This window comes from Bos indicus x Bos taurus, chromosome X, assembly GCF_003369695.1.
Source record: "Bos indicus x Bos taurus breed Angus x Brahman F1 hybrid chromosome X, Bos_hybrid_MaternalHap_v2.0, whole genome shotgun sequence".
Taxonomy (NCBI): Eukaryota; Metazoa; Chordata; class Mammalia; order Artiodactyla; family Bovidae; genus Bos; species Bos indicus x Bos taurus.
Window position 1 is genome coordinate 142080012 of NC_040105.1, and position 142818 is coordinate 142222829.

At 44.4% G+C, this 142818-nt stretch overlaps 4 protein-coding genes across 12 annotated transcripts; 3 read left to right on the top strand and 1 right to left on the bottom strand.

The window, feature by feature from the left end:
• The first annotated feature begins 3132 nt into the window (after positions 1-3132).
• On the top strand, positions 3133-76784 carry SEPT6 (septin 6). Of its 7 annotated transcripts, none has more exons than XM_027533060.1 (11): positions 3133-3269; positions 19751-19865; positions 29108-29303; positions 46822-47008; positions 49786-49947; positions 58831-58927; positions 60970-61138; positions 64294-64426; positions 66882-67072; positions 69273-69317; positions 72499-75564. In XM_027533060.1, exons 1-10 carry the CDS (start codon positions 3240-3242, stop codon positions 69274-69276), a joined length of 1284 nt encoding a protein of 427 aa, XP_027388861.1. In that variant the 5' UTR covers positions 3133-3239; the 3' UTR covers positions 69277-69317; positions 72499-75564. The 7 variants fall into 7 exon arrangements, with proteins under 7 accessions (XP_027388861.1, XP_027388860.1, XP_027388859.1 ...); XM_027533057.1 differs by lacking the exon at positions 3133-3269 and adding an exon at positions 9512-9640; XM_027533059.1 differs by lacking the exons at positions 69273-69317; positions 72499-75564 and adding an exon at positions 75759-76784.
• Positions 76785-84107: 7323 nt separating this feature from the next.
• Positions 84108-100716, top strand: NKRF (NFKB repressing factor). Of its 2 annotated transcripts, XM_027534964.1 has the most exons (4): positions 84113-84857; positions 86313-86411; positions 96464-96594; positions 97639-100716. In XM_027534964.1, exons 1-4 carry the CDS (start codon positions 84592-84594, stop codon positions 99594-99596), a joined length of 2454 nt encoding a protein of 817 aa, XP_027390765.1. In that variant the 5' UTR covers positions 84113-84591; the 3' UTR covers positions 99597-100716. The 2 variants fall into 2 exon arrangements, with proteins under 2 accessions (XP_027390767.1, XP_027390765.1); XM_027534966.1 differs by lacking the exon at positions 86313-86411 and having other exon boundaries at positions 84108-84857.
• A 2736-nt stretch (positions 100717-103452) lies between these two features.
• On the bottom strand, positions 103453-115140 carry UBE2A (ubiquitin conjugating enzyme E2 A). Its single transcript, XM_027534969.1, has 6 exons — positions 114895-115140; positions 114694-114774; positions 114307-114332; positions 106102-106191; positions 105024-105112; positions 103453-104732 (listed from the first exon to the last, which is right to left on the bottom strand). The coding sequence occupies exons 1-6, from the start codon at positions 114936-114938 to the stop codon at positions 104604-104606; spliced, it is 459 nt and encodes a 152-aa protein (XP_027390770.1). The 5' UTR covers positions 114939-115140; the 3' UTR covers positions 103453-104603.
• Positions 115141-123766: 8626 nt separating this feature from the next.
• Positions 123767-136150, top strand: CXHXorf56 (chromosome X CXorf56 homolog). 2 transcript variants are annotated; one of them, XM_027534967.1, is made up of 7 exons: positions 123767-123949; positions 125448-125565; positions 130988-131029; positions 132714-132852; positions 133371-133460; positions 134063-134155; positions 135717-136150. In XM_027534967.1, exons 1-7 carry the CDS (start codon positions 123826-123828, stop codon positions 135777-135779), a joined length of 669 nt encoding a protein of 222 aa, XP_027390768.1. In that variant the 5' UTR covers positions 123767-123825; the 3' UTR covers positions 135780-136150. The 2 variants fall into 2 exon arrangements, with proteins under 2 accessions (XP_027390768.1, XP_027390769.1); XM_027534968.1 differs by lacking the exon at positions 130988-131029.
• The last annotated feature ends 6668 nt before the right edge of the window (positions 136151-142818 follow it).

Here is a 142818-nt window from a genome sequence, read left to right on the forward strand (position 1 = left end):
GACCTCAACAGGGACAGACATGCAAGGAAGTGACTGACCACTAGTGAGCCCTCCTGCCTCAGCCCTTTGTGTCCGCCCTGTGTCTGGGCTAGTGACCCAGGACCAAAGACTGGGAGATAGAACTCAGGGAATTTCCGAATTTCTTTGTTCTCCTTCCCTTCCCCCCACTTCTTCGTTGAAATAAGGATGGTAATCCATAGCATTCAGTTATGGGCCCCCTGCATGGAGTCAGGCAAGGAATGTAAAGCCCAGAATGTAGTAAGCTAGAGCGTCTCTACACATACGCACACCCATACTGACCCTCACATTGACATGCACAGACTGACACACACGCAGCACTGGCATGCACACCTTTTCAAACATACCAATACACAGCAGAAGTACACACTGACACACACATCGATAAAGACGCACTCACTGAAACACACACACGGTAGCAGATAAAAAACAGTAAATACATGCCTGTACACACACACACATTGACACACCTTGACACACAGACACAGCGGATGCACACTGACAGACAAATGCACACCTACTCACACATCAACACCCACCGCACCCCGCGGAAACCCGGAAGCCTGAGGCGCTTGCAGCCGCAGGTGGCAGGTTTTTCAGAGACCAGAGGGTTGAGGGAGACTTGAGTTACACACTTGGTTCCAGTCTGCGAGGGCCATTGTTTTGGAGGCGGAGGCCTCCGCGAGGTTGGGAGGGTTCCTAGGGACAGGAGGGCAGTCGGGGGGGGGGGCATATGGGCGGGGCACCAAGGTTTCGGCGCTTCTGTAGCGCCTGCGCCGGGTGGAAATGCCTCGAGCTCTGGTGGGCGAGGAGCGCTTAGGCGGGAGCGGGGTGATGTTGGAAGTGGGCAGCAGGGTTCCCAGGGAGCCCCGCAGTCGGCCAGTCCAGCTCCGCCGGGCACTCCGCTTGCTCGCCGACGCTGCGGGTATCAGCTCTCAGCTCCGCTTTCCAAATGTACAGCTCGGCTCCCGCCACCCACCAAACCGCAGATCCAGGTCAGAGTTAATGACCTCCAGCCTCTCCACGCCCCAGCCTTTGCAGTGCAGACCTGTCTGCCCGCCAGACACCGGGTCTGAGAGCCGCCCGCCCCCACTGCTCTCCGCCCCCATCCGGTCCCGGCCCAGCCTTACGACGGTTCCGCAAATACCAGCCTGGTCCTGCACGTGTCGGCCACCCGAATACAGGGCCTGGCGCCTCGCCCAGGCCCTGCCCCAGCGCCCTGACGGGCCTCGGTGACGATAGTCGCCCCGGTTCTCTGCCACCACCATCTGCCCTTCCGGCCAGCGCTGTCCGTCCACAGAGCTTCCTAGTTCTGTTCCCTGATTGTGCCAGGCTCTTCTCTTTCGGCCCCTCCTGGGTCTCCCGCACAATGGGCACCTCCAGAGCCTTGCTTTTCTGTCCCTACAGAGCCACCTCCGGATTGTGTCTCTTCCTTCTCCTGTACCCGCCCCAGTCCAAACCCTCTGTCCGCCGGTTCAGGAAATGCTTAATTGGGCGCTTGGTGGATGCCAGGCCCCGAAGTAGGCTCTGGGGATGCATTTTGCGGAGTCGTTGTTCTCAACGTTCACACGCAGGTGAAGAGCTTCCGGAGACCGTGTGACACGCACTGTCCCGGCAGGTGGAATCAAGGGCCATGGGAGCGCCTCCTATAGCCACCCCAGTTTCTCTGCCTGCCCTTTTCCCCACGCGCGGGCCTCCGGGTCGGGTCCCTTCTCCCTCTCAGTGCTTCCCGTTTTTCTTTTTTCCTCCCTCCTTCCTCTCCACCTCAGGCGCTCCCGCCTTGGGCCAGCTCCCACGCCGCATCCCGGCCCCCTCTCCGGCCGGGCTTCCCCCCAGGGATCTGTCTCCCCCCGCGGTCCCGGGTTCCACCCGAGGATCCGAGTCCCTCTCAGAGACCAGGGCGCCTGCCCTTTTAAGGAGTGGAGTGGATGATCCCGCCCGCTCCGGCCTCGGACACGCCAGGGATCTAGCAGGGTCCACGGCCAGGAGAAGGATTGCGGGGCGTCAGGCCGAAGAGAGGGAGAAGTGCTGAGGGGAAGGGAGGGGACCCGCGGCGACGGAGGGCCGAGAGGAAAAGGAAAGCAGGCGGGCAGAGCCTCTGCCTTCGGAGGGTCTCCCTCTGCTCACTGCGGCCGCCTAGCCTCGGGTTGACCCAAGGTTAAGGGGAAATCAGGGGGCGGGACAGAGCCCCCGGAGGCTGCTCCGCGTCCCTCGGCGAAATTCCGCTCCACGGAGCTGGGATTTCAGCCCCCGGCCCCTCCTCTGAGAGTTGCCAGTGGTCCAGGCTCTACAGGGGAGTAAGTCGTCCGAGCCTCGGCTCACAAGCCGATCGCCTAGGGCTCGGTGGGGAGAGGAGGCGCGGGACCCAACGGTGGTGAGCTCGGAAATGACAGCCCACAGCACCCGAGGCGTGGAAACCCCAGGGCAGAAGGGGCGTTTCGTGTCAGGACCCCTGGCCTCGGACACCGCATGTCACATCTCAGTTGCGGGGCCCGCAGTGCGGCTTCCCCCAACCGCCCCCTTTCTAAGCTCTGCTGGGAAGCGGCACCTGCCACAGCTCTCTCCCTCCGGGTCCCCCACCGGCCTCAGCAGCCCTCCAGGGCCGGGGTGGGGGAGGTGTGGTGGAGCAGCGAGACTCCAGCGGCGGCCGCTCCCCTCCAAGCACCCTGAGATTTCGGTGGGGAGAAAAAGGGGGTCCGGGATGCAGGGAGGAGGAAGAGAAGGACCGCAGGGGTCAGCCGCCGAGCGGTGCGCGCCGGGGGGTAGGGGCGGGGGCTCCCTTCCAGCCTCAGGGGTCTGGGGACTCAGGGATGTAAGGCGAGAGCAGGGGGGTGTGACAATTCAGCGGAGGTCGGGACGTACCACAGAGCCCAGTGGCGGGGGGGCGGGCAAAGGACTGGGTCACCGAGGGGAGCCCCCGCCTCCCTTCGCACAGGCCTACAACTGAGGTTGCAGGGAGAGCTGGAACCCTGCTCGCAGGAGAGGGAAGCGGCGCGTTAAATCCACCCCCACGCCGCACCCCACTTCCGAGGGGGTGGGCGATAGAGGAGAGGTCGGGGTTGGAGCAGCAGCGAAGGGGCCCCTCCCTTGCACCTCCCCCCGCCGGACTTGGTTGCGCCCAAAGTGTAACACTTTCTCTTTGTCGGAGGAGCTCCGCTGTTTCCTGTGCTCTAGCTCCCGTTGCGGCGGCGCCCGTGGCAGCCCTGGCGGACGCAGGAACGATGGCAGCGACCGATATAGCTCGCCAGGTGGTGAGTGCGGGGCTTGGGTGCCAGCCTCGGGGCCGGGGGCCTCGGAAGAGCCGAGGAGACCTGGCCGCCGTCACCACCGCCGCAAGGAGGGGCAGTGGGCACCATCCAGGAGACCGGGCGCGGCAGGACTTCTGCTCCTAGGGTCAGCGACTCAGTCCCCCAGCCTTCCGTCCCCGAGAACCGTGGTGGCGGGCGGGTAGGGGAGGCGGGGGGACTGGTCCAGGCTGCAGGCCGGCGGCTGAACTTGCATTGCCCAAGAGCTGCAGCCGGCGCCGCCGCCGCCCTCGCTGCAGCTGCGGCCCCGCCGCTGGGGCGTTGCCGAATGAATGGCCGCAGGAGCCGCCGGGCCCTTCGGGTCCCCGGCACCCTGGCCTCGCTCCCTCGGGGGGCCGGGCCGCGCCCCAGCACCCCGCCACGCGCCGGGACCCGGGCTTCCTCAGCCAGAGGGGCGTGGGGCTGGGGTGAGCCTGGGGCAGGAGGCGGCGAGTGGTGAGGGGGGCGGGGAGGTGACTGGCTGGGGTAGGGTTTTTCCATATGCATTACATATGTGACTGCGTGTGTGTGTGTGTGTGTGTGTGTGTGTGTGTGTGTGTGTGTATCACTGTGCGTGTGAGTGCGTGCGCGCGCACTCGTGCCTCCCCGGGCGGACCACGCCGGTGTCCGGCTTGTCTGTGACCCTTGATGCGTCCGCCTGTTTCTGGGAGTGTACTCAGCTCCCTGGTGCGTGTCTCTGGGTCCGGACGCTTCTCTCCCAGTCTGCTTGTGCTGTGTGCCTCTGGGTCTCATTTGTGCGTCTGTGTGGGCTGCAGTCCGCTGGCCTGTAGGTGCTGGCTGGCTGCGTATTTTGGCGCGTTTCTGACACCTGACCCGGGTTTTGCGGGACCCTGGGGGTGGTGGGATCTGTCTCCGGTGCGAGTTCGGTGTGACTGGGCGTGTGTGCCAAAACCTGTGGCGCTGCCTTCTTGTCATGGGACTCAGGAAAATAAGTGTGACGCTTGCAAAAGCGATGCTGTCTCTCTTTTTGTTGGCAGCCGACTCTGGAAAAAAAAAAATCTTCGTTTAACGAACTGAAGTTTTCTAGCCTGGGATGTGCAGAGAAATTATACTGAAGTGACCTGAGGCTCCATGTTTGTTTTTTTAGACCAGAAGTTTCGTTGCAAAGGGAGGGGAATGTTTCCACTTGAGGGAACAACCTGGCCTTTCTATTCCTCCCTGAGTGTCTGGGATTTCTAAGAAGCCCACAGTTACCAGTACCCTGAAGTGAGGAAGGATACTGAAGTAGAGCTAGGTCAGATTCCATGACAGTAAACATCCGTACTACTTGATGAAAATTTCTGAAACACACACACACACAGGGTCATACTTATTTAGGGAAATAGTCCATGCAATGCAATTCTAGTGCAAAAAAATATATATAGCCTCTAGGTATTTGGTGTAATTGAAATTGATTTGTTTTCAAAATCTGCATCCAGAATCTGGTAGTATTTTTTTCTACAGGATACGGCTAAGTTTATTCCACCGTCTTGTTCCTGTTGGGAAGGGCAAGGTGATTTCTTTGGATCCTCCCCTACTGCCCTGCAAGACCCCAGCCTGGAGTTCTTTAGGCATTCAGGGTGTGGAAGGACTAGGAGTCCTTGGGAGACCATGCTCTGTGATAATGGCGTTTGAGAGAATTCTTTTCTCCCCAAGATTGGCACTCTAACATGTATTGCATTAGTGTTTTGAGGGCTCCCTCAGTGCCTTTCTGCTCCTCTATTTTAGCGATGGCATGCCTTAAGGAGAAGATTTAGTCCCCTAGATTACACTTGCTCCATCCTTAGTGACCAAGAAGGACGCTAATGATTTTTCTTGTCCGCTAATGAATTTGCACTGACCTGCCCATACTCTCTCACCAGTCCCTCTAGCCTGAATCAGGGTTGCAGGGCAGATGTAGCAAAGGGGAACCTTCCAGAAGGTTGTGTTTCACCTGGGGCTACCCAAAGATCCCCTTTGTTCTAAAAATGGAGGGGGTTGGTTTAGGGCCACTTGGATTGCTCTGCTTGGTTCCAGTTTGCTCTGGGTGGCCTTGCCTTACTCTACAACGAAGAACAAAATTGTATGCCAGATCCTGAAGCTGAAAGAGCAGCCAGAGCCCTTGAGACCTTGTTATCGTGATAAATGGGTTGCTGGGAAAACTGACGTCACTCTCCAGGCCCCCCTCCTCTCCCAGTCAGTGAAGCTCTTGTTTCTGTGTCATTTGTCTCTCTGCTTGCCTTTGTGTCTGTAAGAAGTTGTAATTCACCAGGGGAAGATGCAATTAACTTGGGAGACCTTGGACGTCTGGTTGCTGATTGTTTCTTTCAGCAAAGGCATATTTGGGGTTTGGGAAAAGAAGACTAGAGTATAAACCTAAGTGTGCCTAGCCTAGGAGTTCTTTTTAATGAGCTCTGAGATACAGTGCCATGCAAGTAGCGCTCTGGTGTGTGTGAGGGATGGGCTGGCCTCTCCGGAGTCAGTTGAGGGTCACTCTGGCTTGTAGGATAACATCATTAGTGACAAAAACAGACCTTAGAGTTCCTGGGTAGGACCCTTATTTGTGCACACATGCAACTTGAAAGCTCAGCTTTTGTGTCCATAACACAACCCCACCCTATTTGAATGAACACCGTAAAGATTCTTTGTGACAAAACTGTTTGTTTATGGTGTCCACAGGGTTTATTTGATTGACTAATAAGTGTCCAGCACTATGGCTAGCCCTGGTCAAGGATACTAAAAAAAGTAATAGACGTACTTCCTGGCTTTTACACTTATTCTAGTCTAGTTGGAGAGACTAATTGTGTACATGGGGAAATAATTCGAGAACTACAGAAGATTCCTGGGATGTTCCCATCTCCAGCCCCTGCCTGTGATGTGGCTTGGGCTACTATTAATGTATACTCTAATGGGACTTCCCTGGTGGTCCAGTGGGTAACACTTTGTCTTCCGATGCAGGGGATGTGGGTTTGACCCCTGATTGGGGAGCTAAGATCCCGCCTGCCTCTCGGCCAAAAAACCAAAACATAAAAAAGAAAAACCCAGAAGCAATATTGTAACAAAGTCAGTAAAGACTTTAAGAAAACAGTTTACATAAAAAACCCTTAAAAATATGTTTATATATGGTCTAGTGGTTTTCCGTACTTTCTTCAATTTAAGTCTGAATAAAGTTGGGAAAACCACTAGACTATATACACACAAATATATTTTAAGGGTTTATTTTTATTTTTATGTAGACCATTTTCTTAAAGTCTTTATTGACTTTAGTCCATCTAGTCAAAGCTGTGGGTTTTCCAGTAGTCATGTATGAATGTGCGAGTTGGACCATAAAGAAAGCCGAGCCCTGAAGAATTGATGCTTTTGAACTGTGGTGTTGGAGAAGACTCTTGAGAGTCCCTTAGACAGCAAGGAGATCCAACCAGTCCATCCTACAGGAGATCAGTCCTGAATATTCATTGAAAGGATTGATGCTGAAGCTGAAACTCCAATATTTTAGCCACCTGATGTGAAGAACTGACACATTGGAAGAGACCGTGATGCTGGGAAAGACTGAAGGCAGGAGAAAGGGATGACAGAGGATGAGATGGTTGGATGGCATCACCAACTTGATGGATATGAGTCTGAGCAAGCTCCAGGAGTTGGTGATGGACAGGGAAGCCTGTCGTGCTGCAGTCCATGGGGTCGCAGAGTCAGACATGACTAAGCGACTAAACCAAACTGGTATGTTTACACACACACACACACACACACACACACTGCGTCACAAGAGACGGACACAACTGAGTGACTGAATTGAACTGATATGTATATACACACAAACACACACACACACTGCGAGGTTCCATGTCTTGTCCAGGGTAACTAGGAAGGCACCAGAGGCCACAGCTGCTGGCTCTTGCACTGAGTTGTTTTTTTCAATGTTGCTTTTTAGGGTCCAGCCTATAAGTGCTGGCCCATAGGAAGTAGGGCTTACTGATTCTGATAAGAACCAATCCCAGGATGTGGACAACGATACTTTCCTTCAGTGGCGGCCAGATAATGGTCTTTCTCCCTAAGAAAGAGCTTGCCGGGCCTAATGCTGCCAGGGTACCTCCTACAGGTGGCTGCACTCTGGTCTTGCTATCAAATGACACTTAACCTTGATGCCCATTGCAGTGCCCTGCCTCAGCCATCTCTACCACCTCCAACTAAAAGTCATATTCTACCCCAAGCAGGGAGAGGAAAACTGTAACATTCACCCATATCTCTGCAAATACAGCATATGCAAGTACAGCACTGAAGAAAACTTGCGTGGCCCCAAATAGTAAAATTTCATGAATCTAAGTCGAGGGTCTGTGGATGATCATGGTACTATTTTCCAACTTTTCTGTGTGCTTGAGACTTTGCAAAGTTAAAAGTTGTAGGGCAATGTGAATGTCCGTCCTCCTCCTCGCAAATGCCACATGGCCCCTACCCTCGGGGAGTTTACAATCTAGTAGTGGAGGCAGACACGATTAACTATGATTATCCCTGTGGTGAGCTACTGCCTGCTAGGATAATTCATTACAAGGGGACCTGATCCAGCCCTGGCCGGGGTTGGGGGGTCGGTGGTGGTGGGTGACAGGAAAGGCTTGCTGAGGACTTTAACCACCAGAAGGATAGGTGTGAAGATGGGGGAGAACTCACTTCTGCTCCCAGGCTGGGAACATTTCCTTTGTTAATTCACACACTTTTTTTTCATTCATTCCTTCTGCATGTGTTTATTGGGCACTGACTGCCAGGCTCTGTGCCAGGTGCTGGGAATATAGTGGTGGGCAAGGCCCACACGACAGCCCTCTCAGAGCTTCCAGATGAGAGGCCAGAATAAGCCCTCTTCATATCCTAAAACCCGGAAATGTGAGTGTCAGTGGCGTTCTTATTACAAAACTGCATTACAACTGAGCAATTTGTCTGTATAGTATAATGAGATTTTGATCTGCAGTCTTGTGCACAGCATTTACTTTGTAGAGTCTCTGCTGTAAATTTTCTATTAATTGCTGGCTTTGTTACCCAGCACGGCCCCTCCCTTTGTGTGCTGTAAGGGAGAGAACCCATAGCATTAGCCTGAGCAAAACTAATTAGGAATCTAAGTCCCCTGGGAAAAGGTATTCCAGAACTAAATGGGACTGATTTCTGGACTTTCCTCGGTTTCTGGATTATCAGAGCCGTGGTTTCATATTAGTATGAACAACTGAGGACCGCTTTTCAGTCGCGTGTACATTAAAACCACATTTGAGAAAGAACCAGCGAGAAAAGAAAGAAAAAGAATACCGTGGATCAGTGTAACATGTGTCTTTCAATGATCTCAAAATGCTTCCATCTGTATGATTTCATTTTCCCCAACAGCTTCTTGGACGAGTATTATTGTTCTTTTCATTTTATGGGTTCAGGGAGACCAAACGACTTAGTCCAAAGTGTTATTGCTGGTCAGTGGATGAAGCAATGAAACATCTACCAGATGATACAAATTCAGTTTTTAAAAAACCCTGGCCTTGTCATCGTGATTCCAAGAAATAAAAATCCTGACATGTCCCCTCTTCGCCCTTTGTTCACTGAATCTCCCCCTCCCCCCAGCACACTTAACCATAGAGGTCAAGAAAGACTATACTTGGGTGCTTGGGAGATGCTCTGATGTTAAAAAGAGATTCTCGGCTTAAACCCCAGATAGCACAGTCATGGCTATGTGTGGGCTTGCTTTCTTTCTTCTTTCCCATATTGCTTTAAATAAAAATCTTGGAGCCACCAGCCATGTAATGATGGATTATTTTAAGTAACAACTGGAGGGGGGGGCGCAGGATGAATTAGAAACACAGACCCTTCCTCCTTGGTTTGGCAGGAGGAGGCTTCTGCTGCTGGGATTTGAAACCGTGGGTTTTCTCTGCTGCCTGCACAGAGGAAGGAGGCCACATGCTTGGGAGGGGGAGAAATAACGTTCGCGCTTCTGCAGTGTCTTCTCATTAGAGGCAGCCATCTGCTGAATTACGCAGCATGCTCGCCACTGGCCTCAGAGTCGGGTCATTCCTTCCACTCACATAAAGGGGACTGTGGGAAAGATTTGCGGGCCTTCTCAGGGACAGGGCCCAGGGCTCAGGTTTCTCTGGCCAGGGCCTTCTCTGATCCCCAAGGAAAGCGCTGGAGTAGCAGGGGCCGAGCCTTGCTTTCACGGCCTTGATGAGGTGTGAGGTCGTGTTCGGTTTCCTTTTGCAGCAGAGGCCCCAGCTCTGAGCACTGGCGCTGAGGCAGGAACTGGGTTTTTTCAGATCCCCTTTAAATGAGACCAGATGGAGGCAGAGGCAAATTCAGGCTCCCCAGAGGACAGTTGGGCATTCATCCAGAGGCCTGTGAGTAAACCTTTTTTTTTTTTTTCTTCTCTTTTTAACAGATTGGAGATAACAATGGCCAGAACACCTAGGAGACTCTGTTTAAATGGCCTGATTGGAAGCGAAGCTGTCTGGCTTTTGTGGGAAAGTTGACCCACCCTGGGCAGGGGTCACCCCTGGCCTGAGGTGGAGGAGATCTTTTACCTAGAATCTGGCCGGTTGGCTTCAGTAGCCCTGGAGCTCTTAGAGGCCAAACTGAGGCTCAGGCCGTAGTCAGAAGAGAGGGAACTGGGAGCTGGAGGTGGGAGAGAAGAGGCAGAAGAGGGGCACCAGCCTTCGTGAGCCTGTTCCACCACCCTTCTCCTCCTGACTAGCATCAGCCCCAAGCCCCGTGTCTTGGAATTCTACAGCAGAAAGAAATCTCTGTGCCACTTGAGTCAGCCTTTCCATTTGAGAGTGCCTGTCTGCTTGTCAGGGTCCCCTCACCGTTCTCTGCCTCGAAATCACTGTGTGACTGGGGACACGTCACTTCCTCCCTCCGAGTCTCTTTCCCCTTTTGTGAAATGAGCCGGTTGGATGAAGTGCTCTTTAAGGCCGTTTCCAGCTCTAACAGCATAGGGTTCCTGTGTTTCCTAGTCCTCTGGCCTAATTTCTTTCAGGTCCTTGACTGCTTTTGCTTCCAAGTGAGATGGCAGAATTTAAGTCCACCTTTTCCCTGCTTTGACTCCTTGAGCTGGGTGGAAAGACTGTTGTAGAGAAAGCAAGCCAGTGGTTTTTAGCTCAGCAGGGTCCCTGGAACTGGAATGGAAAGCAACAACCCTTCAGATATTGTCTGTCTATCCGTGTAGGTCTATATGGCTATTGTCTTCCTATAAAGGTACATGACAGCTGAATTTTTGTCTATTGAATCCCCTTTTAAATGCACTAGGAGAGCTAGCTATTTAATAGAGTCCTGCTGTGAATCCTTTTACAGGAGGAAAAGCCACTCTGGAGCTGATCCAGTGTATTAAACCCAGAGTTGGATTTGCTGCAGGTGGGCCTTCTGTCTCCATGGGGGGCATAGTTTCCTGTGTGCTTCCCCAGGATCCCCTAAGTTACTCCCCCACCGAAAGGCATTGGGGCCCCCAGGGTGTGATGCTGGCTTTTGCAGGCTTTATGTCTCGTCCAAAAGGCCCCCAAATTTCTCTCTTCCAGTTAGGGCATTATTATTATTGTCAGTTTCCTCAGCCCAGCTTAATCAGAGCCAGGGAAATCCTGATTTTCATGTGTTAGGCATACTGGAGTTTTCTGCTTTTGTTTTTGTTTTTAATCTCTGGGAACTTATCAGTGCTTTTGCGCTCTTATGGCTGATAATGCAGGTCATGATTATCTCTATCAGTTGTATCCAACTCTTTGCGACCCTATGGACTGTAGCCTGCCAGGCTTCTCTGTCTATGGGATTCTCCAAGTAAGAATACTGGAGTGGGTTGCCATGCCCTCCTCCAGGGAATCTTCCTGACCCAGGGATCGAACCTGCATCTCTTATGTCACTTGCTAGAGGTAAAGAACCCACCTGCCATGGACAGAGGAGCCTGGCAGGCCACAGTCCATAGGGTCATGCAGAGTCGGACACGACTGAAGCGACTTGGCATGCACGCACTTGACAACACTGGAGGCAGCAAATAGGGCTAGCATCCACCTGACTGCTTCAGCAGGTTATGCGATTTGACTTTGCGTCCCGCTTCACATGAATCTTGTTGTTGTTGTTGTTGGCCTCACCAACTTTGTGCTTTGTGGGTTTTCTCTAGTTGCGGCGAGCAGTTACTCTAGCTGTGGTGACTTCTCGTTGCGGTGGCTTCTCTTGTTGCAGAGCACAAGAGGCTGCTTGGGCTCAGTAGTTGTGGCACACTGGCTTAGTTGCTCCGCAGCATGTGGGATCTTCCCAGAGCAGGGATTGAACTCATGTCCCCTGCATTGGGAGGCAGATACTGAACCACTGGACCACAGGGAAGTCCCCATTATACTTTATAATAATAAGGCATAACGGGGCTTTCCTGATAGCTCAGCACTGAAGAATCCGCCTGCCAATGCAGGAAACATGGGTTTGATCCTTGGGTTGGGAAGATTTCCTGGAGAAGGAAAAGGCAACCAACACCAGTACTCTTGCCTGGAAGACCCCATGGACAGAGGAGCTTGGCTGGCTACAGTCCATAGGGTCGCAAAGAGTCACACACGACTTAGCGACTAAACAACAACAATATACTATATAATAACAACAATATACTATACAATAATGTTTTATATATATATACATATATATAATGGGGCTTCCCACATGGTGCTAGTTGTAAAGAACCTGTCGGGAAAATCCCCTGGAGGAGGCCATGGCAACCCACTCCTGTGTTCTTGCCTGGAGAATCCCCATGGAGAGAGGAACCTGTGTAGCTACAGTCCATAGAGTCGCAGAGTTGGACACAACTGAAACACCTTAGTATGCATGCACCTATGTTATAATAAGGAAAATAATGAGGTTTTATTGTATTATTGGTAAAATAAATATTTTATATACAATAAAACAGCCTGAAAGCTGAATACTTAACTGAACTGTCTGATTATCTGTACATAAAGCAACTTTTTCATTGTAACTAAATATTTTGATAAACAACAACAAAAAAAAGATTTTGCTAAACTGAGGCTACTTTCCTGCCTAGGAAAATATCATAATAGGTGCTTTTAAAAAATAAAATTTTAATTCTGATTATAAAATTAAAATATGCCTACTGTACAAAGTTTGGAAAACAGGAAAGCACCAACTGAATTGTCTGATTACTTGTACAGAAAGCAACTTTTTCATTGTAACTAAAGATTTTGTTAAACTATCTGAGGCTACTTTCCTGCCTAGGAAAATATCATCATAGGTGCTTTTAAAAAATAACATTTTAATTCTGAGTATAAAATTAAAATATGCCAACTGTAGAAAGTTTGGAAAACAGAGGAAAGCACCAACTCTTACAGCCCCTCCAACCCCAAATCGACCATTGTCACAATTTTGGTATATATTCTTCCAAGCTTTTAAAAATGCATATATACTTATTTTCCCCATGATTGGGATGATCCTGTATATACAAGGTTTTGTTTTTTTCACCTAACAGTATTTGGTGATCATGTTCCTATGCTATTAAATATTCTTAGAATATGTTTTTTCAGTTCAGTTCAGTTGCTCAGTCATGTCCGACTCTTTGCGACCCCATGAATTGCAGCACGCCAGGCCTCCCTGTCCATCACCAACTCCCAGAGTTCACTCAAACTCACGTCCATCGAGTCGGTGATACCATTCAGCCATCTCATCCTCTGTCGTCCCCTTATCGTCCTGCCCCCAATCCCACCCAGCATCAGAGTCTTTTCCAATGAGTCAACTCTTCACATGAGGTGGCCAAAGTACTGGAGTTTCAGCTTTAGCATCATTCCTTCCAAAGAACACCCAGGACTGATCTCCTTCAGAATGGACTGGTTGGATCTCCTTGCAGTCCAAGGGACTCTCAAGAGTCTTCTCCAACACCACAGTTCAAAAGCATCAGTTCTTCGGTGCTCAGCTTTCTTCACAGTCCAACTCTCATATCCATACATGACCACTAGAAAAACCATAGCCTTGACTATGAATATGTTTTTTTACCATCCGCTTAATAGTCCATCATGCATCACTGAACTATTAATTGAGTTTGAACATCCTGAAGATTTTCAGGGTCTCTCAGAGGTCAATATTCAGAGCTGGGGATGGATGTAGAGAAAGGGAAGGTGTGAGAAATCAGGCCCACCACGAAGTGATACATGAGGCTGCCAGAGAGAATCCGATTTCCGTGTTTCTGTCCTTTCCTAGCATCTCCATGCCAAGGCCAGAGGAAGAAAGTCAAGGGCAAGCCCGGTTATCAGCCATGAGTTCCAAACTTTTTGTTTTGGTCTTATCCTTCAGAATGACAGGTACTAACTTGGCCACCCCAGGTTTTTTTTCCACCCCAGTTTGAAATGGAGACAGATGGACCCTCCTTTTCCTGTGCCACAAAGGTTGAAGGAGGGGACAGGAGTGGTCCATTTGGGTGCTTTGGGACTCTTTATTTTCAGAATCACAGCAAGGGGAAACTGATGCACAGCTGGAACCGCCTTCACTCGTCCTTCATAACGTGATCCTTCGAATATTCAATTAAAACACGAAATTGGCGTGTTCTCAGGGGAGGAGGCGGAAGAGAAAGAGAGCGGTGTTTCTGCCTGTGATATGAAATGTGGTATAACGTATTTCAAAACCGCAGGTGCCTGCAGATGAGGCGAAAACAGGAAATGCAATTGGGGAGGGGAGTGGGGCTCCCGCAATTCTCAGGAGCACACTTTCATTTTTGCCTTCCTTTCAGCTCCTCTCAGATTCTGCATCCTAATTACCCCTGCTGCAAAGCTGAGTGAGAACTCTCTTTTCATGTATTAAAGATGTTTTTAAATTACACAGGTAATGTGTGAATACATTCATGCTGTAAAAGAATCAAGCAACGCAGAAGCACACTGACTACCGCCCCTGAGTAAGCCCCTAGTTCCGGTCCCCTTTCCTGAGGTAGCTTGAGTTCTGGGTTTTTAAGAGGTGTCTTTTTGGTTGCCTTTCTCTGCACTCACATACATGTATGTGTCAATACACACATGTAAGGATTTTTGCATGTATCGACACATGAATACTGTGCTTATTGTTCCACAGCTTCTATTTTTCTACTATAATATGTCTCAGATATTCCCATCGGTACCTATAGACCAACTGCATTCTTTTTTATGTACTGGAGTACGGTTGATTTCTTGACCTTTGGGCCCCCCTCGTGGCTCGGCAGTAAAGAATCCACCTGCGATGCCTGCCAATGCAGGAGATGTGGGTTCAATCCCTGGATAGGGAGGATTCCCTGGAGAAGGAAATGGCAACCCGCTCTGGTATTCTTGCCTAGAGAATTCCACAGACAGGGGATTCTGGCAGGCTCCGGTCCAGGGGGTATCAAGAGTTGGACAAGACTTAGTGACTAAACCACCACCACCATAATTAATTTACAACGTTGTATTAATTTCAGGTGTACAGCAAAGTGACTCCGTTAGACATATATCTACTCTTCTAGATTTATTTCTCATATAGGTCATGGCAGAGTATCGAGTGGCGTTCCCTGTGCTATACAGTAGGTCCTCGTTAGTTACCTATTTTATTAATATATGTAGTAGTGTGTATGTCAATCCCAATCTCCCCATTTATCTCTGCCCCTCCTTATTCCCTGGTAACCAAAAGTTTATTTTCTAGATCTGTAATTCTATTTCTAGACCTACTGCATGCTTCTTAATGGCTGCAGAATATTCCAGAATGTGCACTTATCATAATTTAGTTAACTATTTTCCCATTGTCGGCTATTTAGGTTTTTTTTCCCCTAGGTTTTCAGCATTATAAATAATACTGTAATGAAGTTCCTTGTCTTGTATGTACATGGATCTTTGTATAGGTATGTGAGTTTCTGTAGAGTAGATTCTCAGGGAAGGTTGCGGGGTCATGGGAAATGAGCCATTGAACATTTTGGTGTCTGTGTCCTTTCTAGCATCTCAGTTTAAAGCCTCAGACGTGGCACCGCCTGATACTCAAGATGGTAAGAGTTTAGTGACAGATGTGCTGGGCCAGGTTGCCAGTTCCATCTCTTGTTGTGCACTTTGTAATCCAGGGACATTCAATGAACTGCAGTCAAAGTAATCAGGCCCTCAGTTAATCAGGCCACCTTAAGGAGAAATAGGAAAGATAAACTACCAGAGGTTTAGAGAGGAAGGGGGGGTGGAGAAACTTCCGGGGGCTGTCATAGGGTCAGTGTCCACTCAGCCCAAATCCTGTCCTTTTCACCTCTATGTATTTACCTCTGAACAATGGGGACTGATATTCATAACGGTGACCTTGACATCTTCTAAGATTCATCAAAGCAGGAGTGAATGGTGCTCGCCAGACAGGATTTCCTAAAGCAGGAACTGCATTTACAAATTCATTTTTGAAGCTTTATCAGCTACAAGGACTGAGACATGCAATTTACTGCTTAAATCTTGGTTAGCAAGAAAGACACATTATTTAGATCCCACGTTCCCTAGTTCCTAGTACTGGACACCAGATAAAAAGACAGGGAAAAAAAAGGATTCTAAAAGTTACCAGTGGCCTTCACCAAATCCAGACCAATGGTTATTTCTTTGTAATAATTCCTGACTTAAACCTTGGCCTATGGTGATAGAAAACTAATTGGGTCATCTCTTACTTTCCTGATCATTTCCCTCCCTCTTGGGAGAATTCTCTTCATCTTCCCATTCCTTACTTGTGGGCATTTCTTATATTCAATGTTTAGTTCTTTTCTCCCTGTACTGTCTCTTGAAGAACACATCCAGTTTCATACTTCTTACTCCTAAATTTGTCTCAGTCCTGAATTCTCCCTGAGCATGCAATTCCATATTGTTAAGTACATACTGGACTTCTTCGAGATGGATATGTCACCATAAAATCAAAACTATCTCATTTTCTTTAATATAGAAAATGCTTTTACAAATCCAGAAGAGAAAGACAAGCACCCATTTTAACAAAATGGGCAAAGACACGGATAGGCAACTCACATATACATAGACACAATTGCGTACACAGTTGAACAATAAAAAAATATTCACTCTCACTAATAAAATGCAAATTAAGTGACATGATGCCATTTTCCAGTGACAAAATTCATGATGGTTAAAAAGTTTCAGAAGCTCAGTGCTAGTCTAAGTATGTGTAAACAGACATGCTCACACACTGGTGTTGAAAATAGACATTTGTAATATTCTCTGTCGAATGATTTCTCAATGTGTACCGAAGTCTTTCCAATGTGTGTGCCCTAGGACCCAGCAGGGTTTAATTCTAGGAATTTAGCTTAAGGAAATAATCAGAGACTATGCAAACGTGTAAGAACATGAATTGTTACTTAAAATGGTTGCAGACTTGGAAACAGGCTAAAGGTCTAGCAGTGGGAGATGGGTTGAGAAAATGTGGTAAATTCCTACAATGGAATGTTACATGGCCAAAAAAGTATTGTTTTAGAATATACTTAATTACTCAAGAGAACATCCATACTATATTAAGTGTCAGGTTTTCAAGCCAGGTGATGAAAAGGAATGTATATACAGATTTATCCCATTTTGTAAAAAAATAAAAAATAAAAAGGAGATAGAGAAAGAAGTATATAGACTATAGGGAAACACACATAAATATTAGTGGTGATTATCTCTGAAGAGTGATATTATGAGTGATTTTTATTTTCTTCTTTATAATTTTCCATATGTTTTAAAATTTCTACAGTGAACATTGATTACTCTTATAAAAATCTGATAAATGTAATTTAAAAATAATAGCTGTTTAAAATGAGAATCTTCGACTTTTCCACTAACACACCCTTTCCTGGCTTCCCTCTTTCTGCCCTTGGTGCCATCAATCCAAGCTCCCAAGCCTAGGACCTTGCAGCCTGACAGCTTTGATTGTTCCTTTACTCTCTGCCCCAACACTCATTGAGTCTCATTCTTCCTTTAGGATGGCTCTCAAATTTGTTCCTCTCTCTTGAGTCCCAAGTCAGATCAGTTCATTTCCGCCAGCATTTATTGTCACAGCGCCTGCTTGTCACTCTGCCAGTTCAGCGTTATTGGAGTCACCCCTAATATGTCTTCCTGCCCCTGCCCTCTCTCTCCTCCCACTGATCAAGTGCCCTGCAGCTCGAATGATGTTTTGAAAACACCACTTGTGTCATGGTCCTTCCTGCTCAAAACACTCAAAATGCCCCTTTGAAACCCCATTGCCTGGGGAATAAAGGCCATGTTTTCTTCAACTCTTTCGGGCACTCATAGCACTGGGCTAGGTGGGAGATAACTATGGCCATTTGAGGGGTGTTTGGTGAGGTTTTGGCAGTGAACTAAATCTTCAAGAATAAGATATAGAGTCCTCCCCACTGCCCTTCACTATCTTCAGTTTGAAAATTTCCTTTCCTCACCTTTTGGCACTTGGACCAGAGGTCTTGGAGCAGTTGGAAGTTTCATGGTGCCGAATTTGGAGACAGGAAGAGGCAGCCAGGGGCGATAAAATAGGCTCAGGAAACCTTGACTCAGTCCGTCCCAATTTCTGATCTGCTAAGTAGGAGGCTCCATCAAGAAAGCAGATGGGCTCTTAGGTTTCTGTCTCTCCTGCAGCCTTGAGGACCAAGAGTGAATGGTGGGAAACTTATATCTCTCTTTGATTGTTTTGATAAAAAGAAGGAGAAAGGGGTGAGGGAAGGCAAAGAGGGGCAGACGTAGAACAAGCCCTGAGTGATGCGGGCCACTCATGAAACTCAGCTGTCTTCAGGTACCCCTCTGGGGTCCAGAATCTACCAGCCAGGACCAAGTGATGGCATATGGTTGTCTGTTGGGAATACTCTGCTGGGAGTGTGTGGGGTGGGATGTATGAGGGTAACCATCTTGCCAGATGGCAGGCACGGGCACTCGTCCTAGCTCTTCAATGACCTGGTGACACCGAGGAGAGTTAGATCCCATGCTGGGAGGAGGGCTGTCTGGGAGCCAGTGGTGACAATGCCAGCTGCTGAAGGGCTCCCCTGCCAAAGCAGTCTGTCTGTCTCAGTGCAAAAGTTTACCCTAATGGTCTGAGTCGAAAAGCAGGGCCCGTCCAGCCTGAGAGGTGCCTGCTAGCACAGCTGGTGATGCTGGGACAGGACTCCTGGCACCTCCTGTGTCCATTTTGGATTGCTCTTGGCACCTTTCTGGGTACAGAAATCTCGGTGGACTCCACCAAACAGAAAGTCTGACTCCCTTTGTAGCCCACCCCTCCTGTCTAGCTCAGCTGTCCCCCGCTTCCCCTTTCCTCTCTGCACCCCTCCCTTGGGGCCGCCGGCACTTAGCCGGCTTCTTGAGTCCAAGCAGACCCCTTCGGTCCTGCCCCCTGGCTCCTTGGAAGCCTTCCTCAGTGTGAGGTTCTCCCTGTTTTGTAGAACTGCTAACAATGAGAACCCTTGGGACCTGCAGGCAGAGCGAAGGCCCCCTGCTTTCCAGGGCTGGGAATGGCTTACCTGACCCCGATGGAGACCAGGGAACCTGGGGCAGGCTGAGGGCAGCTGTGTGTCTGGACTATCACAAAGTGTTCCATGGCATTGCCTATTGTTTGAGGGTCTGAGGGGAAGGAGAACGTCACAGTGCAGTAAGAGCTGCAGCTACAGTTGCTGGAGTGTTTATCACACTCTGTGCCCCATGCTCAGGGCTTGAAGAGCATTATCCTATCCAGTCCTCACACCAGTCCTACGAGGTAGTAACTACTACTGTCTGGTTTTACACATGCGGAGATTTCGAGAAGTTCAGTAAATTTGTCTGAGGGCAGGAGGTGGAGAATGTGGGACTCCCACTCAGACCTGCCTGATTTTTAAGCTGTATGTTGTGCCACCTTGGTTAGATCCCCAAAAGTGCCCTAGAGAGAGGAGTAATTGCTTTTTAAATTTTGATTAACTTTTTTTGGCTGCCCTGGGTCTTCGTTGCCCAGTTGTGGTCCTTGTGCTTAGTTGCCCCTTGGCATGTGGAATCTTAGTTCCCTGTCCACGGAGCAATGACTACATTGGAAGGTGGGTTCTTTAATGGTGGACCACCAGGGAAGTCCCAGAAATTGCTTTTGTGATGTTTCTTTGTCATGTTTGCTGAACACTTATATGTGTTTCAGGCTTTGTTCTAAGCTCGTTACATGTGTGTTAGCATATTGAGTCTCCCAATCACCTGTAACATAATATCGTCTCCAACAGAGTTAACCCAAGAATGGGACCCTCCGGCCCCAGTGTTCTCATCCTCTGACCCCACCCCCCCACGCCGTACAAGCTCTCTCTGTAGTTGGCTGCGTGTGAACTGTATTGACTTTCATTATGGAGCCTCAAGGATGCTGGAACCCAAGAATCCATGATTTGTAAGCTAATGGGTCATTTTGCTTTGGATCAGGAACTACTAAGGGGAGATGAGCCTGACTCCCCGAGTGTGTGTTCCTTCCTAGCACAGAGGGCACTGGGATGGGAAAAGTGTGACCCAGGTTGCTTGTAAGCACGTCCTCATTTTCTTCCGTTTCCAAATTAGGGTGAAGGTTGCCGAACGGTCCCCCTGGCTGGACATGTGGGGTTTGACAGCTTGCCTGACCAGCTGGTGAATAAGTCAGTCAGCCAGGGCTTCTGCTTCAACATCCTGTGCGTGGGTGAGTATTTCCATAGCAGGAAATTCTATTACAGAATATGGATCCTTAATGGCTGGATGTGGCTTGGCAGGTAATTAGGTTCCGTAGTGTGTCGTTCTGATCTATTTGCAAGAGTATTTTTCCCCCTCTTCTGTTATCCCTCTGCTTGTTTTGTGAGCAGCTGGCTGTAATTACACTTTTTTCTCTGCCCAGACCAGAATGTGGGGCCATCCCTTGGGGGTGGGGGGAGCTGAGCTGTGTGACACCCACTGGAAATTCTGTGAGGGAGCTGACCAGCTCTTGTCAGGTTTGTTCTGACTGTAGAGAATAAGAGCCAGGGCAGAACTGGGAGGGAGGTAACGGCTGTGGAAAGATGCCTGCTTCCCAGCTGTGGGCAGTGGGTTGGGTCTGTCTGTTTCCTCTGCAGCCGTGCTGTGCTTGGTACAGTTTGAGCCTAAGCACAGGGACCACACAGCTGTGTGACAAGTTCTTTTATTCCCTTTAAGTGTATGTGTGCCTGGATCTTTAGTCTCAAGTGTGGGAACCATGTCTTAGTCACCTCTGCTGTGCTAATCACAGCACAAAGAGAGTTCAATGATGTACATGAAATGAATGAACGAATTATCCCTGCAGGAACCACTCACTATACTTCTCAAACACTTTCCCATGTTAGCAATTTGGGTCCTTACTAGGACTCTGGGAAGTGAACAGAGCAAATGGTATTCATAGCCTCAAGGAACAGATGAAGACCAAGAAACTCCAGAGGATAAGGGACTTACCTGAGTCCACACAGGATAAGTGGTGGAGCCATGACAAGGACCCAGGTCTGCCTGACCCTTTGTTCCTCCCACTGCTTCTGTAACCGCTTCCTGCAACACCTCTTGAGAACCCAGAAGCGTTTTGGAAACTGTCACGCTCCAACCAAACACATCTGAGGAATAGCAGTTCCCTGAAATTCTTTAAGAATCTCTCTTTAGACCTTGCTGCCGTGCTGTGCTCAGTCCTGTCCAACTCTTGGCTGAGACCTTAAATAATCCCAGATTTACAAACATGATCACACCATATAATTTTCACTATACAGTACAGTAAGGCATACCTGCATATTTTCAGTGACGTACCTCAAACCTTAATGACTGTATAAATACCATAATAATGGCAGTTTTCATGCCAATTAGAACACTCAAACACTTGCTAGTTGCCTTTTCTTATTTTCGTATAGAACTTATAGGGAGTTCATTCATGTTGAGGGTCTGAACCACAACTGAATTGCATATTTTACTCTAATGTAGTCTAAAATGATGTTTTCTAACTAAGGACATTCCTTTTTATGGGACTCTTTTATTTTTTTGTCTCCATCCCTGGCACTCCTCAGATCATTTTGTAGAGGAGAATAACTGCACCCTCAAAGACAAGCAGAAAAAACAAGGCCACTTCTACATCTGGGGGACAGGTGGTCAGCTAGGCTCACTCAGTAGCGACAAGACTCACTCCCACTGTCCAGCTCTGAAGTCTATGAGATGAAAATACATGCTTCACAGATGACTTATCAGGGGCCTGAAAATCCACATCTAAGCTGTTAATTCTTCAAATGCCAAAAGTCAATCCATGGTTATGATGAAGTTCTATTAGGAGAGGGATACAAAACAAACAGCAGCTGTGGTGATCAACATCAAGATCAAATGCCATCACATCCAATATTAGCACTGCCACATCTTTCCCATCTTTGGCTGATGGCCAACTTATTTCACATAATATTTGATTACTGAAAAACTTCTGCACAAACATGATGGAGTCCCTTGGCATTCCTCCCAGAGCTCCGGATGACCTGTGCTGAAGTCTAGGGGATGAAAAGTGAAGGCCCACCCATGTCAACCTCTCAAACCAATTGCAGTTGGGTGGCTGGTACAGCTTTGGGAGAGCCTAAGTGTGGGGTAATTGGCCATTCAGAACACAGGCTCTCCTAGGGCCCAGAGAAAGAAGCAGCCAAGCTCCAGGCAAAGTGGGTGGGAGAAATAGTAAACCCCCACTCACCCAGGCAGTTACAACTGTAACTGCTTCACTGTGCACCTGCGGGGATAGAATTGCTCAACTGCCGGGGACAGACCCTCCAAGAGGAGAAGGGGAGAAAGGAGACCCTTACACCCAAGGAGTCACCCCTTCTCTTCCTCTCCCTACTGATGAAGTTTCAGGAAATGGCTGCCCTTGTAACTCCCCTTTTAGCCCTGCAGGTGCACCCCTTGCATGCACCTGCCCAGATTGGGTTAATTTCATTCCCCATCCCTGCTCCACAAAAGCCTGCAACTCATACATCCCCATCTCTGGCTGGGCTCCCAAGCCTGTCCTTGCTCTGAGAACCCACATTTTGGCCCTAAGTCACGAGTGGCTTACAGTGGCTCTTCGGCTGCCATCTCAGCCTGGCCATGGGGCGGGGTGCTGTTGCTGACTTGGCGAAGGGTCCATGGCTTGGCCGCTGAAGGTGATTGTTTCTCTCACAGAACCTTCAGTGACCATACTTTCATGCCTACTGCCTGTGCATAACGGTCAGTTTTACTCCCTTAATGATGGCTAGAAAACCATTTTGTTTGCATAGGGTATGTTTCCCCAAAGGATTTTCTTTTCTTTTCTGATCAGGCATTTTAAATAAATATTAAGTAAATGTAAAATTATGCTAACCCCAGCCTCGGTTATTAACAGAGACCTAGGATATTTTTATCACTGCTGCTAAGTTGCTTCAGCCGTGTCCAACTCTGTGCTACCCCATAGATGGCAGCCAACCAGGCTCCTCCGTCCCTGGGATTCTCCAGGCAAGAATACTGGAGTAGGTTGCCATTTCCTTCTCCAGCTTTTTTTTTTTTTTTAATCACAGCAGTGTTTATCTGGTGCTAGGCTCTGATCTGAAATTAACCCAATCTGGGCAGGTGCATGCAAGGGGTGCACCCGCAGGGCTAAAAGGGGAGTTACTAGTTACTCTGCCAGCAGCAGAGTGAGTACCCTACACGCATATGTGCACATGTGTGTGATGGAAACATGCTTCCCTGGTGGGTGGCTCAGACAGTAAAGAATCTGCCTGCAGGAGACCTGGGTTCAATCCCTGGGTCAGGAAGCTCCCCTGGAGAAGGGAATGGCTACCCACTCCAGTATGGAATTGAGAGGGAGAATTTTTATGAATCAAGAGCATAGTCTTTATGCAAGGGCCCTGATAATAATATCTACGATTATTTTTAGAGGGCCAGGCACATGGTGTGAGCATATTATGTCTCCTTTCCAACAGTTGACAATAAATACAATAATTACTGAATGGGGTGAGATTCCCCTCCCCCTCTAAAAAATCTACTAGTCCCTTAGCTTTAGAAATCACTAGGATCCCAGGATTCTAGATATAGTACAGGAAGCCTTGGAGGAACCACTTGAGTCAGCAGTGCAAACATTCGACTGGGAAGGAACCCCAAAGAGATTCAACCCTCTGAATGTGCCAGCAACAGAGAATGCCTGTGAAGAGCACAAAGGATCATAATGATAATATTTACTTTGAAGCTGCTCAGGATTCCAGGCTCAACTGGGCTATGTTGAACTTGGGGGGAAGAAAACATACAAGAGAAGCAGGATTGAGGTTCTGCAGAAGGAGGGGAAGGGCAACTAGCATTCTCTCAAGGTCAGGGGCTGATGGTTTCAGCCCACCGTCTCTGGGAGAGGCAGCTGTCCACTTGTCTAAGAAAGGCTGCCAGTGATAGTGTGCTGGTCAGCATCGAGCAGTCCACTCTCAGGAGAAACATTGCCATCTTTTATAGCATCTGCTGGTTTCCCAGCTGTCATTATTCTCACCATGCTGCTGCTGCTGCTAAGTCGCACCATAGCTGGTTTTAAACTGCCAACTTGACGTCACTGCATGCAGGCTTGGGAAGAGCTGCAGGAAACCGGGCAAGCTGGCTCCAGCACATCACTGTTTGCCAGGTCTCTGCAAGATGAGGAAGGCCTAGAGATAAGGTCACAGAGCCAGGCAGGACCCTGTCCCCGTCCATAGGCTCCCTGGGCCAACAGGAGTTCCTGGAGAGTTTCCTTTTGGACACCTCCTGGTTGAACTCAAAAACATCTCTCTTGGCTTTTTCCAACATTCGGAGCCAGAAGAGACAAGCTCCATGCGACTGAGTTCCATGCCAACAGAGATTGTGGCTGTCCTGTTCATTGCTCTATCCCCAGCTACTAAATCTGTGCCTGGCTCCTATTAGAGGCTCTAAAGATTTGTTGACTGACTGAGTGAACCAGCATATCGCACCTATTGGACACTGGAGCATATATGGGTTCCAGTGTCAGACTGCCTGCAGTCAAATGCGGGCATTGTCACATCCTACTTTTGTGACCCTGGGTCAGTTTCTTCCTCCACATTTTATAGATGAGGAAAGTGAGGTGCAGAGAGACTGAAGAGCAGGGGCAGATGCACGCAGATAGGAAGTGATTTGGTTAACTCATGGGTAAATTAAGGACAAATAGTATGGGCCTTAAGAAGCATCACTATGAATAAAGCTAGTGAAGGTGATGGAATTCCAGTTGAGCTATTTCACATCCTAGAAAATGATGCTGTGAAAGTGCTGCACTCAATATGCCAGCAAATTTGGAAAACTCAGCAGTGGCCACCGGACTGGAAAAGATCACTTTTCATTTCAATCCCTAAGAAAGGCACTGCCAAAGAATGCTCAAACTACCGCACAATTGCACTCAACTCACACGCTAGCAAAGTAATGCTCAAAATTCTCCAAGCCAGGCTTCAACAGTACATGAACTGAGAACTGACAGATGCTCAAGCTGGATTTAGAAAAGGCAGAGGAACCAAAGATCAAATTGCCAACATCTGCTGGATCATAGGAAAAGCAGCAAGAGTTCCAGAAAAGCACCTACTTCTGCTTCATTGACTATGCCAAAGCCATTGACTGTGTGGATCACAACAAACTGTGAAAATTCTTAAAGAGATGGGAATACCAGACCACCTGACCTGCTTCCTGAGAAATCTGTATGAAAGTCAAGAAGCAACAGTTAAAACCAGACACGGATCAACGGTTGGTTCAAAATTGGGAAAGGAGTTCATCAAGGCTGTATATTGTCACCCTGCTTATTTAACATATGCAGAGTACATCATGTGAAATGCCAGGCTGGATGAAGCACAAGCTGGAATCAAGATTGCCAGGAGAAATATCAACAGCCTCAGATATGCAGATGACACCACCCTTATGGCAGAAAGCAAAGAAGAACTAAAGAGCCTCTTGATGAAAGTGAACAAAGAGAGAGTGAAAAAGCTGGCTCTAAACTCAACACTCAGAAAACTAAGATCATAACATCCGGTCCCATCACTTCATGGCAAATAGATGGGGAAACGATGTAAACAGTGACAGACTTTATTTTGGGGGCTCCAAAACCACTACAGATGGTGATTGCAGCCATGAAATTAAAAGACGCTTGCTCCTTGGAAGAAAAGCTATGACCAACCTAGACAAAGTTATTAAAAAGCAGAGAGACATTACTTTGCCAATAAAGGTCTATCTAGCCAAAGCTATGGTTCTTCCAGTAGTCATGTATGGATGTGAGAGTTGGGCCATAAAGAAAGCTGAGCACCGAAGAATGGATGCTTTTGAACTGTGGTGTTGGAGAAAACTCTTGAGAGTCCCATGGACGGCAAGGAGATCCAACCAGTCAATCCTAAAGGCAATCAGTCCTGAATATTCATTGGAAGGACTGATGCTGAAGCTGAAGCTCCAATACTTTGGCCACCTGATGCAAAGAACCGACTCATTGGAAAAGACCCTGATGCTGGGAAAGATTGAAGGCAGGAGAAGGGGATGACAGAGGATGAGGTGGTTGGATGGCATCACTGACTCAATGGACATGAGTTTGAGCAAGCTCCGGAAGTGGGTGATGGACAGAGAAGCCTGGTGTGCTGCAGTCCATGGGGTCACAAAGAGTCGGCCACGACTGAGCTACTGGACTGAAACTGAATGCACAGGCTTATTTGGGGGAATACAGAGGAAAATATATGTAAGGTATTTATTTTCAGTGGTGTCCACATAAGTAGGTGCTCCCGAAGCAATAACTTTTATTATTACTACTTGAACCTGCTTGTTTTATGGAAAAAGAGACTGGAATCCAGAAAAGGGGGAAGGGCTCAGTTTAGGTGACACAGTCATTTAGTGATAACCCGCCTGGGACTCTGCATTTAATCACTTGCAACAACTGAATTGCACAAGGTACCAGAGGATGCAAACATTAATTGCAGATGAGGAAAAGGGTTAAGCTTTTCGTTGTCACAGTGGTGTTGAACTCAGGGTAGAGAGGTCAACACCAGACTATCCCAAGGAATATAGTTTGAAAAAGCAGATTTCATATTCCATGTTTTAAAATGAAATCTTGAAAAAAAAATCTAGTGTTTCCAGGTTCCTATCTACATTAAGCCAATTGAGAGGAAATCCTCTCTACTGGTGGAGATGACTTAAAAAGGGTTAAGAAAGCCTGCTGTCCACTCTTGAGGAGGGAGGAGGAGAGAGAAATTGATCCCTGGGGACTCCTCAGGTTTCCTGCTGGAATGTAACGGCCAAGTCCCCACCTTTCTGCAGGGGCGTGGAATCTGCTGACCTGATGTGAGTTAGGCTCCCCTCCCATCCTCAATGCTCAGCCCAGGACAGCATCCCAGGCTTAGGCTGGGTCTGTGCCAGCCATGGAGAGGGAGAGAGTTCCTCGCCCCCACCAGTTTCCACATTGATGGCAACCTGGGTGGGAGCACTGAGAGCAATGGGACCAGTTCTTGATTTTCTGCCCTCTTCTCGTGTTGCAATTCATCACAATTCCCTAGACACCCGCTGGGTCTTTTCTTCCAGACACTCATCATTGAGTGTCTACTTTCCACAGCCCTTTTGCCCTGGCAGGGATCCGGATGGTCATTTTCCCTGTTGCCCTGCCCTGCCCAGCCCGCCCAGCCTCCCTTTCTCCAGCTGCACAAACAGGGTGGGCCCCTCCCTCTGCTTACTGCTCCTGAGGGCTCTGTGTGAGCCTCTGCTGGGCACTCCAGGGAGTCCTAGAAGCTGCCCATGCCCTGCTCTCAGAGAAGTCTTAGGATCAGGGAGTCAGGGGCCAGCTCTGGGTGCTGGGGAGACAGGGCCTACCACGTCTCAGGCCATTCAGCAGAGAGCTCACGGAACAGGAGAAAGGGTCTGAAAGTGGGGATGTAGAGGGACGATTTATTACGCATGAACAAAGAGGGGCTAAAATGTAGCTTGAGCCTCAGTGCCCGAGGGAAGGTGAGTTAGGGGGAGGAGCCACCCTGGTTTCCCAGCTCAGAGGTGCTGGCCTCTTTACAGTGGAGCTGCGCCCCACTTAGGGCGGGGAGGCGGATGTTGTGTGCCATTGCTCCGCTAAGTCTTCCACCTCCCATGGCAGAGGCCCCTCACCTCGCCAAATTTTTCTGGGGACGCAAATACTTCTGGTGCTCTTAGGGACGGAAAGAAAGGGCCTCTTTTGAGAGAGTGTTTGCTGCTAATAGGTATAGCAGATCCTGGCTGGAAATGTGATCTGTGTGAGGAACATTTCCCTGCACCCCGGCACTCAACCGCATTAGTCAGACCTGGCTATGAAATCGGGCTGGGGGGCCGGGTAGCCAGGCTGAGTTGAATGTTCTCCTTGTTTTCCCTCTCTGTCTCACCAATCTCTCCACAAAGAGAGCGCTCAGCAGAGACAGATTTTTTTCTTAATTTATTAGTTTTTAATTGAAGGATAATTACAATGTTGTGTTAGTTTCTGCCCTACATCAGTATGGATTGGCCATAGGTATACATATGTCCCCTCCCTCTTGAGCCTCTCTCCCACCTCCCACCCCATCCCACCCCTCTAGGTTATCACAGAGCCCTGGTTTGAGTTCCCTGAGTTATACAGCGAATTCCCACTGGCCACCTATTTTACATATATTGGTATATATGTTTCCATGCTACTCTGCATTCAGCCTACCCTCTCCTTTCTGCCACTACCCACCCCCACCCCCCACCATGTCCATAAGTCTATTCCCTGTCTGTGAGAGACAAATATTTTTAAAAGCACCTCCTGTATTCATAGCTCATTATTCGGGATGAAAGAGGTTTGCAAGATGCAAAGCTAGACACACCCAGAGGGTGGAGGAGAGATGGACCATTTATGGGTTATCGGTTGAGCAGCTATAACTCCAGCCCTGGACTGCCCTGGAGACAGTGCTGTGGGTCACAAAGAGGGATGTGTCAGGCCAGGATTTGCCCAGGGCAAACCCATTCCCACCCCACCCCCGCCACTGCTCCCCATCAGGAAGACCTGTCAATTCTTACATCTCAAGGGATGGGAGCAGGGAAGGGGAGCAGAGGGGTGATGGTAGCGGGGCAGCCCAGGTCTCCAAAGCGCAGTCCTTGGCTCCTGGCAGTGGCTTAACATCCGTTGCGGCTCTTGGCTCTCAGGAATAACCTCCAAGAACCTTCACCAGTCCCCACAGCCCTGCCCCCACTCCCTAGTGTGAAAGCCAAGACTTTGAAATTCCAGTGGTTGAATTTATTAGTATCCTGAAGCCTGTTAGTTAAACAAACAAATGACTGGCTTGTTTGAAATCTGAAGGGAAGGATAATTTGTGGCCTGCTGAATTCCCTCCCCATTAGCTAAAAATGGTCTCCCCACTGGGATGTCCATCCCCTGCTGTCTGGGTCTGGCAGGGAATGGCGGGGTGGTGCTGAGAGGAGAAAATATTTATTTGAGGAGGGACTTCTGTCCCTTCTTTTAAACTTGAAGATAGCCCTTAAATTTTTCTTATCAAAGCTATACAAGTTCCTTGTAGAAAACTGGGACAATAGAGAAAAGCATAAAGAAGGAAGTGAAAACCACACACAACCCCACCACCCAGGCATGACTATTTGGTAAGAGTACACTGTATGCCCTTCCAGTCTTTTCCTAGGCATGATTCTGCCTCTCCTTCACCGCCTTTTAACACGGTTTCTTTTTCTGAGTGTAAAAACAATGCATGCTCAATTTTCAAATAGTACAAAAACATGAAGACTAAAAGGAAAATTACCCCCATTTCACTATCCTGAGATGACTACCGCTAATACGTTGCTGCAGTTCCTTAGACTCCTATTCACTTAACTGAGATCACCTAGTCCATCTAGTTCTAGGTGCTCTTCACTTAGTGTCTTACTGTGTATAGTCTCCCATGTCAGTGAATATACAACCAAAATATGCGTGAATGCATCACCATTCATTCTTTCATTTTTCAGGAGAGACAGGTTTGGGCAAGTCCACCCTCATGGACACCCTGTTCAACACCAAGTTCGAGGGGGAGCCAGCCACCCACACACAGCCAGGTGTCCAGCTCCGGTCCAATACCTATGACCTTCAAGAGAGCAACGTGGGGCTAAAGCTGACAATTGTTAGCACGGTGGGCTTCGGGGACCAGATCAACAAGGAGGACAGGTAAGGGAGGCAGTGGAGTGGAGAGGCGGGTGGGAAGCCCACGGGGAGGAGTTCACCACTAGGTTCTTGCCAAACCTCCTGTCAAATGACGCAGGCTGTCAGCAGAGAGCTCACTAGCGCCGCCTTCCGCCGGGGTTCCTGTCTATTTCAGTGCTCTACTCCACATGCTCTGCTGAAAGGAGAATGTCTTTCTCCTTCATTCAGCAAACATTTATTGAGTTCCTACCTTGTGCCAGGTACTGCCATGCTCTAACAATCTAAAGAAGAATGACCTTGTCTCTGACCTCGAGGCAGTCACAGGGAAGCTTGGTCTTAAATCAACAAGTTCCTTTGAGCATGACCTCCTCTGTAAAGGACAGGGTACAATGTTAAATGAGAACGGGAAGGAGAGAACAGTCAGCTCCACTCAGGGCAGGGTGTGGGGTGGGGAAGGGGGTGGGGAGAGGGGTGTTCAGGGAGGCCTGCACAGAGGAGGTGTGCCTGACCTGGCCTTTGAAGGGTGAATGATTTTGCTGGACAGACAAGGGAAGTTTGGAAAGGACATTCCAGGGAGGGACAACAGCTTGTATGAAGGCAAGGGCTGTGGAAGACCATGGCATACTCTAGGGGACTGCACTTGTTCTGTTTGGCTAGACCAGGGGTGAAGCTAGTGAAGGTTGTTTCAGGACCGCCACTTGCCCACGACCCTCCAAAGCCCTGGAACTAATTTCTAGTCATTGTGTTGTTTGCTCTTTCTTGGAGGGCCCTTCAAATCATATAAGCTTAGGTCCCCATGATAGCCACTCTGTCCCTGGGCTGGTGCTTGGCATGAACTGGGGGAAAAGTAAGGGGAGATGAGCCTGAAGAGGTAAGAAGGGGCCGGATCATGGAGGGGTTAATAGAATATGTGGATATGGGGCCACTGAAAAGCTCTATAAAGTAGAATGATGTGGTTGGATTGGCCTTTGAAGAAGGGGCTTTGGGATAGTATGGACATGGGCTGGAGAGCAGGAAGACCAACTAGGAGACTGTTGGACCAATTTGATGGAGGCCGGCGGTGAAACAGGGAAGAAGAGACAGTTGGGGTAACTGTTGGGTAGGTAAACTCAAGAGGACTTGGTAGAGAGGCTTGGTGTGAGGTCGGGAAGGCAAAAGAAGAACCTAGAATAAGGCTGAGATTTCTGGCTTTGGAGAGTGGACAGATGGTGTTGGCATTCAGAAAGAGGAACTCAAATTGAACCAGGTTTAAAAAGAACCAGCTCTGTTTTGGACACTGAGCTTGAGATGCCCATGGCCTGTTGGGAGAGGAGGTGCCCTTCATTGGTTGGCAGCTGAATGTGCAGGGTTTCGAGGTGAGGAAAGGGTCTGTGCTGGCAAAAGACTTGGGTTATCAAGGTAGAGGGACTGTGTTCCAGCCGGATAAATATGTAAGATCATCCAGGGATTGGAGTTGAGCGAGGTGAACACTGGGCTAAAAACAAAAGCCTGGGGATGTTAAGTCAGCAGATGGAGGAAAAGACATCCTTGAAAGAGACTGAGCTGGAATAAGCAAAGAGGTGGGAGGAGAGACTGTGGGTGGTTGAAAATGGTGTGCCAGGGAGGTCTGGAACGAGGCTCAGATGAGGACAGGATGAGGGCTGGGTTGAGGTGGGAAGGGGTCAGACACCATCTGCATTTAACTAAAAATCACATGTAATCCCACATGCTCTTCACAGAAAAGGTCATTCATCATTTTGAGCAAAGTGTCTGCTCATCCTTTGAGAATCCCCTTGCTTCTTAGCAAATTTGTATCCCAAATTTTTCTGTCTTTCCCTTAAAATAACAACAGCCGGACTCATTTCCTTATAATGAATAGATATATTTAGCTCCTTAAGATTTGAACTGAATTCTGTTTTCCATTTGCAATTCTAGATGAAGGACACCTCTGCTTTTTATAGGCTTGCTTATTGTGCTAATCTTGTTTGGGGGAGAATAAATTAAACCCTGGGGGAAAGGGGATATTTGGGTCACAATATGAGTGATTAATCTCAGCTGCAGATTGCTCGGCATCTTCTCAATTAAATATCTTATGGTTCTCAGTAACATACGTTTGACACGCCAAACATTGGAAAATGTCTGGATAATGATGGTTTGGGAGGGCTGAACTGATAGAACCCCTTAGAGGCTAATCTGCTTCTTTTATATTTTTAGTATGCTTACTGTTTTTCTTAATTATAAATATGATACATGCTTATATCGAATAACACAAACTCGAATGTAGAAATGAGACGCCTCTGGGAAATGGGCTGGGGAACAGGAGTAGAGTGAGTTCCTCTCCATTCTGACAAGGCCACGAAGGGATAGATAGGTCAGTGCAGCTGCACTAAAATAGAGCATCAGAAAGCCCTGCTTTACCAGGATGCGGAGGTAAACTGAGAAGAGCAGGGACTAAGGCTAGAGCCTGGGGAAAGCCACTATTTTTTAAGAAAAAGAACCATAAACTGGACTTCATTAATATTAAAAAGATTCACAGTATTAAGGAATTGAGAAGACATGTCACAGACAGGGAGAAAACATTTGCAAATCATATGTCTTATAAAGGACTTGTAACCAGAGTATTTTAAGAAAGCTTGCTTTTCCAAAATAAGACAACAACCCAATTAAACAAGTGAGCAAAAGTTCTGAATACACATTTCACCAAAGGATATACATGCATGATTCATAAAAACATCAAAAGATGCTCAACATCATTAGCCATTCAAGAAATGCAAATCAAAGCCACAACGAGTTATCACTTCACACCCACTAGAATGGCTATAACCAAAAAATAGAAAACAACAAGTATTGGTGAGGATGTGGAGAAATCAGAACCCTCATGACACTGCTGGCAGGAAGGTAAATGGTACAGACACTTCGGAAAAGAGTGTGGGAGTCTCTTCAGAAGTTAAACACAAGCTTGTCATAAAAGCCAGCAATAGCACTCCTAAATATATATCCACGGGAAATGGAAATGGGAAGGCTACCACTTGAAAGACGCTGGAGCAAAAGGAACTGGAGGGGGAGACAGAGCACAGGCTGGAAAAAGGGGTGTGCTTAGGAACCTAGGCTTTAGGCTCTGACAGAGCTGGGTTTGGCCCCATCCTGCTACCTATTAATTCAGGGATGTTGCACGGGATGTGTTTTGTTCAGGTCTCAGCCTATCTATCCATAACCAGTGTTGTGGTTCTTATGATTGCAAGATACCCTCAGTAATAACCATCAGGGAACTTGAAGGGGAAAAGGAGTTTATTACTCACAGGTCCTGGAAAGGAGAAGGCATACCTGGGGCCACACAGCAAGGTCGAGGGTCAATGATAGAGAAAGAGAGAGAGGACCTGGCCCAGGGGTTCTGATTTCCCTGGGATCAAGGGTGGGTGAGGTTGGGTGGCCTGTAGTTTTGCAGGCTTGCTCTTTATTGGTGAATTTAAAACGTGAGAGAGAAAACAAGTGGCTCAAATGGTCAATTATAGAAATTCACCAAGATCTTTAAAACAAAGAAGCCTGGGGTGGAGGGGTGAGGGGGTGGGGAAGGCTCGTTCCTTATCTTTCTGTGGCTGGCAATGTGTTTATTCGAGATAGCCGTCCTTGAAGTAATGTCTTATTGAAGTGGATGCCTCTGAAATCAAAGCTTAAATCAGGCACTTGAGTTACAAAAAAATGCAAGTTACAACTGTCAGGGCTCACACGACAACTCGGCACACATTCTTTTTTGTAAGTATTTTTGGCAGTGCTGGCTCTGCTGAGCTCAGGCTTTCTCTAGTTGCAGTGAGTGGGGTCTACTCTCTAGTTGCGGTGGCTTCTCTTGTTGCAGAGCACGGGCTTCAGAGCACAGGCTCAGTAGTTGGCAGCTTACAGGCATATGGAATCTTCCTGGACCAGGGATCAAACCCATGTCTCCTGCATTGGCAGATGGGTTCTTAACCAGTGGACCACCAGGGAAGTCTGGCACTTAAATTCTTTATGCCTCAGTTTTCTGTAAAGAGGAGATGATGATAATACTAATATCTACCTAGAGGGTGATGGGTGAGGCATACTCCACATGTAAGAAATGCTTAAACAGTGTAAGAAATGCTTAAACAGCACAGGGTAACTAATGAACAGAAGATATTATTATGATCATGACTTTTATTGGTAGAAGAATCAAGGGAGAGTTGTATCATGTAGCATATGGGAGGATATGATAAATAGTGTCGAGGAAGATAAAAGCTGAAAAATATTGGGACTTCCCTGGTGGTCCACTGGTTAAGATGCTGAGCTTCCACTGCAGAGGCAACAAGTTCCATCCTTGGTTGGGGAACTAAAGATCCCACATAACCGTTTGGTGTGGCCAAAAAAAAAAAAAAAAGGAAAAATATTCATTAGGTTTGGCAACATGAATGGAGGTCATTAATAAATACACTTAAGAATAACAATTCCAGGGGTATTGTGGGTGAAACTAGTTTGCCATGAGTGAATGGGAGATAAGGAAGTACAGGCATCAGACTAGCAGAAAGAGCAATTGAACAGAAAAATGAGTCCAAGATCAAATTCCTGTTTCTGTGAGAATTTAGCATTTGTCATTAGCAAGGAAAAGAATGGACTATTCAAGAAAATGTGCTGGGGAAATAGGTCATCCATCAGGAAAAAATAAGACGAGACCCTCCCACACAAGTACCAGTCCCCAAAATAGATTCCATTTGGATTAAAAACAATTTCTAAAAATACGAGGCAAAAACATAGAATATTTTTGTAACTTTGGAGGGTAGAGAAGGCCTTTCTAGTTGTGATGCAAAGTCCAGAAGTCAGAGAAGACTGACAGATTTAAATTCGTTAAAAATTAAGCAAAACAAAACCTTTGTCTTGTGGATGAAAATTGTCACCTGCCTTATCAATAAACAAAGGATGTTGCATCAGGGCAGCGTCCACTGAGGCCACCCACAACAGTGCATTCCGGGCGGACTCAGGATGGATGGAGAAAAGCAGAATACTGGCCCTGGACAGTTAAGATGCCTATCAAAGGCATGATTTCAGTGAGCCCCGCCAGACTCTTGCCTCTTCCCATACATAGAAAAGCACTGCACTCATTAACTTGAGATGTCTGGTTTTCTTTAACTAGCAGTAGTCTTTTGATGGTCTGACTATCTGGATTTTGTTGCAAAACCCGCTGGATATCTGTCTCTTCTGTTACCTCTTCGGAGCAGTCCCTTAGAGCTGAGAAGGTGTCTTCTAGGCTTAAGTCCTCAGTTTTATTCACCAAATAAAACATAATTCTCAGCTTTTAGGTTGTGCATTTTTTCAGTCAATAGTCTATTGAAAGATATTATAAGCAAAAGCAAAACCAAACTACACATGGGGAGAAAATACTTGGAACCTATATAGCAGACATCGATCCCTGGGTTGGGAAGAGCCCCTGGAGAAGGGAACAGCTACTTACTCCGCTATTCTGCCCTGGAGAATTCCATGGTCAGAGGAGCCTGGCAGGCTATAGTCCATGGCATTGCAAAGAGTCGAACATGACTGAGTGACTTTCTCTTTCACTTTTTCATAAAGCAGACAAAGTGTTTTTCTAAAATGTAAAAAGAGCTTCTGCAATTCAGTGAGAAACAAGTAGTTGACAGAAGGGGAAATGTAAGTGGACCATCAATATATAAAATGATGGTCATTCAGCTTCTTCAGTGATCAGGGAAATGTGAAATGAAACAATGAAGTATTTTTTTCATCTATCAGATTTGCAAAAATGAAACATAAAAATACAACATCCATTAATACCAGCTAATTTCATTCATCTTGCTGGGAGTGTAAATTGATACAGATTTTGTAAAGGGTAAATTTGACAGTATCTATTAAAATTTTAAATGTGATAAGCTAAGTCCTTAAAATAAATTTCTCTCTATTTATAAATATACATCCTATCGATTTTGTTTCTCTGGAGAGCCCTGACTAATACAACCATCAATATCAATAGATATCAGGGCTTCCCTGGTGGCTCAGTGGTAAAGAATCTGCCTGCCAATGCAGGAGACACAGGTTTGATCCCTGGGTCGGGAAGATCCCACATGCCGCAGAGCACCAAAGCCTGTGTGCCACAACTATTGAGCCTGTGCTCTAGAGCCTGAGAGCTGCAACTGAAGCCCACATGCCCTAGAGCCTGCGCTCCGCAACAAGAGAAGCCACGGCAATGAGAAGCCCAACTAGAGGGTAACCCCCTCTCTCCACAACTACAGAAAAGCCCATGCAGCAACGAAGACCCAGAACAGGAAAAACAAAATTTAAATTCAGTAGATATCAAGTTTTTGAGTCTCAAAATGAATTACTCTTTAACCATCAAAACATTTCACTCTAAAAGAACTCTCGTTTCCAAACAAAATAAAAAATGAAAAAAAAAAAAAAGAAATGTGAGTATCTTATGATACAGCAGGTCCATCTTTACATATATGGCCTAGAGAAATGATTGCACATGTTTGTAAAAGGCCCACAGAAAGGATGTTCACTGTATCATTGGTTATGGAATGAGAAAAAAATTTAAGCAGTTTAAATTTCCACCAAGAGGGCAACGAAATGAGCTATAGTACCGCCATACCAACCGCCATACCATGGACCTGTACTTGGCCATGTAAAAGAACGAGTTAAATCTATACATACTCACATAAACAGGTCGCTAAGTGAAAACAAGAAGTTGAAGAATGATACACAGATCATGATGCCATTTGTATAAATCTACCCCTTCCCAATAAAACAAACATTTCTCCCTTTCTCCCCCTCTCCTTTCCTCCCTGCCCCTCTTTCTGTTTATGCTGCTGCTGCTGCTGCTAAGTTGCTTCAGTCGTGTCCAACTCTGTGCAACCCCATAGACTGCAGCCCACCAGGCTCCCCCGTCCCTGGGATTCTCCAGGCAAGAACACTGGAGTGGGTTGCCATTTCCTTCTCCAAAGCATGAGAGTGAAAAGTGAAAGTGAAGTCGCTCAGTCGTGTCCGACTCCCAGCGACCCCATGGACTGCAGCCTACCAGGCTCCTCCATCCATGGGATTTTCCAGGCAAGAGTACTGGAGTGGGGTGCCATTGCCTTCTCCGCTCTCTGTTTATAGAGACATAGAAAAAAGTCTGTATGAATAATCAAACTAAAAATAGTAGTTACCTCTGAGAATAGTAGATTAAGTACACGTATTGCTTGCATGATTATGAATAAATTTTTTTAAAAATTGAAAAAATTTCAAAGGAAGCAGATATAGTGGGTGTAGACTGCTCCTTTAAAAAGCTTTTCTGAGCTGGGAAAAAGATAAAGCAGAATCCAGAGGGAGGCAGGGAGGTCATGGGTAAGTTTTATGAGGATGGAAGAGATGAAAAGGGCTTGAACAGGAGCAGAAACTTCAAGGATAGATAGGAAGAGGCTGATGTAAGAGAAAGAATCCATAAGACATAGTAACCAGTTGACATGGGGGACCTAGTTCAGGTTATAAAATTCTGAATGACTACTGTATGCCTGGAGAAGGAGATGGCAACTCATTCCCGTATTTTTGCTTGGAGAATCCCATGGACAGAAGAGCCTGGTGGGCTACAGTCCGTGGGATTGCAATAGTTGGACATGACTTAGCGACTAAACCACCACTGTGTGCCAGGTACAGTGTGAAGGGCCAGGAATACTAAGAAATAAGGCATAATCTGTAATTAAGGAACTCACAGTTTAGTAGAAGAGGCAAATATACGTGCACAAATTCTACATAATATGGTAAGTACAGTAACAGATGTGTGGAGAAGAACTGTGGGAACAGGCAGTCAAGCCTGGTGGTGGGAGTATATAGTTTGAAGGATGCAGAAAGGGGAGAGGAGGTGATCAGGAATGACTGGGCTAAGTTTTCAAGTTTTGCAAGTTGAGTACAAGGTAGCCAGCTGTCTTATAGTGGGTATTCAGTACACATTTGTTGAATGAATGATGAATCAATATATACATTGATGGGGAAAATAAACACCTCTTAACTTTTCATGATTTAAAACGTAAAGTAGGGGCTTCCCTGGTAACTCAGTGGTAAAGAATCTGCCTGCCAATGGAGGAGACACCATTCGATCCCTGATCAGGGAAGATCTCGCATGCCTTGGGGCAAGTAAGCCCGTGCACCACAACTGCTGAGCCTGTGCTCTGCAACAAGGGAAGCCACCACAATGAGAAAGCCCAAGCACCGCAACCAGAGAGTAGCCCTCGGTTCTGCACAACTAGAAAAGAGCCCACACAGCAATGAATACCCTGCACAGCCAAAATAAATAAATAAAATAAAATTTAAAAGGCTAAAAATATGCAACTCACAGACATATAAAACAAATTTATGGTCATCAAAGAAGGATAAATTAGGAGTTTGGGATTAACAGATATACACTATATAAAATAAACAAGGACCTACTGTATAGCACAGGAAACCATATTCAATATCTTGTTATAACCTGTAATGGAAACGATCTTAAAAAGAAGATATATCTGTATCTCTCAGTCAGTCAGTCAGTTCAGTCGCTCAGTCGTGTCCAACTCTTTGCAACCCCATGAATCGCAGCATGCCAGGCCTCCCTGTCCATCACCAACTCCTGGAGTTTACCCAAACTCATGTCCATCGAGTCGGTGATGCCATCCAGCCATCTCATCCTCTGTCGTCCCCTTCTCCTCCTGCCCGCAATCGCTCCCAGCATCAGGGTATCTGTATCTATAGATATATCTATATATGGCTTCCCAGGTGGCGCTAAATGGTAAAGAACCTGCCTGTCAATGCAGGAAGCGCAGGAGACGCGGGTTCAATCCCTGGGTAGGGAAGATCCTCTGGGGAAGGAAATGGCAACCCACTCCAGTATTCTTACCTGGAGAATCCCATGGACAGAGGAGCCTGACGGGCTACAGTCCATAGGGTTGCAAAGAGTCAGACACAACTGAAGTGACTTAGCACGCATGCACACATATATACACATAACTGATTCATTTTGCTGTACACCTGAAACGAACACAACATAAATCAACTATACTTCAAACAACAACAAAAATCCCCAAAGTATCCACTGAGTGTGTTAACTCGGATGCTGGTGAGGGTGGAAACCAGTCTACAATGTGTTGAGGAATGAAGAGGAAGTAAAAATAAATAAATGAGTAGATTGTCCTTTCAAAAAACATCTCTATCCATGCACTAAATATTTATGGGGCGCCTGTTATATGTCAGGCCCTGTAGTAGGTGCAAAAGAGAGACTTGACTGGTAAGGAAAGAGAAGACACAGGGCCGTAGTTGGAGAGAAATGTGTGGTTGAGGAGGACTGGCTGAGGGAAGATCTTTTTTTTTTTTTTTTTTGAGACGAGGGAAGACATAAGCCTGTTCATAGGTTTCAGGGAGGGGGAGTGATCAGTAGGAGGTGAGGAGCTGATAGATAGCAGGTTCTCAAAAGAGCCTGAAAGGAATGAGATCAAGTGCACAGGGGCTGATGGACCTTGAACAGGATGAGGGATGCTTTGTCCTCAGAGGCTAGAGGACACAGAGAAGGCGAGGGAGTGAGGCAGGTTGGGGTAGTATGAGCCTGGTGACCCGGATTGTGCTGATAAAGTGGCAGGTGACACGGTCCTGTGAGAGGGAAGGGTCACAGATGAGTTTCGGAGCTTGAGGAAAGTGGGGACAGTTTGGCCTGGTCAGTGAAAGCAGTGGGAAGGAGCCAATTGAGCCCAAGCAAAGGGATGTCATATTGTTTTAAAGGCGTATGTGAGGTTGGAGGCCAGGAATTTGGGCGCCAAGACCCCACGTTTTGTGATTGCGTCTAGTCAAATTCAGCGGCAGTGGTCTACGAGCAGAGGGAAGATACTGAAATATATCCAGTCCAGCAGTTCAGCCAGGCAAGGAGGGTGCAATGGGAGAGGAGTTGATAAAAGAGTGTTTGGGGCCATTGATTAGGGGGTCAGACCAGGCCAACAAGAAGATGAGGCCATGAGCGGCTGATAGCCTGTAAGATAATGAAGAGACCAAGGTACCAGAAGATTCTATGAGGTGAAAGATCAAGTTTAGGCGCATAGAGACATAGGAGAGTTGGAAAGATGTGTGGCAATGGTTAGAGAGCGGAGTGTTAGAGGCTATCTTGGGTGAGGCTGGCCTGGCAAATGGTCTGGTGTGAAGGTGGCTGAAGTAGAAGGGTCTGGAGGTGGGGGAAGTTGAGGCCATCAAGGAAGAAAGAGGCTGAAGGCTGATGGCTTGTCCACAAGCACATTGCAGTCACCCGGAACAGGAAGAAAGACTGGGTCAGGCACCTCCGGAAGAGGATGAAACAGGTCTCAAATGGAGAGTGTTGTTTTACACAGAGGCAGAGGAGTAATGGTCTAGAAGTGCTCAGGGTCTGCCTGGATGCCCACTGCACTGAGCCCAGCGTACACAGGTTGTGGGAGAATGAGGAGCCTACACAGGAGGGGGCTGCTAGGCAGTGGGATCCTCAGGAGAGAATTAGGTTTCCAGTAGCATGAAGAGATAGGCAGGTGCTATGAAGAGGAAGGTGGCATATGCTACTTCTCAGACTTTAAAGTAGCATATGAGCCACTGTGGCTCTTAATAAGATACAGATTCTGATCCTGTGGGTCTGGGTTGGAGACTGGAGAGTCTCCATTTCTAACAAGCCTGCCAGTGATGCTAGTGCTGCCAGTTTGGGGACCACACTCTGAGTGGCAGTTTTGTTCACCATGGTTCAGGAGTTTCAGAGGGCACAGTGGACATAGTTTGGAGGGATAGTGAGTCCACGAGGAGAGAGCAGAATAGTGATGAGCATAGAGGAAAGAGGTGATTGGAAGGATGGAGTAAGTGAGGTGTTGTCACTCTGAGCGCTGTTCCAGGAGACCTGACCATGTGATATCTTGGCTCTGATGCCTGACATGGTACTGTTTGAGTATGATGTCTGTGACCAGGTCTTCTGGGTTTCCAGCAGGGGAGCTTCTGATAGCTGTGTTTACACAGAGGGCTGGCATGTGGGAGAGGGAGACTGGGGTGACTTCTGGGTGTCTATGAAGTGTGATAGGAGCCAGTGGTAACTGAGGCCATGACAGTGAACAGGAGCACCCAGGGCTAATGTGCCTGTGATGTGCAGAATGACCACAAAAGATGGTCCAGGATGGAACCTCAGAGACAGGCCAAGAATTGAAGCTAAGGCGAGTGAGAAAGAAGAGTTCTTATAGAGGTAGGAGCTAATGGTAGCAGTGAAGCCAAAGGACAGTATTTCAATAAGGGACGGCTAACATTAGCAAGAAAGAAAACAATTGAAAGATAAAACTCTTACTTTTCTGTAATATCTTTATTTACAAAATCCAATATAATCAACTTAAAGACAAGGTAGCTAATTTCAAAATAAATATGCAGAAAGTCATAGACTTCTTATCTGACAACAACCAATTAGAAAGCAGTATGGAACAGAAGACCCTATTCACAGTAAAAACAAAACAAAACAAAACAAAACAAAAAACCCTTACTATAACCTTACCCACAAGACCTTATGTGATCTGTCTCCATTACCTCACTTGCTTCATCTCTTATTATTTTTGTATTTCTTGAAGTGAAAGTCACATAACATAAAATTAAGTATTTTAAAGTGAACAAATTTAGTGGCATCTAATAAATTCACAGTGTTGTGCAATCACTACCTCTGTTTAGTTCCCTAACATTTTCATCATCCTCAAAGGAAACCCATTAAACAATAACTTCCCATTACCCTTTCCTCTCAGCTCCCAGTTATTATTCTCTTTCCTGTCTCTGTGAATTTGACTATTCTAGTACCTCGTAGAATAGTCAAAGGAGCCTGGCAGGCTGCGGTCCATGGGGTCGCAGGGAGTTGGACTCTACTGAGCGAGTAACAGCAGCAGCAGTACTTCAGAGAAGTGAAATCATATACTATTTGTCCTTTTGTGATTAGCTTCTTTCACTTAGCATAATGTTTTCAAGGTTCATCCATGTGGCAGCATGTATCTGAATTTTCTTCCTTTTCGTGGCTGAAAAGTAATATTACTCATGGCTGAGTAATATTCCATTGTATGATATTCCACATTTTATCAGTTGATGGACTTTTGAGTTGTTTCCACCTTTGGCAATTGTGAACAGTATATTGCTCTTCCTCATTCCCTAATTCTCTTGCTCAGATTTGTCAAGCTTGTTTCTGCCTCAAGACCATTGCATTTGTTTTTCCTTCTGCTTGGAATGCTCTTCTCCCATTTTCTCTTATGACTGTCATTTGCATCCTTGAAGCTCAAGCGCCACATCCTCAGAGAAGCCTTCCCTGATCACTGTATGTAAAGTAGCTGAGCTCTCAGTCACTTTTCATCCCATTGTCCTATTTTATCGTCTTCATAATACATATCACCATCTGAAATGAAGAAGAAATAGTGTCTAGACTGGGCTTCTTTGTGCTATTGGCCCCTTAAACCAGTGAGGCTTCTGGGCTCAGAATAACTTGCCTAAAATATATCAACTCTACAGTCCATGGAATTCTCCAGTCCAGAATACTGGAGTGGGTAGCCTATCCCTTATCCAAGGGATCTTCCCAACCCAGGGATCAAACCCAGGTCTCCCGCATTGCAGGCGGATTCTTTACCAGCTGAGCCACCAGGGAAGCTGAAGAATACTGGAATGGGTTGCCTATCCCTTCTCCAGGGCATCTTCCTGACCCAGGAATCAAACCAGGGTCTCCTGCATTGCAGGTGGATTCTTTACCAGCTGAGCTACTAGGGAAGCCCACCAAAAAAATACAGTTACCAAAATACTTTAAAATTGTGATATAGTAATCTGTGTCCTTCTCTACTAATCTCTGAAATAACAATAGCTATATGCAGGTCTAATAACTATTATAATTTAGAGGTCATGATTATAAATGCTATTTTGAGATATTTGCAACAATTGTAATAGGAAATGAAAAATATTGGTAATTTCTATTGGTTATGAAATCACAGGCACTGCTGAAGTTACTGTAGACTGTTACCTACTTTGTTTTTTGCTGGAATGACTTTTATTTTTTTATTGGAGTATAATTACTTTACTGGACACATCTTTTTTATCCATTCATCTGTGGATAGACACCTTATATTGTTTCCAAAAAGAGAAATCAAGTGTTAGCAAAGGTAAAGAAAAAGGAATATCTGTGCACCGCTGGTGGCTCAGCCATCATGGGAAACAATTTTAAAAATAAAAAATAGAACTACCATATGATCCATCAGTCCTGCCTCTGAGCACATATTGCAAAAGAAATGAAAACAGGATATTCAGAGATATCTGCACTCCTGTGTCCATTGTAGCACCATTCACAACAGCCAAGACATGGAAACAATCCAAATATTGAACAACGGATCAATGGACAAAAATTGTCTTCTTTTCTTTTTTCTCTTGTCTTCTTGATAGTAGCCATACTAATAGGTATGAAGTGATATCTCAGTGTGGTTTTTTAAAAAATTTTTAATTGGAAGATAATTGATTTACAATGTTGTATTGGTTTCTACCATATAGCAGCATGAATCAGCCATAAGTATACATATGTCCCCTCCCTCTTGAGCCTCCCTCCCACCCTCACCCGCTCCTACCCCTCTAGGTTGTCACAGAGCTCTGGAATGAACTCCCTGCATCATACAGCCACTTCCCACTAGTTATCTGTGTTACACATGGTAATATATATGTTTCAATGCTACTCTTTGAATTTGTCCCACCCTCCCCTTCCCCTGCTGTGTCCACAAGCCCATTCTCTGTGTCTGTGTCTGTATTCCAGCCCTGCAAATAGGTTCGTCAGTGCCATTTTTTCTAGATCCCATACATATGCATTAATATATGACATTTGTTTTTCTTTTTCTGAATTACTTCACTCTGTATAACAGGCTCTAGGTTCATCCACCTCAGTAGAACTGACTCAAGTTTGTTCCTTTTCATGGCTGAGTAATATTCTATTGTGTATATTTGTATCACAGCTTCTTTATCCACTCATCTGTCTCTGGACATCTAGGTTGCTTCCATATCCTAGCTACCATAAATAGTCCTGCAATGAACACTGGGGTACACGTGTCTTTTGAATTATGGTTTTCTCAGGGTATATGCCCAGTAGTGGGAGTGCTGGGCCATATGACAGTTCCATTTCTTTGTTAAGAAATCTCCATACTGTTCTCCATAATGGCTATATCAATTTACATGGCCACCAACTGTGCAAGAAGGTTCCCTTCTCTCCACATCCTCTCCAGCATTTATTGTTTGTAGATTTCTTGATGATTCTGACTGGTTTGAGGTGATAACTCATTATAGTTTTGATTTGCATGTCTCTAACAATGAGCGGTATTAAGCATTTTTTCATGTGTTTATTGGCCATTTGTATGTCTTCTTTGGAGAAATGTCTGTTTAGGTCATCTGCCCGTTTTTTGATTGGGTTGTTTGCAATTATTTTCTCCTGTTCTGAGGGTTTGTCTTTTCGTCTTGTTTATGGTTTCCTTTCCATTACCTACTTTTGTACCTGAAGAAACTCTAAACTTCAGTTACAGCTTAGAGAAAAAGATGTGTTTTTTCCTGTCGAGGTTCACGGATCCTATGGATTCTATCCATAGACCTTTCAAGGTTTGTGGACCCCAGGCTAAGGTACCCTGAAGGGACTTCCCTGGTGGTCCAGTGGTTAAGACTCCCAGCTTCCATTGCAGGGAGCATGGGTTTGATCCCTAGTCAGGGAATAAGATCCCACATGCCATGTGGCATGGCCAAAAGATAAAAAGGAATTTCTACCCTGAAAAGTAAAACATAAACAGTTGTGAGAGAGATAGAATATATTGGAGCTGGGTTTTCTAGCAGATCATAGTAAGCCAGGGAAAATGGGCTGGAAAAAAGCTGCCTTGGGGTATGAGGGATGTAGAGATTTCCAGTTGATAAGGATATGAAGGAACCAAAATCTTTGAAGGGGAGCCAGGTGTCCCTCAGAAGGAAGCAGTTTTTTTTTTTTTTTTTTTTAGAAGGAAGCATTTTTGTGACACGGTTGCTTATGGGAGTAAGAGATTTTGTTTACCAGGGACTGGAGTCCAGTGAGCATGACCGAGTGGGATGGGAGAGATGGCCATTGAGGGCAGATGAGCCATTGGGAGCGGGAGTGGGACCCTTACTATATTCCAGCTACCATGTGGGACACTGAGGATAAAAAGATGAATAAGACTCTAGTTCTAAGGTAAATAAATACAAAGGATGTAATTTATAGCATGATCAATGTAATTAACATGCCTGTATGTTATATATGAAAGTTAAGATAGTAAATCCTGAATTCTCATCAAAATGGAAATTTTGTTTGTATTTCTGTAATTTTGTACATATGTGAGACGATAGATGTTTACTAGAGTTATTGTGATAACCACTTCATGATGTATGTAAATCAAATCATTATGCTGTATACCTTAAACTTATACAGTGCTATATGTCACTTAGGTCTCAATAAAACTAAATTAAAAAATCAAAATGTCAGAAAAAGCGTAAAAAAGAATAAGACAAAGATGAGTCATCCATTTAGGATTAGACTGAACCAGATCCTGTGGGTGGATTGGCTGCTCTGACGATGCCTCTCTTCAGAGACCCTAAGGGCCAGAGGCGTTAGCAGAAAGACCCAGTGTGTCACTAGAGATGCAGGGGGTAAAAAGCTAAAAATGCATTGCTTTGTGTCCTCCTTGGGTCCCTTCTGTAGAGCAAAAAATAAAGTAAAAAAGTTATATAATGGAGGAAAAAATATAGGCGTGCTGTCTTTAGATCATTCAAATGAGCCAGTCACCCAAAAATTAATTAAACAAACCTAAGAGATGTATTCCCCCCCAACCCCACTAATTCTTCAGGAACCTTCTAAGGATCCCTGCAACCAAGTGATCCTTTGATGATATTACCCTTCAGAATAGTGTTTGGCTCACAGGGATCAAAGGAAGAAAGAAAGGACTATATTTTTAGATTTTTCTCTGGAGCTCCAGAGGTACCGTGCACCTGGCTCTCTCTGTATGTAGCTCTCAGAATCTAGAATTCTGTGATTTCTTTTTTAAAACGCTCTTTTCTCTTCTCTACTAGGGGAATCTTTCAAAAAGGCTCAGGTAGGGGGCTGCTGCAGCTGAGAGGCACTGGCTGAGCCCAGCTCCTCCTTCCATCACATTCCCTTCCCACAGTGGTGTCTGCAGACTCCCCATCTGGCAGGGGTCCCCAACCTCCCAGATTCTAATGCCAGATGATCTGGGGTGGAGCTGATGTAATAATAATATTAATAGAAATAAAATGTACAATCAATGTAATGCGCTTGAATCATCCTGAAACCATCCCTGCCCCCCTGCTTCTCCAGCCCCATTCTTGGAAAAACTGTCTTCCATGAAACCGGTCCCTGATGCCAAAATGGTTAGGGACCACTGCCCTGGGCCAGATAGCAAACTTCTTCTTGCTTGAAGGGAGGAAGCCCCGGATGGAGAGGCAGCGGACAGACAGGGAGATGAGAACAGAGGCAGGGCGGAGGCTAAGCTGACCTAGTTAGAGCAGAAAGAGGCTGTAGGGGCCATAGAGAAGAAAGAAGCTTCCCAGGACAGAGAGGAACAGAGGACTGACTCTTGGCTAAGACTCTTTAGCAAGACTTGGAGCCACACAGGAGCTCTGTGCCTGGGAACTCAGTGAGCTTGGGGGTGGGGAGGTGTGCACACGTGTTGAGGTTGTGTGTGTAAGACTCTACCAAATTTTCAAAGTTTCAAATTTTCAAAGTTACAACCTTATGGACTTCCCTGGCGGTCCAGTGGTTAAGACTCTGCACTTTAATGCAGAGGGCGAGGCTTCAGTCCCTGGTGAGGGAACTAAGACCCCGCATGACCTGTGGCCACAGAAAAAAAAATCATGACCTTAGAGGAAATGAGAACAGAAAAATATTTTAGGGGAGCCTCAAACCCAGAAAGATTGAGAAGAACCCAGTGCATTCTGGAAGATTCCCCAGCAGTGGGTCAAGGAGACATCCCGACCACCCCTGGGTACCCAGCTCGAGTATTAGCTGATGCAGGGGAGACAGAGGAAGCAAAGACATGAGCCCAGCCTGGGGTACCATCCGCTCATCCACAGATGCTGCCAGGGGGCTCCACACTGCATCTGGGCCCCATGAGGCAGAGAAGGGCCCTTCACTGTCCCTGCCCTTCACAAGGACACAGTCTGTTTGAGGGGACACTAATCCTTGTGAAGCATCAGTAAACCATCCAATAGCATAATTCTTTGTCACACTCGCAAGGCCCAGAAGGGCTTTCTGGCATCACTGGGGAATTTTGGAGGAGATGGGCATTCATCCGAGTCCTGAGGCCTGGGAGGGCAAGATTGGGATGAGAAGAGAGAAGTGCTCATTCCAGAGAGAAAGCACACTGATGAACACACAGTTGGCTCATGTGGGGATGAAATAGGTGGCTAGTCTGACGGAAGTAGAGGCCCACTGAAATCCAGTCAGGTGGGAGGAGTCAGATTACCGAGGGTATTTTGCACTTCAAAAAGAGCTTTGAAACCTAACAAAATCCAGGTGTCTGAAGGGGTCTGGCCATTTCCCCACTCTCCCCTGTAGCTACAAGCCCATCGTGGAATTCATCGATGCCCAGTTTGAGGCCTACCTGCAGGAGGAGCTGAAGATCCGCAGGGTACTGCACACCTACCATGACTCTCGCATCCACGCCTGCTTGTACTTCATCGCCCCCACGGGTCATTCCTTGAAGTCTCTGGACCTAGTGACAATGAAGAAGCTGGACAGTAAGGTAAGGAGGCAGGGGCGAGGGTGGGTGGGAGGTGGGGCCTGCTGGACCCCTCCTGGTGGTCTCCTGTGCCACACTGATGCCAGAGTCCAGCAGAGGTTCTGTGGCATTGGCATCCTCCGCTTCACTCCCTGTCCCTCCATAAAGATGGTGTTAATTGCTCCAGCGCCTGAGTCGTATGCTTTGTGATGTTTTCCCAGCACTGGGCATGAGTGTGCACTGAGCTGTTTTCTGCCCTGATCCCTCTTGGGAATAAAGGTGGATGCAGGACAGATGGCTGACTTCAAAAGTTATTATTCTTATTATCAATAATAATTTTATCATAGCAGCTAACATTTGTTAAACCTTTATTATATGTCACCACTGTCAAAGTGCCTTGTGGAGTGTCTCATTGAATCCTCACAACAACCCAGTAAAGCAAACACCATCATTACTCTTATTTTATAGAAGAGAAAACTGAGGCTCTAAGAGGTTTGGAGACACCCATTGTCATAGAGCCAGCTCCTGGCAAAGCCTAGATTTGAACTCGGCTCTGTGGTGCCAGGTTACATTGCCTCCACACCCAAGGAAGATGGCTGTGGGATTCAGGCACATCCCGCTTTAAGATAAACGGAAAAATGCAAGTCCCACATCAGATATAAATTAGACAATGATTCTTCATGTTAAAGGATTATTAGTTGTGCAAGATAATTGACCATGGGATTCTTTAAAAAGTCTCATTACTAGTCCATTTCCTCCCTTAACATCTCATATGTACCTGGCACTGTGATGAGTCCTTTATATGCATTGTTTTCATTTCATTCATCCAATAATCCTGTGTGGTAAGTATTATTATTATTCACATTTTACACATGAGGAAACCGAGGCACAGTCAAATAGCTTGCTCAAGACAACTTGTAATGGATCTGGGATGCAGACCAAGCTCTCTCTAACTCCAGGGAATTTATTTTACAAAAAAAAAAAAAAAAAAAGAAATCTTTAAATGTGGTTGTTTAGTATCACCTTCACTATAATCACTCAGTTTCAGCTGTCATCAAAAGAGGAGCAATTTGTCATTTTTCACAGCAATGAGTTCTCCGCCCACGAGTAACGTGCTGCTCAGGAAACGTCACCATGCCCTGCATGTCTTGAATGAGGCAGCACGGAGCCATGTGGTAGGCAGCCTGCTAGGTGGGCTGTTAGGTAGGCAAAGTTCAGCCTATGTTTACAGCATGCTGATGGGGGAAGTGGTGAAAAGAGACAAGAATTGACTGCCTGCTGCATTACCTCGCCAAGGGCTTCAACCTCCATGCCCCAAAGACCTGAAGGGAGGTGCCGCCAAGGTCCAGTCTTTCTTTGACCAACTCCTAAAGCTGCGGCGTCAGCCTGGAGAGGCTCTCCAAAGGCAAAGAGCAAAGAAGGGGAAAATTTCAAGTCTTGAGCTGTTTTCAGGGCCCAAGCACCATCCACACCAGCCCATTGGAGTGTGCTGGCAGGACCAGCTGTGTTTGTTGTGTGAACTTGAGCTTGGCTCTGCTCTGTCTCACTCAGGCACATCCCTTTCCAGTTGCTTGACCTTCCAGCAGTAAAAGCCTTGTCCCTTCTCGGAGGAATTTCAAGGATTAAGGTTCAGGTAGATTGAACTTCAGGGCAGCATCAGGCCTTCCTCCTACATCTGTACAAAATTAGGCATCTGCTTCTGCTTTCTTTACACAGAAATTAATCAGGCGACTCTGACAGTGAGGCTCTTTTTGGCTAAGTCTCAGATCAAATTGGGCTCCCCTGATAGCTCAGCTGGTAAAGAATCCTCCTGCAATGCAAGAGACCCCAGTTCGATTCCTAGGTCAGAAAGATCCTCTGGAAAAGGAATAGGTTATCCATTCCAGTATTCTTGGACTTCCCTGGTGGCTCAGACAGTAAAGAATCCTCCTGCAATGCTGGAGACCTGGGTTTAATCCCTGGGTTGGGAAGATCCCCTGGAGGAGGGCATGGCAACCCACTCTAGTATTCTTCCCTGGAGAAGCCACATGGGCAGAGGAGCCTGGCAGGCTACAGTCCATAGGGTCACAAAGAGTTGTACACAACTGATCAACTAAGCACAGCACAGATCAAATCAGTAACAGAGGGTGGTCTTCACGTCAGTGGGCTGGTTCCTTAGTGTTGGCTCCAGAAAGAGGGCCGTATATGCATCTTCATGGAGCCCTGCCCTGCCTCACTTCCCACATGGGTCTCTTTCACCTGGCTTAGGGCTAGCCCCCACAAGATGGGTTGGGACAGTTGACTATTGGAAAGGAGTGGCCTCTTCCCCCCCTGTCCACCTCAGATTCCCAATTGTCATCCTTCTGCTTCAAAATCACCAAAGCAATGACCTTGGTATTAAGATATCATGCAGCTCATCGATTTGGATCTGAGCTGGTAGGTTAAGACTACAGACTGAAAAATGAGGTTCAACTTGGATCTGAATCCCAGTTCCAGTATGTGTGTGCTCTGTGGCCTTGGACAAGCTACTTCACCTCTCTCTGCCTCAGTTTGTCCTTGGTAAAATAGTGGTACTAATACCTTCTGGGAGGGTTTTCTGCCAGGGTTAATTGTGTTAATCTATGTAAAGCACTTATTGTTCAGTGCCCGGCAAACAGAAAGCACTCATTGTCATTTATTATACTGCTGTTTGGCTATGGAGGTGGCCAGGCCTGGGCTATTGGGTTGAACTGCTCCCTCTGGCAGCTGGTAGAAGTCCTAGGTCACCTACTCTGAGCTGCAGATTTCCAGTAATGATGCCCCTTTGCTCTTCCCTTCTCTAGGTGAACATCATCCCCATCATTGCCAAATCAGATGCCATTTCTAAGAGTGAGCTAACCAAGTTCAAAATCAAAATCACCAGCGAGCTTGTCAACAACGGAGTCCAGATCTACCAATTCCCTACAGATGATGAGTCCGTGGCAGAGATCAACGGAACCATGAACGTGAGTGGGCTTCACACAGGGCTTCAATTTTCTGGCCATTTGCTCTTTAGGATTATTATTTTGCCAAATAGCAGTCAGACCTCACCATCCATCTTAGTGTAATCAACTCGATTATCTGAGTCTCAGGTATTTGTGAGAAAGAATTTAGAGGCAAACAGCTCCTCCCTCCTCAGACATGTAGAGATAAATAGCCAGAGACTGAAGGAGGGAATGGTTGACCCCAGGAATCGGTTCGACCAGGGGATTCTGACCTCTCCTACCCTCCTCTTTGACGCCTGTCTCATCTAGGCCAGGCAGCCCCTGTGGGACTGCCAGAAAGGCAAACAGTCTTTGTCTCAGACCAGAAAAATGTCTTGACAGTTGATGCAGCAAAAGAAGGCAAGTGTGAGAAAGTTGGCTGGCTTTGGAGACTCGAGGATAATCTGTACTCAGATAATCAAGCCCTCTGCCCCCGGGAGGAAAAATGATATGTAGTCTCCAATTTTTCTGGTGACTAGAGAAATGTTATTTTTAAACTTCATGATTATGTTTTGCTTTATTAAGTGTGAATGAGTCGAAGGGAAAAAATGAAAAAAACAACCAACCACTTGCCATGTTTCCTCTCACTCCCCCATTTCCCCTCCTAGAGGAATGAGTAATGAAGGAGGCAGGGAGTCAAATGGCTCCTCATGCTTCTTTACAATGTGTTGATGCTGTTGCTGTGAAATCTTCAATGTTGTGATTTCAAGGAGACAGCTAATAGCTTGCAGAAAGCCTCTGCTTTGGAACAGATTTCTTTTTCTCTATTGAGAGTCATCAGTTTTTTCCTAATGACATAATGCCTGAATATAGCCAAATGCAGGAAAGCCTTATAATAAAAGCCATTTTTAGAAAACTTTCCTGCTGCCACCACCCCCTAAGTCATCATTACGCATAAGCTACCACCTCCTATGAATCAGCCAACAAATTAACCTAGTGGGGCAGCAAATCACTGTCTTGCCTGCCTTTTTGCCCATCAGCGCACCAGAGATACGTTTGTGATGAGAGGCCCTTGGTTATCTTTGACAAACCTGGCCGGAGGATAGAACTGTGTGGATCGTGGGAGTTGGAGTTGTGGCCTCTCTGACTGGGCCTGAATACTGAAAAACTAAATAAAAAAAAAATAAGGTTACTGCATATCGTCTCCAGCTGCCAGGACATTTTGATGAAAATTAGGTTCTGCTAGGATAAGAAAACCCGAAGGGGCACCTTATCTCCAGAAAACTGGAGCCTAGAGAGAAGCGTCATCTGGTGTCACCACACTGAGGTCTGGAAACTCTTACTCACCTCAGAACATCGGGCCCCATGGATCCCTTCTGAACATGTATTCCCTGAGTCACTAGGCAGCTTTCAGGCTGGTGGTTTGCTTGGCTGAGGATGGATATGGATACGGTTGAAGAGTCCTCAGCAATCTCAGGGTGTCACACAGAACAACCTCTGACTATGTGGTGGGTCAGGAGTGACCATCATTTTGGGCTCTGCTTTCAGCTTACCTCTGGGCCCTTGCTTGAAGCCCGGGCAGCCTTGGCCTCAAGGTGGGAAACTTCCCGTGCTATGAAGCAGTAGTCTTCAACTACGCTGCTTCACCTGTGAAGGGATTTGGGGTCTTTTTTTTTTTTTTTTTACAATAAATAGTCCCAGTGTGCCAATGCTTCACTTTGAAAAACCTTATTTGAGTGGATCCGGGGTTATCCCTGCAACATCCCTCAGCACTCATTCTCTTGCGTTCCCCCAGGCTTTTTTGTATGTGACAGATAGCTCAAGACAGGGGTGGCTTACAGCTAGCATGCCTGAACTGGGCATGTGCAAGGGAGGGGGCATGCATGTGAAAACTGTGTATTACATTTGTTGTGATGGGGGAAGGCGGGGGGAGTAGGTGCTATGAAATACGTACAGAGAATTGCTTAGCCTGACTATCCCTGGAGCAACTGTGTCACACTGGGCCTTCCAGACAAGTTGTAGCCTGTGAAGCAGCATCATCAGAGAGCCAGGTTTGGGTGGTAGGAGAAATGGATGCTGGCCTCTCAATTCTGGATTTGACCCCAGCCCCACAGTCTCAGCCACCCTAGCCAATTGTCATGGGAACTGGATTGGAAGGATGGAAGAAGCCTCTTGCTCAAGTGGAGAAGACTGCTCAGTCATCCCTTAGTTCCCCACTCGGGATTTTCACGGCAGGAAATGAGAGTCAAGAGGTCTAGCCTCCCTCTTGGCTCCTGGGTGGCTCTGAAAACACTTATTTCAACTCAGAGTGCTCAAAAGAGAGGGGGAGAGGTCTTGCTGTATGCCACTTTCCACCTATACTCTGATAGCTCTCAAGGTGGCAGACTTCAGTGCTAAAATTTGCTCTGGTGTGCTGTGGTAAGTCGCTTCAGTTGTGTCCGACTCTTTGCAACCCTTTGGACTGTAGCCTGCCAGGCTCCTCTGTCCATAGGATTTTCCTGGCAAGAATACTGGAATGGGTTGCCATACCCTCCACCAGGGGATCTTTCCAACCCAGGAATTGAACCCACATCTCTTATGTCTCCTGCATTGGCAGGCAAGTTCTTTACCACTAGCACCACCCGGGAAGCCCAAAATTTGCTATGTTGTTCAAATTTAATGTTCTTTGAATGGTTCAAACCACGGCCAGGGAGCAGGGCATAGGCCCAGTTACTCGACTTGGCTCAGTCAGCTGGCTGCCTGTGAGCTCTTGGATTTGGCCCCCACAAAGGCATTTGGGCCCAGTGAGAGCATATGGGTGGCCAGAAGGGTCACAGGGAGACCCATAGGTACAAGCCTGTCTCCCCCCACCCCGAGGCAGCAGTGCCATTTCCACAGTTGGTAATATTTGTGTGTGAGTCACCACCAAGGGTGAACTTGGGAGGATCAGTCAATGCTCTCGGGCTTCCTGATGGCTCAGATGGTAAACGACAGTTCTCTTGCTCGGTGGTCAGTAGGAGGCTAGAATGAAGGCCAGTGTAACTAGCCCCACAACTAGGAAATACTGTCCTCCTGGGAGGAAGCTATGCCCACTCTAGATCTTATCAGATGAGGAATCAGTGGTCCTGACAATGTGTTTCACTGGGCTAAGGGGGATGGTCATCTAACCTCCCTAATAGAATGGGTGTCTTAGAAACAGAATAGAATAGTTCAGGCTGGTTGACTCATCAAACACTTTTAAATGGACCAAGAGGAATTTAAGGGACATATGAGGCCATAAAGATAGTGAGCCTGGGCACTCATCCTCTGCGATGGCCCACACTTTGTGGAGTGTGTCTCTCTCTGAATAAATCCACTTCTTACCTATCACTTTGTCTACAACCCCATAACCCTGGGCCTCTCTTGCCTTCCAAGATAGCCCCCACTCTGTCTACGGAATGTATTTCCTCCCTGGATAAGCCTTCTTTCACTCTAAAAAAAAAGATAGTGAGTGTGGGAACAGACTCCCAAGAGGAGGCTTGGGACTATTCCTTGTTGGAGTTTCTGAGACAGGGGCATCTGAGGTCTCGGGTGAGTGAGAATTACATGGAATCCCCATAGGAACCCATCCATGTTTCAGCAGCAGTGCTGTCTTTCAAGTCTCCTCCCAGGGCCCACACCTACAAAGTGCCAGCCCCAGGGGGGTAGGGGGTGGGGACTGGAGGGTTTACCTTCTCCCTGCTCTGCTTGACTCTATTCTAGTTGTCAGAGCCACCAGGCTCTCAAGAGCAGCAGCAAGGCGGCCAGAGCCAACCCCACGATTTCCTGCCCTTCATGGTTAAAGCTGAACTGACCTGCCGCCCTGGGTGGTGGCAAAGGCTGGCAGCTATAGCGTGGTGTCCTCACTGCTCCTTGGGAAGATTTGGGCATGGGAAGTAGGAACCTGGGCAAGTCCTTTCAATTGTCTGTACGCCAGTTTTCCAAATCACGAGTGGGGCTTATAATAACTGCCCTGGAAGGCTGTTGTAGAATCAAATGAAATCTGCCTGGGAGCACTCGGAAACGAGATCCTTGCAGAAACTTATCAGAACAGACTTTGATGCCAGTTGGAAATGAGTGTGCCAGGGGAGGTCTCGGAGCCCTCTGAAGCTGCCATGGCGGGGACTGTGTGTTTCAGAGCAGGGAGGGATAAAGTGACGGCAGTTTAAAGAGGAGGGGGAAGCAAGTGACCCTGTCATGCTAACTGAAAATGTCTTTTGGAGATAAAAATAACACACCCAAGGGAATACTGACATTTTTTTTTTAATGCCTTTATTCTCTTCTGGATTTTTTTTTTTTCTTCTTTCGCTCTTAAGCCCAGAGAAGTACTTCCCACTTCACATACCCTCCTCCTGCATCACTTTCAGCTGAGAGCCCAGGATGTGTGGGAATGCTCCACCACCAGTCCCCTGGTCTAGCCCTCTGTCATGGCTGCCCCTTCGAGTGACTGAAGCTTTGAGGTTTCTGCAGGTGGGGCAGCCTTTTCCTGGAAAGTGTTTGCGGGTTAATTGGAGGCTGCCAGCATGTCTTGGGTCTCTGAGGGGGGATGAATTGTGCCCAATTGAACCCCCGCCCCTTCTGACCTTGAAAGCTGGCTGGCTGAGATCAGAGATGCTTCGGCCTTTAGGCAGGGTTTCCAGGATTTCACGCCTCCCTCCATGGCCCTATTAGAACTGACAAAACATTTCCCACCTCCACCCCTTGCCCACTCTGCGTATCCATAGCCTTGTCTTTCCCTCTTTCCTCTGTCCCTTATTTGCAGACAGTCATAGCAGTGGGATGTGGCAAGACCCGAGATAATCATCGGAGAGCAACTGAGAGTGGGTGAAGGCCCAGCACCTCAGCGGGGTTGGGGGAGTGGTTTAGCAGATGTGCTGGAGCTGAGCTCCCAGTTGACACCTGTGTTCTTCCACTCTGAAGAACATTCTTGGCGTTCAGGGCTAGAGGAGAACAGAAAGGAAGTATTGACTGTGAGGTCAGATTTAAACTGCCTCTTACAATTTGGCCTTGCCTGGCCAGTTCACCTGTTCACTCTAAACCCCTGGATTTAGAGTGCTCCCCTGATCTGCTGCTCGAACCCCCAAAGGGAGTGGCAGACCAGCAGGGGTGGGCTTTGAAATCAAAGAGACATGTATTCCACTCCTAGCTCTGCCGGGCTAGGCTCTGAGCTTTTTCAATGTTGTATTCTTCTTAATGCTTGGCACACAGCAGGACGTCAGTTCAGTTCAGTTGAGTTCAGTTGCTCAGTCATGTCCGACTCTTTGTGACCCCATGAACCGCAGCACGCCAGGCCTCCCTGTCCATCACCAACTCCCGGAGTTTACCCAAACTCATGTCCATTGAGTCGGTGATGCCATCCAATCATCTCATCCTTTGTCATCCCCTTCTCCTCTGCCCTCAGTCTTTCCCAGCATCAGGGTCTTTTCAAATGAGTCAGCTCTTCACATCAGGTGGCCCAAAGTATTGGAGTTTCAGCTTCAACATCAGTCCTTCCAATGAACACCCAGGACTGATCTCCTTTAGGACTGGTTGGAACCCCTTGCAGTCCAAGGGACTCTCAAGAGTCTTCTCCAACACCACAGTTCAAAAGCATCAATTCTTCAGCACTCAGCTTTCTTTATAGTCCAACTCTCACATCCATACATGACCATTGGAAAAACCATAGCCTTGACTAGATGGACCTTTGTGGACAAAGTAATGTCTCTGCTTTTTAATGTGCTGTCTGGGTTGGTCATAATTTTCCTACCATGGAGTAAGCATCTTTTAATTTCACCATCTGCAGTGATTTTGGAGACCAAAAAAATAAAGTCAGCCACTATTTCCCAGTCTATTTGCCATGAAGTGATGGGACCAGATGCCATGATCTTAGTTTTCTGAATGTTGAGCTTTAAGCCAACTTTTTCACTCTCCTCATTCACTTTCATCAAGAGGCTCTTTAGTTCTTCACTTTCTGCCATAAGGGTGGTGTCATCTGCATATCTGAGGTTATTGATATTTCTCCTGGCAATCTTGATTCCAGCTTGTGCTTCCTCCAGCCCAGCGTTTCTCATGATGTACTCTGCATATAAGTTAAATAAGCAGGGTGACAATATACAGCTTTGACGTACTCCTTTTCCTATTTGGAACCAGTCTGTTGTTTCATGTCCAGTTCTAATTGTTGCTTCCTGGCCTGCATACAGGTTTCTCAAGAGGCAAGTTGGGTGTTCTGGTATTCCCATCTCTTTCAGAATTTTCCAGTTTATTGTGATCCACACAGTCAAAGGCTTTGGCATAGGCAGTAAAGCAGAAATAGATGTTTTTCTGGAACTCTCTTGCTTTTTTGACAATCCAGCAGATATTGGCAATTTGATCTTTGGTTCCTCTGCCTTTTCTAAAACGAGCTTGAACGTCTGGAAGTTCACGGTTCACGTATTGTTGAAACCTGGCTTGGAGAATTTTGAGCATTACTTTACTAGTGTATGAGATGAGTGCAATTGTGCGGTAGTTTGGGCATTCTTTGGCATTGCCTTTCTTTGAGATCAGAATGAAAACTGACCCTTTCCAGTCCTGTGGCCACTGCTGAGTTTTCCAAATTTGCTGGCATATTGAGTGCAGCACTTTCACAGCATCATCTTTCAGGATTTGAAGTAGCTCGACTGGAATTCCATCACCTCCACTAGCTTTGTTTGTGGTGATGCTTCCTAAGGCCCACTTGACTTCACATTCCAGGATGTCTGGCTCTAGGTGAGTGTGAGTGATCACACCATTGTGATTATCTGGGTCGTGAAGCTCTTTTTTGTACAGTTCTTCTGTGTATTCTTGCCACCTCTTCTTAATATCTTCTGCTTCTATTAGGTCGATACCATTTGTGTCCTTTATTGAGCCCATCTTTGCATGAAATGTTCCCTTGGTGTATCTAATTTCTTGAAGAGATCTCTAGTCTTTCCCATTCTATTGTTTTCCTCTATTTCTTTGCATTGATCACTGAGGAAGGCTTTCTTATCTCTCCTTGCTATTCTTTGGAACTCTGCATTCAAATGGATATATCTTTCCTTTTCTCCTTCGCTTTTTGCTTCTCTGCTTTTCACAGCAATTTTTGCATTTCTTTTTCTTGGGGATGGTCTTGCTCCCTGTCTCCTGTACAGTGTCACCAACCTCCGTCCATAGTTCATCAGGCACCCTGTCTATCAGATCTAGTCCCTTAAATCTATTTCTCACTTCTACTGTATAGTCATAAGGGATTTGATTTAGGTCATACTTGAATGGTCTAGTGGTTTTCCCTTCTTTCTTCAATTTAAGTCTGAATTTGGCAATAAGGAGGTCATGATCTGAGCCACAGTCAGCTCCCAGTCTTGTTTTTGCTGACTGTGTAGAGCTTCTCCACCTTTGGCTGCAAAGAATATAATCAATCTGATTTTTGCATTGACTATCTGGTGATGTCCATGTGTAGGGTCTTCTCTTATGTTTTTGGAAGAGGGTGTTCACTATGACCAGTGTGTTCTCTTGGCAGAACTCTATGAGCCTTTGCCCTGCTTCATTCCATACTCCAAGGCCAAATTTGCCTGTTACTCCAGGTGTTTCTTGACTTCCTACTTTTTGCATTCCAGTCCCCTATAATGAAAAGGACATCTTTTGGGGGTGTTAGTTCTAGAAGGTCTTGTAGGTCTTCATAGAATAGAACCATTCCACTTCAGCTTCTTCAGCGTTACTGGTTGGGGCATAGACTTGGATTACTGTGATATTGAATGGTTTGCCTTGGAAACGAACAGAGATCATTCTGTTGTTTTTGAGATTGCATCTAAGTACTGCATTTCAGACTCTTTTGTTGACTATCAAGTGGGTCAAAATATCTGAGATCAAGGCCTGTTTGTCCAAGCAGGCTAAGAAAGCTTGTTTCAGTGGACTTTTTGCTTCTCTGTAAAGCCCTTCTGAGTAAAGCTCTACCTGGCTTGTAAACAGTATTTAATCAGTGGTTCCATTTGGCCAGTGGTGACTCAGCACTTCACGTGGAATGGAGCATTGTGAGCGTGTCCCAGGCCTCACAGTATGACTGGGGGCGCCTGCCTCTTCTCTGATGCATGAAAGCAGCCTCATCAGCTGGGCCTTGTGCCTTATTATCCCTCTCTATCTCAAGCACCAAGCTATACACCCCATTTGTACTTTTCTTTCCCCTGCTATTCCCATGGCTATTCAAGGAGTATTTATTAAGCACCTACTGTGTGCAGGGTGCCAGACTGTACACTTGAGCCCTTGGGCATATTCTGTCTTCTGTGATTTCAGGTATGGAATTCAGTCTTCGCTAACCAGATCGTAAGCTCCCAGAGGGTAAGGGAGTGAATTTTCTACTCCCTTTGTTTCCCTTTAAAGCCCCTAAAACAGAACTCAGCTCAGTGATGGGCACGTGGGGACTTGACTTCTAGGCTCGAGAGTTCAGGACAAGCTCTTGCTCCAGGATAGTATGAGACCAGGTGCGTCCACCTCAGTCAGCAGTGTGGTTTCCGTGCGTGTCTATTCTTTGGGCTCTCATACTCTGGGGAAAGGGAGCAGTGGTTCCAGCCCCCTCCATTCTCCTTTACTCTCTCTCCACACATAGCCCTCTGTGTCCCACTCACCTGCCTTCCGAAGGCGCTTCGCCTCAGCAACCATGAAGACTGAATAGCTGGCTAATCTGTGTATCTGCTTATTATTCTGCTTATTTTCTGTCTTTGTTCCCTACGCACTCGGCCATATCCTGGTTACCTTCTATTGTGAATTTCTGAACATGCAAAGCTTGGAGTAGGCCTCTTCTCCCTACACAGCCTGGGAGCTTATGAAATGCCTCCTGATGGTGGCGGCAGTGAGGGACACTGCGGCGGGGGTGCCGAGGCCCTCGCGATGAGCAGCAGCGGGACTGGGGTCACTCAGTGCCTTTACCCAGAATTCTCAGCTTTTGTCTGCCTCCTGTTGCAGGCCCACCTGCCATTTGCTGTCATTGGCAGCACAGAAGAACTAAAGATAGGTAACAAGATGATGAAAGCTCGGCAGTACCCCTGGGGCACTGTGCAAGGTGAGTGAATCTCCCGGAGAGGGGCTACACTCAGCAGTCCCCTTCTATCTGTCCCTTTGCTTGTCCCCAGTTTCTACTCATTCATCTTGGGCCTCAGGCATCTCTAGGGGTCACCAGCAGGCAAACTTTGGCTTCATACCTGGATTCTCTGCACTGAGCAAGCTCTCTGTCTCCAATGGAGAAAGCATTCCTAAAACAAAAATAAATATACTTGCAGTAAGGTAGGACAGAGAGTGTGAGAAAGCAGGTGTACCACTTGAGTGTACAAGACGTACAAGAATGTCCACAACAGTGTTGTTCATGATAGCAAATAGGTAGAAACAACCCAGAGCCATTAAAAATAGATTGGGTGAGTTGCAGAATGTTCAAATAATGCAATATTATACAACAGTGAAGATGGATGGACTGTACATCTACAGCAATGCATCTCACAAACAGCACATTGAGCTAAGTAAATCATAGACAGATATAAGCTGTATGATTCCATTTATATGGAATCCAAAAGTAAGACAAAACTGAACTTTAGGAATTCATGCGTAAATGGTATAACTATAAAGAGAAACGAAGGAAGGATAAACCCCCAAGTCAGGATGGTGGTTAAGTCTTGTGGCAGGGAAGGAGAGGCATGAATGTGATCAGGAAGGGACACAAAGGGGAATTTCCCTGGTGGTCCAGGGGTTAAGACCCCGCCTTCCAAAGCAGGGGATGCAGGTCCAATCTAAGATCAAACCAAGATCCTGCAGTGTGGCCAAAGTTTACCAAAAAAAAAGGAAAGGATGTCTAGGGAGTTGGTAATGTTTCACCTGGGCCATAGATCCAGTGGTGTCCTTTTTATTTTTGATCCTTTAAACTGTACATTTCAAGCACTCTTTTGTTTGTATGATTACTTTGCAATTTAAAAACAAACTATTGCCTATAGGCTTGAGACAATTCCTTTTGCAGTCTGCAGTAAGGTACCCTTGGTACTAGTCAGGGTTGCTATACGTGAGAGGGTGGTTGGTTTACCATAAACTCATCCCGTGTCCAGACACCGGCCCCCACGACCTTCTCCCAGACCTGTGAAACAGAATCTGGGGTAACTGTGCCTGTTCATCTCAGATGCCACTGTCCCAATGTGGTCAGGCCAGACACCCCCATTCCAGCAAGGTGGAACCGCGCCCAGAGACACTCTGTCCTGGTCACCATTGCTGCCATCAGGCCATTATTCACCTTTTGAAAACACCTGTTTTGAAGCATCTACCATCCAAATGGGCCACACTCATGGCTCACATCCCTCCTTGTCACAACCATCTAGCCATGTCCTAGTTCTACACTCTTATTCTGTGGATTTTGATACCTGGTCATAGGTTTTGCCTCTCCTTTAGATGACCTGGATTGGAATCCTAACCCTGCGACTTCTAGCTGTAACATTGCCTAACCTCAGTGAGACCCTGCAAGGATGAGTCCCTTATCTGCCTGCTGAATTCCTAGTCTTCCTTCACGAGTCATCCTAGGGGTCTGTCCCCTCTTTAGTAAAGTCTTCATGCTCCCTGAAGTTCTCAGGACTCCCTTTTCTGGGATCCTGTGATTTGCATTGTGTTACATTTGTGTGTTTGCATCTGTTCTTCCATTAAACTGGAAGCTCCTATGGGCAAGACCCCATGTGTTTGAATTCCCAGTGCCTCATACTATCCTGGGAACAAAGATTCTGCAAGTATTTATCAGACAGATGGCTGAATGTCCATTTGCCATTGTCCTAAAAGTCGTGTGAAGCAAACATTCCTGTGAGTGTCTGATGGGTAAATTTGAGTTGAATCTAAATGTCTACCAGATGTCTTCTTAGATACTTTTATGGTATTGCTGTTTTCCATTACTGTCATTCTTATAATTTTTCATCTGCCTTTTTAGTACAAAAGCCAACTAGAAGGCAACATCTCGAGCTCTATATACACAGGTTAAAAGGTGATGTCACCGTTAGACATTTCACCTCTCGTTTTGTCCATTTCTGCTTCTTCTGACCTTCCTTTCAATGGGCTTTCAATACCTCAACCCCTGCCATGCAGTTGAAAATGAAGCCCACTGTGACTTTGTGAAGCTGCGGGAGATGCTGATCCGAGTCAACATGGAGGATCTCCGAGAGCAGACCCACAGCCGGCACTATGAGCTGTACCGCCGCTGTAAGCTGGAGGAGATGGGCTTCAAGGACACCGACCCTGACAGCAAACCCTTCAGGTACCTCTCCCACCAGCCCTGCCCAGCTCAACTCAGCCCACCCGGGGGCAGTGGGGAGGCCTTGCCCCGGAGAATTCACAGGGGAGGCGAGACACAGGATCCCAGACCTAGCGCTGGAAGGCTAAGTCACTCACCAGCTCCATTTGCCTGTCCCTTCTCTGCCCTGGCACACCTGCCAGGGGATGCTGTGGCATGGTGGGCTTGGTAAGCCCTGCTGCCGTGCTTATAAGAATGGGGGTGGGGAGGAGGCCAGGGGATGGGCAAGGCCAATGATCTCGCTGCCACAGGCATTTGCATAGTAGCTGTGAGCCCTGAGCCTGGGCCTTGTGCCTCAACATGGCAGTTTGTGCTTGCCTGCTGACCCACATTCTTCACTGGGCTCCTGCTGCTCTGTCAGGTTTCCAGTCTGTTCTTTAACCCCCTCCTCATGATCAAAACCAGGTGGGACCAGGCAGCAGTCACCACACACGTGTTGATGAACTTCCAGCTCTTCGTTACTGCCCTTTAGCGTTTGTGTTCAAGTGCAAGGTTTGTTTTGACCACCAGATGTGAATAATCGTTGACACCTCAAATCAGAATCTAAGATGCTTTCAGAAAAGAGGAAAGTTTTTGAAAGCATTGCTTCAAATGCTTTCAAATAACTATGCTGTTGGGAGCTATGTGAATAAGTGTCTGATCTGTATGCATAATATGTGATGTAAGCCTCACGTTGTAAATTACCATGTCACATGTAGTGCCCTGTACTGGAACATTTCAGGAAATGTCAAGCCTTGATAAACAAGTAAAGGGCTTGCTTGTGGGATAAGAAGGCCTGCAAATGGCCTCTCAGATCCCACAAAACCTGTTCACAGCGGAAAGCCAGCCTGGAGGCATAGAATAGCCATTCCTTTGGGGATGTCTGGTTCCGGAGGGGTAAGTTCACTGCCCTTCATGGACAGGGATCGCTGGAGCCCCTGGAGTTGAAGGAAAACGTGTTGGTCTCTCTGATGGGTGTTCCATTAGCTTTCTCCCTTCTACCCTTCAGACTGCTTTAATATGCATCTGTGGAGGAAGAGGTGTCCTCTAGCCCCCTCCTCTCCTCCTCAGCTCCATCCTGACTACCTCTGTTTCTCACATCTTTGCCTTCTGCCTGCTTTCTCTGCTGGCTCCTTTCCATCTTGTGGGCAGACATTCTTATCCTAAAAACCTCTCCCTCACTCTGCTCCTTGTCACCAGCCTCTGCCCTGTCAAGGAGTTTGGCTGCAATGGGAAGGAGAGAGAATGGTTCTGTATTTACTGGCTTCTGTTCCACCACGCCACTGAGTACAGAGGCCTCTAGGTCAGCAGTCACATATTCCAGTGTGATCTCTGAGCCCCATCTTCTTTTTTTTTTTTTAAGAATTTTTTGAATGTGGACCATTTTTAAAGTCTTTATTGAATTTGTTACAATATTATTTCTATTTTATGTTTTGGTTTTTGGCTGTGAGGCATGTGGGATTTTACCTCCCTGATCAGGGATCAGACCCACACCCCCTGCATTGGAAAGCAAAGTCTTAACCACTGGACCACCAGGGAAGTCCCCCATCTTTTTGTTAAAAATCTCAACACAGCGCTTGATATTCCTTCCCACTGCCTCCTTCCTGAAATTCTCTCTGTGGTTGGCTTTTCTAGCATTGGTCTGTCTGGTTAGAGTCCTCTCTCACACTGTTTTACTTTTTCTCAGCCTCTTTGGCAGATTTGTTTCATTCAACTTCTTCCTTTTTGTGTTCTTTCTGAAGGCTTCTGCTACTCTCACTCTCTTTTCTCTTTGTGGCTGGTTCTTTCTGCTCTCACAGTCCTAAAGAAATAGATCACTCCCAAGTTAAAATGTTACTTTTGAGCTCAAACCCAGTGATCCCACTGCTTACTGGATATTTTCACTTGGCCGTCCGTAGAGGATGTACCTGAAACTCAAGCTGTCTCAAATTTAATTCATCTCTTCCCTCTTAAACATACTCATTCTCCATTCACCTGAATCATCTTTGACTCCTCCCGAGTCCTTGGAGTTCTGCTTCCCTCACTGGTCTCCCTTTCCCTTCCAGCCTTCACATTAAGAGCCCTTCTTTCCTTCTTTCACTGCATCGGGTCTTCATTGTAGCATGCAGGATCTTCACTGTGTCTCAAGGCCTCCTCTCTGGTTGTGATGCACAGGCTCTAGAAAACGCAGCCTTAGTAGTTGCTGCCTATGAACTTAGTTGTCCCAAGGCATGTGGGATCTTAGTTCCCCAACCAGGGATTGAACCCATGTCCCTGCATTGGAAGGCAGATTCTTAACCACTGGACCACCAGGGAGGTCCCAAGATCCCATCATTTCTTACTTTGATTGTTGGAAAGTCTGTCCTTCATGCAATGCCCAGAGTGGCCTTTCCCATTTTCAAATTGGATCAAGTCAGCCCTGCTTAAAACGCCCAAGTCTTAACATGGCAGCCAACGCCTGCTCTCTCCTGCCACTCTCAGGAACCTTATCTTCCACTACTCCAGCCACATGGGGCCATGCCTGACACCCCAGGTATATGCCATTCCTTCTCCACATGTTCCTTTCCACAGGGTACCCTCTTCAGAGCACCCACCCTCTTCTTCTTTACCAGGCTAACTCCTATTTCTATAAAACTAAATCCAGCCGGGGAGTGGGTGTGGGCAGGGAGACATAACCTAGGCATCTCCCACTGACTGTGAGTTCCTTGATGGCAGGCACAGTGGCTATTGGCTCCAGGTATTGAGTGACTAGCATAGTATCACTTAATGCTGTGTCCAGCATGTGGTAGAATTTCATCAAGTGTTTGTTGAACTCATTCATTAATGTAGTCAGTTTCAGAGCCAGGACCTGGCAGCATAGTGCAGATGGAAGGACCTAGATTATGAGAGGAAACCCAGCGTCCGGTCCCAGCTCTGCCTCTAACTTGCTGTGTGATCTTGAGCGACTCACCTCACTTCTCTGGGCCTTATCTGTAGAATCAGGGTATAGAAGCAGGTGTTCCAAGTCACTCCAAGTTCAAAGCCAGGTGCCCACAGCTCTGTGCTTCTGCTTTTGCACGTCTCCAAGAACTGAGGAAAGGAGGGTGGGGGAACGCAGGGAGGATCATTGGGGCTGTTTTTCATTGAACAAGGCAGGGGAATTAACCTGACCGTGTTCGCAGTTTACAGGAGACATACGAGGCCAAAAGGAACGAGTTCCTAGGGGAGCTCCAGAAAAAAGAAGAGGAGATGAGACAGATGTTTGTGCAGAGAGTCAAAGAGAAAGAAGCTGAACTTAAAGAGGCAGAGAAAGAGGTAAAATGTGGGTTGGCATGCTAGGTGGGAAGGAAAAGGAGGCTGAACTTAGGCAAGACAAGGATTTCTGCCCCAAGAGAGCAGCTGGGGGAACCTTGGGGCCTCAGGCAGGAATGGGACACAGCATCTGTCGCCCTGCCTTGGTCGGCACAGAGAGGCTGTGAGATCTGTGTCTTTTCCATCCCTCAGTCCCCAAGGCCAGGATATTTTCTCACTCTTTGTTATTTAATTCTCTAGACCCCCACTGTCCCATATAGTAGCTATTTAAATGAACTGAAATTAAATAAAGTTTAAAACTCTATTTATCATTTGCATTCACCATATTTTAAATGTTCAGTCTTCATGCAACTCGGGGCTATGAGATATTGAACATTTCCATCACCGCAGAAAGTTCTATTGGGCAGTGCCACTCAACACTCGGGACCTGACATTGCCCCTCAAGGTCAGGGGAGGCTGATTTTTGTGCCCCCCTTTCTGGGAGTTCATAGCTCAGACGGGACAGTCGATCACTTTCTTGGCGGTCCTGCCCCATCCTGCCTGCTCTGATGGCCATGGGGAAAGATGGTCCCAGGGAGTCCTGGGTACCGTGTTGAATCTTAAGCCAGTGACAGCTGGTGTGTTTCCCCACCCACTTGAGTATTCCGTTCCACTTTATGCTACTGCTAAAGAACATCTGTGCAGCTCTAGTGAGTTTTTAACTAAGGCTTGATGGTCTATCTGGACTTTACTTAAGCCATGACTAATAGACTGCAGTTAGCCCTCGCACCATTGCCTTGCCTCCAAGGTCCCACTACTGATTCCCCTACTGCTGCCAGATTAATTGGCCTCAGCCACAGTTTTGGTCATGTCAGCAACTGCTTCAGCTCTCTAGGCCTTGAAACCCATAAAGAAAGGAGCACTTAATTACTTCCCAAGTCTCTTCCTCTTTTAATCTGCCAAGACTCTCCAGTGTTATTGCCAAAGCCCATGGCAAGAGTATTGACTTCATTTCAGTTTCACTTTTCAAAAGAAAAATATCACCCCGTACTTTTAGGAAGAGAGGGAAGGTGATCCTTTGAATGAATGAAAGGCCAGTAAGCAAAAGCCAGGTGGACACCACTGATCAGCAGAGCTTCTACCAGCAGCCTACCCTGAGTGACTAGCAGAAGCTGGCTGACCCAACAAGTCTGTCATCCACCACCCCTTACTTGGTGACAGGCCCAGATACCTATAGGACACCCAGCCTCCTCCACGGTGTGCTGTGAGGGCTGTAGAACCCTCCATTCCTTCCTGAATCCTCAAAAGATACTGAAATGATGCTTGAGCTGCTCTTACTACTCAGTATAGTTATCACATTCCAGTTTGTTAGTCACCTTCACCCCCAGTGTGTGTGTGCTCAGCCACTCAGTTGTGTCCAACTCTTTTGTGACCCCATGGACTGTAGCCCACCAGGCTCCTCTGTCCATGGGATTCTCCAGGCAAGCATATTGGAGTGATTATCATTTCCTACTCCAGGGGATCTTCCTGACCCAGGGATCCAACCTGCACTCCACTCCATTATTCTTGCCTAAAAAAATCCCAAGGACAGAAGACGGGCCACAGTGCATGGGGGTGTAAAGAGTCAGACACGACTGAGCACGCATGCACACACACTCTTAATTCCCCTGGTCCACTTATCACGGTAACATGCTAGAACATTGTTGCTCTTCTCCTTTGGGTTTCTGACTCTAATCAGGTCTAGTTGAGCCTCCCCTTGATCAAAGCTGAGGTTTCCACATTCATTTCATTTTCTAAAGTTCTTTCCTTTCCTTCCACATCCACGGACAAGTGTTTTCTTTGACCAGCTTCAGCACTGTCGAAGTTTTCTCTGCAATCTCCAATGAGCCTCCCTGGTTGGAGAGGCTAAGAAAAGGCACAGGCCCCTTTCCTATTGAGAGATCTCATTATATGATCATCTAAAGAATGCGTTGACCTTGGGCAAATTCCTTAACTTCTCATACCTTCTGTTTCCTCATAAAATGCAGATAATAACAGAACCTGCCTCATAGGGTTGTTGTGATGATTAAATGAGTTAATACATATACAATGCTTAGAAAAGCCAGTATCTGGCCTACAATAAGCACTCAATACATGTTCTACATTATAACTGATGTTATTATTTTTCATATGTAGTAACTATGGGCACTCCTTTAAATAAAATGCTTGATTAGACAGAATGCATGGTTCCCTGACCATATTCAGGAGCAGAAATGTGGAGATAAAATGGCAGAAGAGAACCATTCAGAACATGATGCCCTTTGGTGACATTATAGCTGTCCCTGGCAGAAATGTCTCCTTGGATCCCAGGGTCCTTCATGGTCACGAGCCCACCCATCCCCACCCCACCCCCACTCCATCCCCCCACCTCCCCCCGCCCGACCCGCACTCTGCTCAGCTGAGCTCTGCTCTCCCCAAACCCCCTGTGCTTCCCTGCCAGCTGCATGAGAAGTTTGACCGTCTGAAGAAACTACACCAGGACGAGAAGAAGAAGCTGGAGGATAAGAAGAAATCCCTGGATGACGAAGTGAACGCTTTCAAACAGAGGAAGACGGCGGCTGAGCTGCTTCAGTCCCAGGGCTCCCAGGCTGGAGGCTCACAGACTCTGAAAAGAGACAAAGAAAAGAAAAAGTAAGTGGCAGGCTGCTCTGGGGTGAGGGCCTCTTTCTGCTCCTGTTCATCCCCTCAGGCCGGTGATAGAGGCCAGCTGTGGGCTGATAGGCTCCTTTGGGCCCCTGGACCTGGTCTCGGTGTCCCCACAGGCCCCACAGATTCCCTACATCTGGGGAGCTGAGAGGAGGCGAGGGCTGTATGTGGCCTCAGAGGACCAGCCCCTCTGCTCCGCCCACTTGGTAAAGTCCTGCCAACTCAAGGCAGGAGGAGAGGGAGGGAAAAGGGAGGAAAAGCAAAAGGCAAGTGAGAAAGTAGAAAGAAGAAAGGCGGAAGCGATGAGAACCTGCAAAGTTATAAGAAAGAGATGAACAAAAAGAAGGGCAGAGAGAGGATAGCAGAAGCCTCTGGGCCTCCTCTCCCTCTGGGAGGTGGGAGCTGGAAGGACTCCCAGGCCAGCTTGCTCATCCTATGCCTGAGGTGGTTCAGCCCTGGAGCCCCCCTCACCCCCCTCAGTTCTAAGGGCTGTGCCTAACAGAGTTTAAGCACTGCCACTGAAGGCTGCAGCCCGGTCCTGATTTCTCACCCTTTCCTGTCCCTCCCTCTTGGGTGCTTAGTTGTCCCCAGCCTGGGGTGCTGGGAACTTGGCTGGGAACTTGAATCCTCAGATGCTAATATCCTCTGCAGGCCCACCCTCCACTGGGGAACGACTGCACCGTCCGTCTGTCTCCCCTGGGGTTTGGCGACACAGGACGTATGGGCTCCTGGTTACCATTGGGTCAAGAATGCTGACCCAAGCCCTGGCCTCGCTTGCTGGGGTTACCTATTCCTCATCCCAGAACCAGAGAAGAGAAAAACATTTCCGACGGGACTTGTACAACAGCAGGAAAACATGTAGTGGTCCCTTGCACTCTAGCTGTTTGGGCAGTGTGACCGGAGGAGCCAAACTAAAGTGGTCTGAGGCTCTACAACATGGCCATCATCAGTGCCTTCTGTTCTTAGCCACTTTTTGCTGGACTCCATTGCTAGTTACTGGCCAGAAGGAGGAAACATCTTCCTTTCTTCTGTCCCCTGGCTCATCACTTAGGAATAAAACAGTACCACATTTCACCAAGAATAAAATGCAACAGTAAAATATCTTAACTTTGAAGGCACTAAGTTTTGCCATCTGATCATTCTTTTTTCAAAAGTGTCATTTGGGCATTTTCACCAATTTGTTCAGAGATTTTTGTCACGGAGTCACAACACTGTATGTCACAGTCACTGATGATCTCTTTTTTTTTTTTTTTTGGTATTACATGATAAAATTCAACTACCCTGAACAAAGCCTCTTTGGACACACTCTATATTAACTGACCTGTAATGGTGTGTTAGTTGTAGCAGCAGGAATGGATTCCTATTTTTAAGATCAGAAAAGTCTAAATTAGTCTTCCAGCTCTAACCTGCTGCCTTCACAGTCCCAAGGTGTTTGTTAACAGGATCCCTGGGGCAGTTTCACAGCCTGCTGGCTGGAATTAGGAGATTCATTTGTTGGGACCCCACTGACACTCAACTATATAAATAGTCCCCATTGAGCTGTTCGGTGGAAGTTCTTCCCAGACCAGGCTTTCTCCTAGTTGCCTCCAATTGACTGACCACCACCCCAACCCCTAGCCGAAGACTCCACATAAGGAGACATGTCTCTCCAGTCTTCTAGGAATATTTGGAGCTGGTGATGGCACCCGTTTCCAGTTTTGAGATGAGTGAAAACCTCACTCACACCAGGCACATCCTATTAACAAGAGAGCCTGACAAAACAGCCTACTGTCTTCTATACTTTCAGATATATGTGTCTGCTGGTCTGGGCTTCTTACGTAATTCCCTGAACAGTTGCCTAACCTCCGGAAGACCTGTCTTTAGCCCAGTGTCACTCTGGTCCCATGGTGATGATGGGGGCGGGGGTGGGTGAAGGGCGAAAGTGGGGGTAGAAGCATTTCTTCTGGAGAGACGGTGGTTGGATCTAATAGAGTCACCTACTGAGAATTTTCTTTGGCTGCCCTTAAAGAAGTTAAGAAAGAGTACTGTTGTTTCAGGGGATCCCTACCAGCCCACCCTCCCACCTTCCCCTCCCCACTCCTCCTAATCTCCTTTGACCTCTAACTCTTCATTATTTGCATCAATTCATAATATTTGATTTCTCCCCAAGCTCACTCCATCTTCATCAGCTCTTACTGTTTTACAGTTAACTCTGCTGTTTGCTGCATGCTGCATGATACCCAGGGCCCTGGTAAGCTTTATTAACTCTAAATAGAACTGGCAGTGGCTTCTAGAACACACATACCTAATATCAAAGAAGCTGCCTCATTGTTCTAGCCAGGTTTCTCTTGTGACTTATAATATTAAGAAATAGTCTAGTTTGATTCCAAGTGTACATGTGCAATATTTGCCTTCCTGATTAAAAGTGGGGTGTTTTCCGACTTTTCTACCTAGCCTAGGTGGAACCTGTGATAGGTATTTGAGGTTTCCATTTTAGCCACTTTTTTTTCTTAAGGAGACTTCATTATTACTTTCAAAATGAACTAAACTGTAGTGATGAGGGGAACTGTTGGATTCACAAGCCCTGTCCTGCAATGTCACAGTCAGCTTTGAGCCCCAGGTTTGGGAAGGTTTCAAGTCAATGGAAACTTGTTTCTCTGTTTCCCTCTGGTGGCTGTTTCTTATCTGAGGGGTTCAAATTTTCTAATTTCATTTGGCTATGTAATCTCCCAAAACCATAATAAAAGGGGAAGAAAGGGAAGAGTTAGATATTAGAGAGAATTCCTTATACTCTTATCTACAAGTACCAACTTCATGAACACCTCTGATAAGGAGCTAAGCAGGTAAGATGCATTCCTGAGGGCGAGGTGTTATGTCAACAGGAGTAAATAAAGCAGCCCCTGGCATTGCATAGTTTATAGGTTGATGACAGCAGTGATTAAGCTTCCATCTATTTTACTAAACTTAGGTAGTGAGTGGAGAGGAACACAAATATTTTCAATCTAACATAATTAGGCGTATTGCCATTTAAAACTTTGCCATAGAAACTTTCAAACAGGAACAGAAGAAGAGAGGATAATACAATGGAGCCCCATGTACCCAACCCCCAGCCCCCAAACAACTGTCAACATAAGCCAGTCCTGTCTCATTTATTGCCCCCAAATTGGCTGGATTATTGTAAAGCAAAACGCATCTCATTTCATCTGTCACTACTTCAGCATGGATCTCCAAGAGCTAATGACTCTTGAAAAAAATAACCACAATGCCACCATTATCACACCTCCAAATTTAACAATTCATTCACATAAAATTTCTAGCCAGGGTTCAGAATACCCTGGTTGTCTCATAAATGCCTTTTACATTTGGTTTGTTTGGATCGGGGAATATACAATATTGAGAAGAGTTCACACTCACCATGGAGTTTATGATTTAAATGGAGAACCTGCTGTTAGTCACCAAAATAATTGCTGCAGCTACTGCACCGGGGACTTTGGGCAGCTGGCAAAACATCCTACTTTGAAGCAAATCCCGAAGAGGAAGTCCATAGAGGCTTCTGAAACATAAGGCCTATGAAATTGGGCCAAAGGAAACAACCCTAAAAGAACAATGAAATGATTTCTTGTCTGGCTTAAAGGCAAGACTTGGAGCCCTGTGCATTGACTTGAATGAAACCTAGGAAGACACAGTTCTGGAGTGTATGTCCATGGCCGCAGTCCTAGTGCCCAGCAGAGTGGCTGATGCTCGGTTCACGTGTATGTCCTCGGTTCCCCTATTTTCAAGGAGGAAAATAGGAAAGATGCATCCTGCTCAGTTAGCTCTCAGTTCATGAAACCCAGATTAACGTGGTTTGACACAGTTTGGTTCGGCTTTCCCCGAGTAAATCATTGGTAGTGGCCATTACTAAAAGGAATTTTTTCAAAACTATAATTAAAGCCACACTTAACGAGCAAGAGTCAGTTGGCAAACAGTGGGAACAGCCAACCCCGACCCTAAGCAGGTTGGCTTTTTCTGGCATGCTTCTCCCCAGCAGACCACAAGAGCAGTTCCAAACCAAATAGAGATTGCCGTCTGTAGCCATCTGGAGTTGTAACAAAACACTTCCTCTGTGACCCACACACAGTTGTAGGTACTCTGGCAGGGGGACAGAGTATGATGTATGGGCAGTTCGCCTAGCAAAATATTTCAGCCTTCCCAGGCTGCCCAGGACATAAGCCCTTGCAGTGTTCTATAGGTTTCTTTTCCCCTGGGAAGTAGACAAGGAAGAACAAGAGAGCTGAGCTTTCATAGGACCTTTTAATACTATTCAAAGTGTTTTTCCTCACGCTATCTTATTTTCACATTATGACAGTCCTGTGAGGCAGAGGAGGAAGGTGCTGATCTTCAGTTCACAAGATGAACAAATGGAGGCATGGGGTTAAGGGACTTACCAAGGCTGACACAGGGAGTTATTGGCAGAACTGGAATGAGAACGTAAAACTAGTTTTGGTATAAACTGCCATCCTCATGCATGTGTGTGTGTGTGTTTGTATTCACTCTGAGGAAGCGACTGTACAGATAGACTCAGCTTATGCTTTTAACTATCCCTCCCCAATATCTTTAATGAGAGAAATGTGTTCAGGTAAAAAAAAATAAAACAAGGGGCTTGGGTCCACAGGCAAGGAGTTCTCAGGGACACTGTGGTGTGAAGGAGAGTCACAATCAAGCAACCCAGGGATCTGGGCTCTGCTCCTGTAGGTTGTGATTCTTTGTGACCTTGGGCAAGTCAGTTGGCCTCGCAGTGGTTCTCAGCATCCTCATAAGTCAAATGAGGAAATTGTCCCCATTTATGTCACAAGGGTGAAGTTTGAACGGGAGAAAGTTCAAAGTGCAGAGTGAACACAAACCAGTAATGGATTTCCATTGTTCAGGTTTCCAGGTGACTGTGGTTAGACCCTGGTGCAGAGGCCAGTCACCACCCCCAGATACTTCTCAGACAGATCTTGCCCCGGGGGACCAGTTAGTGGACCGGGGCTCTTCAAAGGTGAAACCTCTACCCCCTCGGCATTCGCTGTGGGGTGAGGCCATCACTGGTTGAGAGCCTGGCACTCTGTGCTGTGGCCTGAGCCACTTGGAGATTTGCTGAAGGTGTTCCTGTACAAGGTGTCAGGGTCGGGCGCACTAGTCAGGACCTAGTCATTAAGAAGAGAGAAAAAGGATTCTTGTGGCTCTTGATTATTTTACTAGCCGATACCATGACAGTCGCCACTCAGAGGTGTGTGGGGGTGAATGAGAGAGAAAGCATGTTCCCAGAAGCCAATGCAGTAAGACCTTAAGACCATCTAACATAGCTATATTCTAATTTATCCATCAGTCATCATGACAATTCTAACCTTTGTTTTGTTTTTTACATTAATCCATCCATTCATTAACCCAACTTCTCTTTTCATTTTCAGTTTGGGTTTCCTGTAGACGCCCTTTTCCTGCGCAACAGAGCTGGGCCTCCCTTTCTCTAATTCCCCCTTAACACGTCTGTGGGGCACACAACCCGTGCCCTCCCCTTTCTTCCTGCCAAGGTTTATAGAAGCCCGAGAGTCTGAGGACTGAGTCTGGCCTCTGGGCAAGAAGCCAGCAGTCACGTGGTTTAAAGCTGCATCCTGCATCCCAGTGCCCCTCCCAGCGCCCCCCGCCGGCCACTCCCTGCCCCATCTTTGACTGTAACACGTGCAGGGGCTCTGCCTGCTCCACGGCACCACCGGCTTCCCTGTTCCAATTCCGAATGCTGTTTGTTCCCCCGAGGTATTTGCATCCAGCCTGGCTGGGTGAGCACCAGTCAGCAGGGCTTTCCGCCTTAGTCCGCAGTCACTTGGCTTCCCCAACCACCACTAAGCCCCTGACAGGAACCACAGCCTCTCCTCAGAGGGTTCCAGAAGGAGATCCTTCGGTCAGCCCAGCCCTTTCCAGTTTTGATTCACTCAAAAGTGACTGCACTCAAACTCTGTTAAGAACCTGGAATGAGTTTATTTGCACCCAGCCCTTCCCAGACAACACAACTGCTGAAGAAAATAGCGTAAATGTCCCTCTCTGTAATTCTGAGTACCCTACAGATGCAGGAGGGAGAATAAACCTGAATATTAGTACCAGCGTAGTGTCTTACGGAATTGTTATGAGGTGTCTTGCATCTCCTCTGTAATTTCCCTGAGGATGCCACACCATCCCAACAAGGCAGGGTCAGTAGCAGGTGTAAGCATCCTGTGTCGTAAACTGCCAGACTGAGTGGTTCAAGAATCAGTGTTTTTACTTTGGCTTTGAGGAATCTTCCAGTCTATTTATTTGGTGAATTTGATGATGATGAGTTTCAATCTGTATTTTGCATGTGTCTCCTAATAAGAAGAGGAGGTGAGACTGTCAGTTGGAGAAGAGAAAAGAGATGTTGTACCTTGGAAGGTCCCTAACTTTGCCTCTAAGGATTTGATATTTGAAAACTTCTAGCCCGGATTTGTATAATGGGGCCTCTCTGATAGTGGCTTTGGGAACCCCTTTGAAGTTGAGAGCCCTCTCTTGTCAGGGCCACGAGGCACACTGGACTTTGGTGTTAGACCAGTGAGAAAGGGAGAGCTGGCGGTGACTGGCAATGATCCGTGGCTAACACGCCGTTTCTCTACCCTTCCTTTGCAGTAATCCATGGCTGTGTACTGAATAGTATTCCCCGCTACAGCTGGACTGGACTCCACTTAGCCTTTTAAGCCAAGGTTCCTATTGTAACTGACAGTTTTCCTTTGGGGTGCCAGGCAGCCGGGTCCCCGGCCCCTGCCATGTTCTTCCACTTCAAGCCCCACCTCTTCTTTCTATTTCTGCCTCACAGTCCCACTGGCATTGACCATGACCTTCTTTTTTATTTTTTGGTCACTTGCTTTGAAAACACACAATCGAACAAGGCTATGCCAAATTTTCAGACCTTTTTGAAGTATTGAGAATGGGGAGGGGGTGTTCTCTTTTCAATAATAGATAATAACAGGAAGCAAAAAGTAGAAACAACGGAAAGCAAACGAATGCACACACTTTATCTTTTCTTGTTGGCAAAGCAAGAGGGCAGTTTTGAGATGTATTGTTTGGTGAGTCACTGATTGGTGAGTGGCCAGAAGCAAGTATGAATGAAGGTGATGCTGCCAAAACAGAAGCTAGTTTCTTGAGAAAATCCAAGTCACACAGTGGAGCATTTTAGGAGACCCTATGCTTGGAGATTTAAAAGCCAAAAAAAAAAAAAAAAAGCTTGGATCCTCAGCTTGGCTCAGGGAGATGCTAAGTTAAGGCTGTCAAGTCTCCATGGGAAAGGCTTCTTATTTGCAGCCTTATTTGACCAGTTTCACAGCTGCTTCCCAAGAATCCCAAACTTAAACAACTAACGGTCTCCATTCCTCGCCCCCCCCCAGTAATTATTTGCATCACAAATAAGAGGTCCCCTCATTTACATTTATTTACAGATTAACTACTTGAGGTTTGAGTGGTTCTGAAAACTTCAAAAGGTATTAGAGCCACCCAGCCTTTGAGAGACCTTCAGAGACTGGGCAGGAATTTTGTATGAAAGGAGATATTTGGGACCAGAAGACAGGTAGGATGCACTTTTTGTAAGAGGAAACTGAGGTGCAGAGAAATGAAGGGACTTTGCCAGAGGTCCCAGGGCTGTTTCATGGCAAAAGTCAGGCTAAATTCAGTGTCTTCTGAGACCCGATACTTTTCACAAATGGATTCAATCTGTTCATGTTCATTCCTAGAGACAAGTCTTTTGATGTTCAGGAGAAAATGAATAGTTAGCATTAGAGCGCCTTTGAGGTTTTTATCCCATAGAAAAATATTCGAGGATGGGGTGGGCAGGGATGGGCAAAGCAGAGGACTCTAGTCCCACTGCTGAACTGAGTGCTTCTGCTGACAATAAGAGTCATGGACACCTGTTAGCTGCTCAGCTTTCCTGGGAGTCTGGAATGAGGCTTGTGAGTGCGGAAGTGTAACAGGTGACAGAGATGACCCTTGTCATCAAGGAAGTTTGGTAAACAAAAATCTAACTTGTGCGTGAACATGAGACCTTTATAAAGTCAACCAAGGCTATGTAAAATAATTAAAATGCTTATTTTATCGGGTATCTTGTCTCACTGTAAACAGAAAGATTTTTTTCCTTCTTCAGTGAAAAGATTTTTTACTGGGTATAATTGTTACTATTAAAAAAATTACCCTAATACTCTGTTTACTTCTGGCGAAACAAAACCAGTCATTAGAAATGGTCTCTGTCCCGCCCCACCCTTACCCTAGACTGAAATGGTTTTCCTGAAAAATCCCCACATGTACACACACACACACGCCTCATTTCTCTTAAGCCAAGAAGTTTGCTTTTCCTAGATGCAGGATAGATCACTTTTGGTTTAGTTTATGTTTTTTTTTTGTTTGTTTGTTTTAATCATTTGGCATTCACATGTGGCTGTCAATATGCGCTTTTTTTTTTTATTATTAAAACAAGAAGCTTGAAACTGGTGTGTGGTGTTCTTAAAACCTTCTCAGCAGATTTTCCAGTGGTGATGGCCCATCATGACCCCATTTCTCACCTGTCTTCTCCATGTATAATCTGTGCTACTTCACACTGCCCACCTCCCTGACCCTGTCTTACTTTGAATGTCTTTTTTCTTTGGCTAATTTCATGTTTTCTTTCTCTTTCCCTCTCCAGCTTTTTTTAATCTTGTCTTCAGCAGCTGCACTAAGTCTAAAGGAGAAGACTACCATTATAGAAGAGTTAGGGTTTCCATATTGTCTCAAACCAGAAACCAACCAATTCCCTCTCCCTCCAAATTGTGTGCTCACACGCGTACACACACACACACTCTCTCTCAACAAGTGTTCATGTGTCCAGGCAAGAAGCTCTCTTCCAACTTACATGGTATTTTAACTGCAAGTGTCTTGTCCTAACCTAACAAGGCAGGAAAAGATCCGTCCGAGCTGCAGAATGGACCCAATGTAACCTCAGAGAGACAACTGCAGGACAACTCACCCAAGTGTAAGTGACTGAGGCAGGAGACCTCAGCTGTGGGTGTGGAAGTACTGTTCACAAGTTTTTCATTTGAGTTTTCTGTTTTTCCTTTTAAACACCATTTCTCTGGTTCAATGGGTTGATTGTCTACAGCCACTATTAAACATTTCTGAATATGGATGAGGAAGTCAAGCAACATTCATATCTTCTTCAGCATTCACAGACCTTCTGCAGATCCCCTCAGCAAGTGGGGCAAGTCGATCTACTAACATTCAGGTGGAGAAAGGAAAGGAGAGATGGGGGAGTTTAAGCTTAGTGAGAACAAAATTACTCCATTCAGCATTCCAAGGCCAGTTGGGGTTTTGAGAGAGGTTTCTGCTCAATGTGGGACCTGGAGGGAGAGCTTTGATGTTGATAAATCTGCCCAGAATTCATTGGTTTAACTTGGATCGAAATACCATGTGAGTGTGCTCATCCCCATATAGCCCTATGACCATTGCCATTCCACTGTCCCGTGTCTCTTGAGAGAGCCTCTTTGCATGTTTTCCAAAATCTGTGTTCATTCTTCCTTTCTTCTCCTTTGTTCTTTTTGCTCAGAGATGTGACCAGTCACTGCCCCTCTGGGGCTTTCATTCACCAGGAAAAACATCCCAAAACCAGCACTGTTTAGCTTGATACCTTTATAATGTCCATGTCAATTTTCAATAAAATTCAAAGAAATGCTCAGTGGCTGTGTGATTATTAGGTGATGCCTTAGGAGGAGTTTGCCTTAGGAGGAGTGGGTGGCTTCCTTTCAAGGGGGTGATTTGAGGGGCTCAGGGAGGCACCATCAGTCCGTTTGCAACCTTCCTGGGTGGGCTACTGTGACCACACCCCCCATCTGGGCTTGCGGGGGGGGGTGGGGGGAGTCCTTTACTTTTTCTTCATTAGCATGGATTTCACTGATTCGTTGAGCTCATCTAGGATAATAGATGGAGAAAGTGGAGTGCCAGATCCTATAGAATAAGAATAAGAGTCGGTTGAGTTTTAATTCCAGAAGGAAAAGGACTGTGCTGCATGGCTTCTCTTATTATTACTGTGATGTGAACATCCTGAAAATTCATGGGCATGACTCCAAAAGCCTTCTATAAATAGGGTCTACTAGAGAGGGAAGCTTCCTTGTCCCTCCCAGTATTCAAGTGGGCAAGAGGGACAGTGGTCAGTTTTCATAATTCTGGCCGCAATCGACGTGGAATTTCCTTTCCTCGCCTTCATTTCCCAAATAGCCAGATGTTGGAGACCGGAAGGTGGTTGGTACCCTCTCCACACCAAGCCCTTGGAGACCTCTGAAGGGAAGGGGTACCAGGGAAAATGACGCTGGCCTGCACTGTGCAACTCGCACACTAGAGAGCAGCTGAGCGGGACAACACTCGCCCATGATGTCACAGCCCCCGGCATCCTGGAGGTGTGGAAAAATACCGGTTCTGGAGCCAGACAGACTTGCTAGCTGTGTGTGTTTGGGGGCAAGTTGTGGTCAAAACCTCCCTGTAAAGAATATCAACAACTCCCTTGCAGCAATGATTGCAACGGTTTTGTGAGCTACTGTAAACTAAGGAGGTGGGTGTTCACTAAAGGAAATTCCTATTAAGGATGGAGTTTCCCCTTTACTAGAAGTATCTTAGGTTCTTCCAATCCATGGTTTCTCACCCTCAGCACTATTGTCTTTTGAGACCAGATAATTCTTTGTTGTGGAGGCCGACGTGTGCATTGTAGCATCCCTACCCACTAGATGTCAGTAGCACACTATACTACCCCATCCCCAGTTCTGACAAAACTGTCTCCAGATAATGCCAAACGTCCCCTGGAGGGCAAAATTGCCCCAAATTAAGAACCATTGCTCTGGGCCACGGGTCAGCAAACTTTTCCTGTAAAGGGCCAGCAGGCAAATATTTTAGGCTTCACAGGCCACATGGTGTCAGAAACTATTTTACTGCTCAGTACAGACCAAAACCAGCCATTGATAATACATAGAAGGATGAACGTGACTGTGCACTAATAAAACTGCATTTATGGACACTGAAATTTGAAATTCATGTGTGGGTTTCATTTTCACATGTCCTGACTTATTATTATTTATATTTCTTCCAACCATTTAAAATTTAAAGACCATTCTTAGCATGCTGCTGCTGCTGCTGCTGCGTCGCTTCAGTCATGTCCGACTCTGTGCGACCCCATAGACGGCAGCCCACCAGGCTCCCCGGTCCCTGGGATTCTCCAGGCAAGAACACTGGAGTGGGTTGCCATTTCCTTCTGCAATACATGAAGTGAAAAGTGAAAGTGAAGTTGCTCAGTCATGTCCGACTCTTCGAGACCCCGTGGACTGCAGCCTACCAGGCTCCTCCGTCCATGGGAGGGTCATATAAACACAGGGAATGTGACTGGATTTGGCCTGTGGGCCACCGTTTGTCGACCCCACTTCTAATGCATTTTGGTGCTTGTTTAACACATCACAGGTGGCGCTAGTGGTAAAGAATCTGCCTGCCAAAGCAGGAGACACAGGTTCGATCTCTGGATTGGGAAGATCCCTTGGAGTAGGAGATGGCAAGCCATTCTAGTATTCTTGCCTTGAAAATTCCATGGATGGAGAAGACTGGTGGGCTACAGTCCATGGAGTCACAGAGTCAGACACAACTGAGCATGCATAGATGAATGCATCACAAAGCCTAAAGGTCTTAGAAGTGACTGGCTGGTCAAAAGAAATCAGAAATGAAGACAAATGGCTGATATTTTAATGCAAGTTGGTGGGGAAATGGGCTTGGTTAACTAAAATTTGTATATCATTTTGCTAGAGCATAGATGGGGGCAAGGGTCTGCTGGGGTGCTGAGAGCCAGTTCCTAGGGACTTACTGAGCAGTGAGAAGGCCAAATGCTTCTAGGGACAGAACCAGGCTTCTAATACCTTCAAAATGGCTAAGCAACCTGGGCTCCATTTGTAAGCAACTGAAGTTAAGCAGTGTCCTTTTGTGTTTGAAAAGCCCCCACTCAGCTGAGTCCCCTTGATGTTCATCTGAAACTATCACAACACTGTTAATCGGCTATACTTCGATACAAAATTAAAAGTTAAAAAATCCTGCCACTGAGCTTCAGGCCTATCTTCTCCTTGAAGACTTTCTTGACCCCATCCACCTGTTTTGATCTCTTCTTCCTTTTCAAAAACCTCCTGGCTGAAATTGTTTAATCTTCTCTGCTTCTCATTTGAGAGACTTCATTCTTCAAGAGATGTTAAGCTTCCTTAGAGTAGAAACATCATTTACAGCTCCCCAGCGGGCCCAGGAAAGTGCCGGACACACAATAAAGAGCGATTAAGAGGTAACTAGATGACGATTCTTCACCAATTTAGGGAGCTATTGCACTTTTGAAACAATTTACTTTTGAGATTAAATAATAATAGTGCAAAGTACACTCATGCTCTTGACCCAGATGTACCAACTGATAATATTTTGCCCCATTTGCTTTGTCATTTACATTGAGGTGCCCCCTTCCCCCTCCCCTGGAACCAAATAGATAGAGAAAGATACATAACATTTTTTCTGAACCATTTGAAGATAATTTACAGGTATTCTGGCCTTTACTCCTAAATATTTCAATGGGTATTTCCTAGCAATAAGGATACTCTCTTACATAGCCACAGTTACCAACTTCAGTAAATTTAACCTTGTTATACTACTTTAACCTATTGAATAGTATGTGTGTGTGCTCAGTCACTTCAGTTGTGTCCAACTCTGTGACCTTGTGGACTGTAACTTGCCAGGCTTCTTTGTCCATGAGATTCTCCAGGCAAGAATGCTGAAGTGGGTTGCCATGCCCTCCTTCAGGGGATCTTCCCTACCCAGGGATGGAACCGAGGATCCTGTGACTCCTACATTGCAGATGGATTCTTTACCCACTGAGCCACCTGGGAAGCCCATTGAATAGTATACTTTATACCAATTTTTCCTGCCATATAAGATTGGCTCGAGAATCATGCACTGTGTCCTGTTACTTTAGTGTCCTTTCATCTGAAACAGCCTTTTTTTGTCTTTCATGATACTGATATTTTTGAAGTGCCATTTTTTAAAAAAGGTTGTTGTCATTTTGGGTCAAGGTGTTGCCCAATTTCTCCACTATATAATTATTGTTTTTCCTCTTCTTTGCTACTAATAAACAATCTGTGAGGAGAAAACTGTAAGCCCATGCAAAATCTTCCTCATCAAAAAATTCCCCCTAGATTTAGCATCTACTGGTAATTCTTACCTGAACCAATGATGATTTTCTGACTCCAGCATTCCCTTCATATTTACCAGTCAGCACATGGTATGCTATCGTAAGCAAAGGCCCTCCCCTTTCCCTCCTTATTTATCTACTTGGTCTCACTGTAGACTTATGGCTTCCTATTTTTTCAATGGCTCATTACTGTCCTTAATAATTTGGGTGCTCAAATTACCAGGCTTTGGCCAGCTCCTAGCTATTGCTTTTAGTCCATTAGTGGCCATTCCTCAAGAGGATATTGCAGTGCGGAATACTCTGGTCAAGAAATTTTGGTGATCTGATTTCTGGGATAATTTATGAGGCTGGTGCTGAGCCAGGTTCCAGGTTTCCCTCTTTTCTTCACTCACTGGCTCCCCCACAGGAAAGGGAAGGGAAGGAAGCTCAGAGCTGACAGACTATGTGTGTATGAGTGTGTGTGTGTTTATATTTCATGTAAAAACATGGCGGGAGCCTGTGTTAGAGCAGAGAAAGATGATGGAGGGGAGGAGGACAGGTGATTACATGAGGTTTCTGGATGTTTTAGGATGGCAGTGGTTGCCATTATCAGACTTCCCTCCTGCATTTCTCTTCAACCATTATTCAGATAATTTACTTCTGCTTAGGGGTTTCAATTCCTGCTCAGTGAGAAAACATCTGGGATGTGTGAGAAGGGAATGGACTGAGCTAGGCTGGCTGAAGGATTTTTTGATCAGAAGGATTACCAAAGAAAGAAGGTCCTGGAGAATCATGGGAATTTTTGTTTTGCTTGCTAGAGATGAAACTGCTTATTCCATAGCAAGATTTATAAATGCACTCCAGCTATGGCTGTTCCAGAGCAAATGGCCTCTAATATCAATTTTATCACCTTTCACTCTGTAATCCAAATGCAAAAGCCAGGTTGGAATTATTTGTTCCTGTATGATGGAAGAATTTTCATCCAATCTGAGAGGAAGGCATTTTTCTTTTCTCAACTCCTTTTCTAGGAAAGATGTGTATTGATTGCAATGCTGATTCTAATGAAAGTTGGCAGCTTAGGCGGAAATTAATCTAACTTAAAACCAGCTTAAAATGTAGGCCCTAAGAAAATGAGTTTCACAAGTTTGAGACAACAGGAAGAGCCTTCATTCATTCAGTCATTCATTTAATTCAACAAATATCTATGGAGTTCCTACAAGAGCCAAATGTAGTTGCTAAAAGCAAGACAGATGAGTTCCTTGCTCTCATGGCACTGTCACAGGGGGTGAGGAGGAGTCAAAAATTTTTTGAAGTTCAAAAGATGGTACATACTGTGAAGAATTTAAAAAAAAAAACACAGGGCAATATAATGGCAAATGAGTGGGGAGCACTGGATGAGAAGTCAGGTGACCTAGATTCTGATCTCAGCTTTGCCAGAACCCGCCTCTACAGACTTCAGTTATCACTCTACCTCTCTGGCCTTATTTTTCTCACTCATACAATAATTATTTGAATTTATGATCTCAAAGCTTCCTTTCTAGTATCACTTTCTTTGATTTCTGGTTCAAAGACTGTCATTACTTCAATAAACATGAGTACCTACCACAGAGTCAAAGACAGCACTCCCTGTGGAATGGGAGAGACAGGCATGAAAATAAATCATTATTAAAGTGAAAAATGCTGTGATCTTCTGCTCTTGTCAGTCCAAAACAGCCCTACATATAAATATGTCACATAATGATAAATACATCCTAAAACAGTTAAATTTCTCAAGAGGTCAGGAAGCAGCAGTTAGAACTGGACATGGAACAACAGACTGGTTCCAAATACGAAAAGGAGTACATCAAGGCTGTATATTGTCACCCTGCTTATTTAACTTATATGCAGAGTACATCATGAGAAACGCTGGACTGGAAGAAACACAAGCTGGAATCAAGATTGCCGGGAGAAATATCAATCACCTCAGATATGCAGATGACACCACCCTTATGGCAGAAAGTGAAGAGGAACTAAAAAGCCTCTTGATGAAAGTGAAAGTGGAGAGTGAAAAAGTTGGCTTAAAGCTCAACATTCAGAAAACGAAGATCATGGCATCTGGTCCCATCACTTCATGGGAAATAGATGGGGAAACAGTGGAAACAGTGTCAGACTTTATTTTGGGGGGCTCCAAAATCACTGCAGATGGTGACTGCGGCCATGAAATGAAAAGACGCTTACTCCTTGGAAGGAAAGTTATGACCAACCTAGATAGCATATTCAAAAGCAGAGACATTACTTTGCCAACAAAGGTTTGTCTAGTCAAGGCTATGGTTTTTCCATTGGTCATGTATGGATGTGAGAGTTGGACTGTGAAGAAGACTGAGGGCCAAAGAATTGATGCTTTTGAACTGTGGTGTTGGAGAAGACTCTTGAGAGTCCCTTGGACTGCAAGGAGATCCAACCAGTCCATTCTGAAGATCAGCCCTGGGATTTCTTTGGAAGAAATGATGCTAAAGCTGAAACTCCAGTACTTTGGCCACCTCATGGGAAGAGTTGACTCATTGGAAAAGACTCTGATGCTGGGAGGGATTGCGGGCAAGAGGAGAAGGGGAGGACAGAGGATGAGATGGTTGGATGGCATCACCGACTGGATGGATGTGAGTCTCAGTGAACTCCGGGAGTTGGTGATAGACAGGGAGGCCTGGCGTGCTGTGATTCATGGGGTCGCAAAGAGTCGGACACGACTGAGCGACTGATCTGATGTGATCTGATCTGAAAACAGTTAAAAGGGGACAACGGATAAAAGTCACTTCATCCAACAGTCCTCCTGCTATGGAACAGTGAGTTCTAGGCAGGACTATTTCTCCCCACCAACCCAATAATTAGTTCCAGGACAACAGAGAAAATCCAGTTTCTTTTTCCTTTGTATTGACTATACTGAGCACACAGTAAGTGCTGTGTAAATTCCTACCGACCGGGGGCTTTCCTGGTGGTCCAGTGGTTAAGAATCTGCATTCCAATGCAGCGAAGCCCGGTTTGATTCCTAGCCCTCGAACTAAGATACCACAACTAGACATAGCCTGGATGCCCCAAGGAAGACCCAGTGCAGCCAAATTAATAAATACATAAAATTGTTTACATGAAAGATACCAATCCCAACCTTATATAAAATAGATATATAAATTCCCGCTGACACTCATTAACTACTTCCATAGCACAGACGGGCAGACAGTGATTGAGGGGCTGGAGCAGACCGCGGGTCTAGTGAAAACGTTTGCCTACAGAGTGAGCCATTTGGTGCTGTGCAGCTTTTAGTTTGGGGGCCCCTTTTGTATTTTGTAATATTCTGCACGTTTTAAATTGATACACTTAATATAGGATTATTTGAAACCGTGATCAGAACTGTGTGAACACGATGCTTGTATTTGTCAGCAACTGGGATGGAGTATGGATAAGTGGGTTTGGATGATTTTTTCTTAAGTATTTTGTTTTTACTATTACTTCACAATCAAACAAAGCTAATGGTGTACGACGCACAGATAGCTTTTCAAGCTATCCTCTGAAGAAAGAGCGCCTCGGAGAGCTTACATTAAGAAGAAAAAAAGTGTGTTATCCATTTCAAACCCAAGTCCCTCCCACTGTCAGAAACCCAGGGGAAAGCGTAAGGCGACCTATTGCTGCCAACAGTCACCTGAGAGAGCCTTCTAAGGAGTTAACGGAACCATGTTCCCAAACCTCAGAAAAATCTTTCAAAAAATCCCCTTCCCGGAGCCCCGCCCCACGCTTGCGACCACAGTACGTCAAAGACCCCTAGTCGTCATAAGAAGGGAAAAAAACGTAGGTCGCGCGAGACTCAGCGACGGGATTTTGAAGTTAGGGAACAGCCGCAGCGCACGCGTACTGGCCTCACAACCTCAGGGCGGCACGCGGGTAGGTAGACTAGAACTCAGAGAAGGGGGAGCAGAGCGTGCAGGTGTCTTTTTTTTTCTTTCCCAGCGCAGTGCGTGAATCTGAGGGTCGCCGGAGGTGCGGAGCGCTGGGCCTGGCTTGGTCTCCCCGGCGCGCGAGTGACTGTGCCGGGTGCCCTCGTGCTCCTCCACGAGTTGCAGGAGTGCAGCGGGCGTGTACCCGGGTTGCCGGGACAGGAGCTTGTGGTCGCCTTCCCCTTTTTAACGGTCGCCCCTCACGTACACACTCCAGTCCCCTGAGAGTTGGTCTTCGTGCCCCCGGCGCGCCCCTGCTCACCCGGTCCCTCCCACCAACCTCCAGTTCCCGCTTGCTCCTGATCAGGAGTCGGCTTCATCCCTGGGGTCCCTGCTTGGGGGCGGAGAAGATGGCTGGCGGACGTCTGCTGTTGGGGGGCGACTTCCTGTCGCCGCCGCCGCTACCCCCCCTCCCGCCGCCGCCGCCGCCGCCCCTCCCGCCGCCCCCGCCCGAGCCAGTGCTGGAGCAGTGGCGCTATAGCCACGAAAGTGACTGGCAGTGGGCTCTGCGGCGCAGCTTCATCTGTCGGCACCTGCACAGTTATCCCGGGGCTGCCCTAGACCAGCTCCTCGCGCTCTCCGCTGCCTGGACCAACCACGTTTTCTTGGGCTGCAGGTGAGTAAGGTGTGAGGGTCGGGCTGGGGACCCGGGTGGGGTGGGGATCGGTGAAGAGGGTCGGGATAGGGAAGGAGGGGGCGAGTATGGATGAGTGCTTAGAGACTGGAGATTTGGAGGTGCTCGAGGACTCCACTGTTGGCCCAGGGCGGGCGGGCGGGGACGGGGGCGGTTGGCTGAGCGAGGTGGCTGCAGATGACATAACAGCTAGAAAGGTGCGGGGATCGCGGGAGAGGCTGTCCAGGACCAGGGATGGAGATGAAATAGCGCCTGGGAGAGGATTGCCGAGAGGTGGTCATTGTGATGGTGTATTGGAGGGCGTGGGAAATGACGAATAGCAGAACCTCGGACCTGCGTAGGACCTTCCAGGGATGCGGTATCCGCAGAGAATATTCGACAGTCGGGGTTCCGGGGTCTATGGGGGGAGAAGAGAGGGGCTCTGCGGTTCTAATCCTAGTCTCCTGAGCGTTCTCTCTTTCCATTCCCGTTAGATTAAATAGCAGCCCCCTAGCTGGGTTTTGCTGTCTTCTCCTGGGGAGGCGGTTTGTATGAGGTCTCAGCCGCAGGGTCCGCCTTGCTTGTAGATTTGCGCATAATGTGTCTGGACGCAAACAAAGAAATGGTTATATCTACTGTAAAAGCGGATTGCCCTCATTTCACCTTAAATGTGATCAGTGGGATTAACATTTGGCCTCTGAGTAAGGTTTTAGGTGTGTGTTTGTCGCCACCTCCCCACCCCGCCCCCGCCCCGCTCCCCTTTCTTAGAACCTAGTGCCTGTTCTGAACAGGCCTCTTTGAAAGCTCTTTGCATTCAATGGAGACTGCAGTATGGTTCCAACGCATTTTTTTTTTTTAAACAGACTACTTGGCCACTGTCCTTCAGAACCTTCAAATCGGCCCTATACTAGACTAATCATTCCTTTGATAGACTGATAGGGTTTTGTTTTTTTTTTGACACTTGCTTCAGGGCAAATTTTTTAGGAAGGATGAGAAATTATGAAAAATGATCAGATCAAATTCAACCAGTTCAGTTCCAGGAATGATTGTAACATACAGATAAATAAGATTGTCTGTGGTTAATGCTTAATTATTGAACATAGATAGCATCCAGTGTGATACTTGTTTTGCTTCCATAACACAAAAATATTTTTTCTGTCTTCTCTAGATTAGTGTACTTTTCTGCCTCCAGAGATAATGACTATTTCACTGGAGGAACTGGTTGTGACTGGGGAAGCCTCAGTAATTAATCAAGTCAGATAAATCTAACTGACCTGCACTTAACAATATTGTTCTGGCAATTGGAATGGTACCTTTATCCCATAATCATAGATGTCCTTAATATCACAGAAGCCATGGGAAATCTGAATCCTTTAAGAAAAAAACTTAAAGAATTGCTATAATGTTAACCAATAGTTTAACTGAAGAGTAATGTTTACATTCTATCTGTTAACTTAGATATAGGAGAAAGGGAAGGGGCAATAAAGAATCATGGAAACTAGGAACCAAGTGTAATCTTCCACTTGAGGCAGGCTTTATGTCAGCTGTCATCTTCAGGTGAGTAAAATCTGTATTCCAGTACTTGTTAACGTCGGTGTTGGCAGAGCTCTCTTTTCTGGTCTATTTTTCTGTGACAGAAGACTCATCTTTTCTCCCAGGGGGACTGCAGAATGCATGGTGACACAGCCCACTCTAAACTGAAATCATTAATTTGTCTTTGAAGGCCCATCCCCTGACTTTTAGAACAGATTATAAACAGTAGCCAGAAGAGAACTCTTTGCATTTTGTTTCCCACTCGCAGGACTTTGTGTGTTCTAATTTAGCTGGGACTGAAAGAACTCCTAGGTCAGGGATAGCTTTGAAAAATCCTTGATCATAAGACCAAGCCAGGAGGAGCTCACATGAGCAGGGGAGCAAATCATGTTTCAATCCCTTTTGGTGATAGTGGCGATTCTCAGAGAACAAGTTTTAATATCTTCTTGACCATCTGTAACATGTTTCTCAGACTTAAGCAGCATCAGAATCTTAGGCTTCTTAAAACACAGATTGCTGGGCTCTACTGCCAGGGTTTCTGATTCAGTGGGTATGAGGTGGGACCCTAGAATTTGTGTTTCTAACAACTTCCCAGGTAATGGATGATGCTCATCCAGGGACTACACTATGAGAACCGTTGTCTTACAGGATAAATAAAACAATGTTTTCTAATCTGCTTTTTGATCATTTTTTTCCCTCAGTCTACAAAATCCCATGGACAGAGGAGCCTGGTAGGCTGCAGTCCATGGGGTCTCTAAGGGTCAGACACGACAGAGCGACTTCACTTTGACTTTTTACTTTCATGCATTGGAGAAGGAAATGGCAACCCACTCCAGTATTCTTGCCTGGAGAATCCCAGGGATGGGGGAGCCTGGTGGGCTGCCATCTATGGGGTCGCACAGAGTCGGACACGACTGAAGCGACTTAGCAGCAGCAGCAGCAGGCAATCAGGAAGCCCAAACAGCTGAAATTATTTCTCTTCAACTTTTCTTCTCTGTTTCATAAAAATAAACAACGTGTCAAGGTTTTTTTTTTTTTTTTTCTGTAGGCCATTTCTAACATATATCTTGTGGCTAATGAAAATTTAGTGCAGTCTTATCAACTTCATGTACAGCACAGACATAATTGTTCATATGAATTCCAAGGGACCTGTGCAATTTTTACTTAAAATTTTTGATAGTGCGTGTATCTTTAATAAAGCAGAATGTTTGGTTAAGTGGGGCATTCAGCTTTCCAATCATTCTTCATCAGTAGTATTGGAAACAGAATCCAAAAAAAAGAAACAGAATCCTGATCTATTGACTTTTGGTGAGATATTAATCAATAGAGAAAATATATCCTAAAATGAATCCAGTTTGCCACCTTGATTATTTGTCTCTTCCTGTTGATGTGAGACTGACGTTTGGAAGGAAGATGCTGACTGGGCTCATGTTGTGAAACTAACTTTGCACATAGTAGGTAGAGTGCATCAATCACCAGCTGATGAAATATGAGTGGGAGCTTTTAAAAGCTGTATCAGTAATCTTAGTTGTATGTTATTCACTATGTAGGAGTCTTTTGAATAGGTTTGCATAAATAATTTTATATTTGGAAATCCTAACCTTTGCTTAGTTTTCAAACCTCACCTTTTAAATTTGGACCTAGTAGAGCAGTTTGATAATTTTTTTAATTTGAAAGAAAGCATCTATTCCTGAATATTTAATAAATTTCAGGTGCCATTGTATATCATAAGTATACACCTATAAGCACGTGTCTTTTTTCAAGAATGTAAGATTCATGAAGTCAGATGTCTTTGTCCATTAGAAATCATCTTTTTGTATGGTAGGTATGGTGGCACAGTTGTGATTTCCAAAAAGCTTGATACATGATAAACTACCTTGGAAAACCTTAAAGACCAGCTGGGGCTTTTTGGTTTTCTTTTTTAAGCATTTACAACCAAATGGGTTGTAAATGCATAGTATGCATACATCTTAAAATTACTTTGTTGGACTTGCCTTAATGGTACTTTACATCATGATCCTTCCATGAGATAAAATACTGTATAGCCATTAAAAGTCATGTGCTAATGACATGGAGAAAAAGCTTATGACATAATAAATTAAGAAAAACATCAAAAAAGAATCCCAGCAGATTACAAATCAACATAGATGATCTGATAGTGAATTTTTTTTTTTGCAGGGCTGGGGAGAAGGTGGTATGGGAAGCATAGAAAAAGGAATAAAAAATAAACCCCAAAATGTTAATGAAATTATCAGTGGTTGGGTTTGTAGGTGTTTTCTTGATGGATTCTCTAAAATTTCTGGAGTAAAAGTGTTACTTTTAAATCCACTAAAAAAATGCACTATGGAAAACTGAGTCATGAAAGCTTTATTTACTGCCTTGGCTTATTTCAGATTTGTGGAACCACTTTATCCCTGGGTAGGTACTCTTTGGAGAATTTTTAGAAATAAGACTGAAATCCTAGTGGTCTTCATAGTAAAGATTAATTAAAGATTAATGTAAAGATTAGTATTTGTTCTTTGAATAGTCAAGTGTTAGGCACTACACTGGAGAAGGCAACGGCACCCCACTCCAGTCCTCTTGCCTGGAAAATCCCATGGACGGAGGAGCCTGGAAGGCTGCAGTCCATGGGGTTGCTGAGGGTCGGACACGACTAAGCGACTTCACTTTAACTTTTCACTTTCATGCATTGGAGAAGGAAATGGCAACCCACTCCAGTGTTCTTGCCTGGAGAATCCCAGGGACGGGGGAGCCTGGTGGGCTGCCGTCTATGGGGTCGCACAGAGTCGGACACAACTGACGTGACTTAGCAGCAGCAGCAGCAGCAGCAGGTACTACACAGTCTGTTCCATTATTGTTCCAGCTAGTTCGGATTCTTCAGTATTATGACTTCCTAATAAAGGGCTGAGAAGATGACTGTATTGGCAACCAACACAAAGGTTTATTTTATTATTTTTTTTTAAAATTTTATTTTATTTTTAAACTTTACATAATTGTATTAGTTTTGCCAAATATCAAAATGAATCCCCCACAGGTATACATGTGTTCCCCATCCTGAACCCTCCTCCCTCCTCCCTCCCCATACCATCCCTCTGGGTCGTCCCAGTGCACTAGCCCCAAGCATCCAGTATCGTGCATCAAACCTGGACTGGCGACTCGTTTCTTACATGATATTTTACATGTTTCAATGCCATTCTCCCAAATCTTCCCACCCTCTCCCTCTCCCACAGAGTCCATAAGACTGTTCTGTACATCAGTGTCTCTTTTGCTGTCTCGTACACAGGGTTATTGTTAGCATCTTTCTAAATTCCATATATATGCGTTAGTATACTGTATTGGTGTTTTTCCTTCTGGCTTACTTTTATAGCCTATGGGTGATGTTAAATTTTGTGGCAGATGTAATGAATAGGGAACAGTAAGTAGGTATAATCATTACTAATGCTGGAAGAAACCGGAGAGAAAAAGTGAATGTGAATGGAGTGGGCCCCAAATGCATCATTCCTGCACACTGAATGGCATACATGCCATTACACTTGGATACCATGTTTGGAATCAGTCTATAAGGTTTGGAGAATTTTAACTGGAATTCAAGGTGAGTGGTTTGGTTGTAGTACCAGTTTTGGTAGCAAAATTGGCAGTACCAGTTTAAGATTTGTAGACTTCATCTCATTTTCATCATCTTTTGTTTTCATCTCATACCTTAGAAATTGTGCTCACAAATCTTTTTTAAATTATTTTCTTTTGGCCGCACTGGGTCTTTGCTGCTGTGTGCTGGCTTACTCTAGCTGCGCCCAGCAGGGGCTACTCTGTAGTTGTGGTGTGTGGGCTTCTCATTGTGGTGGCTTCTCTTGTTGCAGAGCACGGGCTCTAGGGCACGCAGGCTTCTGGAGTTGCAGCATGTGGGCTCAGTAGTTGTGGTGCACTGGCTTAGTTGTTCCATGGCATGTAGGAACTCCCCGGCTAGGGATTCGAACCTGTGTTCCCTGCATTGGCAGGAGGATCTTATCTTCTATACCACCAGAGAAGTCCCCACTCCCAAATCTTAATGAAAGTGATATATGTAATGTATGACATTTTAGGCTATGCTTTTTGATGTTTGCTGCTGCTGCTAAGTCGCTTCAGTCGTGTCTGACTCTATGCGACCCCATAGACGTCAGCCCACCAGGCTCCCCCGTCCCTGGGATTCTCCAGGCAAGAACACTGGAGTGGGTTGCCATTTCCTCCTCCAGTGCATGAAAGTGAAAAGTGAAAGTGAAGTGGCTCAGTCGTGTCCGACTCTTAGCGACCCCATGGACTGCAGCCTACCAGGCTCCTCCGTCTGTAGGATTTTCCAGGCAAGAGTACTGGAGTGGGGTGCCATTGCCTTCTCATTTTGATGTTTAGATAAGAGTAAATAAAAATAAATCACGGCATTTAAATGCTGGTGTTAGCAGCAGCAGTTATCAGTGGGAAATGTGGGTTACATCTGGGCTAGCTTCCAGGTCATCTGTCAGAGATGGCCACCATGTCACTTCTCTGCTTTGCAAGGAAAGCCGTCTGATGGGTGCAGGACCTGTTGTGTTGAAAATGGAAAATGTTATCCTCTTTCAAGTTCAGAGCCTACTCATGTAGAGGTGTGCTCGTTTCTCATTTTCACAGCTTTCTTGGGGAATTTCCTAGTGGTCCAGTGGTCCCTGGTTGGGGAACTAAGCTGCACAGCATGCCCCCTGCCCCTGCCCAAAGAAGAACTTTCTTCTCACACACCACCAGAAGTCTTTTTTGGTCTTAGGCTTAGAAAGGCTCCGAAGGTGAGAAGAGTGAGTAGATCCCATGATAACCAAAACTTCACTGAGCCCATAGTTTTGTTTCTCTGCAGGAAATTGATATTCTGTCAAGGGCAAATGTACTTCATAAGGAGTCCTTTTTATTTTTTTAATATAAATTTATTTATTTTAATTGGAGTCTAATTACGTTACAATATTGTATTGTATGTTTTAAAGCTTTTTATTAAGGAAAATCAAACACAAAAAGTAGAAGAGTTCAGTGGACACTCATGCATGCATCATTCAACTTCAGCAATTATCAACAGTCTGTCATGCTACCCTTCTCATTTCGTCTTGCCCCCAGTATTTTGTGCAAGGCAGAATATATTAAAGAAAACCTTGACATCATTTCTCTTGCAAATATTTTAGTGTGTATCTGTACCAGATAATTTAAAAAAACAGAATCATAATACCATTATTCATACTCAGAAAAATTAATAATTTCTCAAAATGATCCAATAATATTTTCTCCATTTGTCTCAGAATGGTTTGTTTGACCCACGGTCCAAACAAGGTCCACACATATCTGATTGATCTGTCACCTTTAACCTATAACCATTCCCTCTCCTTTTATTTTTATGCTGTTTATTGGATGTAGAAATGGACTGTCACATAGTGTTTCCTTCATCATGGATTTGACTGACTGTATTATTGTGGTGGTGCTTAACATGTTTCTAGGAGTTAGGGGCTTGATTAGGTTTGCGTGCAATTATTTGGTGGTCAAGAACACTTTGTAGATCTTTGCCCTGTCATATCACATCGGGGACACATGTCTGGTTGTCCCATTTTTAGTTAGATTAAGATTATAAAGTTCTCCACCAACTTTTTTCAATTGAAATTTTTATTGACATAATTATTGATTCACCTGTAATTGTAGGAAATAATATAATGCCCTGTGCTCTTTACCCAATTCCCGCAATGACAACATTTTGCAAAGTTAATATATCATAATCAGGATAATGACATTGTTACAGTCTGCAGTCTACACAGATTCCTCCAGTTTTACTAATACTTGTGTGTGTGATTCTATACAGTTTATCACAGATGTAGGTTTGCATGTCCACAACCATAATCAAGATATTGAACAGTTCCAGTACCACAAGGATCCCTTACATTGCCCTTTTATAACCACATCCATTTCCCTCCCACTCATACCCAATACTGCGTGTATCAATAGTTTATTCATTTTTTTGCTGAGCAGTGTTCCATGGTGTGTGGTAAAGACATCTGGGCTGGTTGTAGTTTGGGGCTGTTACAAATAAAGCTGTTATGAACATTTGTGTACGGTTTTTTTGTGTGAATGTACACTTTTATTTCTCTGAGATAAATGCCCAAAAGTGCAGTTGCAAGGTCATGAGGTGATTGCATGTTTAATTTTATAAAAAACTTCCAAGTTGTGTTCCAGAGTGGCCATATCATTTTATATTCCCACAAGTAGTATACAAGTGATCCAGGTTTTCTGCATCCTTGTCAGCATTTAGTGTTGTCATCATTTTTCACTTTAGCCACTCTGATAGATATGGAATAATATCTCATTGTGGTTTAAGTTGCATTTCCTTGGTGGCTGATGATGTTGAACATTTCTTTTTATCTGCTTATTTGCAATCTGTATATCCTCTCTGGTGAAATGTTCTATTCATATCTTTTGTTCATTTATATCTGTGTATACTATATACACATATATACACATAATATATGTGTATATATTTTACTGTTGGACTTGAGAGGTCTTGAGGTCTTTATACTAGATACTAGTCTTTTGTCCGGAGAAGGCAATGGCACCCCACTCCAGTACTTTTGCCTAGAAAATCCCATGGACGGAGGAGCCTGGTAGGCTGCAGTCCATGGGGTCGCTAAGAGTCGGACATGACTGAGCGACTTCACTTTCACTTTTCACTTTCATGCATTGGAGAAGGAAATGGCAACCCACTCCAGTGTTCTTGCCTGGAGAATCCCAGGGACTGGAAGCCTGGTGGGCTACCGTCTATGGGGTCGCACAGAGTCAGACATGACTGAAGCGACTTAGCAGCAGCAGCAGAGCAGTCTTTTGTCAAGTATATGGTTTGTAAATATTTTCTTGCTCTCTGTAGCTTGTCTTTTCATCCTCTTCACAGGATCTTTTGAGAGCAAAATTTTTTAATTTTCATGAAGTCCATTTTATTAACTTTTTCTTTTATGGATCATACTTTTGGTGTTAAGTATAAGAATTCTTTGCCTAGCTGGAGATCTTGAAAATTTTCTTCTGTATTTTTTGTAAAAACTTTGTAGTTTCACATTTAAGTTTATGATGCATTTTGAGTTAACTCTTGTATATGATGTGAGGTTTAGGTTGAGGTGGTGTGTTTAGGTTGGATGCCTACTTTGTCCAGCACCATTTGACAAAAAGACTGTCCTGCCACCATTGGATTGCTTTTAGTTTTATCAACAATTGAGCATGTCTGTGTGGGTCTATTTCTAGGTTCTTCCCCATCAACTTTCACCTGATAAGCTTTTACTGTTGTTCACTTGCTCAGTTGTGTCTGACTCTTCGTGACCCCATTAACTGCAGCATGCCAGGCTTCTCTGTCCTTCAGCATCTCCTGGAGCTTGTTCAAACTCATGTCCATTGAGTCAGTGATGCCATCCAACCATCTCATCCTCTGTTGTCCCCTTTTCCTCCTGCCTTCAGTCTTTCCCAGCATCAGAGTCTTTTCCAGTGAGTCAGTTCTTCACATCAGGTGGCCAAAGTATTGGAGTTTCAGCTTCAGCATCAGTCCTTCCAATGAATATTCAGGACTGATTTCCTTTAGGATTGACTGGTTGGATCTCCTTTTAGTCCAAGGGCCTCTCAAGAGTCTTTTCCAACACCACAGTTCAAAAGCATCAATTCTTTGGTGCTCAGCCTTCTTTATGGTCCAGCTCTCACATCCATACATGACTACTGGCAAAACCATAGCTTTGACTAGACAGACTTTGTTGGCAAAGTAATGTCTCTGCTTTTTAATATGCTGTCTATGTTGGTCATAGCTTTTCTTCCAAGGAGCAAGCATCTTTTAATTTCATGGCTGCAGTTACCATCTGCAGTGATTTTGGAGCCCAAGAAAATAAAATCTGTCACTGTTTCCCCATCTTTGCCATGAAGTGATGGGATTGGATGCCATGATCTTCATTTTTTGAATGTTGAGTTTTAAGCCAGCTTTTTCACTCTCCTCTTTTACCTTCATCAAGAGGCTCTTTAGTTCTTCTTCACTTTCTGCCATAAGGGTGGTGTCATCTGCGTATCTGAGGTTATTGATATTTCTCCCAGTAATCTTGATTCCACCTCATGCTTCATCCAGCCTGGCATTTCACATGATGTACTTGGCATATAAGATAAATAAGCAGGGTGACAGTATACAGCTTTGACCTAGTCCTTTACCAATTTTGAACCAATCCATTGTTGCTTTTTGACCTGTGTACAGGTTTTGCAGGAGGCAGGTAAGGTGGTCTGGTATCCCCATCACTTTAAGAATTTTCCACAGTGTGTTGTGATCCACACAGTCAAAGGTTTTAGCATAGTCAATGAAGCAGAAGTAGATGTTTTTCTGGAATTCTTTTTCTGTGATCCAATGGATGTTGGCAATTTGATCTCTGGTTCCTCTGCCTTTTCTAAATCCAGCTTGAACATCTGGAAGTTCTCATACTGTTGAAGACTAGCTTGGAGAATTTTGAGCATTACTTTACTAGCGTGTGAGATGAGTGCAATTGTGCAGTAGTTTGAGCATTCTTTGGCATTGCCTTTCTTTGGGATTGGAATGAAAACTGACCTTTTCCAGTCCTGTGGCCACTGCTGAGTTTTCCAAATTTGCTGGCATATTGAGTGCGGCACTTTCACAGCATCATCTTTCAGGATTTGAAGTAGCTCAACTGGAATTCCATCACCTCCACTAGCTTTGTTCATAGTGATGCTTCCTGAGGCCCACTTGACTTTTCACTCCAGGATGTCTGGCTCTAAGTGAGTGATCACACCATTGTGGTTATCTGGGTCATTAAGATCTTTTCTGTATAGTTCTTCTGTGTATTCTTGCCACCTCTTCTTAATATCTTCTGCTTCTGTTAGGTCCATAACATTTCTGTCCTTTATTGAGCCCATCTTTGCGTGAAATGTTCCCTTGCTGCTGCTGCTGCTGCTGCTAAGTCGCTTCAGTCGTGTCCGACTCTGTGCGACCCCATAGACGGCAGCCCACCAGGCTCCCCTGTCCCTGGGATTCTCCAGGCAAGAACACTGGAGTGGGGTGCCATTGCCTTCTCCGAAATGTTCCCTTAGTATCTTTAATTTTCTTGAAGAGATCTCTGTCTCTCCCATCTTATTGTTTTCCTCTATTTCTTTGCATTGTTCATTTAGGAAGGTGTTCTTATCTCTCCTTGTTAAACTTAGCAGCCATTGATGATCATTTATTGTTGCATTATGGGTTGCAAAATGGTAGGAATCTATCATTCCTTCGTTTATTAGCTGGAATGCTTCTGTAAAGGAGATTTTCTTCATCGACTCTTTAGTTTTCTCTGAGGTACAATTTGTACAGGGAAATGCTGGATAAATGCTTGCTTTCTTCTTTTAATGTTGCTTGTTTTGGGAATAATGACTTGATTCCCCACCATTCTCCAAAGGTGACCAATAATGAATTTGTAAGTATTACTGTGAACTAATGGATTTTTAACGTGTTTGATGTGTTTCAATCCACTGTGGTTATTCTTGATATTCAAGTTGGCTCACTTCTGAGTCTATTTGACAACAACCCCTGAGGTCTTTGACAGCATCCTTGTTTCCAGGCATGAAAATATCTCCCAGATTCTACATTTCTTGGCCCAGACTTGGATCCAGCCACTTCTTTCAGGACTCTGATTCCATTTGGTGGGAAATGATAGAAACCACAATCTGGATGTTAACAATCCATCTCTTATTAACATTCTTAGTACTTTTACATTATTGTTATCATATATGTATACACGATATACATCATATATGTATATATGTAGAGAAAAATAAATTATGAGTTTATATGGATACTTTTAATTCAAATTAAAGATATGGTCTTCACCTAAATTTCTTAATGTTTGTGTTTGTGTGTCTTCTAATGACAGTAACATAATTGCTCATTTGATACATAACTATTTTAGGGCAGATTCTTCAGTTTTATAGCCAAGACACTCTGTTAGTAAAGTCCTGTGGGAGCAATTATAAGATGGGTCATCTAGAAGCTTTTTAAAAAACTGCATTCTTGCTGTTTTAACTGTAGATTATATTCGTTTAAATAGGTACAGCCCACGCTTGATGGAAAAAATTCTCCAAATGGCTGAAGGTATTGATATTGGGGAGATGCCTTCATATGATCTGATGCTATCCAAGGCCTCCAAAGGTCAAAAACGTCACCTGTCAACATGTGATGGTGAGTATACTGTTTCCGGAAGGTGGGATTTGAAGAAACAGTGTAGCTTCTTTTTTAATGATATGAGTGTGGTATATGATTTTAAATAACATTGGTAACATCAGATCTTACACACTGTAAAAGTTTTAACTTTCAGTTTGTACATTTTTTTTTTTTTTTTGAGGATGCTAAATAGAACTGAAAGCTAAGAATACTGAATTCATGCTATAATGCTGTCCTTGAAGGGTAATGCTTCCATGCCATGGAACCTCCCTTAAGCACCTAAGTAACTAAATCCTCCTGGATGGGTCTGTGGTAGACCAATTTTCTACTAAACAGTGTTATAGGGAGAAAGCTCTAGTGTCTGGTATAGCCTCAGCAGAGTTCTTCCATAGCTTTAAATTTGATATCCTCTATAAATCATTAGTTTCCAGCTAAAGTTTGTTCTAGAAATAAAATATAGCAAACATCTTTTTGTGCAGAATAAGTCAGAACTAAAATTTTGAAGTTGAAAATCTTTGGGATCTTTTGACAAATATTTTTTATTTGATTTTTTTTTTAGTCGCAACTATGTAAAGCACCATCACAGAGTCGGTCACTTCTGGTACAAAAGAGAGGCTTTGTAAACGCCTCTGGTCATCATCTCTGTTGCATTAGAGCCATCTGTTCCATTTGCAGTCCTTAAGAAGGAGCTTTTCAGCACAGGTGGTATGAGATCATAGTGGAACATCCTCTTACTCAGTACACTTCACCTGTGCTTTAACTCATTAGATGCAGAAGCATCTACCCGTCGTGCATGGTGGTGACCTGCATAGTTGAGTCAATGGCATATTTTCTGTCAAGTCTCCTCCCTTACACGTGGAAGGACAGGGAGCATCTCTCCTTATGCTGGAATCTTACATTGATATTTGAGTCCCTTCACCTAAATGAGCTGAAGTTTTTGTGATGGGACATAACTTTTACCAGCAGTTCAGCTTGCAAAAAAAAGTGGTTGGTACTGTTTTCCTGCTTGGTTCTTTTGAAATATCCCTTTTTAATGAATTGTAAATTTCACTCATTCTATAGGTCAAAATCCTCCTAAAAAGCAAGCCGGTTCCAAATTCCATGTGAGACCTCGTTTTGAGCCTGTACATTTTGTAGCTAGTAGTTCAAAAGACGAAAGACAGGAAGATCCTTATGGCCCTCAAGCAAAAGAGAGAAATGAACAAACACATTTTGCTAACATGCCAAGAGACATCTACCAAGATTATACTCAAGACTCTTTCAGTATACAAGATGGGAACTCTCAGTATTGTGATTCATCAGGATTTATTTTCACAAAAGACAAGCCTGTCACAGCCAACATGTATTTTGACAGTGGGAACCCTGCCCCCAGCAGCACATCACAGCAGGCAGACTCTCAGTCACCTCCTGAGCCTTCACCATCACAGACATTTCCTGAGTCAGTGGTAGCTGAGAAGCAGTATTTTATTGAAAAATTAACAGCAACTATCTGGAAGAACCTTTCTAATCCAGAGATGACTTCTGGATCTGATAAAATTAATTACACCTATATGTTAACTCGTTGTATTCAGGCATGTAAGACAAATCCTGAATATATATACGCTCCTTTAAAAGAAATCCCTCCTGCTGACATCCCCAAAAATAAAAAACTTCTAACAGATGGTTATGCCTGTGAAGTTAGATGCCAGAACATCTACTTAACTACAGGCTATGCTGGCAGCAAGAATGGGTCCAGGGATCGAGCTACTGAGCTAGCTGTAAAACTCTTGCAGAAACGTATTGAAGTTAGGGTTATCCGACGGAAATTCAAGCACACATTTGGAGAGGACCTTGTGGTGTGTCAGATTGGCATGCCTTCATATGACTTTCCTCCAGCTCTGAAACCACCAGAAGAGCTGGTGGTGCTGGCTAAAGATGCTTCTGGGCAGCCGATTTTTAATGCTTCCGCCAAACACTGGACCAATTTTATCCTTACAGAAAATGCAAACGATGCAATTGGTATCCTTAACAATTCTGCCTCATACAACAAAATGTCTGTTGAATACAAATATGAGATGATGCCAAATCGTACATGGCGTTGTCGAGTGTTTTTGCAAGATCACTGCTTAGCTGAAGGTTATGGAACCAAAAAAACAAGTAAACATGCAGCTGCTGATGAGGCTTTGAAAATCCTTCAAAAAACACAGCCCACTTATCCATCTGTCAAAAGTTCACAATGCCAAGCAGGCTCTTCACCCAGGGGATCTGGAAAGAAGAAAGACATAAAGGATCTTGTAGTTTATGAGAATTCTTCCAATCCTGTGTGCACACTGAATGACACAGCTCAGTTTAACCGAATGACAGTTGAATACGTCTATGAAAGAATGACAGGCCTCCGATGGAAATGCAAGGTGATTCTCGAGAGTGAAGTAATTGCAGAAGCAGTTGGAGTGAAGAAAACTGTCAAATATGAAGCTGCGGGGGAAGCTGTGAAAACCCTCAAAAAGACCCAACCGACTGTTATTAACAACTTGAAGAAAGGAGCTATTGAAGATGTGATTTCCAGAAATGAAATTCAGGGCCGCTCAGCAGAGGAGGCTTATAAACAACAAATCAAAGAAGATAACATTGGGAATCAGCTGCTGAGAAAGATGGGTTGGACAGGTGGTGGTTTAGGTAAATCTGGCGAGGGCATTCGGGAGCCAATCTCCGTCAAAGAGCAGCATAAGCGGGAAGGGCTTGGCCTTGATGTAGAGAGGGTAAATAAAATTGCCAAGAGAGATATTGAACAGATCATCAGAAACTATGCCCGCTCCGAGAGCCACACGGATTTAACTTTCTCTACAGAGCTGACTAATGATGAGAGGAAGCAAATACATCAGATCGCCCAGAAGTATGGTCTTAAGAGTAAGTCTCATGGGGTGGGCCACGACAGGTACCTGGTGGTAGGAAGAAAAAGACGGAAGGAGGACTTACTTGACCAGCTCAAACAGGAAGGCCAAGTAGGGCATTATGAGCTGGTGATGCCTCAAGCAAATTGAGATCTTGCTAATTTATTGTGCAGATGCCTGAGGCAGATTTGTGAATTAAAGAAGTGATGCTACATGTACTGGTTGCAGAGTATATTCATTCTTACGATGTTTCACCTTGTTCATTTCATATAGTGCTTTATTAGATATTGCAATTTGAAGAATACTGTCCACTTGTATTAGCTTAATCCAGCAGATAATATTGTGCAGTTACTGTTTATGTCTTTGATATTGCTGTGTCCCTCAGATTTTAGTGGTTTGTACAAAGCAAGAACACATATCCAAATGGAATTTCACTCCAAGAAAGAAATTCCCATTTTAAAGGGCATAGCACAGCAATCTGCAACAATATGTAAAATTGATGTTGACTACAATAAAACTGCTAAGTCGCGTCAGTCGTGTCCGACTCTGTGAGACCCCATAGACGGCAGCCCACCAGGCTCCTCCGTCCATGGGATTTCCCAGGCAAGAGTACTGGAGTGGGTTGCCTAGAGTCTTAATTCCAACTTAACTGAAAATGTCAGATCATTTTGTATTATCTATTTTCATCTTTATGTGAAGCCAGTTATAGAATGTTTAACAGTAAATTGTGCTGTATGTGTAAATGTCCTTACCAACTAAATGATGTAAAACTTTCTTAAAGTAATTTTAGTGTCCATTTATTTATAACTCTTCCATGTGTTTTCCAGAATATTGGAAGTGATTTACTGTATCTTGTGATAGGGGTTTTAACAAATTCTAGTCTTCACGCTGAGAGAGCACTACTTGAGAGAGCAATTGAAAAGTTTCCAAAATTTTGATTCAGTCTGAAGAAAGGAAGCTGGAACTGTCTGTTCTTGGTGCCTTGCAGAGAGACTCAAAGCAACTCTCCGTTACAGCTTTCATGTGGCTTGGATGTATAACACATCCAGGGTGGCCACAGCTGTAGCAGAGCTTGGTGAAAGACTGAAGATACATTGGTGCTTTGATGAAAAGGTCAGTTGGCTGGTTCTCTCTCGAAAAGCTTATTTAGCCCCCAAAGCCAACTTTGTAACATATTTAAAACTGCTATTTTCGCTTATTTCTGGAATGTAAAAAAAATGTATAAAAAGAATTAGCGTATGCTTCCTGAATAAAAAGGAGCCAAAGTTGATCAATGTGGTGGTGTGCTCATTTCTGGGAAGCAGCCTGGTAGCAACACTTTGAGTCTTTGGAGAAGAGAAGTGGTGTTTGCACAAAACATTTCAACACTAGAACACATGTGGATGAACATGATGCCTTAGCAGATAGGAACAGCCAGTCAGCGACCCATCGTGTTTTCCCCGGGGACCAACATGCTGGCTGCAGCCAAACCTTAGGCTGTTTCCTTTTACATGATTTTGTTTTTTGTATCTCAGGTAAATCAACTATTAATATTCAGAGGTGAATATTGATAAACACCTCCAGTGACTTCATATTTAGAACAGTTAGGGTGCTTACAGTGACTTAAAACATTTAGCACCAAACTTGACATTGGCCCACAATGAACAACTTCCTTTCCCTTCTTAGGTATATTTTGCATTAAGAAGCTGTCCACTGTACTTAAATCAATATGTTAAAAATAGAAGGGGATTTTCTTTTATGCCTGGATCTCTATGGCTTTCAGTCACCTACAATGATAACACAGTGTATGATGTTTGCTTTCCACCAACTTTTGTCCTACAGTGTCTGGCCTTTCATGTTAGTAGGATGAGGAATGAGGTGTGCGTTTTATTTTGGCCCTTAATCTTTTAACAGTGGCAAAGGGAACTAACCTAAAATGTTCATAGATTTTTTAGGATTATGTTTTTTACCTCCTAGTCTCATGCCAACTTTGAGAAGCTATGGTTCAATTAGTGTATTAGAAAAGCCCACCTTCACCTCTCTTGGGTAAGGGTGGCTTTGGAGATTGAGTGTAAAAACTCCTCGCTTTACGTTTCTTTCCTCTTCCCAAAATGATTCAGGGCCCAGAGGAGTAGGGTAATGTTATATAAATCTGGTTTATTTGTATAAGTTAAAACGAATAGAATATCAGTGTAGTTAGTTAAGCTCTGAAACAATGGGGCCAAGTATATATTTGGTTCTCAGTTTGAGGGTCCAGATTTCCTAACTTCTTAGGATCAGCCTTGGTATTAATGTGGAAATTCATCTAACTGGAAATTCACTTCTTAACTTGGTGGGAGGGGTGGTGATAAATGAAATTTAAATCATCTAACTCTGCTTGAGAATATGTTGAGAAATGGGGTTGGCAAGAATGAGCTGCTGACAACCTTGCTGTTCTATTGTGTCCCCTTTTTGTTGGTTCTTATATTTTCCCTTTCTTTGAGACATGAGACAGCAGGCATTTTTAACCCAGTACTGTAACCTTGCTATAAAACCTGCACAGGTACATGAGCAGCTCTAAGTTTTGTTTGAATAAATTATACTGAGGAACTAACTCTGTTTTCAGTTACATATATATTTATAGCATTAAGGCTCACAGATCTACTTTTTAGATTTTTTTCCCTCCCCTTTGATTACAAAATGAATGGAAATTTCATGCATTGTTGGGATTCTTTTAAAAGTAGTATACAGTACATTATTCACTGTGCTATGAGTAACTCTTGAAGCTGGAGATGGGTTCTAAATAAGGGACTCTTAATTACAACTCTAGCTCTTCATCATACCCCCTTTGCCATACATGCAGGTGCAGAATTGAAGATTCAAGTTCAATCTGCCATTTGAAAGGGGACCTCACATATATGTTTTAAATTTATGATTGTTATAAATTAGTGTATGGTGTTGTTAGCCTGTGGCATTTGTTTAAAAAAAACTGTAAAGAAAAAAGGCAAATCTGTATTAAATTTTGAATGATTTGTGGTGCTTTTGACCATGGATATGATGCTTTGGGGAAGTCAGTTTGTTGATGCTGTTGTAAGATTTTAAAAGGATTATCCCATGAAAGATACTGGAATAGTGTTTCTCAGGAGGTATACGAAAGAAAAAAAAATAAACATGCATATTCCTAATCTCACCTTAATTTTTTCAAGTATGAGTAACAGTGTCAATGTTCAAGATACCCAACCACAGGAATTCCCTGGTGGTCCAGCGATTAAGACTTGGGCACTTTCACTGCCATGGCCCATGATCAGTCCCTGGTTACGGATCTAAGCTCCCATAAGCCATGTGGCACAGCCCAAAAAAAAAAACAACCCAGCCACAGTAGGATGAAGAAATTTATGTAAAACTACTCTGCCAAATAAAGACTGATTTAATGTCATTCTACTAAGAAGCAGAAATGAACTTACTAAGGATGTTGTTCCCAGGTGAATCGAACCAGTTGGTGTGTTCAGTGCAGGATGAGCTCCCTCATGTTGAAGCTCCTTTAAATACACCAGAAGGACTTAGATTTCATTTATCACCACCTCCCACCAAGTGAAGAAGTGAATTTCCAGTCATTGTCCTCGTCTCTATAAAATGAACTAGGTTGCTCCTCAGAAGAAAGTTTTTGTTTAAACAAGGTTAACACTGATGATACCTGTATTCCCAAACTTTACTTGAGACTTAAAATACCATTTTATAGTAGTTTTTTTTTTAAGCTAAGGCTTTTTTTAAGAGGTGGAATGTCAGGATCAATGTTAGACCTTGGTCTCTTAGGATGATGGTAAATCTCCAGGTTAATTCTCCCCACGTAGCAGTTTCACTCCCTTAACTGCCTATAATATATGCTGAAACAACTCTGAATAGTTTTACATTCTGTTAGAATGTTTTAAAAAGCATGAAATACTTAAGACTGAAAAGAATAAAGGTCCTCTCCAGCAATATCTTCTCTTTTCCCTCTCCCAGGATCTGTATTCATACTCAGCTAAAACGTAATTATACGTTGACTACAAAATTTTAAGGTTATTTTTATTTACAAGTTTTGAAAAATGTACATTTTTTACATGGGTTACTTATGCAAAGTTAGATTTAAAAGAGTGATAAATGCACAAAAGGTGTCAATGGAGCATCAGACCAAACATTTACAAGCCTTGTCCCACACTGCTACGTAAGGGTACTGTCTGTCTAAAAGTATAAATATTCAAAGAAAAGACTGCAAACATTGATTTTAATGTTCTTATAATACTGAAAGGGAAGAAGAAACTAAAGCATGCAGCATTAACTGAGGATTTGAGTGGAAAATAGTTTGCCACAGATATGTTCCCTTCCTTGGGTTAATTAAAAGAAAAACAATGTGGGATTATAAATTTGTTTACATAGGGCAGAACAGCTCCTTTAAAAAGATTAAAGTTTCTCCAACCTTCCTAGCTTAATTAAAAACTAATGATTGTTTCCATTCCTCTGCTCCCACACCTCTTTAAAAAGTGAAAATCCAGAAGACTGCAGTATTCTGAAACTTACTTTGGGTGTGTCCAGTGAGTATCTTGCAAGGAGAGAATGTGTGAGTTATCATAATTGTGGCACTCCTTTGGCCAAGTCTTTTAAATTCTCCTTCCTACAGTAAAAAATAGTTCATATTGATTAAATCTTAGTATCATAGCCTTTTAAGCTTCCACTGCTCTTTCAAAGTGGATGTTTACAAGGATTTGTTTCCCTGTTTTCTACATGCCATATTCCAAAAATTCATTTCTAAATCTAACACAAGTGAAGGACCAGCCAGGGTGAAGGCTTCAGCAATCATTTTGTTAAAAACATTCCGGTCATCAAGCTATGCATAAGCACCACTTGTAAAACAATTTTAAAAGCTTAGTGTAAAGTAGAATAACACAAAACTGCCCTAAAACTGGAAATAAGATACAAGAGAAGGGAAAGTAAGCATTAGTAATTTTTGCACGTAACCCAGGTACAGTACATTTGATCTCATAGAGGGTGTTCTCTGATGTTTAAGGAGAAGGTAGAAGGGATAGGAAAAGCTTGGCAAAGGACAATGGAAACAGCACAACAGCTATTTTGCTTTTAATAAAGTAAATGTAATGACACTGAAGAACAGACACATCAATACATATTTTCCTTATGACTGCTGCTGCTTTTCTTCCACCCAGGTCAACAGTCACGCCAGCTCTGTTCTACTATCGCAGAAACACGTTTTTCATACTCCCGCTTGTTCTCCTGGTACAGCTGAGCAGCCTGGCTATTTGCTGGACTATTGGGATTGGGTTCATCCAGTAGAGACTATAGAGACAATTTGTAACAAGTCAGTTCCTCAGTTCCTCTACTGGGTTCATCCAGTAGAGACTATAGAGACAATTTGTAACAAGCCTAGATATAATCACTTGAATTATCCTAGGTAGCAGCTAAATTTGCTCTCAGCATAATAATCTTCAGTTACATTAGTCTGCTATAGCTAGGCAAATATGTTTTCTGGTGGCTTAGGTCTTAATGACCTACTTTTTACTTATGACTTTCAAAAAACAATTGCTAATATAAATGTATCAAAGGATAGTCACATTAAGGAAAATTCACCTGTATGGATGTTAAAATGGAAGACACATCATAGGTTGGACTCCAACGGTTCTGAAGTATGTCCAGACATATGCTACCATCTGCATAGACTAAAAGCATAGAAGTAGGTTATGTTAAACATAATAAAACCATTAAGGTTTTAACATCATAGTCAAGACAAATAGAGTCAAGAATACTTTGCTTTGGAGGTTTAAAAAGATTCCTAAGCTGCTTCTCAATTATATTCCTAAAAGAAGTGTCATAATCACTACTAGTGAAACAACTGGGATGATCAGAGAATGTCAAATATAATTTGTGTAAAACTGGAAGATACTTAGTGCTTGTTATTCTGAAAAGACTGTCCTGTTACCCAGGAAACCACACATATTTTTTAAACAGGGTTCCTAGTCATCCACAGATGTATGGGAAATTCATTCCACCAAATTTCTAAACACTACCTCTTCTCTGAAATAACAAAAGATAGCTCAGAGTTCACAAAGTTTCGTTTTGGCATGAAGATAAAAATATCTGATGCCCTGGAAATATTAACCTGAATAAAAGGCAAGTTGTTCTAGGCTTGCTACTAGGAAGGGAGAAAAGTGAAGTACTAGGTTAGACTCACCTGTGGTACTTTCTAATACACTGTATACCTGAACCTCAACCAGAATCTGATATTCAGCAGGTCTGGAGTGAGGCCAGGGCATCCATAGCTTTTAAATGTTCCATGCTAATTCTGATATGCAACCAAAGCTGAGAACGGTTGTTTTAAATGCTAGTGAATATAATTACAACACAAAACTACCCAAATCTGGCCTTACATTAAAAGGAAACCTCAAGGACACCTTTATTTTTGTTTATTAAGTAAATTATAAAATCATCAAAACCAGAAGGCTCTCAGATTCCAAACAAATGCAGTGTCCCTTCCTGGCTTCATTCTAGGACCTAAACCAAGACAGCAATAGGCCACCATGAGCAAGACCAGCTTTCAGAAAACAGCAAGATTCCTACACAAATACTCATGTACTACAGACAAATAAATAGGAAATGTGGAATAAACAGTACAGCAGTTTAGAATACTCTATTAAAAAGTGATACTTGCCATTTGGATGGAACATCTTAGAGACAAATCTAACCGTTGGTGGCTTATTTGGATATTCCTCAGTGAATTCTATTGTAAGCTTAAAGGTTCCTGTAATTAGAAGAGCAAGGGTTAAGAAGACATTTATCATTTTGTTCAGTAGTACTTTGCTTTTAATGCTACATGACTTGTTTTTCAAGTATTATATGAAATAATACAAAGATACAGAGTAGGAAAGAGACCAGGTAAGAGGTACAGCTCTAGGAACTGCCCTAAAAATGAACAGTGTGAGAACCACCACTCAAAAGTGATTCATTTTTTGTTTTTCCATTATTCTCCCCCAAACTTAAATACAGCTATCTTAAACTCAAAACTACTGCCTGCGGGATAACTTTAGCCCCTGTACATTTTGAAGACATCCTTAAAATGACAAGCAACTACAGCCAAAGTTTGGCCTTCCTCCTTTAGAAGACTGAAAGACCTTAATAAAGTCCAATTTTCATCAGCTGTCATCTTAAACTCTCCAGTGATTTTTAAATGGACTAGAAAGAATGAGCACAAAGGTTCAAAAACCAATGCTAGAAATACAAATCAACAATCTAATTATTTTTAAAACAGCAGGGAAAAAGTATAAAAGTGTTCCCTGGCTCCTTTTCATGTAATAGCAACTCTATGATGAAAACATAATTGAATGTAAGCCAGAAAAAACTTCACAGTCTCTCTTAAAAACCCTTAAGTATGACTCACAAGGTACTTAACTATAAAACCAACTCAATAATTCACACTAATGGAGGGAATTAATGGCAGAAATAATTTAAAAATCACATTAGATTGCATTCATGTCTCCAGTAAATTTCTTTCTAATGATGTTTGTTTACGCTACCACTGAAACAAATTATTTTTCTTGAATATGTGTCAACTAAGGTCGCGGGAGGCCCTAAAACATACTAGGTTAGAAACTTATAAGAAATGGACAAGCTGGATCTAATTCAAGAATTGTTGTGGGACTTCCCTGGCGGTCCAGTGGGTAAGACTCCATGCTTCCACTGCAGGGGAGCAGGGGATGTGGGTTCATTCCCTGGCTGGGGAACTAAGATCCCACATGCTGCTGCTAAGTCGCTTCAGTTGTGTCCGACTCTGTGCGACCCCATAGATGGCAGCCCACCAGGCTCCCCTGTCCCTGGGATTCTCCAGGCAAAGAACACTGGAGTGGGTTGCCGTTTCACATGCCATGAGGCACAGCCAAAAAAAAAAAAAAAAGAATTGTTGGAAGTTGTGATTTTGGGGAGATTATTTCCTTCAAGATGTTATTTTTAGTTGGTTTTAATAAATTCAAGAAAACAACTGGGCAACTGTTTTTTCCTGACTGAAATTTCTTCAAGTAATCTTAAGGAATCAGTTACTATCTGGTATAAGGTGATACATGTTCCACTATATTACTCTGGTCCATTTAATACATTACTTATTCTAATACAATAGACCACACTTCAGATAAGATTATAATCTGTTACTGGTTCCTTCAGAGTTAGCAATTTATTTCTTCCTTGCTTCCATTCTGCCTTTCCACTTAAGAAAAAAGATCACAATCATTTTACTCCTAGATGTTACATATAACAATACCAAAATGTGTTTTCTACCAGCAAACTGACAGTACAATTTGCTAACAAAGGTGCCCTTGGTATGAACATGCGTCCCAAAGTTTCAGAATAATGTAAAATGCAACATATGGAGACGTATTCTTCAAACTATTTTTACTCCCTAAAATTTAAAGTCAGATCTAAAGATACTATGAATTATAACTAAGGACAAACGGTATAGTATTTTGAAATGGATAAACATGCTACAGTCCATCAGAACACACCTCACCTTTATCACCACCTGGCCATAACTCTTCCTATTTTTGAGGGAGAAAGCATAGTTCTTCTTTTTCAGTCCTACTAATATAATCATGATGGTGTGATCACTCACCTAGAGCCAGACATCCTGGAATGTGAAGTCAAGTGGGCCTTAGAAAGCATCACTACGAACAAAGCTAGTGGAAGTGATGGAATTCCAGTTGAGCTATTTCAAATCCTGAAAGATGATGCTGTGAAAGTGCTGCACTCAATATGCCAGCAAATTTGGAAAACTCAGCAGTGGCCACAGTACTGGAAAAGGTCAGTTTTCATTCCAATCCCAAAGAAAGACAATGCCAAAGAATGCTCAAACTACCACACAATTGCACTTATCTCACATGCTAGTAAAGTAATGCTCAACAAGCCAGGCTTAAGCAATACGTGAACCGTGAACTTCCAGATGTTCAAGCTGGTTTTAGAAAAGGTAGAGGAACCGGAGATCAAATTGCCAACATCTGCTAGATCATGGAAAAAGCAAGAGAGTTCCATAAAAACATCTACTTCTGCTTTATTGACTATGCCAAAGCCTTTGACTGTGTGGATCACAATAAACTGTGGAAAATTCTTCAAGAGATGGGAATACCAGACCACCTGACCTGCCTCTTGAGAAATCTATATGCAGGTCAGGAAGCAACAGTTAGAACTGGACATGGAAAAACAGACTGGTTCCAAATAGGAAAAGGAGTACATCAAGGCTGTATAGTGTCACCCTGCTTATTTAACTTATATGCAGAGTACATCATGAGAAATGCTGGGCTGGAAGAAGCACAAGCTGGAATCAAGATTGCCGGGAGAAATATCAATCACCTCAGATATGCAGATGACACCACCCTTATGGCAGAAAGTGAAGAGGAACTAAAAAGCCTCATGATGAAAGTGAAAGTGGAGCATGAAAAAGCTGGCTTAAAGCTCAATATTCAGAAAACTAAGATCATGGCATCTGGTCCCATCAATTCATGGGAAATAGATGGGGAAACAGTGGAAATGGTATCAGACTTTATTTTGGGGGGCTCCAAAATCATTTGCAGATGGTGACTGCAGCCATGAAATTAAAAGACGCTTACTCCTTGGAAGAAAAGTTATGACCAATCTAGATAGCATATTGAAAAGCAGAGACATTACTTTGCCAACAAAGGTCTGTCTAGTCAAGGCTATGGTTTTTCCATTGGTCATGTATGGATGTGAGAGTTGGACTGTGAAGAGAGCTGAGCTCCGAAGAATTGATGCTTTTGAACTGTGGTGTTGGAGAAGACTCTTGAGAGTCCCTTGGACTGCAAGGAAATCCAACCAGTCATTCTGAAGGAGATCAGCCCTGGGTGTTCTTTGGAAGGAATGATGCTAAAGCTGAAACTCCAGTACTCTGGCCACCTCATGTGAAGAGTTGACTCATTGGAAAAGACTCTGATGCTAGGAGGGATTGGGGGCAGGAGGAGAAGGGGACGACAGAGGGTGAGATGGCTGGATGGCATCACCGACTTGATGCACGTGAGTCTGAGTTAACTCCGGGAGTTGGTGATAGACAGGGAGGCCTGGTGTACTGCGATTCATGGGGTCACAAAGAATCGGACACGACTGAGCAACTGAACTGAACTGAATATTATAATATGCAAGAAAAAGTGGGAATGAGAGTTAGTTCAAAACTTTGAGCTTCCTTATGTATCTCAAGTATAAACACATTTGGCTCAGTGTTGATATACACTTAAATTATAGCTTAGAGATTTATCATCAAGAAATTGCTCTAAAATTGGGCAGATTTAATAGTATGCAGAGCTCCCAGGTACTTTAAATTAAAACGATCATTAAATATGGTTCTTAAAGGTGGTAAAGCCACACAGAAGGCAAGCATAAGTATAAACAGTGGGGCAAAGCAGAAGCTTTGCAGTCAGATCTGGGTTCAAATCCTTGCTTTGCTACTTGCTCATTATGAAACCTTGGGGGAAGCTGCTTAACTTGCTACTTCTGCTACTAAGTTGCTTCAGCCGTGTTCAACTCTGTGCGACCCCAAAGACAGCAGCCCACCAGGCTCTGCTGTCAAAAAGTGGGGCAAAGCAGAAGCTTTGCAGTCAGATCTGGGTTCAAATCCTTGCTTTGCTACTTGCTCGTTATGAAACCTTGGGGGAAGCTGCTTAACTTGCTGCTTCTGCTACTAAGTTGCTTCAGTCGTGTTCAACTCTGTGCGACCCCAAAGACATCAGCCCACCAGGCTCCGACGCCCCTGGGATTCTCCAGGCAAGAACACTGGAGTGGGTTGCCATTTCCTTCTCCAATGTATGAAAGTGAAAAGTGAAAGTGAAGTTGCTCAGTCGTGTCCAACTCTTTGCGACCCCATGGACTGCAGCCCACCAGGCTCCTCCATCCATGGGATTTTCCAGGCAAGAGTACTGGAGTGGGGTGCCCACTGCCTTCTCCGTGCTTAACTTGACTATACCTCAAGTTCCTCATCTGTAAAATGGGTTAATAATAATACCCACTACGTAACATTGTTATGAGGTTTAAAAGAGAAAAAGATGCATAGTGATATAAAACAAGTGCCTCATAAATACTTTAGTTACAATAATTCTACAGTTTCACATCTCTAGACCCAGGAGGCAAAACCCCAAAATCCAAACCATTATCAGTAAGAAAAATACAATTAATGAATTCAAATACTAGATAGTACTTTCTTTCTGACCTACATCAAACATGCACAGTGAAATGCAAGTAGAGAACATATGCTGGTGGTTCACAAAACCCTTGACTTGAGCTTTCTGCCTACTGCTTGCTGAAAAGTTCAACAAGGTGGTTAGCTAGCTACCAAAGAAGTTAATCAAGTCTTTTAGAACAGCTTACTTAATGTCTTGAGAAATGAAACCACCTGTTTATGTCAATATTAATATAAATTAGTAGGACTTACCCACATCTTACTCAAAGTACACATTTAAAGGGATGTTTCATACTCTTAGGGCTTCCCTGGTGGCTCAGAGGTTAAAGCATCTGCCTGCAACGCGGGAGACCAGGGTTCGATCCCTGGGTCGGGAAGATCCCCTGGAGAAGGAAATGGCAACCCACTCCAGGATTCCTGCCTGGAGAATCCCATGGATGGAGGAGCCTGGTGGGCTACAGTCCACGGGGTTGCAAAGAGTCGGACACAACTGAGCTACTTTTTCTTTCTTTCTTTCTTCATACTTTTAGCTGCATTAAACAATGAGAACCTCTTCAGTACAACTTTCAATGCAATGAGATCCAAAACGAACATTAAGGATATTTAAAATCCTAGAATTAATGTTATGCAATTGAGCCTAAGCTTATCCTCTGAATATTTAGAAGGCTAGGCTTTAAAATAATTGAAAACTTGAGCCTCACCATTGTTGTACACAATCTGTACTGATTTTTTATCTTCCTGAGGAGGCCACAACATTGTAAGGAAAGTAGGAATTAATCCATCTATACCTAGGGACCTGGACAATTATATAAATGTGTTAAATGGCTGGTGTATAGCAATAGGGAGTGATTTGGTTAGTGTATGTTCTGCCTAAAAACAGTCACAAATTCAACTTTTGAAAATATTGTACTGGCCAAAGAAAGCACCTCTGTAGGTGTTTTCTGCCATTTAGCCACCAGTTTGTGACCCCTGAGGAGGAAGCAAAGTACATATACTTAAATTTTTTTGATGATTGAAAAAGTCTGACTTTTAAGATAATAACCAACCTTCATTACAGGATTTATGTACCTTAAGAACACCCCTTGTGGACTTTTAAGTGATTCATTTAAAAAAGGACACCAAATTCTTAAGAATACATCCACTGTAAAAATCAAATACTAGTATCTTACTGTTTCTATTAACAATTTTCAGATGATGTGCTGGAGAATACATTGTTTCTTAACCTTCATATTCAGCATACATGCTAAGATATTTTATGAGGATGCATTTACCCCCAGTGTTTTGTTTGGTAGTGTAAGCTCTTGGGAACATAGCTCTCTTACTTCAATTGTGTGAAGTTAAATCGAAATACCTTGAAGAGTTCCTATTTTTAAAAGTTCAGCTCTTTAACTAGGACCTAGCTGTTATGGACGGAGAAGGCAATGGCACCCCACTCTGGTACTCTTGCCTGGAGAATCCCAGGGATGGGGGAGCCTGGTGGGCTGCCGTCTATGGGGTTGCACAGAGTCGGACACGACTGAAGTGACAGCAGCAGCAGCAGCAGCTACTGTTCTGGAAACGTCTGCTCCAGATGGTTACGAGGAATCAGCAAAAGTAGTTCTGAAGCTGTTGATTTATATCATACATTGGCAACAGCAAAATCAACTATGCCACTTGTTCCTAATTGGGCCTTTCCAGTAAATTTCCTAGGTGTAAATAAGAGGTATTTTTAAATGGTCAAAAAAATTCTTGTAACCTTGGTTAGTGTTCGAGACACCTGAGGAAGCATTCATGGATAGCAGACTGCTCAAAAGAATGAATCAGTAAAGGGTACTGTCATTCAGCCTGAGTAATTCCTTTCAGTAATGTCAGGTTGGAGAGACACATCATCAAAAATAGAACCAGTAATGTCAAGGGGGAAGGTCCAGGTAGATAATGGATTCCATAAGTACTTTTCCAATTCATACCACTTAAAGCGAGAGAAGCACCCTTGAAATATTTACGTTGCCAACCCCTAGCAAAGCGATGTACTATTAATAAAGTTGTGCCCAGCATAAAGCAGTCTGAATAAAATCAGGAGGAGAAAGGAAGCCAATGAAAATAAAGCTGCTGGAGCTAAAGCAAATACACAGCTAATCTGCACATAAAGCTTAAGTATGAAGAACCAGCAACCAATCTAATGGAGGAAAACTAAGCCTAGCTAGCTTTTGTGGATCAGGATCAGTTCAAATGATTTACCTCGAGCACCAAAGTAGTATGCCTTCAGGATCACACTCCCTTGCTGTCACTTCTTTTTATCAAAGCACTGAAGAACAGTGATATTTACCCAGGAGGTGAAGGCAGAGAAGAAACAAAGTATCTAGGTTACTGTTTCCAATCTGCTAGGGAAATCTGAGTGTTTGAGACAAATCCTAGAATTGCTTTGTATTCATTTACCTCACAACATGCTGTGGTTGGTAACATCCAAAGGCAATCTGACTTGACAACTTTGCTTGTACTGAGTAGTTTATAGAAATGCTTCTGTTGCCACCTTCAAATGGAGGTGTATGCATGTGTGTGTGCATATGTGTACAGATGTCCCTCAAATGCTATATGACCAAAGGAATATAAGGCATTGAGAAGAAAATAAATAACAGAAAGGCCCTTTTCTGTTTAAAAATACCTCAAATATTAAAGATGTCAATCAGTAGTTCAAATACTTTTAATCATCTTTTTAAATGCATTAAGCTTTCAAAAGCAATTAACTACACACACACATACACACACAATTGAGTGCACATAAAACTATATCAATGTCAATTTCCTGGTTGTGCATAGTCATTCAAGATGTTACCAAGGGAGAGGGGGGAACAGGTGAAGGGTACACAAGGTCTCTCTGTATTATTAATTACAACTCCACACAAATCTATATCAAAACAAGAAGCTTTAAAAAGTCCTTAAAAAGCAACTTACTGTGTTTTTAAAAGTCAAACCTAAACCTAAAAATCATGTACCTATAAGTATGTGTAGTATCTTGAAGTAGGTTGGACACTGGTAAGAGAGTACATTAACGCTCCCCTCGATTGTGAAACTGCCTTGAGATGACCGATCATAAAGTCTTGATAAAAGCACATGCTGAAAACTCATTTAAAAATAAGAAACAATAAACTGGCTATTGAAGGTGCCATTAAAGACCATCTTAAAGCAGCGAGGCTGAAAAGCACTCAATGTCAGATTGTAGAAACCAGACAGTTGTGTGCAAGGGATGCCTGCATCCATTCAACATCCAACAACACACATGAAGCACCTGCTGAACACAGTTCCCACCCTTGGGACAGAATTCTGAACCAGACAGTCCCTGGGGTCTCCGAGTGGATCAGCAAGTGGTTGGGTTGATCTTAACTCAGTGTCCTGATGGAGGGGGTGGTGGTGCTGAATTTAGCAGGATCACAACCCAAACCTCACAAACACTTAACATCAGTGGTATCATGCTCCTTTTAAAAAGTGACTGCCTTACTCAGATTTTTTTTAAGCAGCAGGAAAAAAGGTGCAGTTCTAGTCAAGCGGACAATAGCAAGAACAACCTGCCACAGACTGGACTCCTCTCAAGCCTTTAGCAGGCAGAGGCTAGGGAGAAGCGGGTTATTAAGTAGGAGGCACTTCTAGGCTGACTGGGAAACCCTTTCCCCAGAAGATCACGGTCCCAGAAGGTGGGTAAAGAAACTCTCTTACCATCCTCAAACGGGGTCCCTTCAGGCCTACAACAGAGAGAGAAACAAGTCAGTTCCCTCATGGGGGCTCCTCTCTCCCCGGTTCATCTGCTCGCCCCACCTCTGGTAAACCACCGCTTCCCGGGTTGAAAAGCCACTACCAATAGAGCTTTGGGGCTCAGAAACCCCAGGCAGGCCGAAGCGCCACCGCTCCCCGCCCCGCCCCCTCCGAACCCCAAACGGTTCCCCTGGCAGCGGGAACCGAGCTAATCGAGGCACAGGCTCCGGGGAGGCGCCTAGGCCCAACGAGCCCCAAACCTTCTCGCTCAGTCCCCGCCTCCGCACCGGGTCGGTCCCAACGGGCACACGGGTCCCCCAGCCCTCACCACCATCCGGAACGCAGACTCACCCAAAAATGACCGCGTTCCAAACCATGATGTTGTTCTCAGACGGAGCCCCGCTGACTCCGGCTGGAGGATCCTCCTGCAACCTACGGGGAAACAGCAGAGGAACCTCCCGCTAGCCTGTACCCGCCGCCCGCCGGTCCCCTGACGGCCCCGCCCTGAACCCCGGCTGCCGCCCCCGGCCCCTAGAGTCCCGGGCGGGTTACCTCTTGAAGTCCCTCATGAGACGCCGCCGAGCCGGGGTGGACATGTCTCTAGCGGGGTCAGGGGTGGGGCATACACCGAGCTCTCGGGTCCCCGCGGGTGGTGAGGAGGCTGAGGAAGCCGGAGGAACCAACGGAGAAGCGCCTAGAGGAACCGCACTGCCTCTCCTCAGTCGAGGGTCGATCTGGCGCCGGCTTAGCACCACCCCAGAGTAGACCGGGGCTGAACCAACCTGAGAGGAAAAGACGGGGGTGGAATGCCAAACGCCGGACGGGCCGTACCAAGACGGGACAGGGGTCGGGGGGGGACGAAAGTTGCTTAGGTCATTAAACCCCCGAGGGACGCTGGGAGCGAGGGTGAGAAGCAAGCTGCGGGCCTCATGTAATTGCTGGGAACTCAATAGGATCCGGTGGTGGAATCGGTCCACCTTCACTTTCCATTTCTAAGACGAACCATGGGAAGCTTTTTTTCTGTTTTTCCTTTTTCTTCTTTTTTTTTTTAGATCAGATCACTTATTAAAGTGCGCACAGTGGCTGAGGGGGAGAAGGATGAAGTCTCAATCTCAATGAGGACAGAGTGGAAGAAGGCGAAACCAGTTCTCCTAAAGCCAAAACTCTAGGGGGTACACCTCCTACGGACACGGGAAACTGGGGAGGAAGCTGTGTGACTGGTCAAAATCAATGAACATCCAAAGAGTAAATCGACCTCGACGGTGAGGTCGAGGGTCCCTTCTCTATGGGATGAATGTGCGGGCCCCAACATTTAGGCCGATGATCACCCCCAAAGCAGAATGAAATGGTGGTGTGTGTCCTGGAGGAGGGAATGAGAGCTGGAGGCAAGCAGAATGAGGCTTTAGCTTTGGACACTCACAATTTGGCTCTGGAACCACATTTCCCCTTGACAGTTCAACAAGCCAAGTGGCTACTATATGTTCAGAAGAGTCCAAAGGTATGAGAATATCCGATTGCAGAGAATTGGAAGAGCAGTGAGTCTGAAGTAAAAGGAACGGTAAGATGCACGTGAAAAAGCTGTAGGTTGCAGGGAAGAGTCACAGTTAGTATGTGGACCTGCAAAAGCAATAACAGTTTTAAAGAATGTTTTTGAAAAAGGTCAACTCCAAATAACATAGAAGGTAGGCAAAATACTCATTTAAGAATTTTTTGGAAATATGAGAAAAGTGGGTTTAGGTTCATGCAGGGAGAGTTTTGAATGCCAAGCTAATGGCTTCCTTGGAAGTTGGTTGAGCAGAAAGGCAACATGATCAGAGCTGTACTCACTGGAGACGGGTCCCAGGACAGCAACTAGAAGACTCTTGAAGTATTCTAGGTGAGAGGTAGTGACAGGTAACGACAATAAAAACGGACAGGACTTGCCAACAGAACGTGGGGACAAGAGAGAGGAGGGAGTCTACGGAGGCTCAAGTTCTGGGGACTTCCCTGGTGGTTCATGGGTTAGGGCTCTGTGCTTCCAATGCAGGGGACACTGGTCAACCCCTGGTCCCAGAATTAAGATCCCCACAAGCCTCCAAGTGTCGTGTGGCTAAACAATGGCTCAAGTTCTAACCCCCAAGATAACTGGGAGTTTGAAGTACCATTACCTGAATTAGGGAAAAGAGAGGGGAATGGCAGTTTGGGGAGAGAAAATTTGGGGACTTACTGAGTTCATGGGACTAGTGAGACATCTACCTGAGGATGTCCAAAAGATATAGATGTGCAGGAATTTGTTTCTAAAATGGGAGACAGGAGGCACTTGACAATGGTAATGATTCTACCTGCTGCTTTACAACAGGTACTCTCATGGCCAAGGATTTATATCTCTCATTAATTCTAATATATCAGTTAAAGCAAATCTCCCTAATATACCATCACATTATGGCTGTGGTGGGAAGGGGATACAAAAATAAATTTAAAAACTTCCTTTTCCTCTCACCTAGGAGCTTGCTGTCTACTAATATACACATACAGAATCAACAAAGGCAAGATTTATGAAAGCAAGTGCATTAGTTTTCTATTGATGTTTAACAAATTGCCACAAGCTGTTAGCCAACTTCAGTTCCTGTGGTTGCAGGACTGAAGGCCCCATTTCCTTACTGGCTGCCAGCCAGGGACCAGTCTCAGCTCCTAGACGTTACCTACACTCCTTGCCATGTGGCCTACTCCATCTTCAGATCCAGCAGCAGAGAATTTCTCTCCCATCAAATCCCTGTCACACTTTTAAAAAATGTATTTCTTTTCCTCTCACAATTTGAATCTCTCTTTAGGAAGAGCCCAGCTCACTTTAAGGCCTTATCTGATTAGGTCAAGCCCACCCCAGATAGTCTCCTGATCTTCAAATCATCTCATTTGGCACCTTAATTACATCTGCAAAATTGCCTGATAGCAGAACTCAGATTACTATTTGACTGAATAGCTCGAAGAAGTGACCAGAAATCTTGAGGAAGAGGGTGGCATCTTAGAATTCTGCCTCCAGAGCAGCAGCAAATTGCAGAGCAGAAACAAGTGATTCAACAGACGCTGAAGAATCTGTACAGCAGGGGAATCATCAATCTGGTGGGGTTAGAGCAAGCTTCCTGAAATGGGTTTATTTCAATGTTGCTTCAGAAAAGATGAAAGCAGGGCTAGGGAGGGAAGAACACAAGTAGTTCCTAAACAGCACAAACGTGGACATGGAGCTTAACCAGGATCTGGGGATAGTGGGCAGATTAGAGAGGCTAATGCAGACTGACAAGACCTTGACTTGGAAAAGTGAGGATGACAGAAGTTGATTAAATGCCCTCAAATATGAGGATGAGGAATTCAGGCTTGCTAGGCAGCTTTTATAGGTGTTCGAGCCTGAGAGAGATGTACTGAAAACATCCCACTGAGAAATGGTATATAGTATACTGGAGAGGAGGTGAGGTCTGGGAGGTTTCTGGATATAAGGGACTGGGTATAAATGTCTGCCATCCAGCCATCTCATCCTCTGTCGTCCCCTTCTCCTCTTGCCCCGTGTGCTGCGATTCATGGGGTCGCAAAGAGTTGGACACGACTGAGCGACTGATCTGATCTGATCTGATAAATGTCTGAAACTCATTGAAGGCTAGAGATGCGTGTGAGTGTGTTGTGGGCTTGTCTGTTTTCTGAAACTCCTTTGCTGTATAGCTAAGGAGTAGCTCTTTGGGAGCCCCAGGGCACCAGGGTGTGGGGAGAGCATTGCCTGACTACATAGTGGAATTGCACTGCAGGAACACTGTGCCCCCACATTCCACATCAGAAGCAGGGTTGTCATAGCAAGCAGCACACAGAAGATCGTTCTCTAGCACAGACGGTTATAGGACTGGAATGTACTAACTATAGCAGAGACGGCCAAGCCTTCCTTCCATCCTCCTTCCCACCTTGATATCTTGAAGAAATACCTTCTTCACAGGCAAGTATCCCCTCTTCCCTCCCAATAACAGGGGTCAAGAAACTAGAAGTCTTTTTCAATTTAAAGACAAGTTTGTCAGTGATGTGGGCTTCCCTGATGGCTCAGGGGTAAAGAATCTGCCTGCAATACAGGAGACACAGGTTCAATCCCTGAGTTGGGAAGATCCCCTATGGGAGGAAATGGCAGCCCACTCCAGTATTCTTGCCTGAAAAATCCCATAGACAGAGGAGCCTGGTGGGCTAAAGTCCATAGGGTCACAAAAAGTCAGACATGACTGAGCAACTGAGCATGCATGCGTTAGCAATGCCTGAAAAATCCCATGGACAGAGGATAGTATTTAATCATATTTCATGACACATAAAGATGATATGAAGTTCAAATTTCAATGTCCGTAAATAAAGTTTCACTATGGTTGCTTTTGTGCTGCAATGAAAGAGTTGAGGAGCTGTGACAGAAAGCGTGTGTGGTGCCCTCACCACTTCCCACTGTTGGTCAGTCCACTACAAATCACAGTGACATGGTTGTAATGCAACAGTGTTTTGGGAACCACTTCTTTCACCATGTTTTGGCATTTTAAAAAAATTACAACTGCATGCCTAGCATGTAAAAACAAGAAAATAAGAAAGTGGATTTTAAATGTTGTGCTTTCAAGGCATGGTGGAGTGTAGATGACTTGGCCATCAATTTAGATGTCAAAACACTGTGTTGATTACACAGTGATGCTATAGCATGGCTAAAAGAATACAATATACCTCGACATTACCAAACTAAGTACTCATCACAATGTTCCCAGTTCACAGGAAAGCAATGGTTAGGCAAATTAGAAAGTTTAAAATAGAATATCTTATCATAGAAGAATTCTTCACAAAAGTGAAAAATGAAAATGAGGTTGCTGCCAAAGTAAGTTTCTGAGTGGTTCGATTGTTAGCCAAGCAAAGAAAACCATCTACTTACTGGTGGTGAGTTAATTAAATTGTGTTTGATTGCAAAAGCCAGAGAAATGTGTCGAGGGAAAATAAACTTTTTCAGCTTTCACCAAGAACAGTGGCTCAGAAGTTGAGGACATTAGAAGTAACACCAATAGTAAGTTTTAAAAAACAGGGCAAATGGTTTCAAGTGTTTTCCCTTGGCTCTTGATAAGTTGACAGATCTTAACAATACTCCTCAATTGTTGTTGTTTACTCAGAGGGTCAATGCTGAGTTTAAAATGATGGAAGAATTGGCCTGTATGGATAGCCTGTAAAAGTCGCTCGTTGTGTCTGACTCTTTGCGACCCCATGGACTATATAGTCCATGGAATTCTCTAGGCCAGAATACTGGAGTGGGTAGCCTTTCCCTTCTCCAGGGAATCTTCCCAATCTGGGGACTGAACCCAGGACTCCAGTATTGCAGGCAGATTGTTTACCAGCTGAGCCACAGGGAAGCCCAAGAATACAGATAGCCTGTAGATGACTGCAGATGAGAATATTTTCAAAAAAGTCAAGAAAGCACTAGTTCAATACAACCTGAAGTAGAATCTGCTAAGATGCATTTCGACTATGTATGAAGGAGAAAAAGGCTAAGTTGGGCAAATGTACAAAACTTGCAAAAATGGAAGTTGTTTAAATCCTATAGTCATTTGTTATCTTACTGAACAATAGGTACTTCACAGGAAAATATTTTAGTCTATCTTGTGTTACTCAACCATTCGTGTCAACAGTGAACTTCATTCACTCTCATGGACTAAACATTGTCAGTTTCATGAATTTTTGTCAGATATAGAGGCTGAATATTCTAACTTGACCCACCAACAGCAGTTCAACAGCTTAGTGATTGTAAGGGGTTTTTTGTCGTTGTTGTTTCATCTGTTTGTTTTTGTATTTTTATAGCTCATGGCTGGAATTGGGAAATTTTTCTGAGCCAGAAGAACCACCCTCAACCACTATTATTGAATACTGAATGGAATTAGCTTTTGCTGGAGACTTAATAATGTTACTTAATAAATTTAACCTAAAATTACAAAGCAAAAATGCTTCTTACATGTGACATTTATGCTGCAGTGAAATCATTTCAATGACAACTGACACTTTTTGAACCACAAGTAATGTCTAGTTACTTAATCACTTCCTGTGCTGTTAAAAGTTAAAACAGACTAGATTTGCATTCCCACACGAATTTGCTGTGGATATATTTTCTGAGCATAAAATCCATGGTGTTTTATGGACCCTGATGTGAGTGCAAAGGAAATTTCTATATTTCAAAAGCAGTTTAACTGTGGGATTGAGGAACTCCCACTTAAATATCAATTGGAAGTGATCATTCTACAGTGTAACAACATGCTAAAATGCAAATGTCAAGAGAAGTATCTGATAGAATTCTGTAAGTGCTATCTAAGAGACGAATTGTTATTTAGTAGCTAAGTTGCATCAGACTCTTTTGCAACCCCATGGACTGTAGCCCAGCAAGCTCCTCTGTCCATGGGATTTCCCAGGCAAGAATACTGGAATGGGCTGACATTTCCTTCTCCAGGGGATCTTCTCAATCCAGAGATTGAACCTGCATCTTTTGCATTTCAGGTGGATTCTTTACCTCTGAGCCACCAGGGAAGCCCCAAGAGATGAATATGCTCGATTAAAACTCAGATGCTTGTGGACTGATATTAGTATGTGGCAGTACTTATCTGTGTTAAGATTTTTCTCAAAGATGAAATACATAAAATCTCATTACTACAGATAAGCATTAACAGATAAATATCTGTAGCTGATTTTTTATTAAGAGCTTTATTAACAGTTGCTTGCAATTTGTCGATTCTTTTGAAAAAATCAAGTTGTAAGTTTTTATTACAGATTAAAAATGAGATTCTTAGCAATCTTGACAAATTGAAACAATTTATAAACCTTTAAAAATGTATTAAAAAAATAAAAGGGAATTCCCCAGTGGTCCAGTAGTTAGGACTCTGCACTTGCATTGCAGGGGGCATGAGTTCCATCCCTGGTTGGAAGCTGAGATCCCACATGCTGCGAGGTGTGGCAAAAAACAAAAAAAAGTGTAACTGATTTTGATAATAGGAAACACTCACTTTGAATGCTAATTAAGTGAAATATTATCCTCTTCATAAAAGAATGTCATTCCTCTCACTAGCAGATCTGTATTATGAAAAATTATACTCAATTATTATATTTTGAATTCCATTGATAAAACATTTGTGAAAATTTGTCTTCTCTAGTGATATAAATACTACATAATGTTCTTGATTTTGCCTGTTGGCTTTCAAAGCCTAAAATATTTATTCTCTAGCCCTTTGCCCATCCCTGAACTAGACTAAGCCACATGAGGGAGGGAGACTATTTATAACTGATCACTATGCAAACAGTATGTATTAATAAGCGCATTGCCTGCACACAGTAGAAGATAAAGAAATACTAAATAACATAGATTTATAGGGATGACATTGCACTAAGACCTAAGGAGAAAATGCTGTGAGTCTTAAAGACTTGATACTTCTTTTATGCTTTAACTCAGGTTCATTTGAAGGCTAGCAGATGGCTTTAAATTTCCATTGGTTTACATCTTGTGTATCTAGAACACTACTCTTCTTCCATCTACTCTGTTAATTTTCTGGTCACCAGCTCCTGCTTTCTTCAGTAAGTTCTCTGTTAAAAATCCACTATTTTGGTGTCATCATTTGAAATGATCCTATGTAAGCTGTCTAAATGTCCTTATTCTGGGTGGCCCCAGGTTCTGGTCCTCCACAAAGAGCATTCTGGGGGAGTTTCTGGGTTGAGGAAAGAAGGGTGGGAAGATGTTCCCTAAACCTGTGGCAAACGGGATCATTCAGGTGTCTCTATTTGCAAATCACCTGATTAGCATAGAGTATCCAAAAATATATAATGAAGTCTCATGATTCAACAATACAGTAACAAATAGCCTAATTAAAAATGGGCAAGGATTGGAGTAGGCATTTCTCCCAATAAGATATTTAAATGTTAAAAAAAAAGTATATGCAAAGGTGCTCAGTATCATTAGCCATCAGAGAAAGGCAAATCAAAATGGCAATGAGATACCACCACACACTCACTAGGATGGCTATAATAATAAAAAAAAGATTATTATTGGTGAGGACATGACGAAATCAGAACCCCACATACACTGCTGGTGGTAAATGTAAAATAATAAACCTGCTTTGGGTAACATTCTTAGGAGTTCCTCAAAAAGTTAAACATAAGGTTATCATATGACCCAGCAATTCCACTCTTCAGTAAACATCTGAGAGAACATATGCCCTCACAAAACATAATAGTATAACATATGTTCTTACAAAAACCTGTTCACCACTGTTCATAGTAGCACTGCTGTACTCATTATATTACAAAAGTGGAAATAACCCAATTGTCCACCAACTGATGAATGAATATACACAATGTGCTATATCCATACAACAGAATATTATCCAGTCATAAAAAGGAATGAGGTTCCTTTTTAGTGATTCATTATTTTCACTGATTGATTCATGGTACAACATGGATGAACTTTGGAAACAAAACTGAAAGAAACCTGATACCAACAGCCACATATTGTATGATTTCATTCATGAGAAATTTCCAGAAGAGGCAAATCCAGAGAGACAGAAAGCTAGATTAGTGGTTGCCAGGGGCTGGGAAAGAGGTGGAAAGAGTGCCGGCTAAGGGACTTCTTTTGGGGAATGATGAAAATATTAGGTAGTGGTGATAGTTGCAAAACTTCGTGAATATACTAAAACCCACTGATTTATACACTTTGAAAGGGTGAATTATATGTTATGTGAACTAGATCTCAAGTTCTAAGATTCCTCGACTTCATTAGGTACTCATCCTGAATCAGTCAGTTCAGTTCAGTTGCTCATTCGTGTCCAAATCTTTGCAACCCCATGAACCGCAGCACGCCAGGCCTCCCTGTCCAGCACCAACTGCCGGAGTCCACCCAAACCCATGTCCATTGAGTCGGTGATGCCATCCAACCATCTCATCCTCTGTCGTCCCCTTCTCCTCCTGCCCTCAGTCTTTCCCAGCATCAGGGTCTTTTCAAATGAGTCAGCTCTCTGCATCAGGTGGCCAAAGTATTGGAGTCTCAGCTTCAACATCAATCCCTCCAATGAACACCCAGAACTGAGCTCCTTTAGATGGCCAATCAAATCACATTTAGAGGCACATTTAAAATATGTATTATGCATATAATGTGTAAATAGCCCTTTTTTATTTCTAGTTACATATATGTATAGACATATATAATGTGTATAGTAATATAAATTAATAATTTAAATGATTAAGAGTGTCCCAAGTGAGCCACCAGGGAAGCTCCCCCCCAGAACTTAGGTCAAGGCAAAGGAGGTTCTGGCAGACACCTGGAACCCCCCCGTGCATCTTAGACTAATGGTAAGGCCCGGAAGTTCACGTGACTACCATTGACACGTGACCAACTTTTCCGTTGGAGAGAGCTGTGACGCGTGTGTGACGTCACTTTTGCGCGACCCTTAATTTTGGCTTAGCGTTTCCTGGCTGCCGCTTTGAAGTATGCCTAAAGTAGTGTCCCGGTCCGTCGTCTGCTCTGACACCCGGGACCGGGAGGAATATGACGACGGCGAGAAGCCCCTTCACGTCTACTACTGTTTGTGCGGCCAGATGGTCCTGGTGCTGGGTGAGTAGTCTGCAAGGAGTGCAACTTCGGGTTCTCGAGGGCGGATTTCCCCTGGCTGTGATCTGAGAGCCGCGTCTCTTTGAAGATTTTCCCCTCCATTAAAATCCTCCGTACCCATCGCCGCCTCACTCCAGGGAGCTTTTCTGTATTGTGCTTCATCTTGTAATTCTGTATGCAGACCGCCTTCAAAAGGAAATTCCTCCTTTAGAAAAAATATACTCCCTATTCTCCCTCTCTGCCTCTAGAAACTTTGTGACCTTTCTGCCCGGTACAAGGATTTTGTAATAGCTTTTATCAAGTGAAAAGAACTCCTCCCCATTGAGCCTACGTTTTCCTCGAGCTATAACCTCGTTTCTTTGCGTTTTTTGTAGCAAAATTTCTAAAAAGAATTGCGTCTGTGGGCTGTCTCTGCATCATTTCCCATTCCTTCTTGCCCTCGCTTTTTCACTTAACCATATATAACGTTATTTGTCAAAGTACTAACGAACGTGTTACCTGTTTCAGTGCTCAGTTATCAATGCCCATTTAAATCCCCCTCTCAGTAGCATTTTACAGAGATGATCAATCCGTCTTTCTTGAAACATTTTCATTTGCATCCAAGACTCTGCACTCTACTGATTTTCCTCCTACCTCGATTTTCACACTTCTCAGTGTCTGGCTCCTCTTTTCTGTCTCAGACTTTGAGGCATTGCACGGCCCTGTGGCTCATTCCTCTTACCTGTTGTCAATCTGTACTCACTCCTTAGGTGATCTCAACCATTCCCAAGCTTTAAATACCATCTGTATGCTGATGACTCTCAAATGTTCCTCTTTAACCTGCACCTCTTAAACTTCAGCCTATTCAGCATCTCCACTTGGATGTTTAATAGGCCTCTCAAAAGAGACCATGTTCTCACAACACTGTAAATCAACTATACTTAAATAAAATTTTTAAAAAGAGACCGTGTTCAAAATTAACTTCCTGATCCCCTACTTTCTGATCCCCACTGTTCCTCTCAGACTTCCCTATCACATCAGTGGTACCACTATTCACCCAGTATCTCAGAATCTTTCTTGACTTCTGCGTTCAGCCCATTAGTACATTCTTCAGGTGCTTCCTTGAAAAGCTATCCAGAATCTGACTACTACTTACCACCTCCATTTCTACCACTCTAGTCCAAGCCCCTCCTTTCCTAAGCATATATTCCAGGAACAGAAAGACCCATAGAAAACTTGAAAGGCAGTGCTGGGAAGGACTTTTGAGGTAATATGATCAAATAAGGGGAAAGACTCCCAAAGAGGAAGGGGTTTGCCGAAGATCACCAGTATCACAGCAGGAGCTAAAATCCAGGTCTTCTGACACCAAGTCATTTTTTGTTGGAAAATTTAATAATAGCCTTCAATAAATGTGATAATTGTAGTAAAAATTACAGTGCAAAGGGCCTCCCCTGAAAAGTTCTGATTGCCTCAGGGAATTTTTCAGTGACTCTTGTGACCAAATCTTTCTTCATTGCTTTAGACTGTCAGTTAGAGAAGTTGCCCATGAGGCCCCGGGACCGGTCCCGTGTGATTGATGGTGCCAAACACGCCCACAAGTTTTGTAACACCGAAGACGAGGAGACTATATATCTTCGGAGGTAAGACGTTGATGTTCTGTCTAGGATTTTCTGCTTGTGTTGGGGTCTAGTTCTGAGAAGTATAAATACCCCATCTAGTATCGAACAGGTCATGTATTTGGGGCCCAATACTTTGACATTTGTGGTGGTTCTCAACTTCTATTAATACAGAATACATGTTTTTATTGTGCTATGGTGAAATGGTGAAATGTGATTCTGTTGTCATTTGATAGCTGTAATTTGGGGTTTTTTCAAGTAAAATGAGTTTATTCAACTTGTAATCTCTTGGAGCAGACCAGGGCACACTGTGTTAAGGACTGGATCTACAAAGATGAGTAAGGCACCGTCCTTACCATTAAAGAGCTCATAGCTCAACAAGGGAATGGACTACCTATTGTTATATGATAAAATACTGGTGTGAACAGAAGGCTCTGGGAAAACAGACAGAAGCAGGTCATCTTGCCTGCCTGGTGGTCAGGAAAGACACCAAAAGGTGGTGGCGTTTGTGTTTGGCCTTGAACTAGGATTTCACCAAGTAGATGAGGAACATTCCCGGTGGAAGGACTATGGAAGCATTAAAAGCATCAAATATGGTGTGCTTGGGAAATTTAAATAGTCCCTTGTGGCTAGAGCCCAGGTTACTTTACCAGAAGGGGTTCATGGAGCCTGGAGTAGGGATAGAATAAAATGCTAAAGTAGACAAGTTTGGATTTTATCTATAGGCAATACACTACATCCAGTAAACAAGCAAAGAACCCTGCCCTTACAGAGCTTATATTCTAGTGTTGAACCAGAAAAAGCTACCAGCTGACATCTAGCTATGTGTATTTAAGAAACCGAACTGTTACCAGCCCACACTGATGAAAAGAGTTAGAAACTATTGCTAGGCAACATTCAGTGCCAAATCAGGCTAGATTTATGCAGTTGAAGAGAAAACCGGTTATATACAAAATACAAATGGAGGGTGCAGATTATAAAACATATGAAATTCACAAAAGAAGGCCCCCCAGGTAACACTGGGGAAGATTATAAATAACATGCTCTGTCTAAAGCAAATTCATTCTCTTGTGCTTTTTCTCTCTCGGTTAACCTTTATTTGGGTTTCTGATTTTGAAAATGATTAACTGACTGTCTTTAGGATTATTGAAATATTTATTACATGTATTATATTAGTTAATACAGACAGTAATCTAACAACACAACTAAGCCACAGGCTCCTGTGGCACTATAAGGCAGATGCCCTCACCTCTAGGCCAGAAAACTGGGTGGCCCCAGACTGCAGTGGCAACTCTGGAATCCAGTCAGCCTGATCCTGGGAGTGAGCCAGCTTTGGGTCCAGCCTTAGTGCCCGGTATTGCCCAGGCCAGTGGTCTCTGGCCAAGTGCCTCTCTTGGGCTAGAGTTCTCAGAGTTTACCAACAAGGCATGGTAGACTTCCCCCTTGGTTGACATAGTTCTCGCTCTAATCATGAACAGTCTTTCCAAGGGCCCACTTGAGCATGCTCCCTTCCTAGCCAGGGCAACATTTCAGTGTGATCGTACCCTTGCTCTTTAGCCAGCTGAATGTGGGGGCCCCGGTTCCTGAAAATATGGTGGTCTGCCTAACACGTGCCCTGCGACCTGTCACTCTCCACATCCACTGCCACCCTGTCTTGATTATGGTGTCTTGGTATTAAGTTTTGAAATTAAGTGTGAGTCTACCAACTTTGTTCTTCTTCAAGACTGTTTTTGGGCTATTCTGGATTCTTTACGATTCCATGTGAATTTTAGGATCAGCTTGTCAATTTCTGCCAAAAAAGAGCCAACTGGGATTTTGCTAGGGATTATGTTGAAGTTGTAGATTCATTGGAAAGCATTCCCATTTTACCAACATTAAGTGTTCAGTCCGTGAACATGGAACTTCATTCCATTTACTTAGCTCTTTAATTTCTTTCAGTGATGTTTTGTAGTCTTCAGTGCACAGGTTGTGCACTTTTTTTGTTCACTTTACTCCTAAGTATTGTATTCTTTTTGATGCTGTTGTAACTGGAATTGTCAACTGATCTTAGAGGAAAGGTTTGTTGTTTACCAGTGAATATGATGTTCATTTATGTGGCTTAGTAGATAGGAATTTTTCATAGATGCCTTTTATAAGGAGGAGGAGGTTGCCTTCTCTTTCTAACATATTGAAGGGGCTTTGAATTTTGTCAAATGCTTTTTTTGCATCTAAGATGATCATGTGTTTTTTCTCTTTTATTCTGTTATTATAGTGTATCACATTGATTGATTTTTTTGTATGTTGCACCAATCTTGCATTCCTGGGATAAATTCTGCTTGGCCATGTGGTACAATCCTTTCTATGCTGCTTGATTCGGTTTTTTCTTTTTTTGTTTTTTTTTTTTTTTGAGGATTTTTGTCTGTATAATTTTAAGCAAGGTTGATCTCTAGTTTGTTGTTTTTGTTGTTCTTGTGATAGTTTTGTCTGACGTTCAGGTAATACTGGCCTCACAGGATGAATTGGGAAGTGTTTCTTCCTCTTCTGAAACGTTTGTGAAGCATTGGTATTAATTCTTCTTTGAACTTTTGGAGGAATTCCCCAGTGAAGCCACTGGTCCTGGGCTTTTCTTTGTGCAAAGTTTTTTGATCACTAAATCAATCTCCTTATACTTGTCATAGTCTAGTCAGATTTTCTTTTTCCAGTGAATTTTGGTAGTTTGTGTCATTCTATCATTCCTGGAATTTGTCCTTTTCATCTAGATTATCTGGTTTGTTGGTGTAGAGTTATTCATAGTATGATCTTAAAATCTTTTTTTTATGTCTTACCGGATCAGTAGTACTCCCTTGATTTTTTTAGGTCCCAAGAACATTAGACTATTTGTAATTCTCTGAATATGCTCTGCTGTTTTACCTTTTGCACAGAGTTGCCCCTCTGCTTGAAATCCCATTTTTCTATCAGGACTGCTGACATCACCTCACGAAGCCTTCCATAACTGCCTCAAACAGATTTGGTGCTGCCACCTCTGTGTTCCTGTCAGCCTGTTCACTTTCCTCCATCTAAGAACTTACCTCTGTGGTTATAATTTTCCTCACTAAACTTAAATTCTTTTAAGAATTCAATTAGTCAGTATTTATTGCAGTACTGTGCTCAGCTCTGGGAATAGAGTGTGAGACAGACAGGCATGGTCTCTGCTGATCTCTGATCTCATGGATCTTACAGTCTAGTGGGACGACAAAAAACTAAAGTAATTATGATTATGGAAAGTCATACGAATGAAACAAAGGGCTCATCCAGGATCACATGAGAACCTCTTCAAAAAGGTGTTCAGGGAAGGCTGTTATAACTAGGTGGTATTTGAACTGACACCAAAAAAGATGAGAATGCAACAGGTGAGAAGTGCATTCCAGGCAGAGAGAAGAGTGAGTGTGAAAGATCAGACATGGGAAAGCACTTGTTTATTCCAAGAACAGAGGAAGGCTGGTGTGGAGAGGTCACAGTGAGCGGGGAGGAAAGTAGGAGATGCGGCCGGGCCGGATTCTCTGCCCAGCCAGTGCCTAGAAGGCCACGGTGAGGAGTTTGTGTTTTGTTCTAGCTGTCCTGGGAAGCCACTCTTGACTCTCTTTGGAGAATGATTAAGAATGAGATAGTAATGGAAGCAGGTTCTAGAATAAGTGCTCAGAATTTTTATTTTTATGAACTTAGAGTGGTGAAGTCCTAACGAAGTATCATATACACGATTGATTTGATCACACAAAAGTCTAAAATTTCCACGTGGGGGGAAAAGTCAAAGACAGATGTCCAGCTGGAGAAGAAATATTTGCAAGAACCCTTAACATTTGCAAGTTTCCTTAATATAAAATAAAGAGATGGACTTCCCTGGTGGTCCAGTGGTTAAGACTCCACGGTTCCACTGTAGGGGGCGCAGGTTTGATCCCTGGTGGGGAAATAAAATCCCACGTGCTGCACAGCTCCGTCAAAACACAACACAAAACAATAAGAATAAAATAGAATAAAATGACAGCTCAGTAGGTCAAAAATAGACTGACTGTTCATCAAAAAAAAAAGAAAATACAAATGTCTATTAAATATATGAAAAGATGCCTAACTTCACTCTTTAAAAAAAAAAGAAATGCAAATTTTGAGATCTCATATTTCACATGCCAGATTGGTCGTCATATATTTTAATAACATACTGTGTTGGTAAGACTGTAGGGAAACGGGAAGTCTCACATTGGTGGTGGGGTATACGTGGTTCAGCTTCTGTGCAGAGTAATTTGGCTGTTATCTATCAGAATCTGAAGTGGATACACTCGGAGGATTTACCCATCAGGTAAGACATTTTGGTTCATTCATACAAATAGATAGAATGGAGTCCTTATAAACAATGAGGCAATTCTTTTTCAACTGATTGGGAAGGATCACATATTTTTTTAACCAAGATACATTTTTAAGTGAACAGAGAGGCTGTTTCACTGTAAGTGAACAGGTGGGCTACATTTGTCTAAAAAGGAAGAGAAAACTTTGCTGTGTTATCAACTCTGGGAGGAAGGGAGGAACAGTATTTGCCAGTAACAGTATTTGCCTCTGGGGCTGGGGGAGGGAACCAGGCGCGTGGAAGATGAGTGGAGAGGATATTTACCTTTCACTTTATACTCTTTTCTATACCATCTGCACATACTGCTAATTTAAAAAGTTGAAACAGGATGGGGAAGGGAGGAGACAGGGGGGTAGCTGGGACAATAATCTGGGGAAGAGATACTAGTGGACTGGGCTGAGATGGTGGCAGGAGGGTGGAGAAAAGTAAGTTCAAGACCTTTTTTGGAGCTAAAATCCACAGGATTTGTGGATGAAGTAGATTGTGGGAGATGAGGGAAAGAGAAGACAAAGATGAGTCCCAGGTTTCTATGAAGCAACTGGATGAATGGAAGAGTCTTTACCTCCCAGTTGATTATCTAAGGCAATGTTGTGTGGGCTGTTGATCTTGACCACCTTAGTTCAACCTAGGGCTTGAGTTCAACCTATTCTACTTCCTAGCTCTGTGACCTTGGGCAAACTGTGTAACTGCTTTGTGCTTCTTCACCCTCATCTGTAGAATGGGAATGATAACGTGACCTACCTCATAGGGTGGTTGTAAGGATTAAAGAGTTTAATACACGTACACTTTAGAGCAGCTCCTGGTACATAATAAAAGCTATACAAGTGATTACCACTGTTGTTATTGTTGGTGTTATTGTTACTGTGAACCCAACTGCTTCTGTGACTGTAACTACTACCACACTGCCTCGTCTGTCGGGAGGGTGCCTGTGGATGGAAGAAGTGCTTTAAAATAAATACATGTGTAAATCAACAGCTGATCTAGGAAAGGAAAGCTTTTGAAAAGCCATTTTAACATTTGAGGAAATGGCAAGTGAGGTTGGTAGATTATGAGATTTGTTCGTATCTTTTTTAACTTCCATTTTCTGTGCAGACCTGAAGGCATTGAACGACAGTACAGGAAAAAATGTGCAAAGTAAGTATTAACAGTGTGGGTTTCCGCGAGCATAAGAAAGTGGAGGTAATGATGTGTTAGGAAAAGCATCATTTGGAGACAATTCTCTGTTACATCTTTATCCTTATAATTGTAACCTGCCTTCAGACTTCAGTTATGCAGGTAGGCTTCTTGAAGAGCTGCAGTTGGCCAAATTACATCTCTGACCAACTGGCTACAAAAAATGGGTTTTGAAACATAGTATTTTTTAATTGAGGTGTAACTTATATATAATAAAATTTGACTTCTTAAGTGGACAGTTTGATGAGTATTGACAAAAGCATACAGCCACATAACATCACCCCTCCTGTGACATAGTACATTTCCAGGGCTCCTTTGCAGTCAGTCCCCCTTCCCCTGGCTAGCACTGGCCTACCTTCTGCTACTGTGGTTTTACCTATTCTAAAATGTGACATAAACTCTGCAGTGTGTGTTCTGCTACATACAATGTGTATCTCTTTCATCTGGTTTCTTTCATGTAGCATGATCCTTTGGAGGTTCATCCAAGTTATGTGTAACGGTAATTTGTTCCTCTTTATCACTGAGTAGTATTCCATCACACCACAGTTCATTTAACCATTGACCCATTGAAGGTCATTTGAGTTGTTAATGGCTTTGGCTATTACAAATAAAGCTGCTATGAACATTCCAGTATAAATCTTGTGGGAACATGTATTTTCTCTTGGAGTGGAGTTGCTCAGTCTAACATTGTGTAGTGTAATCCAAACCTGTCTATAAAGTCTATTACAGGACCACAGACCCAAGAACTTTAGAGAGTATTATTTAAAGATACATATGATTTCCAGCTTTAGGTTGTCAGCAGTGAGAATATTAAACTTTAACAAGTTTAATCTCGTTGATGTAATTACAGTTCACTCTTGGATCACCGACTCAATGGACATGGGTTTGGGTGAACTCCGGGAGTTGGTGATGGACAGGGAGGCCTGGTGTGCTGTGGTTCATGGGGTTGCAAAGAGTCGGACACGACTGAGTGACTGAACTGAACTGAACTTGGCTCTCAGAAGACTCAGACTAGGAGAATTAAAGCAGGGAACTGGCTAAGAGGACGTTTTAGTTTACAGCCACATTAGATTTGTTGGATGAATTTAATCATATCGTATGGGTGTGGGTCTACTTCATTTAGCTGAAAAAGTATAGTAGAAGTGAGCAAGCACAGAAAATATGCTGTGAACTTAGTTCTGATTGCTCAGAATTTAGTTGGTGGACCAGCCACAGTGGAGCCTTTGTGCTGCTTTTTGACCCTGCTAAAACAGAACAAGACAGAACCCACACTAGTTCCCCAGACTTCTGGGAAGAATGGCAGCAGTTTTGACTGGAAAGCAATCAGCAGCAAGAGCCAGTGTTTGCCACTAGTGTTTCTAATGATCAGAACTGCATGGGATGCTAAAAGACATTTGCGGGCCTCAGCCCCCAGAGTGGCTCAGTCAGGATCCCCTGGGGGCGGGACCTCGGAATCTGATTGGCAGTTGTAACAAGTGCCCTCTGTGATTCTTATCAAGTAGTTTTTGGGGGAACATCGGCAAGAGCTGATCATTAGTTGATGCCACAAACACATGTAGTTGCAGAGTCTGAGCCCACTTTACGAAGCAGTGTTTTGGGGGTTTGGATCCTGAGGCCTGCCTGAGATTCACTCTGCTATTTGTAGGTGTGGGCTGCCGCTCTTCTACCAGTCCCAGCCCAAGAATGCTCCTGTGACCTTCATTGTGGATGGAGCAGTGGTCAAGTTTGGCCAGGGTTTTGGGAAAACGAACATATACACTCAGAAACAAGAGCCTCCTAAGAAGGTAATTATCACTGAAGGAGACAGATGGGTTAATGGAGCTACAGATGCAGTCCTAAAACTGTAGATTATGGTGCATGAGTATGCTCTCTTTATTAAGAGGATGCCATTTTTGTATAAGCAGATGTTAGAAAATTTTAACACCTACCGTGTGTTCTTTTTTCTTTCCTACAGTCTGCTTTATGAGTAAAGTTGGAAATTGTATGGCTTTTATTCACATGTACTTCCTTTGAAATTTCTTCTTTTTCCAATGTGAGCAATTAGAGATGGAATGCAGAAAGTTAATCTTTAAGTATATTTTGAAAACCCTTGATGTCAAATATTAAAAAATGATAGGGCAGATTAAAAGATGGGCACTTTTAGATAGGCCAGCCTGTCCCAAAGAGGTGGATATTTCCCCAACAATCCCTCTCCTTCCCCCAACACCCAGGCTTGGGCACTTGCACACTCACACTCATACACACTCGAGCACACATGGCTCAGAGAGGTGAACTAGACTGGTTCCTCTTCCTGCACCTCCAGGTGATGATGACCAAGCGGACTAAAGACATGGGCAAGTTCAGCTCTGTGACTGTGTCTACTATTGATGAAGAAGAAGAAGAGATTGAGGCTGTAAGTGCTTTTGCCCTCAAGGGAGTTGGATGGGAGGGGATGAAGGGGGACTCTCAAACTAGATCATTGAATAGCAGAACAGTTAGAAACTTCCCTTGTAGATCTCGCTCTAGCTACTAAGGAACACTGTGACAGCAGCTAGTTACTGCTTCCCTGGATTTCAGGGAAATCTGCTTCAGGGACATCTGTAGGATGAGGCACAGGGAGTTGGACTAAATCAGTCATTTTCTTCATACTGTTTTTTGAGAGGCCTTAGGGGGCGCATCCCTCTTCAGTTGAAAAACTACTGGGCTCAGGGATTTCCAGTCCCTTTCAGTCCAGATCGGACAGTATGGGCATCTGTCCTTAGCAGGAGAAGCAATTCCCTTTATGGTACTTCAGTATAATGATGTTTACACAGAAATGTTATCTGTTATTTAAACATGGTTTCAGTTGAAACCTGACTCCCCGAGATTACTGAAAAGCTGAAGAGTGGAATGGGAGCCGAATTCGGCCACTTCGGTAGTGATTTTGTAACCCGAGGAGTATAAACTTCTCCTGAGGTCTCTGTTACTCCTCTTGGGTGAGACTGCTGGCCTGAGGATGCTCCATTCTTCCCTCAGAGAGAAGTTGCTGACTCATACGCACAGAATGCCAAGGTGATTGAAAAGCAGCTGGAGCGCAAAGGCATGAGCAAGAGGCGCCTGCAGGAGCTGGTGAGTGGCAGGGGGCAGGCACTGACCTGAACTGTTCAGTTCCTCCATCTGAAAGACCCTCGGGTGGGCGGGGGAACCCTTTAGGAAGTCTTTCAGGGATATGGTGTAGCTGGCTGCCAGGTGTCTAACCCTGCATGTGGCTATCCGTACATACCCTGCTCTGTGATAGTGAGCAGGATCCCAACCCCCAATAATAGTTCTGGTCAGCCAGCCCCAACCAGAGTGATCATTTAATCTGCTACTTGTGGCCCAAGGTCAGGAGTCCAAGATCAGGGTGCACGGGCACTCCCCCAGGATGGGAGGTGTACAGTGAGGCTACGCTTGGGGGCCAGGATTGGGACTTTTCACTGCTGCTTAAAGCACTGCTCCCACCACCACTGTCTGGGCTCTTTGTTGAGCACGCCCGTCTTTGTGTGATGGAGCCTACATTTCTGTTTTCCTGATGATAATATACGTCTGATGTTTTTTTTAAAATAAGACATCCTGGCGTTGATGTCTCTGTAGAGGATATTTTTGGTGACACAGGTAGTGGGTCTTGAGAGCCGCTTGGCCTTGCCATAGTGATCTAGAGAGAGCCATGCGTATAGATTTTCTGAACTGAAGGGCCAGTGCATCTTCCTTTTAAAAAATTTGTCAAGAGCAGGTTTTTAATTTATAAAATGTCATTAAAAGGAATTTGCCTTAGTTCTTTTTATGAAATTATTTTATTACTCTGTCCAATTGCTATGCGGGTGTACATGCTAAGTCGCTTCAGTCATGTCTGACTCTCTGCGACCCTATGGACCTTAGCCTGCCAGGCTCCTCTATCTATGGGATTCTCCAGGCAACAATCCTGGAGTAGGTTGTCATGCCCTCCTGCAGGGGATCTTCATGACCCAGGGATCAAACCCGTGTCTCCTGCATTGGCAGGCAGATTCTTTACCACTAGCCCCACTTGGGAAGTCAAATTGCTACAAAAGTTTCTAAATGCTTACTGCCAATTATTGTTTGTATCTTTGTGGACTGATAATAAACAGTTTATGGACTTTGTAACTTTTAAGTAGCACTGTTATGGAACAGGGTTATTCCTCCTGTTCTGCTAAGAACAGGATACTGGTATGTCATAATACTGATTCCCCCAGCTCTTCAGGGATCCTGGAGCTGTGTAATGCTTACACTGATTGCCTTTGACCACAGCCCTGTGTGTTTACCCCATTTTACCATACAGATGTTATCATCGTCTATGTGTATCATAACATCAGAAAGATTGGAAAACAGTTGCTATTCATCACATTTTTTTTTATTTAAAAAAAATACTCATTTATTTGGCTGCACTGGGTCTTAGCTGTGGCATGTGGGATCTAGTTTTTTCCCCAATCAGGGATGGAACCCAGGCCCTCTGCATTGGGAATGTGGAGTTTTAGCCACTGGACCTCCAGAGAAGTCCATCATGATTTTAGATACATGGTTCTAGTTTGTATACTAAATGAGCATGAGGGGATAGTGTTGGGGAAGTTAGACTAAGGCAGGAAAGTCAGAATTTCACGTCATGTATCCGGACATAAACTTTTTTCCTTTCCAGGCTGAACTGGAAGCCAAGAAAGCAAAAATGAAGGGAACCTTGATTGACAACCAGTTCAAATAATCAGGACGTTTCTGTGGACCCAGGCTGGAGGCAAGCATTTAAGATCAGGATGAAGAAGAGTGTTTTCTTGACTCCATGGACTTATGCTACCTTTATGCTCCAGCAGAAAGCTGTACGTGGCTTCCCAGTGATTATCCTACATTCAGTGAGGTCTTTGAGTCCATCTGACCTGATTTCTAGAGACAGATTTTTCTGTCTTTCTGTATTTATGTCTTCTGTTCTATTTTTTGTTCATTTGATGTAAACTTCTTCATCTGTGTAGAAGAAGCTCTATGAATAGATCAATGCTTGTGTGTCTCTAGTTTCTAAAGGAGCTGTTCTTATTCCTTCTTCAAAGTTAATAAAATGTTTAAAGATTTTTGAAAAAAAAATTGTGATGTGTCATAGAAAAAAGCTGCATGAGGTGTATTTAAAGTTACAGCAGGCCAGATCCTTTTACGTGGCTCTGTCTCTGTTCTTAGACTGGCAGGTATTGGCTAGGGTTTGAATCTCTCCACTGTCTGAGAAAATCCATAACAAGCCAGAATCTGCATTAAGTTCCCTTTACCTCAAATATTAAAACTACAGGCAAACCAACCCTCATCAGACATTGTACTAACAGAGGGAAAAGTCAGATTTCAGTAAGGGGGCAAGATACCTCTGATCTGAATGAAAATGGGATCTGGGTATGCAACCCAAGGGAGCTACCATCCTGTCAAGTAGCTGAGAATGTTGCTTCCTTGTGTGGACATGTGGGAGGGAGACGTGATAGAGTAAGAAATGATAACTGAGCTAAATAAAAGTTATCTGTTGACTCTTTTATTTCACATTTGCTGTTTGTGAAGGAGCATTGTATACATAAATATTTAATGTCACGCTGCTTCAGTGACACCAGGATGTAGTGTTTGCATCATGTTTTTCTCTGTTCATCTGTATTGCAAGGTGTTGAGGCAAGAAGAGTATTTTCAGTTCAGTTCAGTCACTCGGTCGTGTCTGACTCTTTGTGACCCCATGAACTACAGCACACCAGGCCTCCCTGTCCATCACCAACCAAGAGTTTACCCAAACTCATGGCCTCCTTCTATTACTCACATGGCTTGTACTTAGCATGAGGCATGCAGTGAGAAGCCGATGGCAAATAGTAGGCATTTTTCTTTGCGATTTCCCTCCTGATTTCCGAATTTGGAAGGAGAAGTAGTTTAGAGTGAGGGTAGATGTGAGCTAGCGAGAACTGGGAGGAAAGAGGGGTGGGAGTCCTGGGAAAGCCTGGGATTGGGCTGTGTGAGCAGGATCTCACACTGCATTTAGCTTTCACGTCTCTTCAGTCTCCTCTGATCTATGACAGTTTTTCAGTGGTATCTCCTACTTGTAATTTGCATTTCCCTAATGACAGATGATGGTGAACATATTTTTCTTTTTTTTATTGTGGTAAAAAACATGTAACATAAAATTTACTGTCTTAACCATTTTGAAATGCACAGTGTTGTGCAACAGATCTCTGGAACTTTTTCATCTTATAAATCTATGTGTATACCCGTTAAACAATAACTCTCCCTTTCCCCTCTCCCTAGTTCCTCGAACCTCCATTCTACTTTCTATCTCTATGGATTTTACTACTTTAGAAACCTCATATGAGTGGAATCATCCCAGTAGTTGTCTTTTTGTGACTGGCTTATATTTTGCATTGAATAATGTCCTCAAGTTTCATCCATATTGTACAATATGATAGAATTATGCATAGACCGTATTTTGTTTACACATTCATTCATCAATGGCCATTCACATCGCTTCCCCCTCTTGGCTGTTATGACTAGTGCTGCTGTAAAAACACTGGCTACAAATATCTCTTCAAGACCCTGCTTTCAGTTCGCTTGATTATATACCCAGAAGTGGGATTGCTGGGACATATGGTCGTTGTTGTTCAGTTGCTCAGTCATGTCCGACTCTTTGTGACCCCATGGACTGCAGCACGCCAGGCTTTCCTGTTTATCATCAACTCCCAGAGCTTGCTCAAACTCATGTCCACTGAGTTGGTGATGCCATGCAACCATCTCGTCCTCTGTTGTCCCTTTCTCCCCCTGCCTTCAATCTTTCCCAGTGTCAGGGTCTTTTCCAATGAGTCAGCTCTTCGCATCAGGTGGCCAAAGTATTGGAGCTTCAGCTTCAACATCAGTCCTTCCAATGAATATTCAGGGTTGATTTCCTTTAGGATGGACTGGTTTGATCTCCTTGCAGTCCAAGGGACTCTCAAGAGTCTTCTCTAATACCGTAGTTTGAAAGCATCAGTTCTTTGGCACTCAGCCTTTTTATCATCCAACTGTCACATCTGTACATGACTATTGGAAAAACCATAGCTTTGACTGTACAGACCTTTGTCAGCAAAGTAATGTCTCTGCTTTTTAATATGCTGTCTTATGTTGGTCATAGCTTTTCTTCCAAGGAATAAGAGTCTTAATTTCATGACTGTAGTCACAATGGAAACAGTGACAGACTTTATTTTCTTGGGCTCCAGAATCACTGTGGATGGTGACTGCAGCCATGAAATTAAAAGACACTTGGTCCTTGGATCATATGGTAATCCTGTTTACTTTTTTGAGAATCCTCCATACTATTTCCTGCAGTGACTATACCATTTTTCATTCCCATCAATAATATACAGGGCTCCAATTTCTCCACATCCTCACCAACACTTATTTTCTATTTTTTTTTTTTTTTGTCTGTTTCTCTCAGCTTGTAGGATCTTAGTTCCCTGCCAGGGATTGAACCTGGGCCCTTGGAGGTGAAAGCATGGAGTTCTAACCACTGGACAGTCAGGAAATTGCCTTTTTTTTTGATAGCAGCCATCCTAACAGCAATGATATATCATGGTTTTGACTTGCATTTCTTCAGTGATTAATGATGTTGAGCAATTTTTCATGTGTTTTTTGGCCATTTGTATATTTGGAGAAATGTCTATTTGAGTCCTTTGCCCAGTTATTAAATTGGATTATTTGATTTTTTTTCATTGTGAGCATATTTTTACTTGCTAATTTTCCATCTATGTATCTTCTTTGGTGAAGCATATGCTCAGATCTTTTACTTATTCTTAAGCTGGGTTTGTTTTTGCATTGTTGAGTTTTAAGAGCTCTTTATATAGTCTGGATAGAAATCTTTGATCAGGTATGTGATTTGCAATATTTCCCAGTCCTTTTCTTTCTCTTAATAGTGTAGTGCCTTTCTGCATGACCCAGGATCATGCAGATTTTTTTTCTATATTCTAAAAGGTTTATATTTACATTTAGATCTATGATCCATTTTGAATTAATTGTTGTATAATGTATGAGGCATGTGTTAAGGTTTTTTTTCTTTCATAAACATGTCCAGTTATTCCAGCACCATTTGTTGAAAAGACGTTCCTTTCACCTTTCAGTACCCTTTGTGCCTTTGTCAAAAATCTGGGAATTCCTTGGTGGTCCAATGGTTAGAACTCAGAGCTTTCACTGCCATGGGCCTGGGTTTGATTCCCGGTTGGGGAACTAAGATCATGCAAGCCGTATGGCACAGCACAGCCAGAAAAAAAAAATATCAGTTGACTATATTTTTGGACTTTGTCTTCTGTCTATTGTCTGTCTATTCTTGCATCAATACCACACTATTTTGATTTGAGTATTACAGCTTTATATATATCTTGAAATTGGGTAGTATGATGCTTCTTTGTTCTTTTTTAGAATTGTTTTACTTACTCTAGGTATGATATGTCCAGGATTCTTGCTGGGGTTTTGATTGGAACTGTGTAAAATCTGAAGATCAGGTTGGAGGACTTCCCTGGTGGTCCAGTGGTTAAGACTGTGTCTTGCAGTGCAGGGAACGCAGATTTGGCCCCTGGTTAGGGAACTAAGATCGCACATGCCATGGAGAAAGTAAGCCTGCGAGCTGCAACTGCTGGGCCTGTGCTCCACAACTAGAGAGCCCAGGTGCCGCAATGAAAGATTGTGCATGATGCAATGAAGATCCCACGAGCTACAACTAAGACCTTAAGGTAAGGTAAGGTAAGGTAAGGTGAAGTCACTCAGTCGTGTCAGACTCTTTGCGACCCCATGGACTGTAGCCTACCAGGCTCTTCCATCCATGGGATTTTCCAGGCAAGAGTACTGGAGTGGGCTGCCATTGCCTTCTCCAGAGGATCTTCCCAACCCAGGGATCGAACCCAGGTCTCCCACATCGTAAGCAGACGGTTTACCGTCTGAGCCACCAGGGAAGTCTCTAACTAAGACCTTATGCAGCTAAATAAATAAATATGATCAAAAAAAAAAAAAAAAGATCCAACTTGGGGAGAATTGACTTCTTAATAATATTGCATCTTCCAACCCATGAACATGGTCTATCTCTCCATTTATTTAGATCTTTGATTTCTTTTGTCAGTGTTTTATAGTTTTTCATGTATAGATACTGCCAATATTTGGTTCAAATGTATACCTTCATTTCTTCTGATGCTATTGTAAACCTTGTTGTTGTTGTTCAGTCACTAAGTCGTGTCTGACTCTTTGCGACCCCATGGACTGCAGCACGCCAGGCCTCCCTGTCCCTCACTATCTCCCAGAGTTTGCTCAAGTTCATGTCCATTGAGTTGGTGATACCATCCAACCATCTCATCCTCTGCTGCCCTCTTCTCCTTTTGCCTTCAATTGTAAACCTTACCTTCTTTCAAACAAGGGAAATCATCTCAGTATATATTTCCAAGCTCACTAGGCTTATTCTTACATAAACTCAGGCCATAATTTCCATTTATCTCCTGACCCCAGGCCCTGAGTCCTCAGTGTGACTTGTCTTATGGTGGTGTTCTGAGTCCCCAGAACCAGTGCCTGAGTATTGCCCTTTTCTAGTTGACAGTAACTCTGATCATTGCTTTTGGGGAAAGCCATACAAAAACTTCATATTACATACTTGTGGCAAGGTCAAGGGGGATGCTTCAACTCTTGGTTCAGAGGTCTCTGGGTCAACCAGTCTGGAATGGCAACAGGCCTGGGAAGTGGGCAGTAACATTTCATTATAGGTGTACACAGGCGAGACCTATAGTTCTTTATTTTTTCAAAAAAAAATTACAAAAATCTGTAGGGTAACAATCTTCTGCCCAAATATTTTAAGCCACTGCCAATGAGTCCTAATTATCAAACATTTTGGCTAAAGCTTTGAACTTGATTTCTATTATGGCAGCCATGCTTAGCTGAAAAAATAGATACATCTTACCTTCTTTGAATATTGTAACATCTACCCTGCAAGCTCCCAATTTAGAGTCAATCTTACAACCTGCTTTCTCTGATCTTTTACCCAAATAGATGAATGTTCACATCTTATAAATTAGTGGAGTTTGACATTGTAAATTTATGTTTCCCATATCAGATGGGTTCTCACCATAGCTGGTTAATCCTACTATATGTTTTGGGTCAGCCACTCTCCTGTTCCCCTCAGGGACAATTTAGAGCCTCCACCACTTTTCCCAAACTTCTCTGCCTATGCAGCTTCTCTCTCTGCAGATGATTTTCCTCCCCAAAGCACCAAGAACATAGGGGCACACTTGGTTGCATCTGCTCCCATCCTTTTCTCTCTTTAGTCTCAGAGGAAGAGGTGGCCCTCTTCCTGCTCAAGGCTCATCCACCTTTTATTCAATCAACTAATATATATATTAAGTATTTATTATTTGATAGATACTGCACTAGAAGCTGGGGATATAGTGGAGAACAAAGCAGTTCACATTCTGGGGGCAGGGGTGACCAACAAGTGAACAAGAAAATTCTCAGGGGCTTCCCTGGTGGCTCAGTGGTAAAAAAATCTGCCTGCCAATGCAGGAAGACACGGGTTCAGTCCCTAGTCTGGAAGATTCCACGTGCCATGGAGCAACTAAGCCGTGTGCCACAACTATTGAGCCTGTGCTTTAGAGCCTGGGAGCCACAAGTACTGAGCCCACATACCAGAACTGCTGAAGCCCAAGTCCCCTAGAGCCCGTGCTCCCCAACAAGGGAAGTCACTGCGATGAGAAGCCCACACGCTGCAACTAGAGGGTAGTCCCCACTCGCTGCAACTAGAGAAAGCCTGCTGCAGCAGTGAAGAGCCAGCACAGCCAAAACTAAGTAAAAATAGAGAAGGAGTTCACGAGCTGGTCAACTCAGGAGAAACATATCTTTTAAAATTGCCCTGAGACTCTGCTTTATTGTTATTAGTCACTCAGTCAGGTCTGACTCTTTGTCACCCCGTGGACTGTAGCCCACCAGGCTCCATGGTCCATGGAATTCTCCAGGCAAGAATACTGGAGTGGGTTGCTGTTTCCTTCTCCAGCGACTCTGCTTGGAATGAAATAAGCAATACATATATATTTAAAAAAGAGAAAATTATCAGTTAAAATAGCATGATGTGATAGAGAGTGACAGTGGTCAGGATGGACTCTAAGGAGAGGCCGTTTGAGCCATATAAGACCTGAAAGATGAGAATACAAAGTCAGCCAGGTAAGGACCAGGGAGAAAGCATTCCAGATGATGGCAATGGAAAATATAAAGGCCCTATGGAGAGAGACGGAGAAGGCGATGGCACCCCACTCCATTATTCTTGTCTGGAAAATCCCATGGGCGGAGGAGCCTGGTGGGCTGCAGTCCATGGGGTCGCTAAGAGTCGGACACAACTGAGCGACTTCACTTTCACTTTTCACTTTCATGCATTAGAGAAGGAAATGGCAGCCCACTCCAGTGTTCTTGGCTGGAGAATCCCAGGGACGGTGGGGCCTGGTGGGCTGCCATCTGTGGGGTCGCACAGAGTCAGACACGACTGAAGCGACTTAGCAGCAGCAGCAGCGTGGAGAGAGAAGCTTAGCATGTTGAAGGAACAGAAAGAAGGCCAATGTGACTAGATTGTAATGAGTGACAGAGAATGAACAAACAAGAGGTGAGGTCAGAGGAGTGCGCAGAAGCCAGGCCATGTGTGGCCTTACAGGCCCAAATAAGGATTTGGGGTCTCAAAAGTACAGGGGGAAATGACTAGACTCTCAAGCAGGGGAGTAACATGATTTATGTTTTAAAATCATTCTGGCTGC

What these genes read in the sequence shown, in the direction of transcription:
- SEPT6 (XM_027533054.1), top strand. Translation starts at nt 9,581, where the DNA reads ATGGAGGCAGAGGCAAATTCAGGCTCCCCAGAGGACAGTTGGGCATTC. An exon ending in GGGCATTCATCCAGAGGCCT is followed by an intron (nt 9,641 to 19,750) that starts GTGAGTAAACCT and finishes TTTCCAAATTAG; the next exon opens with GGTGAAGGTTGCCGAACGGT. An exon ending in CAGATCAACAAGGAGGACAG is followed by an intron (nt 29,304 to 46,821) that starts GTAAGGGAGGCA and finishes TCTCCCCTGTAG; the next exon opens with CTACAAGCCCATCGTGGAAT.
- NKRF (XM_027534964.1), top strand. Translation starts at nt 84,592, where the DNA reads ATGGCTGGCGGACGTCTGCTGTTGGGGGGCGACTTCCTGTCGCCGCCG. An exon ending in CACGTTTTCTTGGGCTGCAG is followed by an intron (nt 84,858 to 86,312) that starts GTGAGTAAGGTG and finishes CTGTTAACTTAG; the next exon opens with ATATAGGAGAAAGGGAAGGG. An exon ending in ATGTCAGCTGTCATCTTCAG is followed by an intron (nt 86,412 to 96,463) that starts GTGAGTAAAATC and finishes TCGTTTAAATAG; the next exon opens with GTACAGCCCACGCTTGATGG.
- UBE2A (XM_027534969.1), bottom strand. Translation starts at nt 114,938, where the DNA reads ATGTCCACCCCGGCTCGGCGGCGTCTCATGAGGGACTTCAAGAG. An exon ending in AGGGACCCCGTTTGAGGATG is followed by an intron (nt 106,192 to 114,306) that starts GTAAGAGAGTTT and finishes TTCTAATTACAG; the next exon opens with GAACCTTTAAGCTTACAATA. An exon ending in CCATTTTAACATCCATACAG is followed by an intron (nt 104,733 to 105,023) that starts GTGAATTTTCCT and finishes TTGTCTCTATAG; the next exon opens with TCTCTACTGGATGAACCCAA.
- CXHXorf56 (XM_027534967.1), top strand. Translation starts at nt 123,826, where the DNA reads ATGCCTAAAGTAGTGTCCCGGTCCGTCGTCTGCTCTGACACCCGGGAC. An exon ending in AAGAAGAAGAGATTGAGGCT is followed by an intron (nt 133,461 to 134,062) that starts GTAAGTGCTTTT and finishes TTCTTCCCTCAG; the next exon opens with AGAGAAGTTGCTGACTCATA. An exon ending in AGAGGCGCCTGCAGGAGCTG is followed by an intron (nt 134,156 to 135,716) that starts GTGAGTGGCAGG and finishes TTTCCTTTCCAG; the next exon opens with GCTGAACTGGAAGCCAAGAA.